The sequence below is a fragment of the Mastigoproctus giganteus genome, chromosome 3 (assembly GCF_048544385.1).
Source record: "Mastigoproctus giganteus isolate SK-2022 chromosome 3, ASM4854438v1, whole genome shotgun sequence".
In the NCBI taxonomy this organism is placed as follows: Eukaryota; Metazoa; Arthropoda; class Arachnida; order Uropygi; family Thelyphonidae; genus Mastigoproctus; species Mastigoproctus giganteus.
Window position 1 is genome coordinate 305,581 of NC_143577.1, and position 144,179 is coordinate 449,759.

General features: G+C 42.4%; 1 protein-coding gene across 1 annotated transcript; it reads right to left on the reverse strand.

Annotated features, from left to right (window-relative positions):
- Positions 1-25,543: 25,543 nt before the first annotated feature.
- LOC150087598 (uncharacterized) lies at positions 25,544-99,078 on the reverse strand. The gene is made up of 5 exons (XM_090369880.1): positions 98,856-99,078; positions 55,574-55,690; positions 37,793-37,992; positions 29,751-29,835; positions 25,544-25,817 (listed from the first exon to the last, which is right to left on the reverse strand). Exons 1-5 carry the CDS (start codon positions 98,938-98,940, stop codon positions 25,813-25,815), a joined length of 492 nt encoding a protein of 163 aa, XP_090226006.1. The 5' UTR covers positions 98,941-99,078; the 3' UTR covers positions 25,544-25,812.
- Positions 99,079-144,179: the final 45,101 nt, after the last annotated feature.

Sequence of the window (144,179 nt, forward strand, 5' to 3'; positions counted from 1 at the left end):
TCTGGTGCTGATGTTTCACCGGTTTTACGAACGAATTCAGTTATTAATCGTTGCGTTCGTGTTTTGGTTAGGCCGTTATATAATTCTCTGTAAGAGGCTGTCAACAACTTCAGTTCACGTTGAAACTTCCCAGCGCATCATTCCTCATTAGGGTCGTGTTTGACAAAATGATTACCTAATTTTTTGGCCAGTTCCAGACCTTTTATTAATTACTACGTTCTGTGGGATAAGGAGTCCCAAGGACAAGCTCTAATATTTCATCTTCTCTTAGGGCTTTGTCGGTTAACAATTCATCAATATCTTCAAACGATAGATCATCGAATCCTTCTCCACCAATTTTGTGTGCCATTGTTGGGAAACTCGGTCGTATTAGGGGATCTTTGCTTTTTACACATTGTGGCCAAACCGCTTTCCAACACGCATTTAAAGTTGCTGGTTTTAATTCAGTTAACGCTAATTCAACTTGATTGATACAATCCATAATTGAGAATTTCTTCCACACATCAATGACTGTTAGTGTTTCATCATTCAGTTTGTCCAGAACGTGTTGGAATGTTAGTTTTATGTAGTATGTTTTAATTGTAGCAATTATACCTTGGTCTAGCGGTTGTATCAAAGATGTAGTATTAGGTGGCAGAAATAAAATTTGTACGTTTGGGTGTTCCAAGACAGGATGGCCGGGTGCATTGTCAAGAATCAGAAGAACTTTAAATTCGAGACCTTTCAAATTCATATAACGTCTGACTTCTGAGACGAAACATTTGTTGAACCATTCTGTAAAGATAGCAGTGGTCACCCAGGCCTTCTTGTTTGCCATCCAGTGAACAGGCAGTTTATTGATATCTACACCTTTCATTGAACGTGGGTTTAGGGCTCGATTTACCACCAGTGGTTTCAACATACGATCTCCTGAAGCGTTGGAGGAAAATAATAAGGTCACACGATCCTTAGCTACCTTAACACCACCAGCAGTTTTCTGCGATTTGGCTACATACGTTCTGTTCGGCATTCGTTTCCAGAAGAAACCAGTTTCATCTGCATTCCACACTTGATCAGGAGTGTATCCTCCATCTTCAATCATTTTTGCAAGTTCCTGCGGGAATACTTTAGCAGCCGATTCATCTGCAGATGCAGTTTCACCTTTAATTTTTATATTATGAAGATCATTCCTTTTAAGAAACCCTGTCATCTAACCTGTACTCGCAGAAAATTCATTCTTTCGGTTTAACTGAGATGAAGTGCTTGGCTCCTTTTCTTTGATCTGTCTGTAAATTTTTAGTGCTGTTTGCTTGATGGCATTTCCATCTACTGGTACTCTTTTTTGTGACTGATCTTCTATCCACATTACCAGAGTCTTTTCCATTTTTTCCTTGACAATATCTCTTGTGTATGATGATGAATTAACACTTACTTTTGTTCCAGAACATACCGACTTCCTAATTGCAGCTTCATTTTTCTTAATAGTTCTTACGGTAGCTTCGTGTACACCAAAATGCTTTCCTACAGACGCAGCCCCTCGTCCAGTTGCAAGACGATCTAAAATTTGAATTTTAAGTTCCAAAGAAATCGCTTTCCTTTTCATTTTGGTAATAGGCGAATTATTCGACATTATATAGTAAGGGCTACCGAAAAATATCTCAGTTGTAATTAATAAAAAAAGGTACGAAAAATTTGTAAACTTACAATTTATTGACTATCGGCAAAATTAATAAATTTATATGTGCACAAATTTCACTAAAGATTCTTTCACTTTGAAATTGAGCTTACTACTAAATGTCTTCCCAAGATACAATGCAGGAATACGTAGATGTGTACCAAATTCAATAATAACGTTGGTGATTCATAGATACCTAGACGTACACATTGGTAAACAAAATCACCGTTTCAAGCTGTTATCCAATCTATTGGTGCGTGTAAAAAAAAAGAAATGATACTAATATGCCACAAATAAAAAAAAAATTTTTTAGAATTTAGGCAAAAAAAAATTCATAGAAATCGTGTTAAATCAAAAGAGAATGAAATATTTATTTTGAATTCGTGTTAAATCAAATTCGTGCAAAAACAGAATTAGGTGTATATGATATCAAAATTATTTTTTGCATCCAGTTCCTTTGTGACCACATCATTTCTTGTAAACCTTGCGGGTACAAAGAAAGGTAACCCGTTCTAATATGTCGGATCGCACAACCTTATTTTTGTGGGGAAGCTTATTGTAAGAAACGGAGGCCCGCGATCACCCCGCGTTTAGATAGAACTGTAAATTATATTCATCCAATCATAAACCAGATCGATCGTTATATTTAGTCTCGGCCTTAGTTGAATCTGTGGACTTTTCCAAGTTCCCGAATGCGGTGATAGATAAGGGGGGGGCAATTCCAGTCTAGGGGAGTACCGGCGTTATGTAAAGGGCTGTGTTCGGCTTGGTTGAACCCAGGAATAAAGGAAAGCGTTTAAGTAATCGGTTAATTGGTGGCCGGCTCCAATAAACACCGTTAATGTGCGTGTGTGGCAAAGCTATCGTTTGATGGCAAAGCTGCTCCTAGATCTTTGTAAGTAATTACTGCAGTTAGCATTTCCTGATTCATAAACAGTCAAAACGTGCGCTGCAAACACGAGGGTCCGAGGAAGTCATTCTGCGGAAATTTGTCGCGTTTGTAGACAGACTACGATTACTTGCCCGTGTTCGAAAAGAATCCCGTGCCGTTGGCAGTTCTACAGAATGGACAGCAGGGTCCACCACTCTGTAACGCTTCAGGTTTTATTAAGTTTAAATCACATAACCAATGAATGACTCATTTTTAAATTTAATTTCCGGAGTTTTCGTTTAGAAAGAACGCTTTGGAGACGTTGCGGAAAGTACCTGTAAATGCACGAGCCGCGTTATCGGTCGTCTTCAACGGCAGCGAGAGAGAGAGAGAGAACAGATCGCGCAGCGGATGCCGCCCGTTTCCTGACTCGCCGCCCCAGCGCGTGCAAGGCGACGTGTCTGCTTCCGGTGCGCGATGAGGAAGTCGCTCCGTCGGGACATTTTTTTTATTATTTCGACTCCCGCCAGCATTGCACGCGCTCCACTAACGGTGAACACGCGAATTAGTTTACATTTTTAATTGAAATTTTATTAAATCAGTTACTCCCCCCCCCCCCCCGATGTAGCCGAATGGTGAGCGGCGTGAGTGCACTGGCGCGCGATGTTTGTAATGGGCAGGGGGTCAACTGCGTGACTGCTAAATACGATTAAAGTGCGCGTCAATAATTTATCGTAAACTCTGGCGGTGGTTTTCAACCGAGACGCCATAACAACGTTCCACGTAATTAGGGGAAGTTACTTTTTTTCTTTTTTTTTTAATTGAAGTATTCATTTCAGTCATCCTTATTATTATAACAACTATCTTTTTTTTTCTTTTTTTAATATTAGTTATCATCATCATCATCAGCCATTTTCAATCCACTGCAGGATGAAGGCCTCTCCAGCAACTTTCCAGTTCCTTCTGTTTTGAGCACTGGCCATCCATTTACTACTCAAAAACTCATGAATTTCATCTATCCATCTCCGCCTTTGTCTTCCAGGTTTTCTTCTAGCTCCTCTTCGGTACCATTCTGTTATTTTCTTAGTCCATCTGTCATCATGTCTTCGAGCTATGTGTCCTGCCCAAGACCATTTTAGTTCTTTAGTTTTGATAAGAATGTCCTTTACTTGAGTTTGCTGCCTAATCCATGTGTTTCTCTTCTTATCTAACAGTCTGATTCCCAATATAATTCGTTCCATTCTTCGCTGTGTAGTTCTCTTCCATTCTTTTGGTGAGTGCCCAAGTTTCACTTCCATAAGTCATGGTGGGGAGTATACATTGGTTCATTATTTTACGTTTCAGACAAACTGGGATATTGCTCTTCAGTATGTGACTATATTTCCTGAATGCTATCCATCCAAAATTTATTCTTCTCTTGACTTCCAGCCATTTATCATTATTACAGCTAATAACTTGTCCCAGATAAGTATATGACTCCACCTTTTCAATTACTGCTCCTTCAATCATTATTTCCCTTTCCGTTTCATACTTGTTCATCATTACTTTTGTTTTAGCCATATTCATCTTTAGTCCAAAATCCTTACTAACTGTGCATAACTGATTAAGATTTTCCTCTAATTCTTTGGGATCGTGGCTTATGACCACAATGTCATCTGCAAATCGTAAATGGTTTAGGTACTCTCCGTTCACATTGACTCCTTTCTGCGACCAGTCTAATCTTCTGAAAGCTTCCTCAAGGGCAGCAGTAAACAGCTTCGGAGATATTGTGTCTCCTTGTCGAACTCCTTTCTCGATTTTAAATTTCCTACCGTCTTTGTCTAGTCTAATAAAGGATGTAGCACTCTCATATATTTTCTTCAAAATCATAATATATGGAGTATCTATGCCTTGTCTTTCCAGTGCCCGAAACATTGCCTTATGCTGTATGGAGTCAAATGCCTTTTCATAATCCACAAATGCCAGGCATAATGGTGTTTTATATTCATTTGCTTTCTCCATTAGCTGTGATATTACGTGAAGGTGATCCATAGTTGAGAATCCTGTCCTAAAGCCAGCTTGCTCTTTCGGTTGATTCTCATCAAGTATTCTTTCTAATCTGTTAGTAATGACCCTTGTGAACAACTTGTAGATATGGGATAACAAGCTAATTGGTCTATAATTTCCAATTTCTGATTTATGTCCTTTCTTATGCAGCCAAACTATGATTGCATTATTCCACTGCTTAGGCATCACACCTTTTCTAATGCACTTTGTGAAGAGCCTTGCCAGTATTTGTGTTATGTCTCTTCCTCCCAATTTTAACAACTCTACAGTAACTTCATCTTCTCCCGGGGCTTTCCGATTCTTCATTTTCTTTAATGCATGTTCTACCTCATCAGGAAGAATATCGGGTATGTCGTATGTGTTGCTACTTTGCAATCCATGTTCCCCACTGCTGGTATCATTCCCTCGCTCCTTGTATAGTTCTCTATAGTAGTCTTCTGCTATTTGAATTATGCCTTGTCTGCTGTTTATAAGTACACCATCGCTATTCTTCAGTTTCAGTATCATTTGTCTTTCTGTATTACTGCTCATGGCTGCTGATTTAAATCCTTTGTTTTCCCTTAATGCTTGTTCTACTTTTCTTGTGTTAAATCTTCTTATGTCCTCTCTGAGTCTCTTTCTAATGGCTTTGCATAACTCAGTATACTCAATTTTCTCCCTGTCAGTGTTTTTCTTGCTCTTCATTTGTCGTCTTTGGTTCATCATGACAAGTGTTTCTTGACTAATTTTTTCTTCTTTGGATTTCTTTTTCCCTATAGGTTTCTTGGGCTTTATCATTTTCAGAAAGTTGTAATATTCCTCGTCGATATCATGGTCCTGAGCAGACTGCAGAAGCTCGAACGTGTTCTTAAGTTCCAGTACATACTGCTTTTTCTCCTCTTGTGTTATCTCAAAGACCTTTGTATTATTTACTTGGGTCAGTTTTTTCCTTTCCTTTCCTACATCTATATCAAGTGTACATCTTACCATTCTGTGATCACTTCCAACATTTACCTTATTCAGGACGGTAACATCATTCACAATATATCTTCTGTTAGTGAGGATGAAGTCGATTTCATTAGTTGTTAATCCATTTGGACTCTTCCATGTCCACTTTCTGTTCACCCTTTTCTTGAAAAAAGTGTTCATTACTGACATTCCTTGAGATTCTGCAAATTCCACAAGTCTTTCTCCTCTTTTATTTCTTTCACCAATTCCAAAATTTCCTATAGTTCCTCTTTCTGCGCTGTTTTGCCTTTTTCCAACCTTAGCATTGAAGTCCCCCATAATAATAGTGTAGTGGGTTTTCTGCTCATCTAGAAGACTCTCAATTTCAGTGTACATTTCTTCAACCTCTTCATCATCATGGCTTGATGTTGGTGCATAAATCATTATAATCTTTAGCTTGTACCTCTTAGAAATCTTGAGTATTAGTCTTGACACCCTTGGTGATGTACTTTTGAATTCCAAAATGTTGTTTTTAAAATCTTTATGGACCAGAAACCCAACTCCACCTTCACTCCTTTCACTGTTTCCATTGGTGTACAGCAGATTTCCACTTGATAAACTTATAAGTGATTCATTTCTTCTTCTTGTTTCAGCCAAACCGATGATATTCCAATTCACATTTTCTAATTCCTTTTCCAGCTCTAATATCCTGTCTTCACCGATGAGTGATCGTACATTATAACAGGCCAAGTTCAATTTCCGTGCATGGCAGCCTGGTCGTACCCAGAGATTCTTAGCACCCTCTGCTTCCACTCTGATCCTCTCGCTGCCGTAAGAGGGAGAGTGAAAGCTGCTGGGGACTGAGGGCCATTTGTATTGTTGTGCTCTCATTGCTGAAGGGTTTGGTCTTTTCCTCTTCACGCTGACCAGGCGTCTTGAAGAGAACCACTCTACACGTTCGTTGCCACCTAAGTGACGTAACAGGGCTTACCATCGAGAAGGTGTGCATGAGTGGATTTTAGGGAGGCAGGCCAACCGGACTTCTCCTAAATCTTCTGTAATAGAGAGATATTGGATCCATCAGTGTTTTAGGCCGAGTGTCTGATAACACACAGGATACCTGTTCCCCTCTAAGCCCCCATATTAGTTATACAGAGAGAGAAAGAGAGAGAGAGAGTCGGATCTAGTAGGCAGAAAATTGAGCGAGCGTGCCACAAAATAAAATTAATTACTTAAGAGTGCCATTATTTAAAAAACAAAAGGGCGAAAACCAGGGTATTAGGCGCATCAGGGACTGAGGCCATGTCACTCCGTGTATGTCGTCTGTAAATTACATGTTCGGAGCTCAATTTTCAATTTTTTGGATGAAAACAAAACAGAATTTCCGGAAGATAAAACTACGCAACCCCCCCCCCCCCCGACACCGACTAACTTAGCCACGTTGGAAAAAGGCCCATAAAAAATTCCTCCCGTTAACGTTACTGATTCGAACTGGGGTCTTCGTCACAGGGTGTGAGGAGGACGGTGATGTTACCACTTTAAGAGGGCCAAAATTTTGCCAGTTAAAATCAAATCATTCATAATGCTTGTAAAGGATCTCTTTTTATCTTACTGGGGCCTGGCAGCCAAAATCTGATGTTACAGCGTTTAATAATATGTTTAAACACTATTTAATAACAGTATTTTACCCCCACCCAAAACAGAAATAGACGGACCTTTGCTGAGGTGTTTGCCTCGAGTCATCTTCATCAATTGAACTCTCAAGCACAATCCTACAGCCATAACCACCAAATCGCTATTTCCACAGAAGGCATTTTGACAGTGGAACCCCGAGGGAACAGATTACCAATACAGGAGACACAAGTTTCTGCCCCTCCCCAACCGGTTTCGGCCACTCAGTCTAGAAGACTGGAGGAGATTTATAATATATCACCTGTACAGAAAAGAGAGAATTTTTGTTTCGAGACTGGGTCCTTCAACGCAAGCGGAAAGTATCGAGGCCCTCTTTGCCCATGAACATGGGATTAAGATTGATGCAAAGGCTATCAAAAGGAGATTTCCGACCTAATCTTCCTTTATCATCTACTGCCCAGGGAATGCGAAGCATATCGTCTTGGATTCTGGCTGCTGGCCCTTAGGCACCCTCATTAAGCTGTATCAAGAGAGGAGTAGACCGATCGGATACAACGGACCCAGACAGGATATACAAGCATAGCAACAAGAGGGCCATATGCAACCAGGTTCACAAGACAGAAATCTTTTGTTGTTCATGCGAAATGTGCGCATCATAAAAAACAAACTTCACTCCCTCCAGACCCTTCTTTTTCTTGATGAGTTTGACATCATTTGTCTTACTGAAACATGGCTATCGGCGAATTGGCAGCTTGATCTTGTGCCTCTTACCACTCCCTACAAGCAAATTGGGAATTCCAGAAACACCAGACGGGGTGGTGGTGTAGAAATCTTTTTTAACGATTGTTTTCAGCCAATAAGGACAAGAGTAAGCCAGTCGAACAACGTTAATGTAAGGTATACAACGCTGAGGAGTCCTCTTATTCAAATTCTGTGCTGCCTGGTTTACACCCCCCCCCCCCCCAGATCCCAATGAAGACTCTACATCTGAGCTACTCACCTGATTGGAAACAAATTTATTACTAGAACTCCAAATGTAGTTGCGGGCGATTTCAACTTGCCGATCCCTAAGCACGAAAATGCTCTTGTGGGTCTTGAGGTCACACTTCGGACCTTTGACCTTACACGGTTGTTAGCGCCGGCTACTAGAGGAAGCCAAGCACTCCACCTAATATTCCATATTATACAAGACGTCAAGCTCGTGCCTAGCAATTTCAAATTTCATTCAGATCATCTGCCAATCGCCTGCCAGTTATCCATGCGTGCAATTCCCCTGAGTTACCTGATGAGTATGCTGCTGAACTGCCTTCTCTACTAAACATCTCAAGCTGGACATCATTTTGCAGTGCATGAGCGGATTGGACTGGGGATGCCTCTATTCTATTCTATATACCTACCAACTCTCTTTACTATTCTGAAGCACTACTTCGGTGTTGCAGAGACCTTGCTACAAATCTTCAAGTCCATCTTACTTCTGAGACATCTGACTGTTACTGTCAACGATTTCCAGGTAACTTTCGACGTCACAAGAGGCATCCCGCAAGGGACTCTGCTTTCAACAATTCTCTTCACAGCAGTTTTGGAACCTTTCCTAGCACGTGATTCTAACTTTGTCTCTTATGCCGATGATTCCGCTAGGGGGACGATTGTGTCCGGCTATTTGTATGATGTGCTCCGTAAACTTTTCTTGATTTGTGTGTTTTTTAATTAAAGTATTAAGTTCCTAATACTTTATTAGGTTCCTATTAGTGCCACCACATAAGGATAGGCCCTTGGATTGCCAGGTGCAAGTACTTTATTATTTGAGCAGACAACAGATAAGTATTAAATGAATTTCTACATGTTCATTCTGCTACTCTATACAGAAGCGCTTTCAGCCATTATCTTGTAGTTCAACTTATACATGAGGGCTGATGACCCTCCTATGTGTGAGTCTTGTGGCACAGCTTTATCAATTAGACACATTTTAATCGAATGTTCAGATTTTAGCAATATCCGTCTTACCGTTTTTAATTATCTGACTGAGCCGTATACACTCAGTCAGATTTTATCTGACAATGACAACGTGTCTGCTGTTTTTAGCTTTTTAAAATCAATAAATATTTTTACTCATATATAAAATTTTTACTTGTTTCTTTTATATATTTGTTATACATTTTGACATAGTGACCTAACTAATTAGGTCACTGAAAGTTTAAAAAAAATTTTTTATAAATGACCTGGTCTTGGCGCATTATAGCCTTAGTAGCTGATGCGCCAATAAAACCAAAACAACAAAACAACAACAACAAATCAACTTATACATGAGTCCAACAGACACTTGACCTTGACGAGGCATTAAGAGTTTCGCATAGCCCCTCTGCTCTCCCCTCCCTACTTAGACCCCTGCTACCTGTGGATTTCGCTGCGACCGGCTGGTCACAGTGCCAATTGTTTGCAAAACCACAACTGTGGTGATATTAAATTGTCTACTAACGCTACAGTAACTGAATTCAATATGACAAATACTACCTTCTGTCAAAATTCTAGCGTCTGCATCATCTGTGATTCCAGCTCTGACCCCATTGCCCAATGTATTGAGTGTAAGCAATTAATATGCAATGACTGTACCCATTCTGACCGAGAAAAAATTAAATAAAAGTCGTCGGAAATCATTCTGTTGTGATAGATGTCGACTCAGGAATTCTCAGAAAAGCCCTATAACTGTTGCAACGTAAAACAGCACGGAACCTGAGACACTTTCCTCCTCTTCTGCTAACAAAGTTGAAATGCCCTACTCCAGTTCATGTGAGACAAATATCATGCCAACGACTAGAAATACTGACTCTGAATCGTACGTGGATGAAACCTCTAATCCTTCTTTGTTGTCTTCGGGATCGCATCAACTTTTAGATGCATCAACTCAAACACAAGTGTCTCTGCTCTCAGAAGATCTCAGCACTAACTACTTCCCTACTGACACTCAGAATCTGACTTTTTCTATTCTACAATCAAACAAATTCTAGGAACTACTCTTCAATACTGTGAAGAAAATTCTCCATCAAACTCGGCTAATCAGTATACCTCATACTGCAAAATCTGATATTCTCCTGGATTCTAATACACTCAATGAAGGAAACTGCGAGCTATCCACGGAGATTTGGGGTGTAAAAACAATATTAACTAATCAACAGGCTGAAATTTCCGACATTAGCGCCCAAATTAAAAATCTCAAGTCAATTATGTCTTGCCACTTAAGGGAAGCTAGGAAGAATTCTGAACCTACTCTTAAAACTAATGGGCTCAAAGTGAATAGGAATTCATCATTACCTGACGATGCCCTTAGTATTGAGATCAGATCTTCATCTTCCACCGGCCTCAACACTCCTACTGCTGCAAATATTAATTTGCCCAAGCCTGCTAACATTCATGATTCAAGTCATTCAACAGAGCAATTTATTGCCAAACAGACTCTGTTCGATGATTCTTCTGATGTAAATCGAACCACTCCTACCACCTGCTCTCCTCTGCGGAACAGTTCTGCTGTACCTCTGTTTTACAAGCTCAGAGTCACCAAGTGGAATCCTCTTCAACATCAGTTAAGGCAACATATGCAGAAATAACTGCTGCCACATCTAATGAGGTCTGCAAACCTGTCTGTAGATCTGCCGCCACAGTGAGTAAACCTGTTTCTGATTGCCAGTCTCAAATATCACACCAAAGATCAAAACAGAACAAACCTTCAGAAAATATTAAAGCCTCTATATCTCAAGATACTTCCTCCAAGCTTCCAGCCAAAACTCATCAAACACAGAATGCAACTACTGCAGAAAAATCTCAGTTACTCAAACATAAATACAATATCACAATTAGTCCCACAAAAGACCGAATTTTTGTTTCTGGGCTTGGACCCGCCACTAAATCTGAAGATCTTATCAACTTAATTAAAGAAGAATGTGGTTTCGGTGCGAATGTCCGTTCTCTGAAGACACGGTATCCCGCCTACTCATCTTTTATAATAACATGCCTTCCATCACAAACAGAAAAAGTGCTGAATATAAGATCCCTTTTATCAGGGGCTCTAGTAAAACGCTTCACGGACAGACCATCAAGGGAGTTCAAAATCTTTTCTCCACAGGCATAGCAATCAGATACCCTGCTATCTACACATACTACGTTCTCCTCTCGTCATAGAATCCCCAGATCCCAACTGTTCAGTGTTTACCTTCAGAATTGCAGGAGTATAATTAGCAACCTAAACCACTTCAGAGCAATCCAAGGCTCACATATTTACGACATTTACCTGCTCACTGAAACCTGGCTCTCCATTGATATTGATGATCAGGAGATTATAGATGGACAATATACAATCCATAGAAAGGAGAGAGGATCTCGTGGAGGCGGAGTAGCTATTATACACTCTAACCATATACTCTGTGAAATTGCATCAAATTTCACAAATATTGAATCAGTATACTGCCTTCTTCATCTTGGCAAGTTAAAAGTTTTAATAGTATTGCTTTATTTTCCACCTCCCTTAACTAATATCGACCTCCATTACTTAGAAAGCTCGCTGGAATCTATCTTCCCACTAATTCAATCTGCCGACATAGCAATTGTTTTGGGTGACTTTAACTGTCAACTGGCCAATTTAGGATCTTCTTCTCCATCACTGCAGACTAGGGCTCTCTTCAATATGCTTCACAGCTATGGTCTTGAACAAATTTGCCATTTTCCAACCAGAGAAAATGCCTACCTTGACCTAATATTCTCCTCTACTGATATAGAGGTTCACAATGACAACCCTATATTTCACTCGGATCATTCGCCAATTACTTTTGACATCACAGTGACCTCTCATAACTTCAAATGCAGCTCCCGTTCTCCACGATTCAATTTCAGAATGGCTGATTAGCCTCTGCTCAACCTACCACTCAGCAAAGTAGGCAAGCAGCTATCTGACGCTATGGATCACATCGATGTGCTCACCAACAACATGATTAACTGTGTCCACTCAGTTATATCTGACATCGTTTCTCAATCCCATCTGACCGCACGCTCTACCTACCCGCACTGGTATAACAGCGAACTAATACATAAAATTAAATCCAATGAATTCTACAGAAACAAGTATAAGCAATCAGGTGACAGTCGATACTAGAAATATTCAGCCAACTCCGCAAAGAAGTGAAAACGCTCATATTAAACTCCTACAACATGTATACAGAGTCAGTTCAGGATAGTCTGCTTACTCACAGAGATATCAAACCATTCTGGAATTTCATGAAGCATAAGAATATAACCAGTAGAAAGTTACAACTCCGTAACGCAGATGGAATTCTCTTATCGGATGAATTCAGTATTGCGCAAGAGTTTGCCAAACATTTTTTCCAGAATTCAAACAAATGATACACTGAGACCTGACTTCACTCCTGTTAAAGATGATATCCTCATTAATCTCTCTATCACTGATGAAGATTTAAATTCGGCATTGAAAAGCATGAGAAATAACTATACTAGAGGCCCAGATGACATTCCAGGCTTATTTTGGAAAATTACTGTCACTACCTTAAAACCCCTCATACTGCGGATCTTCAAGTTGTCTCTCAGGCTTGGGAAGTGTCCTAAGCACTTTAAGAAGGTCGGTATAGTTCCTATTTTCAAAAAAGGTAATAAAAATGATGTAACTGATTACCTTGCAAAACCTTGCAAAACAGTCTGGCTAAACTCTTCGACACAGCCGTACAGAAACATCTCTTCGAATTCTTCAGGCCTTTCATTGATCACAACCAACATGGTTTCTGCAGTGGCAAGTCAGTAGTCACAAATTTGCTTCCTTCCTGGCAATACAACTCTGAAGCTCTTGATAACCATCTTCAAGTTCGTGCAGTCTACACAGACATATCTAAGGCATTTGATATGTCGCTATGGATGACATCGCACGAACAACTTCTGGAAAAACTTAAGCTATATGGTATCCGTGACCCTTTGCTCTCATGGCTACGCAGCTATATTACGCATCGTTCCTTGAGTGTTATCATCAATCAAGTGAACTCAGACTGTTTTATTCCATTAAGTAGAGTACCACAAGGCTCCCCCCTAGGTCCTCTACTTTTCATTGTTTTGATAAATGATCTTCTTTCTTTCATCTACGCCTCCAATGTTCAAGTTGCTCTCTATGCAGATGATCTTAAGATCTACTCAGCAGTGAAGAAGATAAACCATTCTCAACAGCTTCAATGTGCTCTCGATAAATTCTCTCTGTGGCTATCTCTGAACGGATTGTCTGCTAACCCCTCGAAGTGCAAAGTAATCTCTTTCTCATCTTGCAGATCTCCACAACTAATGAATACGGAGTACACTGTTAACTCCGTGATCATCGAAAGGTGTGACCAAGTTAACGACTTAGGGATTCTCTTTTCCAGCAGTGCTAAATTCGATGCCCATGTCCTTAAAATCACCAGCAAAGCATTCAAAACACTGGGATTCATCAAACGGAACACGTACAAGTTCAAAAACTACAGATATGCGGTCATCCTTTATAAAACTATTGTTCTGCCAATCCTTGAATTCAGTTCACCCATCTGGAATCCTCACACAAAGACTTTAACTAACAAAATTGAAGCAGTCCAAAAAAACTTTGTCCGTTACCTTACGTACCGCAATCCTCTATTCTATCACTCAGTGTATTATGAATCGCTGTGTGATTACTTTCATCTGAGGCCTCTGTGCACCAGAAGAGTTACTGCTGACATCACCCTTCTAGCTAAAGTAATCACGGGAACTTATGAAACACCCGATATCCTTTTTAGTAAAATAAACTTCAATGCTCCTTGTAGACAAGTCAGGAACCTTACACCGTTTCGCGTTGACTCTGCCACCACGGACTTTATGAAGTTCAGTCCACTGAACAGAATCACCAAATCGCCCTCTCATTGAGAATTCCCAATCACTGATGAACTCCATCCACAAGTTTGCCTCTTCTCTTAAACTGCAAAGTCACTAGCTCTCATCCAATTATTGCAGTTTATTATTATTATGTGTTTTATTATTTTTCTACTTTCTAACTGATTAATTATTACTTGTTTTATCGGTAACTTAACTTAATGCAATCCTCTTTGGACATATGATTTTAATATTTGAATCTATATCAATGTTTATCTTCCTGTTGGATTTCATATTATTGTTATTATGTTTATTGATCTGATCTCAGATACACTGTTAACAGTTACTTGTTGTGTATCTTGTTATTAATAAAAATAAAAATAAAAAAAATAAAATAAAATCTGAAGTTCTACTTGAGTTCAAACCATCCTGATCAGATCCTGGATATTAACCAACAGGCCTCTACACAGATAATGAAACTGGAAAACTATCTAACTCACTAAAACTACCCAACCTCACTAAACAGTTTCTCCCCAGGTGCACAGGTAACTTTCCTCTTAACTGGACACGCAGCAATTAATGCTAAACTAGCTCTACTTGTAATCCAGGACCTTCCAACTTGCACTTGCGGGGGGATTGGAGAGCTGTCAGAACCTCATGTATGACTGCCAGTTCTACGAAGACCTACGTGGTGTTTTAGTCACCAAAATCCACTACTTACCAAACTAGTTCTCACCAGGATTCTACAACACCTTTATTCTAACAGGACACGGCTCTTTTAATGCCAAACTGTCAACTTTCGGCATCAGGGATTCCCCATTATGCCACTGCGGAGAAAACCAAACATGGTCACACCTAATGCACGACTGTTCCCTCTTTGAGGACATCAGATGTCATTTCATCACAAAGATACGCTTTAACCCGAAGGAACGGGAGCACCTTATATTACATGAGGAGGAGCACTACAAGGCCCACTCGTGCTTTGCACATGAGCTGTTTACCCGGCTGAGGGCAATGACCCAACCTCCCCAGGCCTGATGCAGGACCTGACTACAACTACAACTCATCGGACGGGACTTTGCTCTCATGAGTGCCATTACTTTGTCAACTGTACCAGAAAGATCAAAGTACTACGATATCGGACAGGACTTAGCTCCCACAAATATCACAATCAAACACGGACACCCTGTCAACTGGACCGACAGCGCATGTAATTTACCCAACGAACTACCCTAGGATGTGACAATCACCATATGCAGGAGTGACAACAGTGCATCGGCGCCCAGACAACGGAACAAACAGTGGAAGTGACCCAATACCAAGAATGACCACCCAAAATGGAAATAGAAGGACCACGACCAAACTGGATGAGACCTTGATCCCATGACCAACGCCGGCATTCAACCGATCTGTGAAGAAGTCGGTAGAGACCTTGTCCCTGGATGTACCTCCTGGTGGGGCAGTGTCGTGATGCTGTTGTGAACCTGCTGACCTAGCCACGCTGCACACACATCATATTGGCGACGTGTGCCGGCTCCCTTGTCCGACCCTTTCTACCCCACACCGGAAGAGGGGAGGAGACGGTCATACTGTTTCCTCCCCTCCACGCCACCCCCCATTCTTCCTTCTGCCAGGGTATGGGCAGCCCTGCTGACACCAAATTGAGGCCTCATCCTTCCTCCTTTAACCCCCCAGTCTTCAGTCCCCCCCTCTATCTTTACACAAGCGAATGCTCCCCCCCACACACACATAAATTAACTTACGCCCATATTTCGGGTCTTTCCTTATATGTGTAATACATATGTGTATATGTGTAAAAAAAATTTTTTTTTTTTTTTTTTTTTTTTTTTTTAGGTCCTAGCCACTGAAATCTCAGGAAATTAGTTGGCAGGACCTGCCAGAGTGAACTAAAGACTATCGACCACGATAAAGTCTATCGGGTACCTGGTCTGCCTCCACGGGGCGTAAGTGGGGCAACGTTGGGCCTCAGCAGAGGTCCAGTGGCTAAATGGCCAGAGGAACAACGGTACAAAACACCACACTTCCATAATCCATACACTTTTAAATCTCTGGCCTTCCCAGTGAACTGGTACACCCACAATAAAAGCAACGCGGTGATGGGGCAAACCTCTGGTTCCGTTAGACACTGAAAACACTTACACTTACTTACCACAGAATCAAGAATATCACTTCCTGGACACGAAAGAGAAGTACCAATCCTTCTCAGATTATGCGCAGGCACTGTTTGCGAGGAGGAGAAACCAAATCGACGCAGCCCACAACCCACTACCACTATAACCAAAGAACATCTGTTCTTTAATGTATACAACCGTGGTATATACGAGTTCTTCAGCTCGCTTTTACTGGGGCACCAGAAATGACCCACCCTCAAGAATAATAAGACTCAAGAAACAAACCATACCAAAGTAGACTAACATGGACGGGACCCATGTCTCATGAATGACAAATGGAGATGATTACCAAACTTGGACACCCCACCAGCTGGGTCTATGTGAACAACACGCATTCCTGAGAACGGGAAGGCAGGAAATAAACCACACCAAGGCAAAGAACTAGCGTGGATGGGACCCCGGTCCCACAGACAACAACGTGGACAAGACCTCCAGAAAAGACACCCACCAACAGGGTCTACGTATGCTAAAAGACTCACTACCGAGAACTGAAAGACTTAAGAAATAAACTACACTAAGGTAAAGGACTAACACGGACGGGACCCCGGTCCACAGATGACAACTCGGACATGACACGAGATTAGACACCTCCATCAGGATCTGTATATAGTTTTCCTGCAGACGCCTGTTGGTGATCGCACTGGGCTCCCTTGACTGGTGCCTTTCCACCCACTCCCCCTGCGCTGGTGGGAGGACGTGCCCCCTACTTTTTTCTCCTGGTGAGGCATGGACCTGCCTCACTGACTTCTGGGGTTGCCTACACTATCATCTCCATATTTCTACCTCAGCCCCTCAGCGTTCACTCTTCCCGCCCCCTCACTCTATCTTTACACCGGCGAATGCCCCACACACAAAAACTCAATTATGTCCAAATTACCGTTCGCCCACATTTTCGGCCTTTATTATGCAAGCGGTTTCTCCTCGCGAAACGATCATCAAAACCGACGATGATGGATACACAGGGTGTCTCAAAAATATTGGTACAAACGTTTAGGGGAGGTAGGTAACATCTAAAGGAATGTGAATAGCATAGGAACCCATAACCGGAAACGGCACCATAAGTCGATACACGGCGCTGTTCATCAGTTTGCGAGAGGGAAAATTTCTGGTTTATTCATTCAAGCAGTAGTCGCCGCACGAAGAGCATGCATCGATATACGATCTGTGAGCTGGCAGACATGCACCTAGTGTATGGATTAGCAGAGGGCAATAGACGAGCCGCTCAGCGAATTTATGGAGAACGCTAACCAGACAGACGTGTATCGGACCACCGTTTGTTTGCACGTGTGCATCAAAATTTGTGTGATTATGGGTCATTTAGAGGTAACAGGAATAGTGCGGGCAGACCACATTCGACGCGAACTCTCGCCATAGAAAAAAGTGTGTTGAATGCGGTCCAGAATAATCCTACTACCAGCACACGTGCCGTTGCCTCTGCCTTAGGAGTGTCTCGTTGCAGTGTATTAGTATTAGTATTAGTATTAGTAACGGCCGCATGGTGCAAGAAAGCCTATGGCTTATGCTGCACCAGCCAAAAAAAAAAAAAAAAAAAAAATCCGAACAAAACAATGATAAAAACAAAAAAAATAAATAAATAAATAAATAACTAAATAATAATAATTAATAAATAAAAAAATAAAATAAAAAATAAATAAAAAGGATTTTAAACCTATCATCCTATGTGCTTCCCTTACCCGAAAGTACTATCCAGATGCCCTTTGAATTTCCCCAAACTGTCGGCCTCTACCACCCATGAAGGCAACTTATTCCAGTAATTTATAACTCGCTGGCTAAAATAGAACTTCCTGCAATCCAATCTAAACATTTCCCCCCGTAACTTGAATTTATGTCCCCTAGTTCTAGCATCATTTATAATCTTGAAAATTTTGTCCTCATTCATTTTACTGATGCCTCTCAGAGCCTTAAACACCTCAATCAAATCTCCTCTAAGGTGTCTAGTTTCCAAACTCTGCAACCCACATATTCGAAGTCTTTCTTCATAAGGACGATCTCACCAGGCGAGTTACCCTTCTTTGCACCCTTTCAAGAAGCTCGATGTCTTTCTTTAGGTGCGGTCTCCATACTTGAACACAGTATTCCAAGTGTGGTCTAACATAAGCCTTATATAATGGGATTATCACGTCCCTATCTCTACTTGCAAAAGTTCGATAGATCATCGATAGGACACCATGGGCCTTCCTTGCAACCTGTTTACAATGCTCAGAGAATTTCATGTCTGACCGTATCGTAACACCCAAGTCCCTTTCCTCCAGTACTGACTTCAGTTGAACTCCACCAAGTGAATAAGTTTTTTTGGGATTACTGTTTCCCAGGTGTAATACCTTACACTTTGTTGGATTAAAGCACAGCTGCCATTTTTCTGACCATTCCTGAAGTCTATCTAGGTCTCTCTGAAGAAGCTCAGCTTGACAGTGATCATTAACTACTCTCCCAATTTTAACATCATCTGCAAATTTAGACATCACGCCCTCTATCCCTTCATCAATGTCGTATATGAAAATTAAAAACAACAGTGGTCCTAATACTGATCCTTGGGGAACCCCACTTCTTACATCAACCCAATCTGAGGAATAGCCATTTATCACAACCCTCTGCCTCCTGCCCTGAAGCCATCCTTCTATCCATCTAAGGATTTTCCCAGTGATTCCAACCTGTTCCAGCTTATAAAGCAACCGCTCATGTGGGACTGAGTCAAAAGCTTTGCTGAAATCTAAATAAACAATGTCGAAATTATTCCCTAAATCCAGCTCGTGAGTGACCCTTTCGAAATAGCTAACCAGATTTGTTAAACATGATTTTCCCTTTACGAAACCATGCTGAGTATCCTTGAGAATTTCAATTCGATCCAAATGATACTGAATTCCACCCTGGATCATTGCCTCCATGATTTTCCCTACTACTGAAGTCAGACTGACAGGTCGATAATTTCCAACTTCACTTTTAGAGCCACCCTTATGTATGGGAGATACATTTGCACTTTTCCAATCCAAGGGAATCTCCCCAGAGTCTAATGATGCTCGCATAATTAGCCTCAATGGTTCAATGCACTCGCTTGCCGCCTCTCTTAAGATTATAGGGTATATTCCATCAACTCCAGGAGCCTTACTGGTCTGTAGGCTCGAAAGTTTTTTCATTAAATAATCTTGCGAAATTTCAATATCATTAATTACATATTTTTTAACTTCGCTCCCACAATTTCCCTTTGTCACAAAAGGCTTTTCATTTCTAAATATCGATGCAAAATAACTGTTGAGTTCATCTGCAACGGCAGCTGGTGTATTTATTACTATCCCCTTTCCCTTACATAAAGGTCCGATCTGGTTTGTCCTGCTCTTCTTGGCATTTATATATGTGAAGAATTCTTTATCCCCCCTCTTTGCTCTGTTTGCTAGTGATTTCTCATAAACTGCCTTTGCCTGTCGAACCTTTTCTGTGGCTCTATTACACATCACCTTGTAGCTGTTATAGGCGTCAGTATTTTCTATTGCTCTATAACCTTTCCATGCCACTTTTTTCTGCTCAAGTAATGCGGCAACTTCACTATTCATCCAACTTGGAACCCTTCTCGTGGAGTATTTTTTTAATGGTATATACGCATTCAAGGCATCTGTGATTAATGTTTTAAAAGCGTACCACAGTTCAATTGTATTCATTCTCTGCGCGTGTCTGGCGTGTCTGGCACGACGACACTTGATTTATGGAGCCTTGATTTCTTCCTGTGGGGGGGGGCCTCAATCTATCGTGTATGAATCGCCTGTGGAGACGGAAATGGATCTCGTGGCGAGACTCGTCTGCGCTGCTGCTACTGTCAAAGAAACTCCAGATGTGTTCTACCGTGTCCGCCAATCCATGCTGCGTCGGTGTCATTGCGTCTCATGGTGGAACCTTGCAGCATCTGTTGTAACATCATGAAATGCATCCACCTCTTACTCCATTGTTAATATTAGGTCAAACAAATGTCTGCCACTAATTACTGTCTTGTGTCATTTCTGCTTCTTGGGCCTCTGCTACTACTTTCCCGTGACGTTTCCGGTTATGGGTTCCTATGCGATTCACATTCCTTTAGATGTTTCCTACCTCCCCTAAACGTTTTTACCAATATTTTTGAGAAACCCTGTATGTGTCGCATATACAGGATGTCTCAAAAATACACGGCATAACTTCAGGAATGAGTTCTTCATGTGCAGACAATAAAAATATTTTATATCAACATAGTTCCGGAAGTGGTTTTTGGTTTCCGACTTTTGAAGGTCTGTCTATGACACTTAACTGTTCACATCACCTTATAGTAATTATTCAAAATGTCCACCTTCTGCCTGAATACAGGCCTCACATCGACATCTCATGGACTCGCGAAGACGATGCCAAATTCCTGGCACGTTTCGTATTGTCTCACAACCTGCCACAATTCGATTGCGGAGAGTTTCCACGTCAGCAGAATGTACGCAGCCTAAAAAACAAGCTTCATTGTCTCCAGACTCTCCTATTGCTTAATGAGTTTGATGTCATCTGCCTTACAGAAACATGGTTAACAGCGGATAGACAGCTTGATCTTGCCCATTTTAACACTCCTTACAAACACATTGGGAATCACAGGATTAATGGGCGAGGCGGAGGTGTTGAAATCCTGTTCAACGATCGATTCCAGCCAATAAGGACACGAGTAAGCCAGTCAAACAACTTTGAGGCAGTCTCCCTGACGCTGAGGAGTCCTCTTCTTCAAATCCAATACTGCCTGGTTTACCTTCCTCCAGACCACAATGAAGATTCTAGAGCTGAGCTGCTCACGTGGTTAGCAACCAACTTAGTGCCTAAAATTCCAACTGTTGTAGCAGGTGATTTTAACTTGCCATTGCCCAGGCATGGGGAATGCCCTTGAGGTCCTTGAGGTCACTCTTCGGGCCTTTAACCTTACACGGTTAGTGACGCAACCAACTAGAGTGTGTCAAGCACTGGACCTAATCTTCCACAACTTGCAAGATATCAAACTCCTACCTAGCAACTTTCGATTCCAATCTGATCACTCGCCAATTGCATGTAATGGAATTGCTCCTTACCGAGCAATTCCCTTGAGCTACCTGACGAGTACTCCGCTAAATTGCCTAGGATAGCCTTCTCTACCAAATATCTGAAGCCAGAGATCGTTCTCCAATGCTTGATTGGGTTTGACTGGGGGCGTCTCTATTCTGAGCCGTTGGAGGATGCCGTTATGCTCTTGTCAGAACAACTGAAGTTAATTGCACTGCATGGTGCAGCCAGAATCACCAGGATTGGTAACAAGTCGAATCGAGGTTTCAATAAGGAAACTAAGATGGCTTTCTCAAGAAGCAGAAGGCCTACCGGAAATGGCAGAAAACTCAACTTCCCTCAGACCGTTCCATCTTTAAGAAAGAAAGAGCTTGCTTCTTGAAAAAGAAAAGGCTAGTCCTTAACCAAGCTGTTCTCAATAGGTTGAAGAGTGGTAGAAGGATCCTTTCGCATCATCATCATCTAGCCATTGACAAAAAGCTTGTCCAGGAATGGGCACAGTTCAACTTACTGCAGGCAGATTTTCCTGACTCTGATTCCTCTCTCTCTCAGGAGGACTGGTTACCTAGGGCACACTTGTCTGAAATAGAAATAACTAGAGAGACCCTAATTGATGTCATCAATAAACTACCCAACAAAGCCACTGTAGGTCCAGATGGTTTCCCACTCTTTATTATCAAAATTTGCAGCCCATATATAGTCGACCTTCTCCTTCACCTTTTCAGACAAATCCTGCAATCTGGAATAGTTCCTTCAATTTGGAAAACTTACCATGTTAAGCCCATTCCAAAGATTAAGTAACCCAAATATCCTAAAGACCTGAGACCAATATCCATCAGCTGTTCTTTACTCAAAATTTTCGAAAAAGTAATTCAGCCAACAATTGCCCAGCATTGCTTTGCACACAGGCCCGAGTACCTGCATACCGTTCTACAAAGGAGATCGACAACTACCAATCTTCTTGATACCCTCTTCAGAATTTAGCGCACCCTTAACAACAAATCACAGATTGATATCATATTCCTCGACATAAAATCGGCTTATGACAGAATACACCTCCCACCTCTTTTTACCATTCTGAAACACTACTTCGGCCTGGCGGAAACCTTACTTCAAATTTTGAAGTCTATTTTACTTCATAGACATCTGTCTGTGACCCACAATGAATTTCAAGTAACTATTGACGTCTCAAGAGGCATCCCACAAGGAAGTGTACTGTCAGCTATCCTGTTTGCAGCAGTTTTGGATCCTTTCCTTGCTCAGAATCCGAACTTTTTCTCTTATGCCGACGATCTGAAGCTCTACGTGAACTCAGATCATAATCATCAGATTCATGGTATCAACCAACAAGCTTCTAGGCAGATATTGAGCTTGGAAAGTTATCTTGCCACAATAGGACTGCATCTGAGCCCTTCCAAATCAGCACAACTGACGATAACCAAGAAGAAAGTCAAAAATGATATCGAAATCTTTGTGAGTGGGGAACCGGTGCAAAGGTGACCTCTCATACTGATCTTGGCCTCACCTGGGACGTTGGGCTCACATTTCAGCCTCACTTTGCCAGGATGAGGCAGAAGACGTACGCTGCTCTTTGGGCAGTGCGTCAAGAGCTCGTTGGTGTGCATCAGCCAGCGCTGCTTGTTCGGCACATCCTGAGCTGTATTACGCCGATTCCTCTCTATGCTTCAGAAATTTGGTCATCTGCCCCTGCGTCATACCTTCAGAAGTATCTCAGTTTAGAGTACTGGTTGCTTAGATGGATGAACAGGGTGGTAGGCCACCCCCTAACTATCTCCAGATCTATCCTACAAGCAAATCTGGGTACCATTACCTGGAGACATATCATCATGATAAAAAATGTCCTCACGATTGCACGGCTTATAACGAGGCGAATTGATGCTCCATCGGTATCCACATTAATCTCTGGCCCGAGGAGAGCAAGAGGGTAGCACCCCGGCTCCTGCCTTCCTCTACGTCTTACGCTGTCAAGCATCGATTCCCTGAGGAATATGTTTCCAGCCAATTGTCTTCGGATCTTCAATAAATTTCGAATCCACCCTGATAGGTTCTGTGAAGAGAAGCCCTACAGGAAGGAAATCCTCAAGAACTGCTACCACATAATGAACTTATAATACTCACCTGCTCCTGGACATGACAGACTGTTTTTTTTTTTTTTATTTTGTATATTACTGTATATTTTGTATATTATTGTATATTTAATCCTGTAAAAGTTTCGGGTCGAGCACGCATGTACTCTTGTTTATGGTACATTGCGTTCCTCGCACCTAGTCCGTTAATATTCACACCCTTCTGGCACAGATCCGTCCCGGGGTGACCCAAGGTTTCTTGGGAAATAAACTGATTTAATAACAATAATAATAATAATAACTACCGGAGTCGAATACACCAATGACTTTAAATGGCCCGCAAGAAGAAATCTAGTGGGTTTAGATCAAATGAGCGTGGAGGCCAGGCAGTTGGTCCACCTTTCTACTTCAGGAGTCGTAGATCTTGGTCGTCCTCTGTCAGCAACACGAGGTGTAAAGGTGCCATGTCCACAAAGGCGGCGATAGATACCTTCAAACGTATCCTTGTCTGGACATCTTCGTTCAGGAACCTTTCGTGGTACAAACGACGAGCCTTCACAGCATTGTCGTCCGCCAACCCGTACATAAAGTGGAGATCCGCTTGCTCCTGATTTGAGTACATGGTCGGAAGGGAAAACCACCAGATTCTGTCAGTGCCTTGTGATGAAGGAAATCACCTGCGGGAGACAAGACATTCCGGTTAATAACTCGGGAACCAAGCATTTCCGAAACTACGTTGATATAAAATATTTTTATTTTCTACAAATGAGGAACTCAATACTGAAGTTATGCGTGTATTTTTGAGACACCCTGTATATGGATCTGTCTGTACGCATGTGCATATAAAAGGGACCACACATGCTTTTTTTTTTTTTTTTTTTTTAGAACCTCCTAGCCACTGAAATCTCAGGAACTTAGGCGGCGAGAGAGTAAATCAAAAACTACTGGTTTCCTGCTCTGCCTCCACGGGGCAAAAGTGGGGCAACGTTGAGCCTCAGCAGGGGGGTCCTGCAGCTAAATGGCCAGAAGAACAACGGTACACGACACCACACGTATGCAAAGCCCACACGCTTTTAAATCTGTGGCATTTCCAATCAACTGGTACACCCACAATGAAAGCAACGCGGAGATGGGGGAACCCCTGATGCCGATAGACATCGATTCATTTTACAATTTACACTTTATATTACTAGGGGCCCCGCCCCCATTCCGATTTGAAATGCTCGCATATTAGCTGTCGTGTGTACAAAATAGGGTTGCTCGCTCCATTCTCGTGAAGTACATTGGCGTGTTACTGCCCTCGAGTGTAGAATCAAAGTTGGTATAATCAACGTCCTCCCCTCACCAGGTAGAAAAAACCGCGTTCGAATCGAGGTTAAAAAAAAGACCCGAGTCCGATGATGCGAGGAAATTTAATGGGTCTTTTTCACGATGGGGCTGAGATCTCAGAAGAGAATACAAAGTGGGGTTTTTCATCCAGAAATCAGCAAATCGACCAGATAACACGCGCAGTTTATAGAAATAATAATAATATGGCGCAATATGGCCGCGGTTTCTGATGCGCATAAAACCCTACAACAGCCAACCAACCAAGCGTGTTACGAATTGCGAGTTTTTGCTTATGGATGCTGTCGGAGGGTCTGCGTGGCTACCAGTGGTATTGTCACCGTTCTCTCCCCACACCGGGTGGAAAAGGCCTTGGTTCGACTCCCGTTGATGACGAGAGGAACTTTCACGGGGCTTTTTTCGTCCCGTGGCAGAGTTAGTCGATCTCAGGCGCAGATAGCGAGGATTTCACTCCTCAGAAACTGGAGTTTTTCTTCAAGCAAACACCCAAAACGACCATAGAACACACGCACTTTACAGACAAAATCAATAAATGGGTGGCACAATATGGCCCAAGAGGCCCTTGTGCCAAAAAAAAACCAATACAACAATAAATGGGTAGACGTAATCATTTACGGGTGACCCATATATCATAAATTGGATGTTGTCGGAGTTTATGGCGCGGGCACTGAAAGCGTCTTTTAAAAAAAACGTGCGTCGAGTTCCACTCGCAATTACGGGTTCTTCCTCGTTAAAATAATTATTTCCGAGGCGCGATAAATAAAGATGGTAATGGAGGAATCGCGCAGAAACTGAACGTCACTTGTGCACGGACCTCCCCCTCATTAAAAAGGCGCAACTCGCAAACTCTAAAAATTGCTTTAATGGTGCGAGTTTCGTCGATACATTTGTTACTCTCAAGCCAAAAGGAAAAACAGTGTGCGGTTAAGGTGTTCGACGAGAAAAGGCATCACGTGCAAGTCATTCCACCACCTGGAAGCGTGCTGGAAGGGGACTACTCGGATCGTCGCATCCCAGTTCACGAACGAGTCGTTGTTGGTGGGGAGTTGGTGCGAGTTGGTGCAACGAGACGACCAGGAGAAGGTTCTTCGGACAGCGTCAGGGCGGGGTCTTCGGCCCGACTCGAGGCCTTCGTAAGTGCGATCAAGCTGTAAGAAAAAACAAAATAAAATGAGTGCCAACGCGGAGGAATCTAAGCGCACGTGTGGCAGCGATGAAAAGCGTGCTCTTTTGCGACACGTAGAAATTGGTGAAAAAGTGCACTCACAGCATTCTCCAAGACGAAGAGCCCTCGACGCCACGATCGAAGTGAAGGCTATCTTTGTACACAGAGATGTCCGCAAATTAGTGCTTATCCTCCAACCAGCATAATGTGTATTTCTGGTTCTTATTTTATCCCTGTATCACCCACTCTGTATTCTCTGACAGTATTAATTCTTATGGGTTCCTTCAAGTGCCTCCCTCAAATCGTAAAACTCTGGCATTCCGATATCTTGAAGGGATTTTCTTTCAACCAGGCGACAAAACCACGGACTCAACTCGATCTATAATTAATAGCGTATCAATTAATAAATTTCCCATTATTAATTATTCCATATATCGAGTTGAGTCCGTGCGTTTGTTAACTGCTTGAAAGAGATTTTTCCGCCAATTTAAGTAAGTTAAGTAAAATCTGCTTGTCGGGGTAAATCTCGGGCCATTTTCAACTTATATTTTGCCGCTCTGGTTTGTATTTTTTAAAATTTTTCTTTTAAGGCCATGAAGTGCGGAAGAAGAACATACGCAGCCTTCTGGGCAATCCGGCAGGAACTTGTTGGTTGTCAGAATGCATCGCTCATTTGCAAATACATTGAAAGATTCCTCACGCCCATCGCTTTTTTACACATCTGAGCTATGGTCCTCGGCTCCATCAAGTATTGTAAAGAAATACCTGGAAATTGAATTCTGAGGTGGTTGAACAGGATCCATGGGAACCCGTTCACCATCTCAAGATCCATACTACATGCAAACGAGAACATGACACCGTGGAAGATCAAAATTCGGGAAAAGAACCTCATCACCATTGAAGGAAAAGAACCTCATCACCATTGAAGGAAAAGAACCTCATCACCATTGAGGGAAAAGAACCTCGTCACCATTGCCAAACTGTTAACTAATAGGATTGATTCTCCCAACGTGCAAGAAATCATCTTAGCCTCAAGCACCCATCCAAGAGAGCGAAATGAACAACAGTATCGAAAGAACTATTGGATGACAAGAAATAGAGGGAGAATACCCTGGAACACTTGCATCGAAGCACAGACCTCCATTGAATCTCGACAAACACGATGAAGTCACTCCATCTACCAGTCCATCACGTGCCATCGACAGACGCATAAAATTATCCGAAGTTCAAGACTTTGACTGTCATTTAATGGATTGATTTTATGTAAACTGAATTAATTGTTGTCTGTATATATGTAAATGTAAGTTCAAATGTAAGTTTTCTTCCTCTTGTAAATATGTATACAAATGCTATTCCAACTCCACGCATGCGAATTGTCAAATGTTATCTCTTGTCCTTTTAATGTATTTTTCGCTAATAATTCAAAGTAAACCCTTCTAGACAAGCAGCTGTACAGGGGGTCAAATCAAGCTTAATAATAAACTGAATAATAAGTTCAGATTCCATATTGAACAAGCAAATTCTAATGAAAGCAGGACTGGATGAGAGAATAAGATTTTGATTATTTCAGAATTGTTTAATTCTGCAGCCACTCTCTATTCTCGCTTTCTTTTTTATACCCCCGGGATGCGATATGATTCGTGGGATGTTTAAAGGAACCATTTTCTAGTTTCTACTGATTAATCACTACATTACAATTGTTTCGAGTATTTTTAGTTTTGGCAGAAAAGAAGCTGATGATTTCGATGCAATCCAATTTCGATATTAGCATTAGTTGAAGCACATGACGCAAGGAAGCAAGCTTATAACATAGCATTAGCAAAAAAATTTGCACAGGTCGGCGTCCGAGGACTGAGCTAGATGGAGCATCTGATAAGGGAGGAACCGATCTTTAAAATGTAACCTCGACGGAAGAGCAAGACGCTTGGGAGTGGAGCGGAGTGCTGGTTGAGGGATTCTCCAGCACACGGTGTCACAAATGTTGGGCGCTGATATTCTTCCAGCGATCATTTTGATGGTGAAGATTAGTCTTCTTTCGTTCATTAAGGCTGCGAATCTGGTTAAATTCAGTGCTTTGGCCATCGGTGTAGTGTGAAGTTGCGGTGGGAGATAACCCTTCCAGGTAGCCCACGTCAGGAGCCAGTATTCCGCGGAGGTCAATGGTTTGATTGTTGTGTCTGCGGCCGAGCCCCATAACTCTACCCCATACAGTATACCTCCGAAGATCATCGTCCTGATATATGTTCTTATCTTCCGTCGATGACGCGAGGAACTTTAATGGACTTTTTTCACTCCGTGGCTGAGTTAGTCGGTCTCAGGCGTAGATAGCAAGGTTTTCCCCACAGAAACTGGAGTTTTTCGTCCAGCAAACAGAGAAATGGACCATAGAACACACGAAATTAACAGACATAAGACACAGCACGTCAGATGAATTTAATTATTCCGGTGGCCTAAATATAAATATAATAGTTTTTTGGGCTTTTTGGTGTTCTTATCAGATTTGTGTTCTGAATATGTAGCAAGTGTTGCTTGGCGATCCACCATTTCCTGTTGAATTTAGAACAGAGTTCTTCAATGTGATGTCTACAAACGTCAAACGAGCGGTACATTTCATATGGCTGTGGTTCAGAGTGCAATCGCCCTCCTCAGTTCTCCCCCGAGCCGCGGCACTCCCACTACCTCGAGCCTTTTGCTTTGCAGCTCTGGTGTGAGGCACGATTTCGGTCAAATTCAATATGATTGAAAACACGACACTAAAGTAACATCCCGACGCAGGAACCTGCATCGGGATGTAACTGCACCCCTTGTGCTCTGAAGTTTACGTCATTGAGTATGTTTCAAATGGAGCTTATGAAATATGGGTTTCGTATCTCCTTTCCGTTACATCTGATCGTAATTGAGTTCAAGTCGTATTGCAGAAAGGACGCGATTGCGCTCATTTGTACGTTAGTTTAAGTCGCACGTGTTAAGATGCAGCATTACGTTTTTCTGAATTCTATAAGTAGTTATAACGGAAAAAATAAATTTAAGTATCCGTCCCCAACCTGCGTGATCTGAACTTGGGGGGACCTCTCTGCGATAGCGTATCTACGCCAAATCACCGACACTAAAAGCTCTACGAATATTCACCGTTCATTACGGACTACGTGATAAAGTTCAGTTATCGAAACACGCATGCGCTGCTCGAAATTATAATCCTCTCGTGATGCTGATTGCGCCGCTACGTAGAAACCTCCACTGATAGCTCTCTCTCTCTCTCTCTCTCTCTCTCTCTCTCTCTCTCAATATTAATGAGGAAATCGCGAACAAATACTACGATAGTAATTTAACTTTAAATCAAGAGTTGGCGAAAGAACTACTAATTTTAAACCGAGAGAAAAACGGTAATTTCGAATCAACAAATAAAGTTGCACTCGGGAACTTTGCAACACGCTTATCTTGAGCAGAATTATTGGAAAACCAAGGACGAGATTGTACGGATTGTATCCTTACAGCAACCATTCCTGTGACACGATCTGATCAAGATTTGAAGCAGTAATCCAACCAAGCGGGACAGAAATGTTGCGAATCATTCCATTTCACATTCTTGTGATGCCAAAGATCACGATGCTAAAGAATAAGCCACGAGGGAAAGGCGCCGTTCGAGAAGAGACCATCCCCAAGATGGCACCTGGAGGACCAGTAACGTTTTGACCGCGCGCTCTCCTCGGTCGTTAGTGAGATGAAAATCGGGGTGTTTGGGGTGTGGTTGAAGTGTCCGCTCTTCTGCCGCATAAATGAGAGCTCTCGCTTTCATCGATAATTTCTTTGGCCCATTACAGCCGAAGGGGAGAACCCCCTTGGTCACCCGAAAAGAACGATTAGCGACACTCAGCGAATGGATAAAACGCACGGAAAGAGACGAAGCTATACTTACGGAGAAGGATGTTCTGATTAATCTCCTTGCAGAAGATCGTGGTGCCGCCCTGGTCAACGAGGACGAAGCGGATTCGGTTCACATTCTGCAAAAAGAAGACAGAAATGTCAGCAAAGAGGACGACTGGACTATTTTTAATTAATAATGGACGCTTCTTTTTTCAGGTAAAACGGGAGAGGGAGCGGTTGGTTCGAGGGACGTCGCGATAGGGAGGAGAGGGGCAAGTGCGATGAATTCACCGAGTTGTTCGTGCCCTTCAAAACATATAATCTTTAATGCCCTTCACGGCCAAAAAGCCAGGGGTTTACATTTTTACAGCCTCCCGAAACTTCCGGGAAAATCGAACAATTATTTACAAAAAAAGGTAATTTTACAAAGAAAACATATTTTGATACAGAGGAGAGAACTCCTTACGAGAGTTAAGTTTGATTGAGCTGACTAAACATGGAGATAAGAGCACCAGCTCAATCAGACAGGAACAGATGCAAGGTACACATCAGTCATTGCTCATTAGTCATAATTTTTTTCGGTAAGTCCGGTCAACAGCGAATTTGTTCAGGTCGGCGTCAAGTGCCTGGGTTTGCTTGAGCATTTGCTGGGGGAGGAACCTGTCCGAGAGATGGAGTCGTGCTGAATGCGAGTAGAGCTTGGGATTGGCCCTAAGGTCGGCAGGGGGGATCCTCCAGCCACAGGTATCCCAGATATGCCTGTTATCTTCTTGACTGTTGCTAGAAGGCGTTGGTCGTCGACTAAGGTGGGAAGCCGTGCAATCCGGAGAGAGTTGGCAAACTGCGTGGTACGAATCAGAGCTGGAAGGTTGTGCTTCCTGTTGATCCACTTTAGGAGCCAGAATTCTGTGGCAAAGAGTGGTTTCAAACCTCGCTCTCCCAGCAGCGAAAGCTCTCCATTCTCGATGGACATCGACTACCGGTCTATCTGTACCCGCTGGAACCTTTTGCGGCCTCAACAACTTTCTCCCCGCATAAAATTCCTCGAGAATTTCGTTGAACGTCCAACAGCGCGTTATAATTGAACGCATTTTTTTAGGAAGTTGAAAACACATTTTCGCGAATAGAAAATCTTAAAAGAAAATCTTTTACGCGGAAAAAAATAAAGTTTGAGCGTTGCTTGGCAGTGGTGGGGCTGTGCAAAAGGAGCGAATGCAAACATTTGCAGGAATAAACACGAAGACACGAAATAAACAAACAGTCACATCGATACCAATACTGTATTGCCGGCCGAACTGTTCCTTTATTTGCTCGCTTCGTGTTTATTCTGGCAAATGTTTGCTTCCGCTCCTTTCGCACAGCCCAACCGGCAAGAAGGATGTACAAACTTGGCGAGGACAGCGCATTATTTATAATATTTGGAAGGAGCAGTTACTTACAGTATCTCACACAAGTCGTGATTCAACCGTGATTTGATGCTTCGTGATTATCGGTTGAGTGAAGATTCGATTGATTGTTTATTTCACGTTACGTTATAGCTCGTGTATCTCACTTATTACTCCTCCCCAGAGGTCCACGTCCCGATCTATCTTCCTTTGTCCCTGAGTTGCCATCGAGGTGCTCCGCTCTTTAGTTGAAGTAAGCTGCGCGCTTATGCAATGCGAACCTCCCTTCGAGGGCGGTTTAAACTCCGCCGTGGCTCTGTCACCTCAGTGTACAACGTCGGAGTTCAACTAACGTTGGGGAGCCACCCTACGTGACAGACAACACACGACCTCCACGGGATGGACCACACACGTCCTCATTTTTGGTCTTTACAGAGAGATGCCCTCCCCACGGAGGACACCTCTCTGTAATTACCAAAAAGAGGACGTGTGTGGGACGACTACAATCTTCTTGTCTTTTTTTCTTTCTTTTCTTTTACGAGGACCGGTACGAAAGTAATGTCTCCTTTTTTTTTTTTTTTTTGCTTTACAGTTGTGGCACCACAGATCATTTCGTGTGTAACTCAGGGAGTGGTCACTAGAGGTCTCTAGTTTCAGCATACTGAATGGCGCTGCGATCGGTCTCGTGAATGCAGCGCGCGGATAGTTCAAAATGGTTGATGTTACAAGTATACGTGTCGAGCAAAAGTGGCGATTGAATTTCTTACCAAGGAAGAAGTTCTCTCACGCATAGTCACAGGTTACGAAACTTGAGTCCACCATTATGACCCTGAAACGAAGAGACAATCGATGCAGCGCCACCATCAAAATTCACCGCCCAAGAAGTTCAAAAGACAGCCTTCTGTCGGTAAAGTCACGGCTGCACTGTTTTAGAACAAAGATGGAGTCTTGCTTGTGGACTTCTTGGAGCATGACACCACGATAAACTCGCATCGATAAGGGGGAACGTTGAAAAAGTTGAAAACCCTCATCCGCATAGTTCGACCGTACAAAACCTTAATGAGATTCTTCTCCATGACATGACAACGCACAACCCCACACCAGTCTGCGCACGATAGAGGCAGAATGGTGTGGGGTTGTGCGTCGCAAAACTAGGGTGCACCGTTCTTCCTCACCTATCTCATAGCCCGGATCTTGCACCTTGCAACTATCACCTCTTTGGCCCACTGAAGGCTGCATTCCGTGGAACCCATTTTGCGGACGATGACCAGCTCGAGCACAACGTTGCTTCAGCTGGTCAACTTTTTCGTTGGTGAAGCTCTCCGGAGCAAGAGTGAGGACTTTTACAGGATTCGAACACAGCGTCTGAGTCAGAGATGGCGGAATTGCGTAGAAAATGATGGCGACTTTGTGGAAAAATAACGGCGTGTTTATTAATGATTGATGGGAAGGGCACAGTTGCAGGAACTGTAGACATGTGTATATGTAAAGGGAGTTTGTTCCTAGAACGCTTGTTCAACTCCTCCTCGTGTCTCTGTGAAGAACAGCATCACTACAGATGGGCCAGATATGTGTGTGACGTCGGTTTGTGCGTATTATGTGTGTGTTCTGTTGTTCTGTTCTGACCGCTTGGCTACCCAGAAGCATCAGTCACCTGGACAGATGATTCTGGGTACTCGTCCACACCACGGGAAGGTGGGCAAGTCCATGTAAAGCACGTACTGTCTCAAGAGAGACTCTGACCCACCTGGTGTTGCCAGCAGGTGGGCCAGGATCCTCTGGGGGCCCATTCTAGAGGGGAAAAAAAAAGAAAAAAAGAAAACGATCACCCATGGTGCTGGATATGGAACCGAAATGAATAAAAATGAAGCAGAAGAAAATAAAATAAAACATGTATAAAAAAAAATAATAATAATAAATAAAAATAAGTAATATGGAAGAAGTTAGTGGTGCTGCTAAAAAAAAGAAAGAAAGAAAGAAATTATAATAATAAATAAATACATAAAAGAAAGAAAGTGATACTACTAAAAAAAAAAAAAAAAAAAAAAGAGAAAAAAAGCACTTAAATTTGTCTGTAGCCAAGGAAAAATTTCACTTCTTGAGGATTTCAGTTTATATATTATTAAAGGGGATCTAACCAGCTATGCATCAGCAGGATCATTTTGCTGCATTCTCTTCAGATCTGTCGACACTGAACGCTTTGAAGCAGAGACGACTCCTGTCCTGGTTGAAGATGAGTAAGTGCATGAGGAGGAAGCCTGAGATCGTCATACAGGGAGCAATGAAACAAGATGTGATCCCAACTCTCTGGTGATCCACACGAACAGAGCTCTATTTGTGATAAATTGAACCTAAGAAGACTCTGGTTCATCGATCCATGTCCTGTCAACAGGCAGGACGTGAATATGTCCATGCAGAACCACAATCGAACACGTTTATTAAGGAGAAATGAAACTTGTGGTATAAATTTTCTCGTTGTTGCCCCAACGGGAGCTGTATCCCATCGAGACTGCCAGATGTTAACTAACTCGTTCCACAGTCTCCTTCTTTCTCCTCTAGCATCATCTTGAAGGTTGATGGTTATTCCAAGAAATTCGGCCTCAATCTGCTTTTTCAGTCTGTATAAAAACCCTCTATGAGTAACCTGCAAGTCTAAAGGTAATGTTCCGGCTAGTACTTGCAGAGCTTGCGTCGAGACTGTCCTGCATACCTTAACTAAACACCGCAAAATGGTTCTCTGCAATGAGGCGAGTTTGGTTAGAAGTGTTTGAGCCGTGCCCTGTGAAACCATGCACCGGCAGCATACGTGATTAGAGGGAGGAAAACTGCATTGTAATAAATCCTTAAAGTTTTTCTGGAGAGCCCCCATTCAACACGGGACACCCTAACAATTGCACCAGTAAATCTACGTATTTAGATGATAAGGTTGTCAAGTGAGGAATAAAATTGAGACTGGAATCAATTACCACTCCTAGAACCTTGTACTCTTTAACTATGGGGAGACGAATGTTGTTCATCTTGACCAACGGAGGACGAGAGATATCGAACTTTGATCCAAGAATCATCATCTTTGTTTCTGACAAGCCGATTTTAAGCTTATTGGCCACAGTTCAATCGTAGAGATCCCGGAGAACAAAATTTGTGGTAGTTTCAAGATCGGCCCTAGAGTTCCCATTTACCAAGATGGTGAGATCGTCTGCATACGCTATTATTTTGACGTTATCGAAAGATCGGGAGAGCAACTGCTGCAGCACCATGTTCCATGTAAAAGGACCCAATATAGAGCCCTGTGGGCATCCTCTAGATACTAATCTTGATACTTGGCTATGTTTAGCCTTGACTATTATGGTTCTATTGGCAAAGTAATTACGGATTAAAAGGTAAAGGTGGTTGGAGCACCTAGCCGATCGCAGACGCCCCAGGACGCTCTCCCACCAAAGGGAGTCCAAGGCGCGCTCGAAGTCGATGAAAACGGCCAGGGTATATTTATGTACCGAGTTTTGAACTGAAGAGACAAAGTCCACAAGAGCATCCTCGCAGGAAGGTCCGGGACAGAACACATATTGACTCCTTGAAAGCAGATCCTGTTCTACCAGTAGGGTATTCAATCTAATGGCCATTAGTCGCTCTAGCAATTTACCCAAATTAGCCAGCAGAGCGATCGGCCTGTACGATCTGCCCGCTTATCTGGCTTTCTGATCAACTTAACTAGAGCGACCTTCCAAATTTCCGGAAAAGTTTCTGTTGAATAAATTTAGAAGAACATAAGGTTTTAATTTCACGACTCTGATAAAAATGTTTTCTACAAGATCTAGTCCTGGGCACTTCTGAACATTAACTTTATGCGAGACAGCCTGCAGTTCATCCAACGTAAAAGGTTCGGTGGTTGTTGAGGACACATAAGATTCATTGTCTGATCGGATTTTAGAATGAACAGCTAAGTCTGAGGTAGGATCATCCAATGAAAAAAGAGCATCTAAGATTGCATTTTCAGTTTCGTGCCAGTTCAGTGTTTCCACGGAGTCCGCCACAATTGAGCTAAATATGTTAGATCCAGAGGTTTTTTCTCTTACAATCTTGTATAGAAGACCTGAAGTGTTAGCATTTCCAGAGGTGTGAACGAAATTCATTGACGTTTCACGCTTTCGAGAGGCAATGGCCTTTACGTAGCTTTTCCTCAATGAAGAATACTGCTGGCAAAAGCGATTGACGTCGGCTTGGGGCCAGTCTCTGTGCCTTTGGTAATACCTACGAGCTCAAAGAACTTGACTTTGTAACTCGGATAACTCCTGCGTCCACCATGAATACGTCTTCTGGTTAACCGTCTTTTTCCTATGACGCTTTTATTATAGCATTTTGAATATAGTTCACTTGATGAGAAATAGTTGAGGTTACAAAAAAAGCAAGATTCTGTTCGTCAAGGTCCAGAAGAGTGGAAGAGTCAAAAGCATTCCAGTCAATATTTCTGATGGAAAATCTTATTAATTCTGGCTGTGTGAAAGTGTGTGAAGATGGAACGGCAGAATCAGGGGAGATCATATAAAAGATGACTCTGTGGTCACTGGTGCACCAGTCCGTATACACGGTCCAGTCAGTAAGCCGCAAATCGAAATGAGAGTTTGTCATCGTTATATCTATATTAGATTCTCCTGCATAACTTGAGAAAGTATGGGGGTGATTAGGCTTGTTGTGAATTGAAACACAATGATTAATTATAAACTCCTCCAAGAGAAGGGCTGTGCCAAAAGTTTGATTTTGCGTTGACGTCCGATGAGATCAATATATTGCTGTTCGGTCCCAAAGTATTTATCACAGTCTCGAGGTAAGCAAGAGAGTGATTAAAGTCCTCCGATGGAGGGCAGTAGAGAGAAATTAAGTAAAAATTCATTCCGGAGTGTGTGACAAGAACGCAGGTAGCGAACTGAGTGCAAAATTATTGAAGAACCGTGACGTCTAAAGAGTCATTAAGAATTAATATACAAGATTTGGGATTCTGGTCAACGGGTTGTATTATTCTCATTTTTAACGAGTAACCCAGGATTTTAGACTGTGGTCCAGACTGGACCCGTGCAAAATAAGGCTCTTGTATAGCGACAATGTCAATACAGTTTGTCTCGGCAGAAAGCCTAATCTCGTCAGCTACTGCCCGAGATCGCTGCCCGTTAACTGCATAATCCTCAGACGGCCTTTCTCCCTCACAGACGAAACTGGCGTAGAACCGTTTAGAGAGGTGGTGTTGTTTACATTATGTACAGAGTGATGAGTCAAATTACTCATAAAAACGGTCCTTATTCTTGCGGTTTCTAATGCTCTTTTATATTCAGGACTTTCACTGTCCTTTACAGAATGGCTGTACTCCCGTTTACGTCGCTTGCAGTTTGCGCAGCAAGCCGCCTCTTCCTTATGAGGGCACTCATGTTCAACACGAGACTCCTCTCGTGTTGAACATGTGGCTATGGCTGTCGTGGATTTATTGAGTCAATCTCCATGTGGTAGCGCAAGTGTGCCAGCTGTTTCTCATGAAGTGGACATGGCGTATTCCACTGTAAGGCTAGTAATGCGTCAGGTGTTGCAGTACTGTCCTTACAAGATGCACATTCTACAGCAGCTAAAGCATGGTGATGATGCAGATATTCGTTTCCCATACGCACTCAGTTTCTGGCGCCAATGACAGTGGATACCATTTGGCCATGGAACATCGATTGGTGTGATGAAGCCCACTTCTGCTTAAATGGACAAGTGAACACGCACAACTGTCGCATTTGGGCAACAGAAAACCCTCGAGTTATCCAAGAGGTCCCGTTGCATTCTGCAAAAGTGACAGTGTGTATGGATTTACGGCCACATTCGTGATTGGGCCATATTTTTTTTGAACAGGTAACATGGACTGAACCCCGCACCTGTTCCGTCACTGGACAGCGATATTATGAAATGTTGGCAAATTTCGCAATACCAGAGCTGCAACCACGTGGGTACCTTCACGATATGATATTCATGCAAGATGGTGCGCCACCCCCACATCCACCGTTGTGTCCAAAGATTGCTAAGGCAACAGTTTACAGACGAACGGGTCATCAGCCGTTGTTTCCAGACACCTTGGCCAATCCGATCACCGGACCTCTCCCCATGCGACTTCTGGCTGTGAGGTTATTGAAGAACCAGGTGTATCGGGAAGGATGTCAAACTTTGGCAGATCTGAAGGACAGCATTAAAGGAACGTCATGCGCTGGCTATTCTGGTTTATGTGTTACGTTCTGCTGTAGAAAATGCTGTTCTTCGAATGGAAACTGTTGTTGACCAAAGTGGAGGTCACATTGAACAATTGTAGCGCTATTCAAGCGATATGTATTGCCACAGCGCCATATAGTGACAAATTTTGTAATTATTAATTTTTTTTTCAAATAAATGGGGAGCGCATTCTTTGTTGTCTAAATTCCTCTTCAGTACGCGCCTTAGAACTCGCTCCAGAGCTCTCTTCATAGGGACACTTTAATTTTAACAACCCTGTAGAAATGTGGGGGAATAAAAAGAGGAAGAGCTGAACCCTCAGAAAGAAGCAAATTTCGACGCTCATCCGGCTTTCTCGAATATAAATCTGTCTGCCCGTGATCCACGAGATCCCACGAAAGTCTCGCTAACCGTCAAGTTAGCAAAATGAAGCGAGTTGAGTCCCCCGCCGCACCTGCTTCTCCCGAGGAAGAGTACTTACCCAAATCCTGGGGTTGAAGTAGACGTCCGCCTTGTATTGTTCGTTCGGCTGCAGGTACCCACGGACATAGCAGGGGACCCTGTCCAGGGTGGTGATGAGGGCGCAGAAATTGCAGCACCAGTAAGCGAACTGTCGGGCTGGCTCGTTTCCGCCGGAAGTGATGCGAAGCGCCAAGAACCTGCTGGACTGCGTAGTGGGGGCTGCAAAAGAAAGAACAAAAATTGGGGTGAGAACTGTCGCGTGGCACGGAGCAAGAGCCGCTTATTTCGAGACACGCTCCGCTCGAAGGAAAAATGGTGCGAACGGAAGGAACAGAAAAAAATCAGGCGATCCACCTCCGAGCAGAGTTCGTTGGGAACGCGTGGCACCCGACGAGAGCATTTCTGCGAGGAATACTCCGCGCAATGAACTCCGCTCGAGAGGGGCCGCCGTAGCTTAGTGGTCAGGCGCGCGGGTGCATAAGTACCGGTGCCTTGAGTGACCGGGGTTCAAGCCCGTGATTACTGAACACGGTGCTGTTTCTTGTAATCTGTCTATCTTGTTAACTCCTCTGACTGTTTGGTCGTCCCGGAGTATAAACAGAAAATTTATTTAAATTTATTTAATCACGTGGTTCGTTTGCGTTCCTTCAACTCTTCCTCGTTTAATAATGACACCTAGTGAGTGACTACGAATCAAAACTGAGAACGTTCCACGCAGCTGACTGGAGAATGCCTCGAAGCAACATCAGCTCTCGGCTTCCACGAAGATCGATGGTCTTTCGAAGTTCATTCCTGCAACTTCGCAATCAAACAACTTTTGTAAAAATCATCGGAAGCAGTCTTCGAAACGACCACAAAAAGTCGATACTTCTGCGGGTATTTGGTGAGCGAGGCACAGAAGAAGGTGAATGCACGCGCAATCTAATACAGTCATGGGCTTCATTTCAAGACGAAGCCAAGAAGGAACTGAATTCAGATAAACACTTCCCGCACCCACAGTACTCACGTTATGTAATTTTTAGTTTCCAGCTCCTGATATTAGGGGAATTCTAGTGAGTCCTGATTATTATTGCTCGCTCTCAATAGTTCTCTTTACAGTTGTTACGAGACGTACAGATTATGGGTTATTGTTGATATTATTATTGGGTTTTCAGGAGCACCAGACAGTACACACCGACCCTGTTGGTCCGTGTATACTATCTGTAAATTGCGTGTGTTCTCTGGTCGATTTTATGTTTTCTGGACGAAAAAACGGGCATCCGGTAGAAAAAACCATGTAACTCTCTCCTGAGACCGTCTAACTCGACTATTCGCAAGATTATTTAATGAGAAAACTTTCCAGACTACAGACCAGTAAAGCTCCTGGAGTTGATGGAATATACCCTATAGTCTTAAGAGAGGCGGCAAGCGAGTGCATTGAACCATTGAGGCTAATTATGCGAGCATCACTAGACTCTGGGGAGATTCCCTTGGATTGGAAAAGTGCAAATGTATCTCCCATACATAAGGGTGACTCTAAAAGTGAAGTTGGAAATTATCAACCTGTCAGTCTGACTTCAGTAGTAGGGAAAATCATGGAGGCAATGATCAAGGGTGGAATTCAGGGTCATTTGGATCGAATTGAAATTCTCAAGGATACTCAGCATGGTTTTGTAAAGGGAAAATCATGTTTAACAAATCTGGTTCGCTATTTCGAAAGGGTCACTCACGAGCTGGATTTAGGGAATAATTTCGACATTGTTTATTTAGATTTCAGCAAAGCTTTTGACTCAGTCCCACATGAGCGGTTGCTTTATAAGCTGGAACAGGTTGGAATCACTGGGAAAATCCTTAGATGGATAGAAGGATGGCTTCAGGGCAGGAGGCAGAGGGTTGTCATAAATGGCTATTCCTCAGATTGGGTTGATGTAAGAAGTGGGGTTCCCCAAGGATCAGTATTAGGGCCACTGTTGTTTTTAATTTTCATAAACGACATTGATGAAGGGATAGAGGGCGTGATGTCTAAATTTGCAGATGATGTTAAAATTGGTAGAGTAGTTAATGATCACTGTCAAGCTGAGCTTCTTCAGAGAGACCTAGATAGACTTCAGGAATGGTCAGAAAAATGGCAGCTGTGCTTTAATCCAACAAAGTGTAAGGTATTACACCTAGAAAACGATAATTCCAAAATAACTTATTCACTTGGTGGAGTTCAACTAAACCCAGGACTGCAGGAAAGGGACTTGGGTGTTAAGATGCGGTCAGACATGAAATTCTCTGAGCATTGTAAACAGGTTGCAAGGAAGGCCCATGGTGTCCTATCGATGATCTATCGAACTTTTGCAAGTAGAGATAGGGACGTGATAATCCCATTATATAAGGCTTATGTTAGACCACACTTGGAATACTGTGTTCAAGTATGGAGACCGCACCTAAAGAAAGACATCGAGCTTCTTGAAAGGGTGCAAAGAAGGGTAACTCGCCTGGTGAGATCGTCCTTATGAAGAAAGACTTCGAATATGTGGGTTGCAGAGTTTGGAAACTAGACACCTTAGAGGAGATTTGATTGAGGTGTTTAAGGCTCTGAGAGGCATCAGTAAAATGAATGAGGACAAAATTTTCAAGATTATAAATGATGCTAGAACTAGGGGACATAAATTCAAGTTACGGGGGGAAATGTTTAGATTGGACTGCAGGAAGTTTTGTTTTAGCCAGCGAGTTATAAATTATTGGAATAAGTTGCCTTCATGGGTGGTAGAGGCCCACAGTTTGGGGAAATTCAAAGGTCATCTGGATAGTACTTTCGGGTAAGGGAAGCGCATAGGATGATAAGTTTAATTTCCTTTTTATTTATTTTTTATTTTATTTTATTTTTATTTATTAATTATTATTATTTAGTTATTTATTTTTTTTATTTATTTATTTTTTGTTTTTATCATTGTTTTGTTCGGATTTTTTTTTTTTTTTTTTTTTGGCTGGTGCAGCATAAGCCATAGGCTTTCTTGCACCATGCGGCCGTTACTAATACTAATACTAATACTAACTCAGCCATATTGTGAAAAAGGCCAATAAAATTTCCTCGCACCATTGACAGTACTCGAACTCAATTCTTTTTCATTCGGTGTGGGGAAGATGGCGATTCTGCAAAGTGTTCTAAGTGATTATGGGTTAAATACTGCAAGAATAGAACTCACGCGTAGAATCAGAATTCATGAATCTTCAAGTACAGTAACGCATATACAGTTCCAAATAAAGTTTGTGGGGGACACTTAATTAATTATCGCTGGTCCTTGAGGTTGTCACAGACATTCTCTCAGATATGTCAGACAAGCTGTACTTGCTACCTGGGAGTCTAAAACGCTGATGGAACTGATATTCGGGTGGCACTCAAGTCAAGTGGACCCATTTCAGCAAAGTCCGGACGGTCTGTGACAGCCAAATCCTCTGCTTGCACCTTCACGATGGTGGGACTGTTAGTAATCCTGGGTATAACCTTCATGCACAAGTACATGGTGGGTGACCATTCAGATATGAACCAACGTAAGCAGGGGTCGAGGTGTGGCGCCCACACCACATAGAGGAACGCCGCCCCTCTATGTTACCGGGCAGTACTAGGTGGTAGATGACTCTCATCAACCGGTGAAATACCACCCCTTTGCTTATTGGAGGCTTGAAGTGGTGGAACATATGTTTAGTCTCTAGAGCTAAGTTCCGGTCAACCCTTCCCCATCACTTCCATCATGCAGTATGTCTGATGACTTTTATATAATATTATTCTCTGTTGCATAACAGAATGTGTCTACCCCCCCCCCAGTCACTGGCTATAACCGGGTGTCTCCTAGGAGAAATAAAGATAATAATAATAAATTCTGTTTGCTGGCAGGGCTCCTCTTTACGGCTGCCATAAAGAGGAGCCCTGAAAGAACTCCGCCCTGGAGAACATCTACACAAACTTTCCTTGTGAATGATTTTTTATTCACAGTCAGGTGAAGGATGCTGGTTGAAAGTAGAGACTTCGAGAATTCCAGTATATTGACATTTATCTGGTATTCCTCCGCAAAAAGTTGCAGGAGGGGCTGGATGTCTATGCTGTCGAATGCAGACTGAATATCCAGATAAACAATTGCCATCTCAGCCCTATCTTGAAGGGTCCCCAGAATGATGTTAGTGGTTGCCAGCTGGTTGGTAATGGTTGACCTGCGTTTCAAGTCATTGTGAATGAATGGTGATTCACATGGCAGAAACTGGTTGGTCAGGATGGGAAGAAGGCACTTCTCCATGACTTTGAGGAGACATGAGGCTTTCATTATTGGCCTGAACTGTGAAACTGAAGTCGCTCCTAGTGTTTTGGGGATTGGTCGGGCAATATATTGTTCCATGCTGTTGGGAAACTTTGCTTTGTGAGGATTCCATTAAAGATTCGTAGGAGTGCATCAATGATGAAAACACTAACGCTCTTAAGGTTGAATTATGGGACCCCATCATATTCGGTGCAAGACGTTGGTGGGATATCATTGATGGCCTGGATATGCGCTCTTTTTATGATGATGATAGAAGCGAGGACATCTTGCTGACAACTGTTTGAATGCTCTTGAGGTCTGACATTGACTTTGGCTTAAATCTTGCGATGCAGTCTAGTCATTCGATTGGATTAAGTTGTTGAAGGAATTCCTCATGCCTTGCCTTAAACGGTGCCTTCCTTATCTTGATTGTTTTATCGATGTAGGCTTTCATAGCTTTAGATTTGCTTTTATTGAACAGAGCACGGGCTCTTCAGTATGCAATCTTGTCTAGTGGGCCGAAGTTGCTTTCCATTTTGCACGTAGCCTTTGTTTATTCTCAAATTTAAGGCTGAGCTCTTGGGTCCACCATGCTTTGCTCCGACACGAAATTGAAACTTCGCTTGACGCTGCAATTCGAGCAATAGACTGCAGCCAGCAGGTAAGAAAGCGTACCAGAGGCACTTTCCCATGTAGGGGAAAAATTCTGGAGGTTCAGACCTACTGCAGCCAGATTAGAAGATAACAATCTGCGAAGAGTGTGTTGGCCTGAGCTAACATTAAAGTCTCCACACACTTGTAATGTTGCTTTGGGGTGGCATTGATTGCTGATCCAGTTGGACACTTCTTGTAAAGTGTTCTTTACTGTGGGAGGGGGTTGTAGAATGTGCACACGTCAAGTCTGTGGCCTTGAATGCTGAGTGAGGCTCTTGCAGCTTGAAACAGTTCTGTTTTTAGAGTGGCTGAGCTAGTCAGTGAGAATGTTTTGTGTGTTGAAGAGAATGCCTACACCACCACCACCACCAGTTGTCCGTTCCCTGGAGGCAAAAATGCCCGAGAAGCAAGTGGCTTCAGAGAATGCGAGGTCTTCTTCATTGGGGGACATGTGTTTATGTAAGGGGCGGCTCCTAGAACGTCAGTTCAACTCCGCCTTGTATCCCTGTGAAGAACAGAATCACTACAAATGGGCAAGATATGTGTGACGTCGGTTTGTGTGTATTAAGTGTGTGTTCTGTTGTTATGTTCTGACCGCTTGGCTACCCAGAAGCATCAGTCACCTGGACAGATGATTCTGGGTACTCGTCCACACCACGGGAAGGTGGGCCAGTTCCAGTAGATGGAACACCTATGGTCTCAGAGTATGAGACAGCAAAAAAAAAAAAAAAAAAAAAATTGTTTTCCTTCTCTGGGGCCCACTGCAGAGGGTAAAAAAAAAAAAAAAAAGTAAATAAATAGAAAAAAAAAAATATATATATATACTAAGTATGTTGATTTTTAGCATATATACGCAACATGCATACGTATATATATCAAAAAGTGAAAAGGGAAAAACCAAGGGGGGGGGGAAGAGAGAGATCAAGAAAAGGGTAGATCTTCCAGTTGTGCAACCAGTAAGAACGGCAGCATAAAAACACTTCGGTGCCTCCAGCCAGATGGGTTTGATCAACCTCGTATCACTGGAATCATGCTTTTCCTTAGTTCAAACACTTCTTTAGCAGGCGCCTCCGTAGCCAGGTGGGAAGGAGCAGCAGTGCGTAGCGCACGCTTCTTGATTAGACCGGGGTTCGAGCCCGTCACCACCAAATACGGAGGATGCGGAAAGGTCCGACAATGGCCACCGCATATCCCGGAGCAATATGGCCTTAGTTGCTAATGCTCCTAAAAACCAAATAACAAAGAACTTCTTTATCAAATACCTGGAGCATCAGAAACTTACTACAGTCTCTTAAAAATATAGCTTCTTCTCCTGGAGCTATACTCTCAAGAATTTCACATATCGCTGTCCTGGCATTGTCATATATTCGACAATGATATATAATGTGCCGCCAGCCTTCCCTGGTCCCCCAAAAACAAAGGTCCGTGTTAGTCCTAATGCATATAATTTCTCATTCATTGACCCGTGCCCTGTTAACAAAAATGACGATTGTAAACTAGGTGTGAACCAATTGCGAACCTTTTATCATTCAGAAAAGTCACGTTCGGGATAAACAAGTTGGTCACTCTTCCAGTAGTTATGGTATCCCATCTTGTCTGCCATAAATTGATTATTTCATTCATACATCTTTTCTTTTCGCCTCTGCAGTCAGAGCGAATATTTATCTCTATACCAAAAAGTTCTGTAGGAATTTCCCTCTTAATACGGTAGCAAAAACCACGATACAACAAATGTAGATCCAAGGGTGGCACTCCGGCCAACACCTGCAGCGCGGCAGTGGACACCGTTCTGCACACTCTTACAATACCAAGAAGCACGATGCGTTGTATGGAATTTAGTTTAGCCCGAAACGTAGCTATTTTAAATCTGTGGAAACAGGCTCCTGCAGTGTACGTAGTTATAGGAAGGAATACTGGCTTGTAATACAGAAACAGTGTTTTATGTGATAGGCCCCAAAAGACTGAAATTCTAATGATAACACCAAAAAATTTCCTGATTTTATTGCTTAAATATAATAAGTGCCGGTGAAATGATAACTTACTATCCACAATAATTCCCAGGTATTTGGTATCGAGGACCATGGGTAACTGTACACCATTCAACTTGATCTGAGGAAGTCGATTTATATCTAAAGCTGTTTTAAATAACATCGTTTTAGTTTTGTAATGACTGATAGCAAGCTTAAAGCTTTGAGCCCAAAAACTTAAGTCTGTCAGCACACTACTAGCTCTCTGTTCTAAGAGTGAGCGAGATCGTCCTGCAATTATAATTGTCAGATCATCTGCAAATGCCGGCACCTTACAATTAGGGAATGTGCGAACCAACCAATTCTGTAAGACTAGGTTCCAAATAAGAGGTCCCAAGACGGAGCCTTGAGGACATCCTCTCCCAACCTGTTTTCGTACCTCAAAGTGCTTGGACTTCACTAGCACATATCTATTTGAAAAGTAACTGTTGAAAAGCATATATAATTCCTTGGAACATTCAGCGTTTCTTAACTGAGCCATCGCTGCCTCCCAGCAAACAGTATCAAATGCCCCTTCGAAATTACCGTAGATTGCTAATTCATATTTGGATGTAGAATTCTCAATATGCGTTCGAAATGCCACTAGACAATCTTCACAGGATTTCCCAGGAATGAAACCATATTGCTGAGCCGATGTCATATCCTGCTGCACTAGCAGGTCGGTTACCCGTAGTGCCATTAACCTTTCAAGGATTTTACCAAGGTTTGCCAAAAGAGCGATATGATTTAGGTTCAGTTAGTGGCTTCCCAGGTTTTATAACTAACTTCAATAATGCAATCTTCCACTGCGTTGGAAACAGCCCTTCTGTTAGACATTTGTAATACATTAATAAAAGGATATTAGGTAACGTTTTATTGAACCTCGTTATAAATATATTCTCGACTGAATCAATTCCAGGACATTTTGTGAGATTACGCTTCTTCAAAACTCCTGTAAGTTTATCCATCGTAAACTCCGCAGTATGTTCTTGAGCTACAAAGAGCCGATTATCTCTACGTATACCAGTTTGATGCTCAGTATCTTCCTGAGGATCGTCAGTTGGAAATAACTTACTTAAAATTATCTCAACGGAGTCCTTCCAACCAATAGTCTCACTGATATCCGTGGTTACAGTATTAAACACTTCCCCATACCTGAATTTGTCACGTGACAGTTTATATAGTAAACCCCACGGGTTAGAATTTCCCGATTCTTTCACAAAAAGTGTCCATGTCGCCCGTTTCTGATCAGATATCTTCCTACTGTAGTTGTTTTTTAACGACAAATACTCATCGTGCAGCCTTGCAACCTCGGAGGGGGACCAATGTCTGTGGCGTTGATACTGTCTTCTAGCCCTGTTTACTGCTCGCCTTAGTACTGTTAACTCTGAAGTCCACCAAGGACAGGATTTCGATGTAGCAACTTGCTTCTTACCAGCCTTGTACGCTGCTCTTATAATTGAATCCTGCATAAATACAGCAAGAGAGTCAGCCGAATATTTTATTAGCTGACGTTGCCTTATCACAGAGAAGTCCATAAGAATTGATGCATCGAACGCAGACCAATGAATTGTTTTCAGTGAGAACCGAACAAACCCAGGCACTCGATGTTGACTAACTAAAATTGTACCAGTTTTTACATAAAAGGAGATAACTGTATGGTCACTAGATGTCCAGTCAGAGATGACTCGCCAATCATAGATGTAGTGTCGTAGGCCAGAAGTTACTATAGTTACATCAATGTTGGACTGCCCCATAGGTCCAGAGAATGTGGCCGGCTGATTGGATATATTCGTCACATATAAATTGTGATTAAATATAAATTCTTCAAGCAGACGACCTCTCCCATCTGTTGCAGAACTATGCCATAGACTTGATTTAGCATTTGCATCAGTAGTGATTATTACGTGATTAGGCTTCAACATAAATAGTGCATGTTCCAGATAATCCAAAGAGCTATTAATCCGTTGATGGAGGACAATATAATGAAATAAGATAAAATTGCAATGTTGCTGTTGCAATCATCACGCATGTGGCACATTGATTACACAACCCGTGTATCACCACAACATCTAAATCGTTATTGGTTACCACGATTCCTGATTTGGGCTCTTCTTGTACAGGCTGCACAACTCTTGCACTCAGAGGATATACCACTATCTTAAAGCTTGGTTCCGATTGAATACGGTTCTTGTACGGATACTACAGGGTGATTCACTACCAGTGCGACAAATTTGCAGGAGGTGTAGGGGGCACAAAGACAAATCGGAATCGCATAGCATTGCAGGGTCCGAAATGCCTTCGTCATGCGGTAGAGGACGTTGAACGGGAGGTCGCGTGAACAGCGATCCCGCTGGAAGTCAGCATTTGCGAACCGTTTCTGTTGAAGAAACAAGTAAAAAAAGTCCTCCGGAGTGGATAATCCGCAGGCTCCAATGATTTGACGCGTTGCAGATGGTATGAACTCATTTGGTTTGTTGACAGTATCCTCCATACAGTGGATTGGGAAATACCCAATCGTTGGCCTATCGCTCGAGTACTCGTACTCGGATTGCCTTCTGCAAGACGTAGGACATTCTCCTCATTGTCTGGCGTCCTCGGCGCGTCCATAGCCAGGTGGACAGGAGCAGGAGTGCGTAGCACACGCTTCTTGATTAGACCGGGGTTTGAGCCCGTGAGCCAACAAATATGGATGATGCGGAAAGGTCAGGGAATGACCACCGCATATCATGGAGCAGTATGGCCTTAGTTGCTAATGCTCCTAAAACCCAAATAACAAGAACAACAACAACTGGCGTCCTCGTCGTTCGCTCTCGATTCATGGTACCTCTCGTGAAACAACCAGTTTCACGTAACCTTCTGTGCACACGTGTGAAAATCGTACGATGAGGAGCACGCCTGTGCGGGAAACGTTCCTGGAACAAGCGCAGAGCGGCGCACCCGTTACAGTCCGCAACTCCATACGCGAGGTGCATGTCGGCCAGTTCAACGTTTGAATACTCGTCCATCCTACTGTCTCGGGAACCGGTTCGCAAATGCTGACTTCCAGCGGAATCGCTGTTCACGCGACCTCCCGTTCAACGTGCTCTACCGCATGACGAAGGCATTTCGGACCCTGCAATGCTATGTGATTCCGATTCGTCTTTGTGCCCCCTACACCTCCTGCAAGTTTGTCGCACTGGTAGTGAATCACCCTGTATATCAATCAAGTTCTCCTCCATTGACTTCCTAATTTCATCAGCCACCAGCCTAGAACGTTGGCCGTTTATCTGCATGATTTTAATTCCTGAAGAACCAAGAACTCTGTCCACCTCAGAATCAATTTGCACTGTATTCGCAGCTTCCGACTCACTCATCAGAGATCCTTTGTCGTGCCAGTTCTAAAGCTCTTTTATATTCGCAGCAGTCGGGATCTTTAATAGAATGCTGGAAGTTTCTTTTGCGCCTTTTACAATTTATACAGCAAGGGGATTCCTCTTTATTCGGGCATTATGCGTAGACACGGCCACTCTGGGCACAATGCCCGCAAGATGGAGTATGTGGGTGCAGTACTGAGCCGTATGTCCGTATCCCAAGCATAAAAAACCACTTGGTAACAATAGTAAATGGCCGATGTCTATGCGAGCTACAGGCCAAGAAAATCCTGTCCATAGCTGAGATACATTTATAAAGTCGAGGGGTAAAACTGATTACCCAGTGAACATTCAATGAAGATCTCGATCTTGTCGTAAATCTGAAAGTAGTTTCCTTTTTGACTTTCTCTACTGATAATCCATTGTCACTAAGATATAAATCCTCAACGATGTCTTCTTTACTTAAATCCTTAGGTATGTCGTATATATCACGAGTGCTGGATTGTCTTTCTTGAGAACCCCTGTAGATATGCCCGCAGAGGACAGGGAGTCTGAAGTAGATATGCTAACTAGGTCAGACTTGGAAGCAGTTTCTAGCACTAAGCTTTTGTTACGCGCTGATCTCTAAGATTTTATTTTTACATTCTTGAACTCTGACTTTAAAGTATTAGATACTAAATTTTTTACGTCGACACTAGTTTTCAGATTACTGTTTTCAGAAGCTCGTAATATTATGACATTTTCACTCGATCCTACTGATTTTTCCTTCACCGAAGTTGCTCCACGGGCAGCGTCAGCAGATGATCTCACAGAGGAGGCAACCTGCAACTGCGTTCCCTCATACACTGCTGCATTTGTTTCAGCAGTTTGATGAACTGATTGCTGGCTATGATCCATTTTATTAGCATTCCGTACTGAAAATGTTTGTACAATTTTTTTTTTTTTATAAGTTGGCCCGGATTTCGATTTCTTTATTAGTAGCTTTTAATCTCTCATTAAGAGAGTTGTAATGACAGTCTCAAGATTTGACCATATTTCCATAATTGTCTCTTTAGCCCTTTTAGGAACTTTGTTGGTCTCCTCCATGAGGACGCTCATTACATCTTTTCTCATATTGGATATCTTGTGGTGCATGAAAGATGGATCCTGTGATTTATCCAGAATTTATGTCTTGTCATTTTCTCCAGAGCTTACACAAGTTCCAATTCCTTGAGTTGAAATGGAACCTTCACTATTAGGGTTTTCTTGAGTTGACTGCGATAACGTTTCCTGATTCGGCTTTGGAGAACTGCTAACTCTACCCTTTGAGCTAGTTACAGGTTTTCTTAATGAATTAATCTTTCCTTCCATGTTAGATCTCGTAATTCTCAATTAGAAATACAGTATTATTATTAATCATGTTATTTTTTAAAAACAGCAGTTAAAAAAAATAATAAAAAAGTGTTAAATGTAAGGTCTGGTAGTGACTCAGCTGTTTACACACAAACTGTAATTATTTAGTCGCGTGGGTCAATAAAGATCACGGGAACTACACTCTCCCGTTGCCGAGGGCAGGGATATTCAGGGGATATTCATGTGTTGTTGTGGCGGATCCCAGGGTTTCCCCCATAAGCCGCTATTGTACTTCTTGTGTTGAAGCTTATGCCAAGACCGGCCAATTGTATGTAGTGTGTTGGACGTGTAAGTGTTATGATGTGTTCTGTTGTTATGTTATCGGCCGGTACCTGGCTCTTAGCAGGTAAGAAGCAGTAACACCTGGTCACTACGTCTCACCCCCCATCCCCGCCACGTGGAGGCGGCCAGGATCAATTATCTCCTGCTGGGCAAGCCCAGGGCATAACACCTGAGAGTGCCCGAAAAAGAGAATGAAGTGGAAAAAGAGGAATACAGAGGGAGAAGTTTGGGATCTGGGGAGGTAAATAGATAGAATAGAGGAGAATCAACAGAGGGACTCTCCAATAGTTAGAAGTGAGAAGAAGTTAAGCAAGAATAAAGTAGGGAGAAGTGGACTAACTTCTCTAACCATGGAGACCTATCTCATGGTAAATCCCATCCTAGGAACTAGGATCAGCAAAACATCTTAATTTACAGTTTGCCTAACCCCTTGTAGGCAGAACGTCTTCAGTTGTTGAAGAAATAATTGATCTTCTAACAAAAAACACAGTGAAAGCAAATCCACGAATTCTGAAAAGCTCCACAGAAAGACACTATGTGCAATATGTACAATATCCTCTTCTTCAGGAACACAGCAGAATATACACTATGTACAGATTCGTCCAATGTAATGCCAGGGTAATGCCATAACCTGGCCCAATAAATAAAATGTTTCAGGGTTAACGCAAAAGTAATATACATGTCCAAATCCTAGATGAGATCACATTAGGCAGGGTTCAAAATTATGTTTTAAAAAGTTCTTGCCTAAATACAAGCTCTAAGAGAGCCCAAAAAGTCTAAGATAATCATCCAAGACAGTTGATAACAGAGTTACTAGGAAAAGTCTGTAATATGAAAAGTCACAGTGGTCATATGTCACTCACAAAGAAATATTAATTCCAAAAACAATGAAACGCTAAAGGCCAAATAATATCTCGATGAGTAGAGCAAAATTCCTTATACAATAAATACCTATTCTGCTGAAAACAGTTCCACATCAAGAACAAGTCTATTATAAAATCCAGGAAAGTATAGTGTAGCACTTAATGATACTAATCAGTTGCAGATATAGAATCCAATCAAAAATGAGAGATATTTCTTTCCTAATCCAATAAAGGATCCAAGAAATCGCAGGAACAGTAAAACTAGGACCTAATTTCGGTTCTTCTTTTAAATGCACGAGAAGCAAACACATTCATAGCATTAAAAGCTGTCTGGGACTCAACCAGAATTTTATTGTTGCTGGAGTCCAAGTTAGGAACTACACTAAGTAGGTCACGTCGAAGATCGTTATAATAATGACATTGATGAAGAATATGGTTAACAGTTTCTTCCTGGCCACACAAACAAGATGTTGTTGGTGAAAGTCCCAGTTTGTGAAGTTTAGTATTTATACTTCCGTGGCCAGTTAATATAAACATACCATATAAGCCCGGCGAAAACCACTTTAACTCCTCCTTTTTAATTTCCCTTGCTACAGGCAGAAAGTCCCTTGTGACTGCACCAATATCAGATGAAGACCACTCCTGCTGCCATTTTGCAATAAAAATTTGCCTTAATCTTGTCTTCTCAGTCTTAATGGGAGCACTTAGATCTAATTGGATGTTATCATAGGTCAATGGTATTTTCTTCAAAAGGTGATACTTAAGGTAGCGGTACTGAACTTCAAAATGGACAGGTAGTTTCCCAAGCAAAACCTGAAGAGCCATCGTGGAGGTAGTTCGACAAGCTCTTGACATGGTTAGGAGGGCAGCCCTCTGTGCTTGTAACAGTTGCTTTACTACAGCAACTTTATTAGCTCTAAAGCCCCATGCACCAGCTCCATAAGAAATTATCGACAAAAACACACAATTATAGTGAAGTCGTAAGGTTTGACCTCTAAGACCCCAGTCTTGTCTTGTTATCTGTTTAATTCGGCTCAGGAACAATTTAGCCTTTTCTTTCACATACTGAACATGTGGTAGGAAACTGAGAGCATCATCAATATAAATGCCTAGGTATTTGGTCTTCGATAGGTACTTAATGGTTTGTTCCCTATATTTAATAACTGGAGGTCTTCCATGGTCAAGCTTTCCCTTAAGCAACATCTGAGACGTTTTTGCAATTGAAACCTGCAATTTATGTGTTGAAGACCAGTTGGAGAGTTCTAACAGCACAGCATTTGCTGATTCTTCAAGGCTTTTCCTAGAATTACCCTGGATTAATATTGTAAGATCGTCAGCGTATGCGATCATATGAATAGCTGGAAAACTCTTAACCAACCAGGAATCAAAAACCAGATTCCAACACAAGGGACCAAGTATTGACCCCTGTGGACATCCTCTTGTAACTCTGCGAGAGACCTCCTCCAGTCCAGATTTGACAGAAATGGTACGATCAGAAAAATAGCTCTTTAAAAGCTTATATATATTTATGGACACTTCGGCCTCCCGGAACCTCGCCAGGGCACTTTGCCACCAAAGGGTGTCAAAGGCCCCTTTGAAGTCCACAAAGAGGCCGAGCAAATACTTGGAATCTGTATCAGCCTGAATATCTAGAAGTCTAACTAATGCATCTTCTGTCCCTCGTCCTTTGGTGAACCCATACTGGTCTCCAGAAGCAAGTCTTTTGTCGGCATATGCTGCAATTAATCTGCTGGCAACAACCTTCTCTAGCGCCTTTCCCAGAACTGGGAGAAGGGCTATAGGCCTATATGATGATGGATCCTCAGCCGGTTTTTTGGGATTCTTAAGCAAGATTTTGAGCAAAGCTCTTTTCCACACTCTAGGGAATTCACCACTTCGTAGGCATGAATTAAACAAAATTAATATTGAAGCTGGTACAATTTTCCAGACTCTTTTAACAACATCAACTTCAATTTTATCATACCCAGGGGATTTACCTGAGCGCATGGATTTTATTGCGCATTCGACCTCTTCCAGAGAGAATGGAGGTTCTTCAGTCAATCCTGTGTAGTTAGAATTTAAATGTACGATGTCAATTTGTTCCGGTGACATATTAGTATCAGAATCTTGATGTATAATTACGTCTAATATTCTATCTATAGTAGAAGACCAAGATAGGGTACTTTGACCTTCTGCTGTTGTGACAGAAGTGAAAATCTCCCCTGGTGGAATCTTTTTGGTCACAAGCTTGTAAATAAGTCCCCAGGGATCACTATTTCCCTGGGTGCTAATTAAACTCTCCCAAGAAGTCCTTTTTTGTTTGCGAATCTCATTATGATAATTTCGTCTTGCTTGTTTGTATCTACTTTGTAAAACCGTCAATTCAAGTACCGTACGCGATGGATTTCTCTTCGCCCTCTGGAATTCACGTCTAGTCCTTCTAGTAAGCTGTTTTAAATCAGTTAATGTAGAAGACCACCAAGGAACGTGATATGGTTTGCGCTTTCTAAATTTCATTGAGGCTTCACAAGCCTGTATAATAGTGTTCTGCATAAATTCAACTTGATTATCCAAAGGAAGAGATTCCATAATACCCATCTGCTCAGGAGTAAACATTTCTTTTATTACCTTGTCAAAGACCTGCCACTTTGCAGACCTAGTGTGAAAACGAGGCACATCAAAAGGATCCGATCTAGAACGAGAAACAATATCTGTCATAGTAAACTTGATAGCATTATGGTCACTTGTTACCCAATCAGTTTTAACCTGCCAATCCGAGATCCTTTGGGCCAAAGACAGTGTTGCCAAGGAGACATCTATAAATGATTGTCCACGTGTGGAAACAAAAGTCGGTGGATGTCCATGTGTGTTAAGAATTTTTAGACGATGTGTCATAATTACTTCCTCTAAAAGTTCCCCTTTTTCATTTGTTTGTTGAGCATTCCACAGTGTCGAATGGGCATTAGCATCCATTAACAGGAATATTTGTTCATTCTGTAAAGCTCTCACGGCGGAATCAATATAGTTCACAAATGGTTGAATAGAATCATTATGTTGGGCACATTGACAATAAATCGAGATAATATAAAATTTCCCGAACCAGCCTTCAATGCAGGCACAGACTGCGTGTGCAGAGCAAAGACTTGAAATCCGAGTAACAGTTAAATTAGGGTCAGCAATGACAATAGCTGCCCAAATTCTCCTTCTTGCATTTCCGCCAGTACCAGTAATGTCTGGGTCAGATTGTAAGACTCTAAATCGCATAGGTAAACCTTTTACTAATCCCTTATAGGAGTAAGGTTCCTGTAGGGCCATGATATGAATAGAGTGATCAAGAACGGTTGTGGTGAGGTCATGCATAACTGCAATCGCACGTTGACAGTTAAGTTGGAGAAAATTTAATTGTTTTAAATTTGTACTGCTTGTGTTGGAACTGATTGGAGGTGTATTATTCATAACTAGTTTTAGATCTGATAATTTCCAGCGCCTTTAAATATTCTTGGCATTTAGCATCTTTGTATGAATGAGCATAGTTCTTTTTTCTCCGCTTACAGTTCGGACATTCAGGGGGTTTGTCTTTATTCTGGCAATCTGCAATATTATGACCTGAACAACCGCAGTGACCACATGTTTGAGCTTCTTGAGTACACGTCCTAACTGAATGGCCGTAGCCAAGGCATTTAAAGCATCGTGGTACTATAGTATAGTCCTTAACCGTGTGCGATGTCCACCCTATGTAAACTCTATGAGTTAAAAGCAAAGCTTTCCTAATATCACTGGAAACCTCGAATATCCAATTTACCGTTGACCGATTTGGTTTGGGACGTGTTGAAAACCTAGGTTTTACTTGCGCCTGTACCTCCTCTGAGGTAAATCGATAATCCTTTAGATTTTTGTGAAATAAATCATCTAATATATCTTCAATTTTAACCTCCTTGTGTATGTCATACATAACAATTGTGGGTCCTAGTTTCTTGGGTGTCTCAGATTTGAGACCACAATCTTGCAATTTTGAACACTTTCGTATCTTATCAAGATCCTGAGAAGTTGCAGTCTCAATAAGTATCCCATTAGATCGAATCTTTCTTATGTATTTAATTTTTACATCCTTGATGTCCGACGCCAATTTGGTTTTAACCTCCTGCCTAACCTCTTCGCTGGTAGAAAAGGCGCTGCCTTCCTGAGCCTTAATAAGTATAATGTGTGGCTCTGGCAGGTTGCCGAGGGCAATGAGTTCCGAGAAAACAGCGCTCAGTCCAGTACTTCCAGAAGGCGACAAGAAGTTTATTCAATGAGCAACCAATGACAGCAAACGCCTTTAACTCCGAACAAAGACTCCTGTGTCGACCATGATGTTCATACCAAAATTAAAAATAGAAAATACAAAATTATCAATGCAGATGAATCCATCGAAGTCACGAACGTGGGCAGGAAGAACATCACTTTGTAATGTTCTGAAGACGAGAAAATATTTTGCTTGCAGCTTTAATTATCCAGAAAAGGGAAAAACTCGGGAGCATGCAAAAGACACAAGCACACAGTAAACGCCACCTACCGGCAATCTCATTGGGGACAGCCAAAAGCGCTGCTTACGGAAGCAGGGTAAGCGATTCACCTTTTACCGCGTGTAAAGCGTCCTCCCCGACTAAAAGCAATCCCGCAGGAAGCCTCCCGACGCGAAATCTCGGCTGCTTTTACGACTCAGCCGGGGCCGGTACGGTACAGCCTTCGATAAACTACAGCGCGTGCATTCAGAAGTGCCCTCTTCACTGCGCGGCCATCCCGCAGATGCAACAAACTTTGCGCTGAGGTTTCGTCGAAACCCACAGACGCTGCTCTTGGGAGGTCATCGCGTTCACGGAATGGAACCTTCGGGGGGTTTCTCAACGGAAAAGCGCGTGAAGCGGCGCAGACGGAAATGCGAAGAACAATTTGCGTAATTATTATTAATTATTAATAATTATTATATTTATTATTATTTGAATACTCACTGAAGCGGAGAGACGTCGAAACCCAGTAGGAATTCGGCCACGGATTGCACGGCCCACTTCCTTCGCAACCAGACAGGTCCACGGTCACGTCTCTTGCGTTGTCGGTGATACCGGGGCCTGAAACGAGTGAAAGAGATTAGTGGGGCCGGCCCTCTTTTAAATAATCCCCTGGCATTTACTGCCGTGAAGGGCATTTGTCACTCACCACTGCAACACTTCATTTAGGATGGGAGGACAAAAAGAGAGATTATTTAAAAGATGGTGACGTCGATGAAGGAAGGAAGGAAGGAAGGATAAGACGGGGCTGTTTCTGCTCTTCTGTCTATCTTGTGAACTGCTCTGACCTTGTAAACAGAAAATTTATGTTTATTGACAGGGAAGGGAAAGGGGAGGGGAGGGGACGAGCAGTAGAAACACGAAGAACTGCGGAATGCACTTCCGGGAGATTCTTTTATTTGGGGGTCGCCATAAAGGTGCCTCCGTGGCTACTTCGGGCACGCGGTGTTGTTCGGATGACGATGAACCGTCGACCATCGCCCACGGTGGTGCTGCTGTTCCCAGGCGGTCCAGCACTCCTTGGCTGATTCCCTCCCCCCTTCCCACCTCCTCCGAAGCGGTTTCGCTTTTATCGAAGTCATTTCTTTCGGCGGGGATTCACTGAACGGAGGGGCAGGTCCCTCGTGTTTGGATACCCCACCCCCAATTCTTTTCGGGCAGCGGATGGGGGATCTGAATCGCAGCTTCGCAGCAACCGCAACTTCACGGGTTGGGGCGCCGAAAATAAATTGGAGTTCGGAGGCGACCTCCGTTCTAACTGGTCGTCTTTAGCCTAGTGGTCAAGCGCGTGGGTGCATAAGTACCGGTGCCTTGAGTGACTGGGGTTCAAGCCCGTGTCTGCTGAATACGGTGCTGTTTCTTGTATTCTGTGTATCTTGTTAACTCGTCTGACCGTTTGGTCGTCCCGGAGTATAAACAGAAAATTTATTTTACTGATTTCCGTATGTGTGTGGGTCACGGGTTTGGCGTCACCAGGAACGCTTGTTCAACTCCGTGCTTAAAACTGAACCTTCCACACAGGACACTCCGAATTGGTAACGTAGAAGAGGAAAAACCAAAAAGCCTCCAGAGCATCTCATCCTGTCCGCGCCGAGGGTGGCCTCAACAACCAGACCTGAAGTTCCTCAGAAGAAGATAGAAATTCCCTACTCGGGAGAAAAAAGAAAAACAAATGGCGGATCAAAGTCCTGTTCAGTTTATGTGACCCAAAGTGAGCGAGGAGTTGTGGTCACAAACCGAGTGAACGGATAACAATTCCGTGAAAGAGGTCTTTCGAACACAAGAGAAGATAGGTCTGTAAATAGTTTGGTAGCCCAGGGGACCGGTCCCACTCAAGAAACATCACCAGCATACCCCAAAAAAACCACACCAGTCAACCAATCCAACGTATTGGAGAAAATGTACAATATAACATCCGTCCAAACAAAATCGAAAATCTTCATATCGAGACTTGGACCGTCCACAACCGATGCAAATATATCTAAATTCTTTGAGGAACAAATAGGGATCAAGGTGGCTGTGAGACCTGTGAAAACAAGATATCCCTCCTATTCTTCATTTACAATTACTTGTGAAAAACAGGATGAACTAAAAGTGCTAGATACCAGCACCTGGCCGCCAGGAACTCTAGTAAAAATGTACAAAGAACGGACATCTTCCGCATCCTACCGCACAAGATCGACAATAATACAGGGATAGCAACCAATATCAGCCTCTTGCCAACCTCTCTCAATAACTCCCCTTAAATGCTTCTACCAAAATGTACGCAGTATCAGCAATAAACTACACCCCCTACAAACCATCATGTTACTAGCTGAATATCAGTTCATCTGCTTGACTGAAACCTGGTTATCTCACGGAAGGCAACTGAATGTCATAGGTCAGCCTCTTGATTACCTCAGCCTCCATAATTCCAGGGATAGCAGACGCGGTGGAGGTGTTGCGTTACTGTACTCATCCAGTTTCAAGCAGTCCAGATTTCAGGTGACCAAATCAGATAAATTCGAAGCCCTATGTGCCACATTAAGAAAGGATGCCATTCAACTACAAATTTGTCTTGTATATCTACCCCCTGACCACACAGAAGATTCACGAAATGAACTGATAGCATGGATAGCAACCAACCTAGTCCCCAACATCCCCACCTTCATTATAGGCGATTTCAACATGCCTACGCCTAGACATGATGAGGCCACTGAGGATCTCATATCAGCCATTGGCACGTTTGGCTTATTTCACCAAACCACACCTCCTACCAGGGGAAACCAGATGCTGGATCTACTATTCCACAATCTTCCACACCTAGGTCTGACCACTGAACACCACAGCTTCCCCTCCGATCACTCTCCCATCACGTTTGAGTTCAACGTCACTGTAAACTCAAACACTGATGAAGCTCTCAGGAACAAGAAGATTACCAAAACAGTATTCTCCATCAAATATTTAAACCCAGAGATCATCCTTGCACGTCTCATAGAAATAAACTGGAAGGATCTACAGCAGGAATCAATAGACACTGCTATATCTAAACTGGCTAACCAGCTGCTTGAAATTGCCTCCCAAGGAGCTTACAAACAATTAAAACTCTCTGATAGATCCAATACATGGTTCAATGCCGAAGTCCAAGTAGCATTCAAGAGGAAACAAAAAGCTTTCAGAATATGGAAAAAGTACCATAACTCAGCTGACTACCGGATGTACAAGAAAGAGCGGGCAACCTTCCTCAAATGTAAACGAAATGCAATCCGGCAGCTGGCACTCAACAGAATAAACCGCTCGAAACGTATTACATCCAAATGCAACAATGATTTCCATATCGATGAGAAGGTATTTCAGGAATGGGTATCTTCGACTTTCAACGAGTTGCCATTAGACCCAAAAACCCCAAACCTAAGTGATTTCATCACGCACTCCAGACAGCCCCTTTCAACTATAACGCTAACAAAACAACACCTTATAAATACCATCAATAGACTTCCTAATAAATCTACAATTGGTCCTGACGGCTTCCCTCTCTTCATGGTTAAAGTGTGTAGTGCCTTCATCGTGGAGCCCCTTCTTGTAATCTTTAATCGCATATTGAAGTCCGGATCAATCCCGACAATGTGGAATCACTACAGGGTACAACCCATACCCAAAAGAAGAAACCCAAAGGAACCTAAGGACTTGAGACCGATCTCAGTGGGTTGCTCTCTATTAAAAGTGTTTGAGAAAGCTATCTTATCAGCACTGATCGCCCAATGCTTCTCTCATAGACCGAAACATCTGCATACCGTGATCCCCAAAAGATCTACATATACAAACCTACTGGATACCCTATTTAAAATTCAAACTGCTCTCAACAGTAAATCTCAGCTAGACGTCATCTTCCTGGATATTTCATCTGCCTATGATAAACTCTCAATTCCCGCTCTCATCAACATTCTAGAAAAGTACTTTGGCATTACTGGAAGCCTGCTAAAAACCATCAACCGCATCCTTACGCCAAGACAACTCATCATCAGCTATAAATCCTTCCATCAGGAGTGCATTATAACGAGAGGAGTACCACAGGGAGGTGTCCTATCCTGTGTACTGTTCGCTGCTGCCCTTGAACCCTTCCTCGCAAGGTATACTGATTTCTCATCGTATGCAGACGACCTCAAATTATACATAACGTCTAAAGAAGCTGAGCAAACTCATCTGACTAATCAGCGAGTCTCCGTTCTGATCGACAACCTTGTAGCATATCTACTGCAAATAGGTCTGGAAATAAATTCTTCAAAATCAGCTCAACTTACCTTTACAAAAAAGAGAATAAAAAATGATATCACAGCCTATCACAATGGAGTGCAGATAAGGAAAGTGAAGTCTCACACCGACCTCGGCTTGACTTGGGACGAGGGCCTCACTTTTCAGAACCATTTCTCGACCATGAAAACGAAGACTTTCTCGGCGATGTGGGCAATTCGACAAGAGCTGACGGGGTTACTGAACGTAGATATAGTCGGAGGATACGTCCAGCGGTGCCTACAACCTATCGCACTGTATGCATCACCAATCTGGTCTTCTGCCCCGACGTCGTACATAAATAGATTCCTCGCAGTCGAGTACTGGGTAATGCGATGGATGAACAGGGTCACGGGCAATGCTTTCACCATCTCCAGGGCTGTGTTATATACCAACTTAAATATCACCCCCTGGAGAGTTCACATTGCATCCAGGAATATTCTTCTTCTTTCTCAGATGCTTACCGGAGTGATTGACGCCCCCAGTCTTCGAGGACTTATCTCTACTCCACGTGCTGGGCGCAGTATTGACAACCCCTACCTACCGTTGCATTCTACACTATCCAACCTGTGCTGTCTGAAGAACTTCTTCCCAAACAACGCAGTGAACCTTTTCAACTCATTGACAATAGACCCTGTGAAATACTCCGAAAGCAAGAAGTACAGAGTGAAGAGCATCTCAGAAGCGCACAGCTTAATTCAACTATAATCCTGACAGTGAGTGAATTTGTAAACAATTTGTATAAATATTGTAAATAATTGTATTCGTGCATTTTTGTACACTCTTCTTATATTGTAAATACTGTAAATAATTGTAATTTTTGCTCTTTGTACACCCTTCTTATATTGTATATAATTGCAATTCTTGCATTTTGTACACCCTTCTAGCCGGGTGGCTGTGTATAAGGGGTGAAGGCAAACACTTGCTATTTTAATAAACGGATTTTAATAATAAAAAAAAAAAAAAGAAGCAAAGTTGCGGAAGGTGGAGTGAAGTTCTTTGTTTTGCGCAAGGTCATGTTCCAGTCAGCCCGAGATGTATTAACGCCCCCTTCCAAATAGAAAAAAAAAATTTAAGAAGGTGTTTTTATCGAGTTCATATTTTTATTTTTGCAGGAGAAAAGTTAAAAAGACAAATAAAATAAATAAATAAATAATTTCTATGTAATTAATTTTTATGTAAGTGTTAGAATGGGAACATTGAAAGCCGACCCCACATAACGTGGGAAAAGGCGAAGACGAAGAAGAAGAAGAAGAAGAAGAAGATAATTAAATTTCAGCCGTTCATTTACGAGAAATGCGATGCACGTTGGATTGTAGCCTATCACCCATATTTCGGTGATTGGCTACAATCCAATCAACTCTGGCAAAGCTACTAACGGAGAGAGAGAACAGATGCGCCGAAAGTGGGAAACGTGATCACTCGCCCTCGGATGATACGACTGAGAATAAAGAGGGAAGAACCAAGTCTCAAGTGCCCACTGACTCAATTGGACTCTCTGGGGAGATTCTTCCTTCCCAGCAAATACTGTGAATTATTTTAATAATTTAAACATAGATGCAGAGAAACTATGTACAGACAAAATGTATAGGACAGAAATCTTTGGTAATGTGTACCGGCTGAAGTGTACAAATATAATAAGAAGACTAATTTAATAATTTATATAATAATATTTAGCATTTAACACTCATTTAGTAATTAATTAAACCAACTTAACAATTAATTCATTAACCACATATTCTGTGTTTTTGCATCTCCAAATTTTGTAAATAAGTTCATGTAAACATGCTTGTAAATACTATAATGTAACCACACCCTCTAGCCACGTGCTGTCTATGGGTGTCTCGAAAGAGAAATAAACAGATAATAATAATATTTATTCCAAATCGGTATCCATTTGGAAGTGGAACGATTTGGAGACAGACTGACACTTGACAACACATAACGGTAGATGCTTACATTTCAATCCCTGATAACTCTGTCATGGCATCATTTGACGTGGTTTCTTTATTCACCTCGATTCCCGTCCAACAGGCCGTGCACTGCGCCAGAAGGCTCCTTGAGAGCGACTTAAGCCTCCAATCCAGGACGTCACTATCCACTGATGACATCTGTACCGCCCTCAACCTATGCCTCTCTAGCAGCATCTTCACCTTTGAAGACTCACTCTACAAACAAGTACATGGCACTGCTATGGGTGCCCCTGTCAGTTCCGTAGTAGCTAACATCGCCATGGAAGATCTGGAGAAGCAGATACACCAGAACCCACCTACACCTATTACAACGTGGTGTAGATACGTCGACGATATTTTTACCATAATACCACGTGGTTCTGAAACGGTACTACTAGAATACCTCAACTCTCTATCCAATTTCATCAAGTTTACCGTAGAATCAGAGGTGGACGGTTCGCTCCCGTTTCTGGACGTGCTAGTGCATCGCGTAGGCCCACATCTAGAGACCTCAGTATACCGCAAACCCATGTGGTGCGGTCAATTCACCAACTACGGGTCCGGCCACGCTCCAAGCCATCTCAATAGCACTGCCCGCACCCTGTTCTCCAGGGCCTGGAGCCATTCCAGCACCGACACAATTAGACGTAACGAGATCTCCCGTGTGAAGGCGGACCTAACCAGATGCGGTTATCCATCCCATGTACTAAACAGATGCTTGTTACAGGCACAAGAACTTACTTCCAACCCAAGACCTCCGAAGCAAGTCGGCATATCATCCGCCTACATTCCGTACTATCCAGGAGTGTCAGGACGTATCTCGAAGATCCTGAGAAGTTACAACATCAAATGTGTGCAATTACCAAGTAGGAACCTACGTTCACTTGTCTCCAGTGTGAAGACCCCTGTCACACCTGTCTTACGCAGCAATGTAGTGTACCGTATCACCTGTAGGGCCTGTAACAGTTGCTACGTAGGTGAGACATCGAGACGTCTCCAGGATCGCCTCACGGAACACGACAGAGCAATCCGGCTTGCCGAAACTGACCAGTCCGCGCTTGCAGAACATTTTTGGGCTACCAACCACGATCTTGACCCCAAGCGCGACTTTGAGATAGTGGACCACGCGCGACACTTTCGCCACCGCCTATGGCTAGAGTCACTAAACATAATGAACAACCCTAAGGCATTAAATCGCCAGAAAGGCATGCGTATACATCCAATCCTGGAGACAACCGTTTTATTGATGGATGATCACTGGCGCAAGGCAGCACACGTCCGTGCTACAACAATGACGCATGAGTAACGTGCCACACTTTGCTTGTAATGTATTCAAATTTGTCAGTTGATAAAGGGACACGAGTTCCGAAAGCTACTGAACTGAAATTGTACTTATATTTCATTTATACTGGGTATACAATAAATATCTATTTGTTAAACTATGGACCCCAGTACTCCAGGCCCATTTGTCACCAAAATATATGGTGTTTAGAACGAAAAACAAACCACTAAATATTGATTTAGACGCAACGTACAAAGAAAAACAACTTGAAAGGGTGAATGAAACCAGGTTTCTTGGAATCTGGCTAGATGATAAGCTAAGTTGGGCAAAACAAATGATAACCCTACGAAAGAAAACTTCGTCACTATCGGGAATACTCGCCAGGGCCTCAGCCTGTGTGTCTCCTTCACTTCTCAGACTAGTATTCCTTTCTTTAATTCAGCTGCACCTCACCTATGGAATCATCTCATGGGGTACCACCAGCCAAGAAAACCTTGAGAGAATCAACTCCATTCTCAATCGATGTGTTGGTTCTATTCTACCAACATCCTCACCATCTACCAACTGCTAGAGAAAGCCGAGGCGATCCTTGTTTACAATGCTATGAAGACAGCAGACTTTCCCCCTCTCTTCAGATCCTTTTTCATTACCGTAGAAGAAGAAGAAGAAATATCACACAATCTAAGAAATGAAGCCAACCTGAAGATTCCGCTTTTCAGGAAAGCCATAGATCAGAAAAATATAAAATACAGAGGTGCTAAAACGTGGAACAAACTTCCTGCAAAAACCAAAAATGTCACTTCACTAAATCAATTCAAGAAACTACTAATCGAACACATCACCAGGGATGTCTGATTCAAATTACCTTCCACTCAACTCCTGGATTTTAAAAACACCAACATGGAAATAATGTACAAATGTTAAAGGAAGCAGTTGGCAAATAGTTTCTGTGCAGACATCTCATCATTTTTCTTTTCTCTCCTCATTTAATAGTAATAATGTTCACAATGATGTTATAAGTAGTGATGCTCTTCGAAGTCTTCTGTAAAGAAATGTACAAAACACTCCAATTTATTTCTGTCTTTCCTGTTGAACATTACCTGTACAATTTCAGAACTGTACACTTTTCAATTGTATATTTGTATATTCATCAGTTCTTAAGGGAACATCCCCTAAAAAGCCATTGGCTTATGTGTTCTCCCTCCCTTTTTGCTGTCATCTCCGAAATAAAAAAAAAAGTAACATAAAATAGGGATAAATAAATTATTCCTCAAAGGCCGATGAGGTAAAACAGACGGCATCGATAGCATTTTCATTTTTGTCTTAAAATAACGAAATACCTTTTGTTCTGAAACACTCTCTTTCAACGAAGCCCAACTATTTGGTTCGTAGTGCGTTCTTGGCCTCTCTTCTTAAAGAACAATTTTTATTACAAAAGCAGATTGAATCCTACAGAATGGAATTAGAAGAAGAAAATTTTAGGGAGGAACTGCGTACAGTTTTTCAAAGAGAGAGAGATTTCTTATGTCTTCCTGTGGGAAATTCCAACTGACTTTGTAAGTACGTTTGCAAAAGTACTGAAGACATAGTGTGCATAGTGTTAGGGTCGGGCGCCACCTGTGGTTTCCCACATCTGCGCCAAATGTACACTGTGAAGAAATACTTCTGTATTTCTTCACAGTGTACATATGGCGTACACTGTGAAGTGTACGCCATATGTACACTGTGAAAAAAAAAAAAAAAGAACACTGTAAATGCCAGAAAAAGTGTAGTGTGTTGAATGTGTAGTTTTGTGTTGGGTTCTGTTGTGTGTCCTGGCATTTGGCCGCAGGGCCCCTGGTGGAACCCCACGTTGCCCGCACACACCACTAGGAGGTAGCCAGGCTGCCCATTATTCTCTGGCTAGTCTCTGTCAGGGTCGCCTGAGCTTTCTGAACGGAGACCAATTAAAAAAAAAAATAAAATAAAAATAATAAAAAAATAAAATAAAATAAAAAAATAAAATAAAATAATAAATAAATAAAAAAAAATTAAATTAAATTAAAAAATATATATATAATAATAATAAAAAAATCGATGATAATAATAATAATAGAAAATAATAATAATAAAAATATATATATATAATAAAAAAAATAAAAATAAAAAAATAAATAAAATAAAAAAATAAAATAAAAAAAATAATAAATAAAAAAAATTTAAAAAAATAAAAAATATATTAAAAAATAAAAATAAAATAAAATAAGTAAATAAATAATAAAAATAAATAAAAAATAAGGTAGAGTGCGGCAATACAGGGTGTATGGAAGAAGATGGGGGATGAAAGTAAGAGTAAGGGGATGTAGGTAAGGGCATCCCATAAATTGACAGTGGAGCATATGCCCCACCAGGAGAAAAGGGGGAGGGGATAACTCCAGAAGGGTAGAAAAACCACTCAGCGAGAGTGCTGAGTGTGACTTATATTTTGCGGTGGAGTGGTCAAGACCACTGGAGCCTACCAAACCATATGGAAAGTTAGCAGGTAATCCTACTTTGGATGTTCCAGGGTTAGCAAGTCGATGCTGGTAAAACAGTCAAGTACAGATTTTTTATTTCAAGTTTGAGTAAGTCCTTTACAGGTTTCTATCCCTGGCTTGAGTTTGTTGTAGAGTCCTGCGCCTAGAAAAGAGGTTCTGTGCGTACTCAGTTAATGATTTATAATATTGTTCTTCAGAAATTAGTAGGTGCTCTTGTCCTTGAGGTATGTGTTGTAGCCTGGTGTACAGTGTTCCTCGAAGATCGTTATAAATTGGGTAGTTATAAAGAAGATGGTCCCAATCTTCAATTTCTCCACATGTACAGAAGGGTTATTGATGATTCCCAAGGTAGTCAACTTATGATTTATAGAACCGTGTCCAGTTATAATATATGTACAGTAAAGGCCAGGAGAGAACCAAGGCGGCGACTTTGGATAAACTAGTTTGACATCCGGGATGAATTTCTTAGTTATCAGGCCCTTGTCCGTCTCCTCCCATCTTGCCTGCCAGATTTAAAGTAGCATGGCAGCTAGTTTTTTCTTTTCTTGCTTGCAGTCAGTGCGGGTGTCGATGGTATGTCCAAAGATGGTAGCTGGGATTCCCCGCGACAGGCAGTAGTGCAATCCTCGACGGATAACCTCCAAGTCAAGGGGGAGGACACCTGCAAGTACTGAAGACAACCCGGAAGTGGTCATTACATAAAAAAATAAATAATTATCCGTGCGTTCATCCGTCGCACGTACCCGAATGTAAAAAACACATCGCCTTCCTTAAGAACATCGAAATGTTACAGAATATTTCCCCGTCAATTCGACTGCGTCTCCCTCACGTGGGCGCATTTCTATTTGTGTCCTGCCCTTCATCTTTCAAATAACAAACGACGCAATTTGGTGCAGACAAATGCAAAACCCGCGGATTGCATCACGGGAAATTAGTCGGCCGAAAAGTGGTAAAGAGATCGAAGCCATGGCAGAGGGAGGGGCCTACAATTACCTGGGGATCGTGCAGGCTCAGCAGTTACAGCGCAGGGAATTTCTTGGAATTCAAGAAAGCTGCGATCCTCAACACCAAGGACAGTAAGACAGTTCCTCGAGCAACAGTAAAATAATACAATAATTGTATTAGGACCCGGAAACTGCCCACATCCCAATTACGGGGTGTGGCCTCCTGTTTACCAAACTACGCTCCATCCTTAGAAATCAGAAGGACATAGTGCTGCAGGAAGAAGAAAACTATAAGGCTTTCACGCTTTTCGCTCAAAATCTCTTCCCGAGGCAAAGAGCACTTCCACCACCCTGAAACAAACTTCAGACTTTGCATTAGCATTAGCATTAGCATTAGTAGAGGCATATGATGCAAGAAAGCAAGCTTATTCAGCATCAGCCAAAAAAAAAAAAAAAAAACTTCCATTTCACCCCTCCGTTCGTTCGAAATACCTGTCCAGTTGAGCTTTAAATTTGTTTAGGCTATCAACTTCAACAACAAGTGATGGAAGTCGGTTCCACCTACCAACCACCCGCTGGCCAAAGGCAAATTTCCGCACATCTATCCGACATCCGTCCTTCCTCAATTTGAATTTATGCCCTCTGAGGTGATTATTCTGAGAAAGATGAAGAATCCCATTGGCATTGAGCATGCTCAAACCATTCAAAGCCTTATACACCTCTATCAGATCACATCGCCGGTGCCTAGTCTCCAGACTCTGTAATTTGCAAAACTTAAGCCTTTCTTCGTAAGAGCAACCCTTTGTTCCATTTACTAATCTTGTTGCCCTTCTCTGTACCCGTTCCAGCAGCTCTACATCCTTCTTGAAATGAGGCCTCCAGACCTCTATACAGTACTCAAGAAGGAAGGCCGCCGTAGCCTAGTGGTCAGGCGCGCGGGTGCATAAGTACACGTGCCTTGAGTGACCGGGGTTCAAGCCCGTGACTGCTGAATACGGTGCTGTTTCTTGTATTCTGTATATCTTGTGAACTCCTCTGACCGTTTGGTCGTCCCGGAGTATAAACAGAAAATTTATTTATTATTATGTGGCCTAACCATTGCCTTATACAAGGGAATAATCACCTCCTTATCCCTGCTAGAAAAATTCCTGTATATCATTGACAAGACACCATGAGCTACTCTTGCAGCTCGTCTGCACTGTCAGAGAACTTCATATCTGCCTGCACAATTACCCCCAGGTCCTTTTCATTCTCCACCACTGTCAGTGTAGTACCGCAGAGTTGATACATTGCTCTAGGGTTACTGTTACCCATATGTAGTACTTTACATTTGTCAATGTTAAACTTCATTTGCCACCTCTCAGCCCATCTGCTCAACCTTTCCAGATCCTGTTGCAGCAGCATAGCGTCAGTAGTGTCCTTAACGACCCTGCCAACCTTTGTATCATCTGCAAACTTAGACATTAAACTTGATATCCCATCATCAATATCATTCATAAACACGGAAAACAACAATGGACCCAACACTGAACCTTGAGGAACTCCACTAATAACATTAGTCCACGTTGAGCAGTGTCCATTGATTACCACTCTTCTCCCCCTCAACCGTCCCTTTATCCATAGCAGCAATTTGCCTCCAATGCCACACTGCTCCAATTTGTGCAGCAGTCTTCCATGTGCAACAGTATCAAAAGCCTTTCTAAGATCCAAGTATATAATATCAAAGTTATTCCCTGCATCCAGTTCTTTTGTGACTGCATCATAGTATCCAATCAAGTTGGTCAGGCAAGACTTCCCCTTAACAAAACCATGCTGTGTCTCAGTTATAACTGAAGTCTTGTCTAGATGATCCAGCAGTGCTTCTTTAACCAGTGCCTCCATTAATTTACCTGGAACAGAAGTTAAACTAACAGGTCTATAATTACTTGTGTCAGCCTTTGATCCTCCTTTGTGAATTGGGGTTACATTTGCACATCTCCAGTCTATGGGTACCTCCCCTGAGTCCAAAGAAGCTCTCATAATTATGGCTAGGGGTTTGCATACTTCCTTTGCTGCCTCCTTTAATATAACTGGATAGATCCCATCCACCCCAGGTGCCTTTTTTATGTTTATCCTCAACAATCTCTCCGCCACTTTCCTCTCAGTTATTACAAAATCATCCAGCTCACTGAAAATGTTTACTTTACCTACATCATTCTCCTTCCTGAATAACTCCTCATGCGTGAATGTAGATGCAAAATACTCGTTTAGATTGTTAGCCACCTGAGTAGGATCCTCAACTGTTGAACCATCAATATCCAGTGGACCAATCTGATTCATCCCTTTACTTCTCGAGTTCAAGTATGTAAAGAACTCCTTTCTGTTTTTCTTTGCATCCTTTGCCAAGGATTTTTCGTAGTCTGCCTTTGCCTGCCTAATCTCCTTTGTGACTTGGTTACAGACCAACTTATATCTATCATAGGCTTCCATGTCACCCATTAATTTGTATGTATCCCATGCATTTTTCTTCTCTGCCACATGTCTCATTAGTTCATCTGACAACCATTTAGGCCTAAACCTTGAACAATATTTCTTAGTTGGTATGTAAAGCCTGGTAGCCACCAAGATTAGTTCCTTGAATGCTTCCCATTTTGAGTTTGCTGTTGGTAACATCATCAGTTGGTCCCACTGTATAGAATTTAAATACTGTCTCAGACCATCATAGTCGCCTTTACGAAAACAAAAACCCTTCCCTTTACCCCTAATGGTAGTTACCTCCTTGAGTAAATCCCACTTCAGCACACTGTGATCACTGCCACCTAGTGGTTCATTTATCTGCAGGTTCTTAATGCATGAAGAATCACTACTGATAATCAGATCAAGAGTATTGCTCCCTCTTGTTGCCTCACGAACATGCTGATGTAGAAAACAATCATCCAATAAATCCACAAAAGCCTTGCTAGTGTGCGAGTGACCAACCCACAAATTCCAGTCAATATCTGGGAAATTAAAATCCCCCATTATAAGACTCTCTGATTTACTGGCCCAATCTATTTCCCTGTACAGTTTCTTATTATACTCATCAGAGTCATTAGGCCAATAGCACACTCCTACTCTCAATTTTGATCTCCCCATGCTTGTGTCACACCAAACTGACTCGACACTGCCCTTTCCATCGATGTCAACTGGCTTCACTTCCTTGGACTTTATGTGTTTCTTAATTAATAGCATAACCCCTCCTCCCCTCCTGTCCTGTCTATCCTTTCTATATACATTGTATTCCCCAAATTCCAGTTCTGCATCCCTTATATCTTTTTTTTTTTTTTTTTTTTTTTTTTTTATGAGAACCCCAAACACGAGAGGTATTATAACCTATAGTACTTAGTACCGTGCTTGGGTTGGAGGTTGAGAAGACGAAAGAAGATATTTGTTGATATTGGACTTGAACTTCTGTAGACTGTAATTTTCAGGAAATACGTATGAAGGAAGGTTGTTCCAGAAAACGGCAGTTGAATGAATAAATGAGGAAGATGAAAAGTTGGTTCTGTGGGTTTGAAGTTGGACAGTAAATGGATGTTGGCTGGTGGCGGCACGTGTTCGGACTGTTTTGAAAGAGAGAGCGGGAATTATAGAAGCCAATTCAGAAGAACAGTGCCCATGGAAGTATCTGTAGAAGAGGCATGCAGCAGAAACAGTGCGTCTATGAGAAAGCGAGTGGAGAGACTCTGTTAGAGATGAATCATTAATTAACCTAACTGCCCTCTTCTGAATGGAATCAAGAAGCCTGAGAGAGGTTTTGGGGGCACCACCCCAGATGTGGGAACAATATTCCATGGCAGGGCGGATTTGCGATTTATACAGAGTGAGCAGCTGTTTGGGAGAAAAGTAACGCCGAGAGCGAAAGAGAAAACCAAGTTTTTTAGATGCAGAGGAAGCAATATTTGTAATGTGCTTGTGCCAAGAGAGATTAGAAGTCAGGGTAATCCCCAAAAGAGATATATCATTTTGCCTAGAAATCGGAGTGTCACTAAAGATAAGCATAGGAGCAGAAGAATCCTTTTTGCGAGATATAAGACAAGATTGAGTTTTAGAAGTGTTGAAATCAACTAAGTTGTCTTTGCCCCACTGGATAATTACCTGAAAATCGGCATTTAAGGAATTGGCAGCAGATTTTCGAGAGCTTGAAGCTGATTGAGCTGGACAAGGTTTCTCAAAATGGAAAGTTGAATGCAATGTGCTATCATCGGCAAAACTATGGATAGGATTTCCAGTCAATGGAAGAAGGTCATTAATATACAAGAGGAAAAGAGTGGGGGAAAGAACTGAACCTTGGGGGACACCGGCATTAGTGGAGAAGTTAGAAGACAGAGAGCCATCTACCATCACCCTCAGTGAGCGATCAGAGAGAAAACTGGATAACCAATTACTAAAAACAGTTGGCAAACCATAAGATGGAAGCTTGTTTAGAAGACCTTTATGCCAAACACGATCAAAAGCCTTTGAGATGTCAAGAGCAACTACTTGTGTTTCACCGAACCTTTCCATTGAATTAGTCCATAAATGGGTAACATAAGCCAGAATATCACCAGTGGATCGACACTGACGGAATCCATACTGGCGATCGTTGATCAGACGGAAGGTTTCTAGGTAGTTTAAGAGTTGGCGGTTAATTGATTTCTCCATTACTTTAGAAAGAGTAGAAGTAATTGCAATGGGACGATAATTGGATGGGAGGGATTTGTCACCCTTTTTAGGAACTGGCTGGATATGAGCAAATTTCCAAGCAGAAGGAAAAACACCTTTGGAATAAGAAAGTGAAAAAAGGCGGCAAAGAATAGGAGTAAGTTCGGGAGCACAGGTTTTGAGAACAAGTGGAGAAATACCATCAGGACCTGGAGCTTTCTTAGCATCGAGATTCATCAAAATCCTTCTGATATCCTTTTGACGGAAGACCACAGGAGGCACTGAATGGAGCGTGTTAGGAATGGTGGGAGGTGTTTTACCAAGATCATTAATACATGAGCTCGAAGAAAAATGGGATGCTAGCAGGTCAGCTTTATCCTTGGCTGAAGTGACAACAGAACCATCTGGTTTGGACAGAGGTGGGAGCAGAGATGGGCAAAAGTTGCGGCCAATAGCTTTGGCAAGAGACCAGAATGCTCGGCTACCATTAGGGCAAGAAGCAAGTTTTCTACTCTTAGCCTGTTCAAACTCTAGTTTGGACTGATTAATAACTGCTTTACAATTGTTGCGAGCTTTGGTGTAGGCAGAAAATGAAACTGAAGAATTAGAAACAAGCCAATTACGATATGCAACGTTCTTCTCTTGGACAGCCTTAGCACATTTATTGGAAAACCAAGGTTTAGATAAAGGACGAGATTTTAAAGTGGAGTGTGGGATAAAGGATTCCATTCCTGCAAGAATAATTTCACTGACACGATCTGAGCAAACGTTGACATCAGAAGTTTTGAAACAGTAATCAGACCAAGGAAAAGAAGAAAAGAAGTCTCGCAGGTCATCCCATTTTGCATTCTTGTAATGCCAAACAATACGAGGTTGGGAATAGCCATGAGATAAAGGTTCCATTGGAGAAGAGACAATCACCAAGTTGTGATCTGAAGTGCCTAAAGGACCTCTCACTTCAACTTTGTACTTAGAAGGGTTGTTTGTGAGAAAAAGATCAAGCGTATTGGCTGTATGATTAGGATTGTCCGGTATTCTTGTAGGTAAATGAACAATCTGTGCTAGGTCATTAGTAATTGCAAAAGCCTCAGCATCTCGACCTGCTGGGTCGGTGTGACTAGAAAACGGAAGCCAGCTGGAGTTGTGAACGTTAAAATCACCAAGGAAAATTACCTCATTGTTAGGAAAGTTGGACTGGAGAAAGTCAAGTTGCAAAGAGAGGAAGTCAAAGTGCTCCAAGTGATTAGTGGAGTTGGGAGAACGGTAGAGACAACAGATGAATTTTACACAATGAGGTAGAGAGATTTTAAGCCAGAGAAGATCAAAGAGAGAAGATTCCAAATTGCCAAGTCTCTGACAGGGAATATCAGAACGGACATATGCACAAGTACCACCTTTGAGGCGAAAGGAATATCTGTGTGACACCACGTCTCTGATATCCCAACAATATCTGCCTTCGATGTTTTGAGCAATACCCCAAATTCATCAAATTTATTTACTAAACTCCTAGCATTGGTGTACACACAAGTATACATGCACCTGTTTCTATTCTTAGCTACCCTAACACAACCCATGTGTTTACTTGTACCGCAATGGCTCCCAGCAGTCTCTGAAATACCATGCATCTTGTTTTTCAGGCTTCTGCTCATTCTAATAGAAGCAGTGCAAGAATCTCTTTCACCTCTGCCAGTGGCTACTGTTAATCTATTAGTCCTTGTATCCCCCCCCCAACTAGCAGTTTTCCGACCCACCTAACACTGCCTCGACAGCATCAGCAAAAATTCTTGCACCCTTTCTATTTAAGTGTATCCCATCCCTGTAGAAGCAATCTCTCCTGTTAACAAGTACAGTCCAGGCTGAAAAAAATTCTACCCCTTGAGCCTTGCACAATCCCTCCAGGGCCGAATTGATCGACAAGGCTCTCATCGGACAACCGATGGACAGAAAGAACACAACTGGCCATTGACGACCAGCTGAGTGACTACAGGACTTGAACACAAGTGGTGGGGACAACCTACAGCAAATGAAAGACAACTGAGTCCTAACTGGATGCGACCAAACACTGGGACCTAGATGTAGTTGGCCTGTCACGTGCAGGTGACGCATCCTGGCCTCTGCCGAGACTAAGTCCACCACCTGGACAGTCAAAGTGAACGACTTAGATTGCAGCCTTGCTGCCAACTAGCCAAATGGCGACCCAGATCCGACACCTTTCCGGACCTGCTTTATCTCCTTTTCCAGGCGGCGGGGGGGACACCCCTGTCTCCTCCTCTCCCTGCAAAACCCACTTTCCCTCTGGTGTCACATGGGCATGCCCACTGAACATTTGGAGGCCACCTTCTCTATCGGTCCCTTTCTTCTTTTTCTACCCCCCAGCCTTCCTTCTCCCCACCCACAACTGTGTCTACCTTCACAGCGCACAGCCCCACATGTCAAAATTGTAACTACACCAAAATTCCTTAACCGACCCTTTTCGGCCAAAAATAAAACTCATCCAGCGTACAATCCATTCTCGCTCTTAAGGCAAATCGGGACGCAACTAGAGGGAGGAATACTCTTGATTTGATTATCAGCAGTGATTCTTCATGCATTAAGAATCTGCAGATAAATGAACCACTAGGTGGCAGTGATCACAGTGTGCTGAAGTGGGATTTACTCAAAGAGGTAACTACCATTAGGGGTAAAGGGAAGGGTTATTGCTTCCGTAAAGGCGACTACGATGGACTGAGACAGTATTTAAATTCTATACAGTGGGACCAACTGATGATGTTACCAACAGCAAATTCAAAATGGGAAGCATTCAAAGAACTTATCTTGGAAGCTACTAGGCTTTACATACCAACTAAGAAATATTGTTCAAGGTTTAGGCCAAAATGGATGTCAGATGAACTGATGAGGCATATGGCAGAGAAGGAAAATTCATGGGACACATACAAATTAATGGGTGACACAGAAGCCTAGGATAGATACAAGTTGATCTGTAACCAAGTTACAAAGGAGGGCAGGCAAAGGCAGATTACGAGAAATCTTTGGCAAGGGATGCAAAGAAAAACAGCAAAGAGTTCTTTACTTATGTAAACTCTAGAAGGAAGGGGATGAATCAGATTGGTCCACTTGATATCGATGGGTCAACTGTTGATAATCCTGCTCAGGTAGCTAACAAACTAAATGAATATTTTGCATCGACATTCACACATGAGGAGTTATTCAGCAAGGGGAATGCCAGAGGTGTATTCAACTCTAGCAGTAAGCTACAGAATCTTGAAATAACTGGGAGTAAAGTGGAGGAGAAACTGTTGAAGATAAACACAAGAAAGGCACCCGGGGTGGATGGGATCTATCCAGTTATATTAAAGGAGGCAGCAAAGGAAGTAAGCAAACCCTTAGCCATAATTATGAGAGCTTCCTTGGACTCAGGGGAGGTACCCATAGACTGGAAATGTGCAAATGTGACCCCAATTCACAAAGGACGATCAAAGGCTGACACAAGTAATTATAGACCTGTGAGCTTAACTTCTGTTCAAGGAAAATTAATGGAGGCACTGGTTAAAGAAGTACTGCAGGATCATTTAGACAAGACTTCAGTTATAGCTCGGACCCAGCATGGTTTTGTTAAGGGAAAGTCTTGCCTGACCAATTTGATTGGATACTATGATGCAGTTACAAAAGAACTGGATGCAGGGAATAGCTTTGATATTATATACTTCGATCTTAAAAAGGCTTTTGATACTGTTGCACATGGAAGACTGCTACACAAATTGGAGCAGTGTGACATTGGAGGCAAATTGCTGCTATGGATAAAGGGGTGGTTGAGGGGGAGAAGACAGAGAGTGGTAATCAATGGACACTGCTCATCGTGGACTAATGTTATTAGTGGAGTCCCTCAGGGCTCAGTGTTGGGTCCATTATTGTTTTCTGTATTTATAAATGATATTGATGATGGTATATCAAGCTTAATGTCCAAGTTTGCAGACGATACAAAGGTTGGCAGGGTTGTCAAGGACACTACTGACACTATGCTGCTGCAACAGGATTTGGAAAGGTTGAGCAGATGGGCTTCGAGGTGGCAAATGAAGTTTAACATTGACAAATGTAAAGTACTACACATGGGAAACAGCAACCCCAGAGCAACGTATCAACTCTGTGGTATTACACTGACAGTGGTAGAGAACGAAAGGGACTTGGGGGGGGGGGGGTTGTGCAGGCAGATATGAAGTTCTCTGAGCAGTGCAGCCGGGCTGCAACAGTAGCTCATGGAGTATTGTCAATGATATACAGGAATTTTTCTAGCAGGGATAAGGAGGTGATTATTCCCTTGTATAAGGCAATGGTCAGGCCACACCTAGAGTACTGTATACAGGTCTGGAGGCCTCATTTCAAGAAGGATGTAGAGCTGCTGGAACGAGTACAGAGAAGGGCAACAAGATTAGTGAATGGAAGAAAGGGGTGTCTTACGCTTAAGTTTTGCAAATTACAGTGTCTGGAGACTAGGCACCAGCGAGGTGATCTGATAGAGGTGTATAAAGCCTTGAATGGTTTGAGCATGCTCAATGCTGATGGGATTCTTCCTCTCGCTCAGAATAATCACCTGAGAGGGCATAAATTCAAATTGAGGAAAGACAGATGTTTAGAAATTTGCCTTTGGCCAGCGGGTGGTTGGTTGGTGGAACAGACTTCCATCCCTTGTCGTGGAAGTTGATAGCCTAAATAAGTTTAAGGCTCAGCTGGACAGGTATTTTGAACGAATAGAGGGGTGAAGTGGAAGTGGGTTTTTTTTTTTTTTTGGCTGATTCTGCATAAGCTTGCTTTCTTGCGTCAAATGCCTCTACTAATGCTAATGCTAATCTCTATGACCAAACAAAGCACCAACAGCGATTAAAGCAGTGTCTTTTTTTTTTTTTTTTTTTTATAGGTCTTAGCCATTAAAATCTGAGGAAAGTAGGTGGCAGGACCTGCCAGAGTACTGATCCCTTACTGGTAACACCTGGCTAGCCTCCACGTGGCGCGGTATGGGCAATGTGGGGTCCCATCAGGGGCCCGATGGCCAATAAGCCAGATGAACAATAGGCCCAACAGACTACACTATACACGATCCACTCACTTTAAAACTCTGGCTTGACAGGGTACTGTCACTCGATACAGAGAACGCCGCGGAGATGGGAGAAATCCCAGGAGCCGCAAGACCCTCAACATTCCAAATACCAAAAAATCCCAATTACGGGGTGTGGGCAGTTTTCCTGTGTCGCTAGTGGTGCATGGGCCTGCCCCACTGAAATCTGGGGCCACCTTTTCTATTAGCCTCTTACTTCTGCCTTTCTCCCCCAGTTTTCAGTCTCCCTCCCCTCTCATCTATACACTAGCGAAAACCCCACACACCTAAATTTAAGCATGTCAAATCACCTTTCGCCCATATTTTGGCCTTTTCAAATTCAAGCGACACCACCCTCACGCAATCGATAAGTTAAAAAAAAAATTTTTTTTTCCTTTCTTTAGGTCTTCGCCGCTGAAATCTCAGGAAATTACGCGGCAGCACCTGCCAGAGTAACTGAGTCTACTGGGTTCCTGGTCTGCCTCCACGGTGCGAAAGTGGGGCAACGTTGGGCCTCAGCAGGGGTCCAGCGGCTAAACGACCAGATGAACAACGGTACATGATACTACACAAATACAAAGCCCAGACACTTGTAAATCTCTGGCATTTCTCAGTGAACTGGTTCACCCACAATGAAAGCAACGCGGAGATGGGGGAAACCCCTGGTGCCGTTAGACATCAATACACTTTCACTTTTACCCCAATTATGGCAGCACACCATAACCCCTATAATACCACAAAAATCAAATTCATCCAACTGAATGCTCGACGGGCAAAGGGTGTAGTCGACCAAGTCAGTCACAAGGTCGATGAAATTAATGCAGACATAATCATATTACAAGAACCGTATACTCACTTCAACAATTTGGAGTGGGTATACGGCTCTTGTAATATGATTGTTCTAGTCAGAGGGTATCCCCTCAACTACAAATTAATACCAGCAGATGATACCACCCCGTGGGCTACAATTCTAATTAGAAATCCCGACATCACCACAACCAAAAATCTCGCACCTGTGCACGGACTGGGCGGCCTGCGCTCAAATTATCACCGCACTAGGTGCCCTCTACATAATCCCGCTATATTGCAGACCTGGTGAAGACATCACCACAGCCACCAGATACCTACAACATGCTACCAACTTACTAAGAGGGAAAGAATTATCATCGGAATGGACGCAAACTGTAGATCCCCAGCCTGGCACAGCAATTCGCCCGACAGGCAAGGTACTAGGAATGGCCAGAGACTGGAGGAATTTATTACGAGCCCATCTATTGTAGTCCTCAATAAATCAAACCAGCTGCCAACTTTTTGCAACCTCCGTTGGGAGGCTACAATAGATGTCTCTCTTGCCACTCGAAACATAGCAGGAAACATCACAGACTGGATGGTCCAGGATGCCTGGACCACTTCCGACCATAGGGCCCTGACATTCCAACTTAACAGGAACCTAAATCGACAACAGCCAGAGAAAGGATGCTCCAACGCTATGCGTTGCAAACTGGGACATGTAGACATGTAGACATGTATAGTATCTTATGTAGGACGGCACCTGAACGAAAGTTCATCTCCGTCTTTGTACACTGTGATGGTTACAGAAAGCACTGTAACAGGCCAGAAATGTGTGTAACGTTATGTTCGTGCAGTGTATATGTTGTTGTGTTGTTTAGTTGTTTCTGGCCGTTTTGTCACCAGGCAGGCGATCACCTGGAAAGCCTGCCCAGTGTCCGTCTACACCACGGGGAGGTAGGCCACAACTGCGCAAGAACCATGGCCAACCTCAACAGTCACGTACTGAATGTCCAAAGAGGATTTGGAGCCATTCAAAAGAACCCCGCGCCAGCAAGCCGGCAACAGCGCGCGCACGCACGCACACACACACACACACACACACACGCACACACACACACACACACACACACACACACACACACACACACACACACACACACACACTCACTCCCAGGAGAAAGGACAGCAGAAGACGAAGAAATAAGGATGAGAATAGCATAAAGTAAAAAAAAAAAAAAAATAAAATAAAAATAAAATCTTTATCCATTTCTTGCCCACATCTGTATGCAGTGCTGCCCAAAGTGGTCCACAAAGAGAAAAGGTGTATTGTCAAACAGAAGTTGTAATGTCATTCAATCATGATCGGCAGGAACAAGTTCTAGATATAATTCTGAATTCTGTTAATCTGGAGTGGTGTCAGAAGTCTCTGGTAGATGACGGTATCACTGAGCAGAGGTTTAGTTGAAGAGAGTCTTGATACTGGGACATGTTCCAGAAAACCCTCACAGACAACAAAAATAGAAAAATGCAAGAAATCAAAAGGGCTGGCAACCTTGACGAACTTCAGAAGACCGCCACCGAAATTATAACTGTGGCTGCAAACACCTCAATCAAACGGAGACGGCCCAAACCTGGAGCTGTACCTTGGTGGAACCAAGAACTTCAACAGGTTCGCAAGGATGTCCAGACCAAAAGGACAAACTTCCAAAAGGCAAAAAGAACTTGGCCTGAGCGGGAGGTGGACGCGCTAAGAAACTTGTATAGTGGCGCCTCAGTAGCCAGGTGGGCGGGAGCAGCAGCAGTGCGTAGCACACGCTTCTTGATTAGACCGGGGTTCGAGCCCGTGACCACCAAATACGGAGGATGCGGAAAGGTCAGGGAATGACCACCGCATATCCCGGAGCAATATGGCCTTTGTTGCTAATGCTCCTAAAAAAAAACAACTCTGTGCTGACTGCAACCCTGAATCTGCACCGGACCTGAACCATGCTGGCAACTTCGCTGCCATCAAGCTTCTTTGAGGATCAGAATCGAACACCTGACTCGATTCCTTTCCAACCCTACCCGGGCGGGGCGGAGACACCTTGTCTCCCTCCCGTTCAACCCCCTTCTTTCCTCTCTGGTGAGGCATGGGCATGCCTCACTGACTAACTTCTATCGTTTTATCAACTTCATACTTTTATCTTTACTCAGTCTTCTGTCTCCCCTCCTACTCTATCTATATACACACACTCGATTTAAGAACACTCAAAATAATCTTCGCCCAGTTTCGCTTATTCATCTACGTAATATCATTTTGCTTGGCTGCATGCTGTATGCAGACAAGGAAAATGAGTATATATATATATATATATACACATCTATATTAAGATATACACATACATATTATGAATTTTTTTTTTAAATTCGGTCCTAGCCGCCGAAATCTCAGGAAACTAAGGGCAGGACCTGCCAGAGTAAATCTTAGTCTACTGGGTTCCTGGTCTGCCTCCAAACGTCGCCACCGTAATAATAATGCCTTATGAATACGTCATCAGTGGGCTAATCCGTTGTTCTAAGTGGGCCGAGGGGTAAAGGTCAAGAACTCGGAGATAGAGCTTAAACCCCTTTGAGCGTTGCTGTTTCGAGGTGACTGCGTCTTGTTCTATTTCATTTCGTAAGAGTGCTTTTGTTTGTTCGTGTTTCATAAAAGTGCGTTGAAGTTTTTGATAATCCGTGAAAATGTTGTGAAATTATAAAGAAAGTTCACGTCTTTGGATTTCCGTTGAAGGATACGCTTTAACTGACAAATGGTCGAAAGATATGCAGAGGAAAGACTTTGTGCAATCTGAACATTCAAAGGTAAGTTTGCTAAAATAGGTTTGTGGTTCTTTAATAGCAGTTATCTTAAATCATCATCATCATCATCAGCCATTTTCATTCCACTGCAGGATGAAGGCCTCTCCAGCAACTTTTCAGTTCCTTCTGTTTTGTGCAATGGCCATCCATTTACTACCCAAAAACTCATGTATTTCATCTATCCATCTCCACCTTTGTCTTCCAGGTTTTCTTCTAGCTCCTCTTGGACACCATTCTGTTATTTTCTTAGTCCATCTGTCATCATGTCTTCGAGCTATGTGTCCTGCCCAAGGCCATTTTAATTCTTTAGTTTTGATAAGAATGTCCTTTACTTGGGTTTGCTGCCTAATCCATGTGTTTCTCTTCTTATCTAACCGTCTGATTCCCAATATAATTCGTTCCATTCTTTGCTGTGTAGTTCTCAGCTTCTCTTCCATTCTTTTGGTGAGTGCCCAAGTTTCACTTCCATAAGTCATGGTGGGGAGTATACATTGGTTCATTATTTTACGTTTCAGACAAGCTGGGATATTGCTCTTCAGTATGTGACTATATTTCCTGAATGCTATCCATCCAAAATTTATTCTTCTCTTGACTTCCAGCCATTTATCATTATTACAGCTAATAACTTGTCCCAGATAAGTATATGACTCCACCTTTTCAATTACTGCTCCTTCAATCATTATTTCCCTTTCCGTGGCATACTTGTTCATCATTACTTTTGTTTTAGCCATATTCATCTTTAGTCCAAAATCCTTACTAGCTCTGCATAACTGATTAAGATTTTCCTCTAATCCTTTGGGATCGTGGCTTATGACCACGATGTCATCTGCAAATCGTAAATGGTTTAGGTACTCTCCGTTCACATTGACTCCTTTCTGCGACCAGTCTAATCTTCTGAAAGCTTCCTCAAGGGCAGCAGTAAACAGCTTCGGAGATATTGTGTCTCCTTGTCGAACTCCTTTCTCGATTTTAAATTTCCTACTGTCTTTGTCTAGTCTAATAAAGGATGTAGCACTCTCATATATTTTCTTCAAAATCATAATATATGGAGTATCTATGCCTTGTCTTTCCAGGGCCCGAAACATTGCCTTATGCTGTATGGAGTCAAATGCCTTTTCTTAATCCACAAATGCCAGGCATAATGGTGTTTTATATTCATTTGCTTTCTCCATTATCTGTGATATTACGTGAAGGTGATCCATAGTTGAGAATCCTGTCCTAAAGCCAGCTTGCTCTTTCGGTTATTCTCATCAAGTATTCTTTCTAATCTGTTAGTAATGACCCTTGTGAACAACTTGTAGATGTGGGATAACAAGCTAATTGGTCTATAATTTCCAATTTATCTCCTTTCTTATGCAGCAAAACTATGATTGCATTATTCCACTGCTTAGGCGTCACACCTTTTCTAATGCACTTTGTGAAGTGTCTTGCTAGTTTTTGTGTTATGTCTCTTCCTCCCAATTTCAGCAACTCTACAGTAACTTCATCTTCCCAGAAATCAAGTATATGAAGCTAAATTTCCATCCTCACTTGAAATATATGTCACAGAAAATAAAAAATACTCGGCCATGATCATCCGTATAAGCCGTGCAGACTGGGGCCTAAAGCGCCGGGCTCTGGCCCTCATCTATAATGCCATATTTGTGCCAATAGCTTGCTATGGAGCCTCAGTATGGTGTACTTAGGGCCTCCCTCGACCGAAATCGCCGTAAACTAGACTCCATACAGCGTTCTATGCTCCTTGCCGTAACAAGGGCGTGCCGTACAGTAAGCACCCCAGCTCTGCAGCTGCTAGCTGGATGTATACCCCTACACCTAGAGGTAATAAGAAGAGGATTATATCAACGATTGAAGAAGAGTATTCCCACTGAAACAGCAGGCATCACTCTTAACCTTGATAACAACCCCAAACAGGAAAGGAAGAGAATCTCTGAAATTATGTACAGGACCTGGCAAGAGACATGGGACACCACCAACAGAGGATTGATAACCAAAACGTTCATTCCCTCTGTGAACCTCATCAGTCCAAAGCCTCCTCCCTGGTACTCACCAGGCCGCCATACTACATTTCTATTTACAGGCCACGGACCCTTTAAAGCGAAGCTAACATCCCTAGGCATAGAAGAAGATCCGCTGTGTCACTGCGGGGCTGAAGAAACGTGGGATCACGTGATGTATGATTGCCATGAATATGACGAGTTCCGGCTAAGGTTTGCCACTAAAATGCAAGAAAATCCCCGGCATTCTGAGCACCTGATTATAATGGACGAGCAGCGCTATGCCGCCTTTACAGAGTTTGCGCAGTCTGTCTTCACTGCTAGACGGGTTAGGCTTGTTTGTTTGTTTGTTTGTTATTTGGTTTTTAGGAGCATTAGCAACTAAGGCCATATTGCTCCGGAGATATGCGGTGGTCATTCCCTGACCTTTCCGCATTCTCCGTATTTGGTGGTGACGGGCTCGAACCCCGGTCTAATCAAGAAGCGTGTGCTATGCACTGCTGCTCCTTCCCACCTGGCTACGGAGGCGCCTAACGGGTTAGGCACCCAAACACCACCCATTGAAGATCAAAGTAAGAAACTTCCTGGATATGATAGTCCTCTCAGGAGAAGGAGAAAAAAAAAAAAAAAACACTCCTTCCTTCCTTCGTCCCAGGAGTGACAGAACCTACACCAGCACAGCTCAGCTCAGCTGCTGCCTTTAGGCCTCCCTAGCCACGCTCCCTTGCGTGGTCCTTTGGCTCCACTCCCTGGCGGGAGGGGGAGTTCATCCCTGGTGTCCTCCCCCCCTCGCCACCCCTCTTTTTCACTCTGGTGGGGCATGGGCCTGCTCCACTGACTTGGGGGTCATCTTCCCTATGGACCCCGTATCTCTGTCTTTTCCCCCCAGTCTTCAGTCTCCCTCCCCTTCTCTAACTTACAACTAGTGTCTGAATCAACTCCAAATTGTTTGAGCCCTACATCCAAAAACTTAACAACATCAAATCGCCCAACTAGTACTCCCTTTGTTTTGGCTGACCCCTATCTGTATATCTATAGCGTGTTTTTTTTTTTTTTTTTTAGGTCCTTGCCACTGAAATCTCAGGAAATTAGGTGGCAGGATCTGCCAGAGTAAATAACTAAGTAGTGTACCTGGTCTGCCTCCACGGGGCGGAGTGGGGCAACGTTGGGTCCCATTAGGGGCCCAGCGGCTAAATGACCAGATGAACAACGGTACACGACACTACACAAAGACAAAATCCATATACTTTTAAACCTCTGGCATTGACAGTGTTCTGTTTCACACCCACAATGTATAGCACGCGGAGATGGGGGAAACCCCTGGTGCCGTTGGACCCTAAACACACTCTACACTCTACTAACTTCATCTTCCCCCGGGGCTTTCCGATTCTTCATTTTCTTCAATGCATGTTCTACCTCATCAGGAAGAAAATGGGGTATGTCGTATGTGTTGCTACTTTGCAATCCATCTTCCCCACTGCTGGTATCATTCCCTCGCTCCTTGTATAGTTCTCTATAGTAGTCTTCTGCTGTTTGAATTATGCCTTCTCTGCTGTTTATAAGTACACCATCGCTATTCTTCAGTTTCAGTATCATTTGTCTTTCTGTTTTACTGCTCATGGCTGCTGATTTAAATCCTTTGTTTTTCCTTAATGCTTGTTCTACTTTTCTTGTGTTAAATCTTCTTATGTCCTCTCTGAGTCTCTTTCTAATGGCTTTGCATAACTCAGTATACTCAATTTTCTCCCTGTCACTGTTTTTCTTGCTCTTCATTTGTCGTCTTCGGTTCATCATGACAAGTGTTTCTTGACTAATTTTTTCTTCTTTGGATTTCTTTATCACTTTCAGAAAATTGTAATATTCCTCGTCGAAATCTTGGTCCTGAGCAGTCTTCAGAAGCTCATACTTGTTCTTAAGTTCCAGTACATACTGCTTTTTCTCCTCTTCTGTTATCTCAAAGACCTTTGTATTATTTACTCGAGTCAGTTTTTTCCTTTCCTTTCCTACATCTATATCAAGTGTACATCTTACCATTCTGTGATCACTTCCAACATTTACCTTATTCAGGACGGTAACATCATTCACAATATATCTTCTGTTAGTGAGCATGAAGTCGATTTCATTAGTTGTTAATCCCTTTTGGCTCTTCCATGTCCACTTCCTTTTCATCCTTTTCTTGAAAAAAAGTGTTCATTACTGACAGTCCTTGAGATTCTGCAAATTCCACAAGTCTTTCTCCTCTTTTATTTCTTTCACCAATTCCAAAATTTCCTATAGTTTCTCTTTCTGCGCTGTTTTGCGTTTTTCCAACCTTAGCATTGAAGTCCCCCATAATAATAGTGTAGTGGGTTTTCTGCTCATCTAGAAGACTCTCAATTTCAGTATACATTTCTTCCACGTCTTCATTATCATGGCTCGATGTTGGTGCATAAATCATTATAATCTTTAGCTTGTACCTCTTAGAAATCTTGAGTATTAGCCTTGACACCCTTGGTGATGTACTTTTGAATTCCAGAATGTTGTTTTTAAAATCTTTATGGACCAGAAACCCAACTCCACCTTCACTCCTTTCACTGTTTCCATTGGTGTACAGCAGATTTCCACTTGATAAACTTATAAGTGATTCATTTCTTCTTCTTGTTTCAGCCAAACCGATGATATTCCAATTCACATTTTCTAATTCCTTTTCCAGCTCTAATATCCTGTCTTCACCGATGAGTGATTGTACGTTATAACAGGCCAAGTTCAGTTTCCGTGCATGGCAGCCTGGTCGTACCCAGAGATTCTTAGCACCCTCTGCTTCCACTCTGATCCTCTCGCTGCCGTAAGAGGGAGAGTGAAAGCTGCTGGGGACTGAGGGCCATTTGTATTGTTGTGCTCTCATTGCTGGAGGGTTTGGTCTTTTCCTCTTCACGCTGACCAGGCGTCTTGAAGAGAACCACTCTACACGTTCGTTGCCACCTAAGTGACGTAACAGGGCTTACCATCGAGAAGGTGTGCATGAGTGGATTTTAGGGAGGCAGGCCAACCGGACTTCTCCTAAATCTTCTGTAATAGAGAGATATTGGATCCATCCCTGTTTTAGGCTGAGTGTCTGATAACACACAGGATACCTGTTCCCCTTTAAGCCCCCTAAATAGGAGTATTTAACATAACAATAATGCGACGATAATACATAAGAATACGAAAGAGATATCTTTTTGTCAGAATATGAAAGTAAATTTCGTCTTTTGTGGTTTCATTTATTTATAAAATATTCCTTTCACGTATTGGATACACCGAAGAAAACTGCGCGCGCTTCTTTAAGAAATCAAAACGTCTCAATATTTGCGCGATACGTAATATTAATTTTATTTATCGAAACTTTTAGCGCCGATAAATGCACGAAATGTAATTATACGCAAATTTCGAGAAACTGTAGGCCTGTGCACGCGGATTGAATTATCCTTAGTTGTATAAGTCTTATACTATAAGCTAATAACAATAGTCTACGAGATGCTAATAATAAGTAAAGTGAAATTCAGAAGAGATGACATTTTATTTCATATCGTTGCAGGTAGGTCAGATTCATTTCGAGCCATCCCAGATAGTTAGATGGACGTCTAAATTTGATGAAAGAAAAAAGAGAATCGCCATAGATTTGAAACATCCAAAATAAATTCACAGAGCTCTTCCATCACATTTTAGGGAGGATGTAGATTTACTTGAGCGTGTACAGAGAAGGGCAACAAGATTGGTGAGGGGAATGAAGGGATCCTCTTATCAAGAGAGGCTTAAGTTCTGCAAATTGCAGTGGCTGGAGAGTGATTGAGGTGTATAAGGCCTTTAATGGGTTGAGCACACTGAATTCTGATGGGATCCTTCCACTTGTTCAGATTACGAACCTAAGGGGGAATAAATTCAAATTAAGAAAAGACAGATGTAGAATAGATGTGCGGAAATTTGCCTTTAGCCAGCTGGTGGTTAATTGCTGGAACAAACTTCCATCTGTCCTTGTGGAAGTTGATAGGTTAAATAAATTTAAGGAGGAACTGGACAGGCATTTGGAGGGAATGGTGTGATTTTTTTTTTTTTTTTTTTTTTTTGGCTGATGCTGCATAAGCTCATACACTTGCTTTCTTGCATCACATGCCATGATTACTATTTTCCGAACTGTCCGAGCTATTTGTGATCACAAGCACTTACAAGAGACAGTCCCGAAAAGAAGAAGCGAAGAAAAGACGTTAAGAAGGCCCAGGAAAAAGAGTATTAAGAGTAAACGTGATTATGAAAAAGCTCGAGAATTTTCTACAGTCCCACAGTTAGCAGAGCGCCTTAATGAAACATACAGCGCCTGAATGCTGACAAGTTATTTCAAAAAATAACTGTATCGTGTTTTTATGTTTAATATTTCGGCAGCACCTCCCTCCCATTGCGTATTCAGTCGTGATTAGTGAAGATGTGATTTGTACACAGCGCTGAAAGTCATAATTTAGAAAGTCAAAGTGAATGGAACTTCCTTCGAAGGCGAATAGTTTCAATCAGATTACTCACATCAAAGAACAGATAATTGGAAGCAGCAGCGATGTTAATAATATTTCTTTTGTTTTAAATGGCGCTTCTACTTTTTATTATCTGTTTATTCTCTTTCGAGATACCCATAGACAGCACGTGGCTAGAGGGTGTGGTTACGTTATATCAGCATTTACATGAACTTATTTACAATATTTGGAGGTGAAAAAACACAGAGTACGTGGTTAATGAATTAATTGTTAAGTTGCTTTAATTAATTACTAAATGATTGTTAAATGCTAAATATTATTATATAAATTAGTGTTCTTATTATATTTGTATCTGCTGGTACACATTACCAAAGATTTCTGTCCTATACATTTTATCTGTACATAGTTTCTCTGCATCTATATTTAAATTATTAAAATAATTCACAGTATTTGCTGGGAAAAATCTCCCCAGAGAGTCCAATTGAGTCAGTGGGCACTTGAGACTTGGTTCTTCCCTCTTTATTCTCAGTCGTATCATCCGAGGGCGAGTGATCACGTTTCCCACTTTCGGCGCATCTGTTCTCTCCGTTAGTAGCTTTGCCAGAGTTAAGATGTTTCTGGTTGTGATGATATACTTCCACGGTGTGATGTCCAGATTGGCAGACAAGACCGCTCTTGAGATGGTAAACGGTTTCCCGGCGATCTTGTTTAGCCATCTCAGGAGCCAGTATTCTACTCCTAAGAAGGCCTTGATGTTGTTCTCGGGGGCCGATGACCAGATAGTCGATACGTACAATGGATTCGATGTAACGCATTTAAGGATGTATTGGATGTTAAGATGAGGGCTTTGGAGACCGGTGAGTTCTTGTCTACTGCTCCAGAGTGCTGCGTATGTCTTTTTCCTAATGTGTTCGAAGTGAGGTATGAAGTTTAATCCTTCATCCCACTTAAGGCCAAGGTCAACATGTGCGGGGGATTCTTGGACTCTGGTGTTGTTCACTAGAATCGTAATTTCATTTTTCTTCTTTTTGTTGGTGAAGGTCATTTGGGCAATTTTCTTTTCATTAAGTTTCGGGCCAATGTAGTGCAGATATTCTTCTAGTTTCCTGATTGCCTCCTCTGATAGATGGGGTGCAGTTTCTTGTTCTTTAGAGGTTACCAAAAAATTTCAAATCGTCAGCATATGTAATAAATTAAATTGTTCACAGTTTTGAGCTAGAAATGGGGCATGTACTATTGCGAAGAAGGTGGCGGACAATACGCGCCCTTGAGGTACTCCCCTGGAGATACTTTACTGAATTCAGTTGCGGGGGTCATTAATTGTGAGAGAAAATCAGTGTTTGAATTCATACGCGAACAATGACATTTGTTAGAATGTGAAAATAATGCGTACAGATATTCCACCCCACCGAAGTATTGATATTTTCGTCTTCGGTGTTTTCGATATCTCCACACGCCTACAAACTTGTACAGCATTCTTCGATCCTTCTTCTCCCTCATCCAAATACTGTTCTAGGCTTCGCTCTTGTCTAAAAAAAATTGCAGATGGCCGGAGAGAGAATCATTTTCTGGTGGATGCCAAAACACAAATTAGCCATTTTAAATTCTTCTGGACGCAAATTAGTGATCGATGAAATTCATCTGAAAACTTACATCGATTACAAAGGTGGAAGCTTCCTGGGAAATTCTTTTGATACTACCCACGCATCCACGAGCGCTTATGTATTTGTGATTCAAAGCTTATTGTCAAATCAGAAAGACGTCATTTATGTTTTATCCCCGAAAAAAATTACTGCAGAAAAAAATCCATTCAGTTTTGAGAAAATTATTGCGGGCTCGAAGAAAATTGGTTTTGATGTTGTGGAATTGGAAGCGATAATATTTCAATTTAGTGAAAAAGTATTTCGGAGAAATAATTTAAAATTGTCTCATTAATACTATTATCAACATTTTTCTCAACAATTATTGTAAAAAGCCGTATTAAAAGCAACGCATTAACATAAACTTGGAACGTTGAAAATGAGCTAAATTTAAAAGTAAAAATAAATTTAAAAGTAAAATAAATTTCTAAATATGGTAACCAAATTATTAGATTTAAATAATAAACGTATACTTCAGTTGGACTACAAAACACATTCAAAATGTAATAAAACAGTTAACTATAAAATGCGTCTCCTCATTTTTTCACAATGTTACGATTAACAAAAATTATCACACTTAACTATCAAAAGTGAAATATCTTTTATTCATTCGTCTCATTTATTTTTTCATATTCGCCACATGATTCCGTCATGCGCAGAAAATAAAGTACATTCAAATCTCACTTTCGCTTTTCTCCATTCTGCGCAGCGATGCAGCTTCGTGTACTTCTTGTGGCCCACTTACGATCGCCTCGAAACCGCCCTGGTCGGGCATTACTGTGGCGACGCTCCAAGGGGAAAAGTTGGGCCTCGGTAGGGGTCCAGCGGCTAAACGACCACACGAACAACGGTACATGACATCGCACAACTACAAGTCCACACACACACGAACAATGGGCACAACACATCTTTTAAATCTCTGGCTTCACCGATGCAGACAACATACGCGGAGATGGGGGACATCCCACGAACCGTTACACCTCCAACGTACCAAATACGAGATCCACACGCTTTTAAACCTCCGGCATTCCGAGCAAACTGGTTCACCCACAATGGAAGCAAGACGGGGATGTGTGTGTGTGTGTAGGGGGGGGATCCCTGGTGCCGTACGACGACAACAACAGACACTTACACCCCATGCAGTTGGTGCCAGTGAGGGGATGGTCAACAATCCCACGAACTTTCAGAAGAAGACAGAAGAGGTTGTTCCGTTTTAGCTGTCGCAACTTCAAAGTGGGGGAGGGGGGGAAGTAAAGGTCGAGCGCAATATTCAAAAGAGGGGTGTTCGTGTCGAAACGAATGGCTTCACTGTACTCAACTGGGACTGCAAAGTAATTTTGTATGTTACTAGCGGTATCCAGGGTGTCCCCTATGTCCGCCGTGTGTTAAGCGTTGTTTTTGCCAGCAGTACGTCGAAATTCCTCTAATTTATTAATGATATAATAGTTAGCAAGATGATTTAGAATTAATATAATAAAATAATAAATGTGATTTTAATAAATAATAAGGTATGAGACTTTAGAATTTTGAAAGAGTAAAATTTTGAAAATTAAGCTTATCTCTTTAAGTTAAACTTTATATGTATTTTAAGTGTGTGTAGTGTGTTGTTCCTGTTGGTTGTGGCTGGCGTCTGGCATTTAGCAGCAGGGGGTCGCGGGCAAGGTGTGCCCCAACCCCCCGCTCCCATCCCTAGCCATGTGGAGGCAGCCAGATTCTACTTTCACTAATTAAAGAGGGGGGGGAGCACACATGCCCCTTCTAGCAGGGCACAATCCTGTCCTAGAAGGGGCACATGTGAGGTTTCGTTGCATTGTCCGCTCCATGCGGGGCCCAACCCGCCCAGAGCGGACGTGCAACTCAATTAATATAGGACTTACTAGACTGTTCTTTCTCTCTTCCTTCTTCGCTTCCTTCCCCTTACTTTCTTTTTCTTATCTTCACCCTTTCTATTTTGTATGATTTTTAATTATAATATTCTAAAATTCTTAATTTCTAAAATTATTTCTAAAATTACTTCTAAAATTATTTCTTTTTGTCCCAGCGTCAGCTCTCGCAGGGCTCATCCTGGCCTAGAGCTGACGCCTGGCATTTGTCAATTGTCTGGGCTCCCACACGCGCAGGGCCCAATCCTGACCTAGTGGGGAGCCCAGAACCCTTGTTTATCTTATATCTTGCCACAACCCAAAAGGCGCGACAATATATACTTTGTGTTCTCACTAGTGGTACTCTTTGCACAACACAGTATGCTTTCAAAGATTTCCTTTAATGTTCCCTCCCCAGCTTGTTGATTCCAACCTCATACAGTAATTTTGCATTGGGTGCTTATTAGGATTAATTATAATACACATCTGTATGTGACAAGACAAGGCAATACATAGTTCATACTTTTTATCCTTCCCAATCAGTACTCAGTTGCTTTATCCTACATTGACTTGCTTATTTCAAGAAACTCACAGTTAATTTGACTGTCACAACAGGTGTAAGTATTCCTTTAACTGTGGGTATATTGTTGGTGGTTTCATTACTATGCCTATGCGTGTAGTCTTCTAGTTGGTCATCTTTTTAGCATTTAGTTTTCCTTAATCATGCTCTTTTCCTACAGGCTACTCTATATTCACCTGCAGCAGACGTCTGCTGTAGCAGGCATGACCAAGTATGCCATGCCAACACAGCAAGGCAGAGAGGCTGGGATGCATCTGCCTGTTTTACCAGATCCACTTTTAACTCAGGATTACATAAAGTAATACATGTTCATCATATACTATTGTTCATCCTGTCAGCATACAGTTTCCCTTTCATACATTGTTCCCTAGGCTGCTTGTTGATTTCAACAACTTACAGTAGTTTTACATTGAATGCTTGTTAGGCTTTGGCATAATACACATTTGCATGTGACTTGATTAGACAATGCATATAGTTCATTCTATTTAGCCTTCCCAATCAGTACTCAGTTGCTTTATCCTGTATTTACCTGCTTATTTCAGGAAGCTCACAGTTATTTGGATTGTCCCAACAGATATATCTGTGCACATAACTGTGGTTTCATAGTTAGTGATTGTATTAATACACCTATAGTGCAGTCTTCTAGTTGGGCATCTTTTGGTATTTAGTTAATCATAATCCTGCTCTTATCTTACAAGAGTACACTTTAACTTAGGTTTACTTAAAGTAATGCATACTGAGTAACATACTATTTTTTATTTTGTCAGTGTGCAGTTACCCTTTCATTCCTTGTTCCAAGCACAGCTTGTTGATTTCAACATCATACATTGGTTTTACTTTGTGTGCCTGTTAGGTTTAGGTTTAATACACATTTGTATGTGTCAAGATAAGATAATGCATATAGTTCTTACTATTGAACCTTCCCAATCAGTACTCAGTTGCTTTATCCTACATTAACTTGCTTAATTCAAGAATTCACAGTTAGTTTGATTTTCACAACAGCCATAATAATACTTATGACTGTGGTGTAAGTTGGTGATTTTATTTCTACCCCTGTAAGTGCAGTCCTCTTGTTGGTCATCTTTTTATTATTTGGTTTACCTTAGTCTTGCTCTTATCTTACAGGCTACTAATATACATTTGCAGCAACCATTGCTGTAGCAGGCATGACAGAATTATTCCATGTCAGGACAAAAGAGCAAGGCAGTGTAGCAGGGCTGCAACTGCCTTTTTAACTGAACACACTTTAACTTAAGTTTACATATAGTAATACATATTGAGTGATGTATGCCATGCCAGGAAAACAGCAAGGCAGTGCAGCAGAGATGCAACTGCCTGTTTAACAAGAACACACTTTTAACTTAGGTTTACATGAGTTTATACTTATTGAGTCATATAATTTTGTTCACCCTGTCAATATACAGTTACCCTTCCATTCCTTGTACCTACACAGTCTGTTGATTCAACATCATACAGTAGTTTACATTGAGTGCTTTTTAGGTTTAGGTATAATATATTTTTGTCTGTGACAAGATAAGACAATACATACAGCTCATTCTATTTAACCTTCCCTTTCAGTGCTCAGTTGTTTATCCCACATTAACCTTCTTATTTCAAGAAACTCACAGTTATATGGATTGTCACAAGAGGTACAGCTGTGCACACTACTGAGGATATATAGTTGTGAATACATTACTACTCCTATAAGTGTAGTCTTCCAGTTGGTCATCTTTCTAGTATTTATTAATCTTAATCTTCCTGTAATCTTTCAAGAAGTACACTCTAACTTAGGTTTACATAGATTTTACTTGCTTATTTCAAGGAACTCACAGTTAATTTGATTATCACAACAGTATAAACTGGGACTGCAGTACGAATCGCTCGAGGGAATATCCCCGCTTTAACCGAATCAAAAGGGTGTGGCAATCTGCGGCTGCACGAACTTCACCTTCGCCGACACTCGCTCGACACGACTTCGAATGCGGTTGCGATTTGCGGCAATTTAAGAATCGAGGAGGAAACCATTCCACGTGAGACATTTCGGGGCATTCCACTTCAGGACTGCGGGGTGCGTGGAAGGTTAAAGGGACACGTGGACAGGGGGTCTCTCCCTTTACAGGCGCAGACATTAAGCTGTACGAACTCTGCTGGCGAAGTGAGTTCAAGTGTCGGGAGGACTTCGTGTTTCTCGTCATTTCGCAACGGGGGACGTCGTTAAATGCAGGTCGACAGGAGAGGATTCACGGCTCGATTCAATTTAAACGAATTAAAGTTGCTTTCAATAAGCTGGGCCGCAATTTTCTGGCGTTGAGGAAAGGCGGTGCCGCCTTCCACTTTGCGGAAGGTCATTCGCTCCGAGTACAATTTGAACTTCACGTCACGGTCGCGTACTGCGCACTGCAAAGACTTCTTTACTTATTTAAACTCTAGAAGAAAGGGGATGAATCAGATTGTTCCACTTGATATCGATGGTTCAACTGTTGATGATCCTGCTCAAGTAGCTAACAAAGTAAAGGAATATTTTGCATTGACCTCATCACTAGTCTGATGGACACATTGGGGGTTTGCCTTTATCAGTACCACATGTCTAGCCTGTGAGCCAGCTGGGGCCAGCTGTGCTTCTGTTGTCTTGTCGACTCTAAGTGAGGCGGCTTGCGCATAGGTATATACCTCCACCCCAGTATATACCTATGTGCAAGCCGCCTCACTTAGAGTCGACAAGAAAACAGAAGCACAGCTGGCCCCAGCTGGCTCACAGGCTAGACATGTGGTACTGATAAAGGCAAACCCCCAATGTGTCCATCAGACTAGTGATGAGGTCAATAAGGCCATCACTAACAACCTAAAAACGGAGTTAAAAAATATAAAAATCAAATCGATCAGACAAGTTAGAGACAAGGGGGTAGCAATAGAGACCGCCACCCAACAGGATTTAGATAAAATTAAAAACTGTACAAAACTTAATGAAATGAATCTCACCGTGGACTTACCAAAAAAACTAAACCCCACCATGGTCATCTATGGTATCCAAAACGAAACTCCAGAGGAGGAGATACTGGAAGACTTATACGACAAGAATCTAAGCAGCACCAAAATAACCATGGAGGAATTCAAAAAGGAAGTGAAGATACGCTTCAAAATGTTTTCCAAAAACAAAAATAGCAAACACTGGGTTGTTGAATTCACTCCCAGAATAAGAAAACACTTAGTGAATATGGGTAACCGTATCTACCTCGGCTGGTCAGTTCATACAGTCAAGGACTTCCTTATTGCCTCCCGTTGCACAAACTGTCTCCAATATGGCCATTCACAAAAATACTGCAGACAACCAAAACCAACGTGTGGACATTGTGGATTGGAGGGCCACCAACAATCCTCATGCCCATCAACATCAAACCCTGCCTCCTGCTCCAATTGCCTGCGCAGGAAGCGTGACGCTGCACACTCCTATCGAGACCCATCATGCCCTGAGTTCACCAGAGCACAGGAATTAACCAAACTAAGAACAAATTACATTCAATCCTAGAGCTAACGCCCACAGTACTGTCCGCTTCTGCCAACTTAACTGTCAGCGATCCGCATCAGTCCTGTCAGACCTAGCCAAGCTCTCCCAGGACAAAAGATTTGACATCCTCGGCCTCCAGGAGCTGTACTCCTACAAGGGCAAGGTCAAAGGCCTCCCCTACTCCTTCAGAATCATCCAATCTGACCCAGCAGTTGACGGATCTGGAAGGAACGCAACCTCAAGAGTCTGGGCAGCACTGGCCGTGGCTAACCCTTCCCTCACAGTCAGCCGAATCAATAGCCTTTGCACAAAATACGCAGCAGCTGCGTGCGTTCAGGGTAGTTTTGGGCAACTGTATGTCATCTCCCTGTACATGAGATGCTCCAGAGTCTCCCAGGAGATTGAGCCGTTCGTTAACTACCTCGAAAACGCAATGAATACACTAGTAGGGAAAAGCATAATTATTCTAACGGATGCAAATGCATCTTCACCAATGTGGAACAGCCCAACGGCAGACTCCAGAGGGGAAATCCTGGAGGAGTTGATTGCCACAAAAAATCTTAACATCTGTAACACACCTGGCCACCCACCTACTTTCTCTTCCGCCTCAGGAACCTCTCACATCGACATAACACTGTCAACCTCATCCATAGCAGACTGCATAAAAGAATGGAAGCTACATCCCTCATGGACGTCGAGTGACCACTCGGTTATAGACTTCTCCTTCTGCCCACTCATACACCATGCACTCAGGAGGAAATCCTATGATCTTCCCAGATACAAAATAAGGAACTCGGACTGGGAAAAATTTGACAACCTGGCCAAAACTGCATTCCTTAAGAATGACAAAGACCTGGCAAACCTGCCACCTCCTGACCTACTCTTGACAGACTTCATGACGCAGTGCACCGCAATCTGCGACTCCTCCTTTCGGAAGAGGTCCCACAAACCAAACTACGTGCCCTGTAAAGTGTAAAGTGTAAAGTGTGTTTAGGGTCAAGCGGCACCAGGGGTTTCCCCCATCTCCGCGTAGGTTACATTGTATGTGAACCAGTTTACTGGAAAAGCCAGAGATTTAAAAGTGTATGGACTTTGTATATGTGTGATGCCTTGTACCGTTGTTCATCTGGTCATTTAGCCGCCAGACCTCTACTGAGGCCCGACGTTACCCCACTTTCGCCCCGTGGAGGCAGACCAGGTATCCACTTGAATATAGTTCACTCTGGCAGGTCCTGCCACCTAATTTCCTGAGATTTCAGTGGCTAGGACCTAAAAAAAATAAAAATAAAATAAATAAAATAAAAAAAAAATAAAAAAAAATAAAATAAAAATAAATAAAAATAAATAAATAAAAATGTGATCACGTTGAGGAGGAAGTGCTAGGAGTTCAAAAGAAATGGTGGGCGAAATTGATTTTCACTTGTGGAATTTAGATTGTGTGGGGCGTTCACTAGCGTGCAGGTAGAGTGGGGAGGGAGACTGAAGACTGGGGGGGAGATAGATAGAAGTATAGAGCCGATAGGGAAGACAACTCCAGTTTACAGTGGGGCATGCCCATGCCCCACCAGAAGGAAAAGAAGGGGTGGCGAGAAGGGGAGGTGACAGCAGGGCTGTCCCCTCATCCCCCGCCAGGGACGGGTAGAAAGTAGGCCAGGCAAGGGAGCTGGCCTATTTGCCAACAGGGCATACATGTGGGGTGGCTTCAGTCGGGCGCCAAGGCGTCAGGGCTGCCCCATTTGGTATTCCCAGGAGTGGAGTGAAGATATCTCTGTCCAGGTTTTCAGTCCAGGTCTGTATGACATTTGTGCAGATCATGCTTCGTCTTTTATTAAGTAGTTACTCGTGGGATCCAGGTCCATCCACTAGTGGATATTCAGTAGGATAGGCTTCAGTCACAGTCAGGGTGGACTCCCGAAGGTCCGATTGTAGTCAATGCATTTGGTTAACAGTTCTCAAATGGAATCGGTGTCCTCCATTGTCCACCAGGGCACTACGTGCCCTGGTGGACAATGGAACTCACGGACCTTCGGAAAGCCCTGAGGAAGGCACGGAAGCAACTTAGCCGTGCAAGAAGGACCCAGAGATCGCCAGCTGAAATAGACAGACTAAATGAAAACTACCGCAGTGCACGGAAGCTCTATTTTAATGGAATTTACAAGGAAAAACACAAAGCGTGGGGAAAACTTGTTGAAAAATCCATGAGTACAGACCCTTGGGGCCTAGTTTACAGGCTCATATTTGATAAGATCCACCCAGGGGAGATCACTCAATCCACCCTGAATCAAAACAATCAGGAGTCACTTACATGGGAAGATTCAATCAACAACCTGCTCGATGGAATCATACAGCAAGACTGTCCCACCGCGGAGGGTACCACCCAAACAACGCTTCGGCTGGACCATCTAACCTACTCGGCCACAAGCTATGAGGATCCCTTCTCCCACATAGATATAGACCATGCAGTCAGCACGCTAAAATCAGGAAAATGCCCTGGACTGGATCTCCTGGAGGTCACAGTAGTCAAACGAATTTGGTCCATCTCCCCAAACACCCTGATACAGTTGTTCAATTCTTGTCTAAACCACGGTTCCTTCCCCAAGGCGTGGAAGCAGGCAAACTTGAAATTACTGCTGAAAGGACCGGACAAACCATCCAACCAAGCGTCATCATACCGCCCAATAGCCCTTCTCCCCGTCCTGGGAAAGGTGCTAGAAAAACTACTTGCAGCTAGAATACGCACATTATACAACTCAAAGAGCCTCAATTCCAATTTCCAGTTTGGCTTCACTGCAGGCAAATCAGCGGTTGATGCTATAAACCATGTCCTTGAGTCTATCTCATCCTCGGAATATACCTACGTCCTCGGTCTCTTCGTGGACTTCAAAGGGGCCTTTGACACCGTTTGGTGGCAAAGTGTCCTGGAGAGGTTGCGGAGGGCCGGGGTCTCCGCCCCAATCTACCGATTAATGTCCGACTATTTCACAGACCGTAGCCTCGTGGTCTACAACGGATCCTGCTCAGTAACCAGACTGGTCACTCGAGGCTGCCCCCAGGGATCAGTTCTTGGCCCCCTTTGCTGGAGCTTGGTCCTTGACGGGTGGCTCGCCACCGGTCAACCACAAATCACAAAGGTAGCCTTTGCAGACGACCTAATCTTGCTTATAAACGGAAACTCCAGGCGGGAATTGGAAACACTAGCCACGGATGTCCTGGAAGATCTGGACCAGTGGTGCATAACCCATAAGCTAACAATCTCAACAGAGAAAACTTGCCAGATGCTCTTAAAGGGCCACCTTGACCCACGTAGGCCACCAAAGATCAAACTTAGGAACACAACAATCAAACTGGTTGATTCATACAAATACTTGGGGGTAATGCTGGATAACAAGCTCAGTTTCATTCCTCATGCTAAGTACTTGCTAAGGAAAACCAAAATCTTAACAGGAAACCTAATAAAAATAACCAGGAAATCATGGAAGATAAAGCCATCAACGCTAAGACTATATTATAATACCCTTTTCCTCCCCACTGTTTGCTACGCTGCAGGAGCTTGGGCACCGAGCCTGAGCAGAGGACAAGTCCGCAAAATACTTCTGCGAGCCCAACGCTTCTTCCTCCTGGCCACCTCCAGGGTTTGCTGGACCATCTCCACCGCTGCCCTAAGTGTCATCTGTGGGAAACGTCCAGTAATATACGATGTGATTGACACCTTCCTGCAATACCAAAGAAAACAGCCCATTCCCAAGAGCATAGCACAATACAGCATAGATGCTGCCCTACCAACTAAAGAAGATAACAACCGGCTCAGACAATTGTACTTAGCTGACTGGCAAAGGGACTGGACCGATTCTCCCCTTGGCAGAATAACATTTACATACTTGCCAGAAGTTATAGAAATCAATAAAACAAGCAAGCCCTGGATCAACCCGGGACTCTATACAATGTTTCTACTAACAGGACATGGCAGCATAAATGCCAAGCTCTTCACTTTCAACCTGGTTGAATCCCCCAACTGTGCTTGCGGGGAGCTTGAGACGGTGTCCCATATCATCTTTGACTGCAGTTACTATGTGGACCTTAGAACACAACTCCAAATTGTAACAAACGTTTACAACCCCAATGACCTGCCAATGCTACTCGACAGCCCCGAGTCCTTCTCAGCGCTGGCCACCTTCGCGGAAAAGGTATTCTCCCGTAGAAAGAGAATACAAGCCACAGGAAACTAGGAACACAAGAATAAACACTGCTACAGATTGTATTGGAATCAATGTAAATCAACGAAATCAACGTATTGATTGAGTGCGCTTCAACTCCAGGTCAGGATTGGGCCCTGCGGGAATTGGGCACACTCCAAACCATGTAGAGCCAATGTTGAATTTAAAATACTATGGGTGTGTCCCGTGATCTAGGTCAGGATTGGGCCCTGCGGATCCGGGTGCACAACTATATAGATTGAAGCTGAGTTAACACAAAATGTGTTATTGATAACTGATTCTAAACAAGATAGTAGAACCTGGCTGCCTCCTCGCGGCTAGGGACGGGAGCGGGGGTTGAGGCTCTTCTTGCCTTCAGCCCCCTGCTGCTAAATGCCAGATGCCAGCCACAACAACATATACAACACTCCACACACACTAAAATGAACATCAAAGATCTAAGTGCCATCAGCATTAAGAATCCTAAACTAAATTAGTCCAATACGCCATACTACTCTATCTCGCGCCTTCCAAACTTCCAAAACTTAAACTAGCGATAAACTTAATTCTTCCCTAGTGCATTCATGTCACCCTATACTAAACTAACGCTAAACTTAAACTCCTCGCACGCGCGGGTGTAAATAGTAATCCCAAAGCAAAACGCGGCTAAACCTAAATTCAACTCAAAATAGTCACTTCAAAATTCAAAATTCAAGTCGTTCACTTTAGATGAATCATTACAATTCTGCTGGCAATAACTACCGCTTAATAGACGGCGGACATAGGGGGAACCCTGGAAACCGCCAGTAACCTACATAAATACATACATACATACGCACTTTGCGTTCCTGCCGTATCGGATGCGTCTACGGAGCACCCTCCGCTTTCCACTTTCGACCTCCTCTTCGTCTTCTGCGCGGACTCGTCTCGTGAGCTCCTCTGACCTCACGAGCGAGTCGTGGATGCACGAACGGACTTTGTTCCTTCTGTGACCCCCGACAGAGGCCGGCCGAGCGAAGTTGCGAGGCGAGTGCAGTGCAGATTTGTGCGTACGAAATTCCAACGTACGCCGACCGTATGGCGGGCTGTGGCGATTCGGAGTGCGGACGAAAAGGGATACTTACAGTCGAAGGTTTCCACGTTGCCACCGGCGACGTGGCCGATCGAAAGATGAAGAAGCAGCAGCAGCGGCGGCAGCGGGACGAGCATCTCCACGTTTGTAGCAGAGTCGGAAAAGGGAATGGACGGAAGGTCGGCGGTACGGAGAAGTCGTTGACGAACTTTATTTGCCGCCGGAGTGGAAACGAAAGGCGATGTAGCACTTCGACATTCGTTGTCTCCCGCGAAGACCTCGTGACAGAAGTGTGGGCGGGATAGGGATGGGATGGGGAGGGGGGGAAGGTTTCCCGAGTGAGCGGATGTGTAATGTTAACAGAAACAGTCAGATCGTGTGCACGTGCGAATCCAACACACCTGTTTCTGATATTTCAACATTTCACTTCGTCGTGTTCAATTATAAACGCGTACAAACTCGCGGCCAGGGGGGGGGGGGATCACTGGGCGCCTGTAAAGATCCTGGATGCATCCCATACAGAGGCTGGTGCCAATCAGTACAAGGTTAAAGCGCGCTTTCCGGGACTTTGCTCTCTCTGTTGCTTCCCTCCACCCTCTCTCTTTCTCTATCCCCCCACCCTCTCTTTTTCTCCCTCTCCAGAAATGTCTGTCAAAATGGTGGGTCTTCGACGCATCGCACTGAGGTCGAGAATATTTTGCTATCCAGTCGCCCGATCCTCGCGGGATTTATTTATGGAAATCCTTAATTTATGGAAATCCTTTATTTATGGAAATCCTTATAGAAATAAACAGATAATAATAATAACAAAGCACAGTTTCCGAACCGCACACTGCCCAGGGCATCTGTCGGAGTCGTAAAATTAGCAGAAGGTGTACCTGTGACGTTGCGGACAGTATTGTTACCCCTCTTTACAGAAAAGGAGACCCATCCTCACCCATCAATTACAGACCAGTTTGTCAATTGAATACACTCTCAAAGATAATTGAATCCATTGTAAAGAAGCAGCTATTTAACTTTATGAAACTTAATTTGTCAGATTACTCTCACGGATTTATCAAGGGTCGTTTCACCTGTACAGATATGATTTCGTTTGTCTCGAATATATCCCAGGCGCTTGACGGTGGAAAACAAGTCGACTCCATCTTCCTTGATTTAAGCAAAGCCTTCGACAAGGTAGTCCATCAGAGACTAATCAACAAACTGCATCACTATGGTCTCAGAGGACAAGCACTAAACTGGATTGAAAACTACTTGGAAGGTAGAGAAATGTCCGTGACATTTCAAGGTAAAACCTCATATCCTTTCAGTCCTGAAATTGGTGTCCCACAGGGTTCATCCTTAGGCCCGCTATTATTTCTTATCTACATCAACGACCTGCCAAGCACCCTTGGAGCCTACCAAATCAAAATCAACGTATTTGCAGACGACATAGAAATCTATAAACCAATTGGCAGTACCAAAATGAGTGCATCATCCTAAACGAAGCTCTTCAACGAGTTATTCAGTGGCTGAAGGAGGACAAAATGGCAGTCAATGAAAACAAGTGTGAGCTGATGAGCTTTGCTAATGCACAAAGAAAAACAAACTTAATTTTTCTTATTGTATCAACAACGAGGCAATCAAAAAAGTTAGTACAGCCAAAAATTGAGGTATCTTTATTAAAGAACCATTTTCCTTTGATGTCCATATCTCTAACATTGTGAAGGTAGCTACCAAAACACTAGGTTTCCTGAAAAGAATTAACCGAGACTTCAATTAGTTGGCACTTTTCATCTTTCTTTACAAAATCTATGTTAGGCCAGCCCTAGAATTTGCCTCACAGGTCTGGTCCCCACATGTTGCGTACCAAAAATTAGAAATTGAAAATATTGAAAAGAGAGCAATCCAATACGTTTGCTTTAAAAGTGGCCTTGAATACGATGAGAAACCCTACCAAGAGTGGTGTTTGGACTCTTTGGACTTGAAACGCTGGAAAAAAGAAGAGATAAAGCCGACTTACTCCTTCTTAACCAGCTGTTAAATGGTACCCTGAATTGCTCTCATCTCGTCTCACAAATGAATTTCAACGCTCCGACAAGAGCGTTAAGAAACCATCCACTGCTGAAACCATCCTATGCGAGAACAAATTATGGATACTACAACTTCTATAAGAAGGACTGCAAGATCAATGAACAAAGCAAATGTGGAGATATTTGACCCCCGGACACTTCAAGAGGCAACTGAAATCGCTAATCTCATCCGTTACCTGACTTAATATTGGACTCTTCTTGCAAGTTCTAAGACTCTGATTGTGTGAAGAAATAGCAGTGCTCTGCCTTACTCCTACCTGTTCACTTAAATAGGACAGATGAGTCCTACTTTTATTCATTTAGTTTTATTTTATCTGTACATTTACTTTTCTCCTTACTTTGGGAAATGTGTACTCCAAGCTTCTGCTTTGTAGCTGTGTAATAATGCCTTGTAGCTGCACCCTCAGCCACGTTTGGTTGCTGTTTTGTAGCTGTTAACAATATCGTGTTATTGTTAATATATATATATAATCTTTATTGTATACAAACATGGTATATACAATAGACCCTTCACAGCAGCAATGCCAGGGGTTTTACATTGGATGGTGGACAATAATAGCCTTGGGAAGACGGGGCCCACATCGAAGTTCGGGCTCATTCCCCAGAGCCAACAATAAAATAGAATCAGTGTCAGATTATTTACAGGACATTTTATGGTTTTGACAGTATTTACAATGAAATAAAGATATTCATATTTACATTATGTTATATTAATATTTATATTCATAACGATATTCTTCACTTTATTTACAACACATTCATAAAGACATCGTGCTTTCAACATTATTTACAATATATTGGACATTATTATGCTGCTCTTATTAATGTGCACTTTGCCTGGCCAAGGTCAGGCTCTTAAGGATCTGTCTTCGGTACCCCCGATCCTTCACAAACCTACAGAGGTCGCCGTCAATTGAAACGATTGTGGGGAGCATCTCCTTGGGGAGAAAGCGGTCACTGAGCGATAGTCTGCTATAGTGAGCTGTGAGCATGGGAGCTGACCTCAGTCCGGGTAGAGGGATCCTCCAGCCACACAGTTCCCAGATGCTTGGCTCCGAGACCATTCCGGTTGTCATCTTGACAGTGAGAACAAGGCGTTTTTCAAATATGAGATCTGGAAGTCGGGCAAAATGAAGTGAAGTCGCCATCGCAGTTGTCCTTTGCTGGGGTGGACGACGATGTTTTTGCGTGATCCAACGAAGGAGCCAGTATTCGGCGGAGTACACGCGCTTGATGTTGGTAGGGGCTGCGGACCCCCAAATTTCCGAGGCATACAGTACGACGGAGTATACTGAGGTGTATACGTATCGACGAGTCACATCCAGATCCCTAACGTGGAGCAGTTTTTGTTTTGTGGTCCAGCGCATTTGACAGAATTTTGCTGTGAGCTTGTCAATGTGGGGGTTGAAGCTCAGTTTATAGTCGAACACGACGCCCAAGTCTGTATGCATCTTGACCATTGGGAAGGGAATGCCGTCTAGAGAAGCTTGGATTTAGCTGTTAACAATCAGTATGCTGTGCTCATTAATCGAATTCCAGGGGGAGAGGGGTATAACGCGTATACCTGTGCACTGTACACACACACACACACACGGCATATATTAAAAATAATCTATATACACCACACAACTCTTAAAAGAAACAACTACGAAAGTAATGTATAAAAAAGGACATCATTCCAACTGATTCTCATATTGTGCTGTTCCTTCACAACCAGTTGCCCGTGTATTGCACTACTACCTCGAATAAGTAACGCTTCACTAAAGGAAAAGACACTATTGTCACTTATTCTCAGTGGGCAGAACCACCCAGGCGGCGCCCTTTCAAAGGCTTTTTGGCCTTTCATCGGTGGATGGGCAGGCTGTGAGCTATAATTATATGCTATGAGCTCACGTGACGCTACAACTGGGAATTTTTCATCCCATTCTGGCAATCTGCATACTACAATGAGTTCCCACGATGGTATGAACTCTACATCCGAAGAGCCATATGACTCACAGCTGCTTCTCTCTCTCCCAAATCTGGAGGAAGAAGACCAAGAGGAGGGTCAGGGTTAAGCCTCTTCTATCCTCTCCTAATCCCCCCGCCTGGCGATGGAACCAGCAGATCTTCTGCTCCTCAACTTGATGCGAGCACCTCTTCCGAACTGGACTTCAGCATCTCCACTCCTATAGCGGCCTCCATCTTGGAGTCCCTTGCTAATGCTCCAATGGCACCGATCACTGCCTCCCAAACTTTGGAACTTACACCTGTTCTGCTATCCAGGCCAGCACCTCCTTCCAAATTGACACACTTGGCCTCCCCAGCGCTACATGAATCCTCTGATTCATGTAGCGCTGCGGAGTATCTCAAGATGTCACAGCCTCTCCTGCCCTTGTCCCCCCCCCGGTTGCAGGGGATTCAGCGGTGACCTCTACTGTTCCTCCTCTGCCAACAGCACCAGCTAATATTACCACCAGGCCAACTCTGCTCTCAGCCCTTGAAAAATCTGTTAAAAGTACACCATCTCAGGAAGTTTCAAATGATGTTCCTCGATCTAACCAGGAGAAAGACACAACTGAAGGTCTCATACTGAGTGAAAAATTGGAAATTAATGCCCCCTACTGGTTGCGTTAATGCTGCTTCTTCGAACAAGAATATCGAAACAATCGATGATAGCCAAAATGTTATTGTCACGTATGAAAAAATAGCCAAGATGCGAAAGGATCCATCTAGTTTCTTCTCATATGAGGGTAATAAAGTCACTAAGCAGCCGAGAAATGCTCTCATGGACAAGTGGCTTAATTTAGAATCATTTGCCACAACTCTTCTTATTGAGAATGAAAAATCGAAGGCGGTAAATTGTGAGATAAATGCCCGAGCTAAATTATTAGAAAGGGTTTTAGATACCTTCTTCTCTAACGTCTCATTTGATAACTCCAAATTGGCTCAGAATCACTGCAGCGATGAACAGGACATGTCTCAGAAACCAGACAATGAAACTGTACAGCGATCCTCTAATGTGATGAAGACGACTCAGGTTTCTTCTCCTACAACACGGATAAAAAAGACCTTCGCTGATGTCGCTCATTCCTCCAGGGAGGAAGTCAAACCAAAACTTGATAACATACTTATCTTCTGGGCTACGGAAGGAAGTAGTTGTGAAGTCAAAACTGTTGTTAACAAAACTCTTCAAAGGGGCTTAAAAAACGTCAAGATGAAATCTTTGCGTCTCATACGCAATAAGGGCGTTCTTTTAGAAGCAACAACTAAGTCCGATTTGGAGTGTCTTTCCTCGTCGGAGTCATTTTCGTCTAAGGGTATCAGTTCTGAAGTTTCGCGAAAGGGTTATCCCTCGGTCTTAATTTTTGACATACCAAAAGAGTTAACTGAGGACGAAATTCTGGAGAATTTACACGTTAGAAACTTGAGCAATTCTGGTCTCACCCTAGAGGAGATCAAAAATGAAACATTTTTCCGGTTCTCAACTAAGGCCGAAGCTGGTTCTTCTGTAAACTGGGTTGGCAGCTTTACTCCTAGGATATACAAGTGTATCGGTACTCTGGAAAGAACATATCTAGGCTGCAGTTCCCCTAGATTTAGACCATACACAGCGGTAACAAAATGTTTTCTGCGCTTGGGGTTCGGACATACCACGCAGTTCTGTATGCACGAGTCTCCCTCCTGTGGACATTGCATACGCAGCGGACACGTGTTCAATGAGTGCCCGAACAAAACTGAGGATCCTCTACGTATCAATTGCAAAAGGGGGAAACGAGATTGTCGCCATTCTGTTAAGGACAAAAACTGTCCCGTTTACAAGAGGGCCCCTAGAAACTGCAAGTTTGAGGATTGCCGATGAATAACTTGATGCCCGGTCTCATAAACAGTGCGAATAGTGACCGCGTAATTTGAATAGTGCTTCTATCTCCAACGTGCAGCGAAAATCACGTGACATGAAGGTAATGCAAATTAACGGGCAGCGTTCCAGAGTTGTTGCGGACGAAATTAGGACTGCTGCCGAACAAAACTGTGCGGATATAGTTACAATCCAGGGGCCATATGTTGCCAAGGGACATATGGGTTATCGCGCCAGAGTTCTTGGATTTCCTCTGTCTACTCGTGTCAATCCAACCTGAACAGCACGACCCTAAAACTTGCATTTTAGTCACGAATGAGAATTTCGATTATTATTATTATCATCATCCGTTTATTTCCATAAGGAAACCACCCCGTGACGGCAGAGTGCCAGGTGGGTGCAAAGTACACATCAGGGTACGAGATACTCTTCCGGGCAGTGGGTTACATATTCTCAACACGTAGTCTCGTCCCGAAATACATTTTATACACATTTTTCGTTATATGGTATGAACACTCGTTACTAAATTATACAATACATGTAGCACTTATAATAATAATAATAATAATAATAATAATAATAATAATAAAATAGTTTTATTCGTAGAAATGTAGGACACGATTCCCGCTACAGGCAACCGGAGGAATCTTACAATTAACTGCACACATTACATTCAGTACATAAAAAACTGGCTCCAAATGCCAGCCTTAACTCCTAGCCTTAACAGGTAGCCCTAGGCTACCTTAACAGGTAGCCTAGGGCTACTCGTTAAGGCTAGGCTACAGGTTAGGCTACCTTACTTAATATATGTATAATTCTTTCTGACATCGTGGGAATCTTCTATTCTTGAAGAAGTTCCAATTCAGTTTTAATACAAAATTTCACTTATCTTACACTTATTTCTAAATACCCTTAAGATATTGGCTAGACGTGTGTAACAAGCTGCGATCTACTTTAATTTCCACCTTCGGTACGAAAAACATCCTATAAGTGTCAAGTTTCTCAATTTGCGAAACTTTTCCCTTCTAAGAAGCATTAACTATCTCTGCTCTCCCTAACGTTATCGCAACTTTAACTTATCCTATTTTAATTAACACAATTCATTTACCTAAAGCGCTCGATCTATTACTCAGGGCTACCAGAGCCTTAATATATGCATACATACAAACATACAAGTACTTCAGTTGTGGTACATTCACTTATGTTGTCTTACAAATTCAATTTTCGCTGCTTCACTCCTTTTTTCTTTACTGCCCAAAATATAGCGTGAAACTAACAGTCCACTTACTTTATTTCTATCTTGCTCTTGCCTTGTCTTAAGTCGGTGTTCCATTGGGTAATTACTGCCGCTGCTTCCATCTTTCTGAAGGACCTCTGGTGACTGTCGATTATTACATCTAAGAGATGGCCTTCGTTCCTGGTTCGTTCCAGCTGTACTGCTGGCGGATTCCGGTAGACAAATAGGGACCAGCTTCTCACTTCTCGTGTGGATTCCATCTCTCTGTAGGGACATCGCTTTGCTTGGAGATTCTTTCTCACTGTAAGGCACGTCATTATCTTAACTTTTCATTCACTATCGTTAATTTCTTTTACTTCTCTCGCATCACCGATCTTGTTCCGACCTACACTCAGCCTACCACTACGATTCTGCTCCGACTTCACTATGTCTCATCCCCTATCTTTTCCCCCCAAAATCACACGTTAATTTCCCTCTCATCTATTCGTTCGTTCTTCATCACCTGATGATCTCTTCCACCAATCGCGTCGAATTCCTTTTTCTTAACTTTTATTTTCCGCCTTTTTTCTTACTTATTTAGGCTATCAACTTCCACGACAAGGGATGGAAGTCTGTTCCACCAACCAACCAACCACCCGCTGGCTAAAGGCAAATTTCCGCACGTCTATCCTACATCTGTCTTTCCTCAATTTGAATTTATGCCCTCTCAGGTGATTATTCTGAGCTAGAGGAAGAATCCCATCAGCATTGAGCATGTTCAAACCTTTCAAGGCTTTATACACCTCTATCAGATCACCTCGCCGATGCCTAGTCTCCAGACACTGTAATTTGCAAAACTTAAGCCTTTCTTCGTAAGAGCACCCCTTTGTTCCATTCACTAATCTTGTTGCCCTTCTCTGTACTCGTTCCAGCAGCTCTGCATCCTTCTTGAAATGAGGCCTCCAGACCTGTATACAGTACTCAAGGTGTGGCCTGACCAATGCCTTATACAATGGAATAATCACCTCCTTATCCCTGCTGGAAAAATTCCTGTATATCATTGACAATACTCCATGAGCTACTCTTGCAGCCCGTCTGCACTGCTCAGAGAACTTCATATCTGCCTGCACAACCACCCCCAAGTCCCTTTCATTCTCTATCACTGTCAGTGTAATACCACAGAGTTGATACGTTGCTCTGGGGTTGCTGTTTCCCATGTATAGTACTTTACATTTGTCAATGTTAAACTTCATTTGCCACCTCTCAGCCCATCTGCTCAACCTTTCCAGATCCTGTTGCAGAAACATAGTGTCAGTAGTGTCCTTGACAACCCTGCCAACCTTTGTATCGTCTGCAAACTTGGACATTAAGCTTGATATACCATCATCAATATCATTTATAAATACAGAAAACAATAATGGACCCAACACTGAGCCCTGAGGGACTCCACTAATAACATTAGTCCACGATGAGCAGTGTCCATTGATTACCACTCTCTGTCTTCTCCCCCTCAACCACCCCTTTATCCATAGCAGCAATTTGCCTCCAATGTCACACTGCTCCAATTTGTGTAGCAGTCTTCCATGTGCAACAGTATCAAAAGCCTTTCTAAGATCCAAGTATATAATATCAAAGCTATTCCCTGCATCCAGTTCTTTTGTGACTGCATCATAGTATCCAATCAAATTGGTCAGGCAAGACTTCCCCTTAACAAAACCATGCTGTGTGTGAGCTATAATTGAAGTCTTGTCTAGATGATCCTGCAGTGATTCTTTAACCAGTGCCTCCATTAATTTTCCTGGAACAGAAGTTAAGCTCACAGGTCTATAATTACTTCTGTCAGCCTTTGATCCTCCTTTGTGAATTGGGGTCACATTTGCACATTTCCAGTCTATGGGTACCTCCCCTGAGTCCAAGGAAGCTCTCATAATTATGGCTAAAGGTTTGCTTACTTCCTTTGCTGCCTCCTTTAATATAACTGGATAGATCCCATCCACCCCAGGTGCCTTTCTTGTATTTATCTTCAACAATTTCTCCTCCACTTTACTCTCAGTTATTACAAGATTATCTAGCTTACTGCCAGAGTTGAATACACCTCTAGCATTCCCCTCCCTGAGCTCGTCAGGTGTGAATGTCGATGCAAAATATTCATTTCGTTTGTTAGCTACCTGAGCAGGTTCATGAACAGTTGACCCATCAATATCAAGTGGACTAATCTGATTCATCCCCTTCCTTCTAGAGTTCACATAAGTAAAGAACTCTTTGCTGTTTTTCTTTGCATCCCTTGCCAAAGATTTCTCGTAATCTGCCTTCGCCTGCCTAACCTCCTTTGTAACTCGGTTGCATATCAACTTGTATCTATCATAGGCTTCTGTGTCATGTGTTAATTTGTATGTATCCCATGCATTTTTCTTCTCTGCCATATGCCTCATTAGTTCATCTGACATCCATTTTGGCCTAAACCTTGAACAATATTTCTTAGTTGGTATGTAAAGCCTGGTAGCCTCCAAGATAAGTTCTTTGAATGCTTCCCATTTTGCATTTGCTGTTGGTAACATCATCAGTTGGTCCCAATGTATAGAATTTAAATACTGTCTCAGTCCATCGTAGTCGCCTTTACTGAAGCAATAACCCTTCCCTTTACCCCTAATGGTAGTTACCTCTTTCAGTAAATCCCACTTCAGCACACTGTGATCACTGCCACCTAGTGGTTCATTTATCTGCAGATTCTTAATGCATGAAGAATCACTGCTGATAATCAAATCAAGAGTATTACTCCCTCTAGTTGCCTCCCGAACATGCTGATGTAGAAAACAATCATCCAATAAATCCACAAAAGCCCTGCTAGTGTGTGAGTAACCAGCCCCCAAATTCCAGTCAATATCTGGGAAATTAAAATCTCCCATTATAAGACACTCTGATTTACTGGCCGACTCTATTTCCCTGTACAGTTCCTTATTATACTCATCAGAGTCATTAGGCCTATAGCACACTCCTACTCTCAATTTTGATCTCCCAATGCTTATGTCACACCAAACTGACTCAACACTGCACTGTTCAGCGATGTCGACTGGCTTCACTTCCTTGGTTTTTATGTATTTCTTAACTAATAGCATAACCCATTCTCCTTCCTATCCTGTCTATCCTTTCTATATACATTGTATTCCCCAAATTCCAGTTCCGCATTACTTATATCTGTGTGACACCACGTCTCTGATATCCCAACAATATCTGCCTTTGATGTTTTGAGCAATACCTCAAATTCATCAAATTTATTTACTAAACTCCTAGCATTGGTGTATACGCAAGTATACATGCACCTGTTTCTATTCTTAGCTACCCTAACACAACCCATGTGTTTACTTGTACCGCAATGGCTCCCAGCAGTCTCTGAAATACCATGCATCTTGTTTTTCAGGCTTCTGCTCATTCTAATAGAATCAGTGCGTGCAAGAATCTCTTTCACCTCTGCCAGTGGCTACTGTCAATCTATTGGTCTTTGTCTCCCCCCCCCCCAAGCTAGCAGTTTTCCGTCCCACGTAACACTGCCTCGATAGCATCAGCAAATATTCTTGCACCCTTTCTATTTAAGTGTATCCCATCCCTGTAGAAGCAGTCTCTCCTGTTAACAAGTACAGACCAGGCTGGAAAAAATTCTATTCCTTGAGCCTTGCACAATCTTTCCAGGGCCGAATTGATCGACAAGGCTCTCATCATATACTCCCTCCTATCGTGTCTAGGCAGAATTGCAGACACTTTCAATTTCAACCCTAATTCTACCCTAATTATCACTTAGAACACTTAAATTTATACTAAATTTAGTTGATGCTAAATTACTTACTCTTTCATGATGCTAGATTACTTACTCCTTCACTCGCCTAGACCTAGACCCTAGACCGTAGACCCAAATACACCAGTTCATGTAAGATCCACTCTTGCAAAACGATCCTTGAGGCTCTACTGTACAGCTGTGTTTGTTCCCTGTGGTGGCCTATGCTGCAGGCGCATGGTTCCATGGGGTCAAAATTGTAAAGTTCAAAGCTAAATTGATGACACTTCAGAGAATAATGTTACTAAGTGTTCTGAAAGCCTGCCGCACAGTCTCAACCGGCCGCACTTCAGGTCCTGGCGAGTTTTCTACCTCTCGACTTACACGTGATCTACAGAGGATTGATCTACAGACTGAAACGTAAAATTCACTCAGAACCCTTTGGAATCACAATTAATTTAGAGGTCAAACATGAACGTAAAAGAATTTGGAACGAAGTAATAACCCTTTGGCAATGTAGATGGGACACTTCATCAGTTGGCTGTGTTACGAGAAAATTCTTCCCCAAGGCTTACACATTGATGAACAAGAAGATGAATGTCTGGTTCAGTATTCTTACTTCGATATGTTTACTTCGTACTTGCTGACTGGTCACGGTTCGATCAACATGAAATTATATAAATTCAGGTTGTCAACAACAGAGCTATGTCAGTGTGCAGAGGTTGAAGACTGGCAACATGAACTGTATTCATGCCCAAACTATACGGATTGTAGGGCCAGGCTTAGGGAAGCAGTGCCTGATCTTTCACTGGTCAAGAGTCAGTGTTGGTGCAGGATGCTGATAACAACCGAGCGCTGCAGTCTTTTGCAAAAGAAGCTTTCATGAGAAGACTTCTACAGTCTCAGATGACAGCAGTTATTCATGACTCTGGCCCGAACCCAACTTGACATTCAATTTGATGTTTCGACGAACTGTCTGACTGCGTCCTCACCGGGTTATAAAACAATAGATTTTGCTGAAGATGAATAAATCTCAACTTTTTTTTTTTCAATTCGTGGCGTATTAAAAGAAGAGGGGGGGGAGAGAATCCGTCTTTTTCTCTCTCTCTCTCTCTCTCTTTTTAATACGTCACGGAACCTCTTTTATTATTATTTTCTTTTTTTAATATACTACGGGAACCCCTTTTTCTTTTTTTCTTTTTTTTTAATACGCCGCGGAAACCCCTCTCTCACCCCCCCCCCCTTTTTGTTTCCTCTGGAGTGGGCCCCCAGAGGAATCTGGCCCACCTTTTGGCAACATCAGGTGGGTCAGAGTCCCGAATTAAGACATCACGAGCACTATTGGGGCTGTCCCACCTTCCCGTGGTGTGGACGAGTACCCAGAATCATCTGTCCACTTGAGTGATGCTTCTGGGCAGCCAAGAGGCCAGACACAACAACGGAACACGCACTTATTTCTGGCCCATTTGTAGTAACTGTTCTTCACACAGATACGAGTCGGAGATGAACTGACGTTCTAGGACCGGCCCCTTACAAAAATACATGTCCACAATCCCACAATACGAGGGATAATCGCATCGCGCAATATCTGAGAGATTCCGAAAGCTGATTGTGATAACGTTTAATTAAAACGCCCAGTTGCATTTAGGTTTACTTAAAATTAAAAATAATAAAACTAAGTATAGCCTAAAATCAAATAAATTTATTTTTTAATTTTCAGTAAATATTTTAATAATATTTCTTTTTTCAAGTCTTTCAAACAGAGTACAGAGTATTTTTGGGGTCTAACGGCACCAGGGATTTACCCCATCTCCGCGTATGTTCTTTGTATCGAGGACAGTACGCTGTCAAGGCCAGAGGTTTAAAAGTGTGTGGGTCATATGTTGTGCCCCTTGTTCCTCTGGCTCCAACTCCGCCACGTGGAGGCCAGCCAGATGTTCCCTTAAAGTTTGCTCTGGCAGGTCCTACCACCTATTTTCCTGAGATTTCAGTGGCTAGGACCTTAAAAAAAAAAAAAAAAAAAAAAAAATCTTCTTTTCTTTTGGGCACAGATGGTACATTACACGCAACTTAGAGGGGCTATAAGGGATAAGCGCTGGAGGTAATAATATTTCCTAATAGGTCGGGCATGAATTTTGGTGTTTTAAATTTGGACGTGTGGGGCAGGCGCTGTTGTAAAGAGAAAGAGATGGGAGGGGAGGTGGAAGACTGGGGGGTTGGAAATTGGAAGTAAGGGGTCTGAGATTCAGACCCCTTACCTCCAATCTCCAATCTCTGAGAATCTCCGGGTTGTCAGAGATTCCCAGCTCATGGAGTTTTCCTCTGAAGGAGCCGTGTCCTGTAAGAAGGAAGGTGGTGTGCAAGCCAGGGGAAAACCAGGACGGGGAAATAGGATATACCCTGCTGACATCGGGTATAAATTTTTTGGTGACTTGCCCTTTTGTGGTAAGATTCCATCTATTTTGCCAGATAGATTGCAGGTGTTCCGTTAACCTCTTATTTTCTGAGGATTTGCTTTTCTGTGGATCTGTTGTGTAGCCTAAATAAGTTGTGGTTCTTCCTTTTGAATGTTGATGTAGCAGCCCACAGCTCACAATCTCCAGTCCAGGGGAAGGAAGCCTGCCAGGACCTGGAACGCATGGGTGCTCACCGTGCAGCAGGCTCTAGTTGTTGTCAATAGTATGGATCGGTGGATCGACTCCAGCTTTTTCTTGTTGACTGCTGTGTTTGCTTTCTGATACCAGGCGCCTGCACCATAGGAAAGGATAAGGATGAAGAGAGCTTTGTATAGAAGAGAAAGGGCCCTCTTCTTTAGTCCCCAGTCCCTCCTGGTGATTTTGGTTATCAGGGCCGAGAGCCTTCTTGTTTTCGTTCTGAGATAACAGAAATGAGATGTGAAGTTCAAGTTTCGGTCTAGTGTTATTCCTAAGTATTTTAGTTCCTGTTTGAGTTTGATGGTCGCTCCATTTATTTTGATTAGTGGAGGTCTGCCAGGGTCAAGGTGACCCCTGAGGAGTATTGAGTTTGTTTTTTCGGTTGAGATCGTTAGAAGATTCCTCTTGGCCCAGTCCTGTAGCATGCGTGTGGCATGATTGCCTATGGCCTCCAGTTGAGCCCTGCTGTCTGCTTGAAGCATCATAATCAGATCATCAGCGTATGCCTGTGTAATGACATTTGGAACATCCAGGTTTAAAAACTCATCAAGCACCAGGTTCCACAGGAGCAGCCCCAGGATGGATCCCTGGGGGCAGCCCCTGTAAACCAGTCTGCATGCAGAGGTAAAGGGAGTGCTGACAGTGATTCTTCGGTTTTCCAGGTAAGATTTCATGCAGCGAAATAGATTTGATGGGATTTCAGCCCGTCGGAGCCTGGCTAGAACACTGGGCCACCAGAGGGAGTCAAAGGCTCCAGCCAAGTCAATTGAGGTGAGGAGGAAATATTTCTTGTTACAGTTTCTGACTGCATCGATGATCCTCTCGAAGGCATCAGTGGTGGAGCATCCCTTCCTGAAACCAAATTGGTTTCTTGACATCAATCGAGCATTCTGGTAACGGTTTTCAATTCTGTGGTAGATGAGTCGCTCAAAGAGCTTGCTCAGCATAGACAGCAGAGCGATAGGCCTGTATGAGCCTGGCATGTCCTGGGGTTTATTGGGGTTTTTCAGGATAAGTCTGACTCGGGCTGTCTTCCACGAAGTTGGAAAGAAACCCTTTGTGAGGCATTGATTTGCTAGGTTTAATAGAGTATCCGGTATAATTTCCACTGCCTTTTTTAGTATTTCCGGCTCTATTTGATCTTCGCCGGGAGTTTTCCTGTTTTGCATTTTGGCTGCAGCTATGTTGAGTTCTGTTATCGTGAAAGGGGGCTCCACTGTCTGGGTGGAGTATTTATCATTGTCCTCGCATAGAGTTCTCAGTTCATGCGTGTGTGGAATTGTTGAAGGTAGGAGGATATGGTCCAATATATTATTAATGGAGGAGTGCCAGGATCTAGTGTATGTCCCTTGAGGTGTTAAGGTGGCAGCAACGACTTCTCCTCTGGGGAATTTACTTGTGGTGATTTTATATGCCAATCCCCAAGGGTCTGCATTTCCCACTGTGGATACAAAGTCTTCCCAAGAGTGTCTCTTTCTTGTTTTAATTTGAGCCGTATATTGGTTCCTGACCTCCCGGTATTGCTGTCTGAGTATGTCAACCTCTGCTTGGGGCCAAGATCTGCGTGCCCTTTGGAACCTTTTTCGGGCATTATTCACTCGCTGTCTTATTGCCTGGAGTTCTGGTGACCACCAGTGGACCACTTTGGGAACGGGCTTCTTCTTCCTGATGGCTATGTTTGCTGCTTCAGTTATAAGCTGCGTTACTTTTGTTGGTGTTGGTCTGGATTGAGATATTTTGGGTCGAAATTCCTGGCTTTTTCCATCAATGTTTGTTGGAATAAGTTCCAGTCTGCTTTTTGGATGGCGTATCTTGGCGAGAGGAATCTAGGTGGATACTGTGCTACGAGGGAGTGGTGGAGGTCAAAGGTTAGGACTCTGTGGTCCGAGGTAGTCCAGTGTTCTTGTACCACCCAGGGGGAGAGATGCCCAACAATCGACCGAGTGGCCAGAGTTACATCTATATTTGCTTCCCATAGTGTGCTGGAGAAAGTTGATGGTTGATTAGGTCTGTTCAGAACTGCTAGATTACTGTTGGAGATGTAATCCTCCAGGCGCTGACCATTTCTGGCACCCCCACGGTCTGGTCTTTCACTGTGCCAAGCAGGGGATCTGCAGTTGGCGTCCATTCCTACTATGAGTTTGGCATTCTGCATTTGTAGTTGGATATTTTGCAAATATCTTGTCACGGGCAATATATCTTCTCCCGGACGGGCATATATAGAGGTGACATAAAATTCCCCTAACGGTGAGGCTACATGGGCACATACGTCCCAGTTTGTACATAGGTCTGAGATCTTGGTTACAGTGAGGTCAGGATTCCGGACAGCGATGGCAGCCCACGGGTTGTCTCCATCGACTTGTACGATCTTGTAATGTAGGGGGTAGCCTTTTACTTCTTTGTTGTAGGTGTAAGGCTCCTATAGAATTAATATATCATAATTTTCTTCCATGGCTTTTTTAGCCATTTGCGCGGCAACAGCCTTAGATCTCTGGGCATTGTGCTGTGCGAATTTAATCTTTGTTTGATTATAGTGATTCCTGTTATTCCCCATAGTCGGTTCTGTTCTGTTGTGCACTCTTAGCCTTTATGTAGATTGGACACTTATTATCCCGTAGTGAGTGATCAAATGGCAGCTTCGTTTCTTTACAATTCACACAGATTGCAGGTTCTGCTTTTCTGGGGCAAAATGCAAATTCATGTCCGATGTCTGCACAATGACCACAGGTAGGCTGTGTTTGCTTACAGGTGTGGGTTGTGTGACCAACGCGGCAGCACCTGTAGCATTTGGGAACAGCCACATGCTCACGAAAACGATGGCTGCCCCAGTTTATATAGATTCTTGATTGTTGGCTCAAAGCTTTCCAGGCCGCTGCTGAGAGCTCTATGATCCAATTTATGGCATTTCCGTTTCTGGATTTAGTTTTATATTTCGGCATAATGTGTTGCCCTGATTCTTCCTCCATGTGTCTGCTTCAAGTTTTTGCAGTATATTTCCTCTGTTAATTCTTCTGGTGTTGTCTCTTTGTCTACATCAAATACAATGATGCTTGGCCCTTTCCGTCTAGGAGGCTCTGCTAGAAGTCCCAGCATTGAAATTTTGGGGTTGCTGATTATACCTTTTATGTCCTCCGCAGTTTCAGTTTCAATTAACACCCCTACGTTTCTTGTTTTCCGAATAGATCTAATCTTAGTATGCTTGAAGTCACCCTTCAGTTTTTCTACTATTGTTTGTTTTACTTCTTCACTGGTCTTGTGTGTTTCTGTAGAGGCTGGCTTTAGTACAACTAGGTGCTGTTTTGGTATGAGGGTTTTTCTCTGTGCTGTTGTGGTTCGGTTTGTAATGGTGCTTTCATTTGGCTTGTTTAGGTTGGTCCTCAGCGCTTGGGAGTAGGTAGGGACGCGCTGTAGCATTTCCTTTGCCCTACTGTTTTGATAGACTTGAAGTTTGGCTAAGGCAACCTCTTTTTCCAAGTTGGTCTGGACTAGGATTGTCTCCATTTTCATCCATAATCCCACTATTTCCCCACGGAGTGCAGTCGTAATCCTATTATGTTGATCTTTAAATAGGCTTTCTAGGGTAGTCCTTAGAATAAGAGACTGCTCCAGTGCAGTGCCTTCAGGCAGTCTGGGGTCCAGTGGGGTTTCTTGTTTTTCCTGCCCTTTTTCTGTCACATTTTCTTGTTGGGAGATAGCCTGCTCCGTTTGGTCTTTGTTCTCGCTTTTGGAGCGGGTTTTCATCTCCGATCTGGGAGCTGTGGATTGCTTGCCCTTTCTCTTCGCTGTGGATGCTGTTAGAGTACTGTCCAAATCTTCGTTATTCTCAATAAGTGTTGGGTCATCGTTATTTATAGCCTTTTTCAGAGGCGTACTTGGATTTTTCGATTTTACGGCCAGGTCCGTATTATCGGGATTGTTTCGGTTTATCGGTTCCATATTTTCCCCGGATGAAGAGTTCTGAACGGCAGCTGCTGAATTGCTTAGCTGCAGGAGTGTAATGCTTAGTGCAGATTCTGTTTTATGCTTGTTGACCTAAGCTTGCCGGGTGGGGAGGGGGGGAGATCTCAACCCTAATCACCAAAATACCTGGATGTTGTGCTTAGTTTATTATTCGTTCTGGGAGGTCAGCACTGTGCACATATATTCTCAATATCATGATGTAGTGAAATTACCTGACTTTTATTAATTCTGTGTTAAATATATTTAGTACCCCTAAAATGTTTTGGATATAGATGTCTTGTAGCAAGTAACTCACACTGACAGTCACTCAGACAAGGTCCGACCAATCAGGGCTCGACTGCGTGGTGTACACTGAGAACAACTGTCTTTGTTTATCAGGCACCGTATTAAAATTAGGCAGAAAACCAGTAAAATATCTGATATTCATCATGCAAAAACCTATGTGGCTATAAAGCTGTTCATTTGCAATTCCCGATAGTTGATATCATCATCATTTAAGCGATATTTGCGGTACCGATAGCTTTGACAAAGTTCAACTTAATATACAATGGGAAGTTGCCATGTTCTAGCCCAGCGAGATCAATGCTAATGAAAAGTGACCATAATTTTCGTTTACAAGTCAAACGCCAGAAGGTATTCACCTAAGAAAATATACAGGATATATGGCGTACACCCGCGTATCCCCCCCAACTACAGACCCCCTGGGATCCGCAGATAAATTTCAGTAATTAATTTTCAGTAATTTTAATTAAAGGAAGAATGTTTTGTTCCAGATAAGGGCGCAATGCGTTTATTTGGTAATTATTATTATTAAATCCGTTTATTATTATAGCAAGTGATTGCTTTCACCCCTTTTACACAGCCAACCGGCTAGAAGGGTGTACAAAAATGTAAGAATGACAATATTTACAATGTAATATTTACAAATCATGTTTACAATATTTACAGAAGTGCGAATCATTTTCAGTATTATTTACAGAATGTAATTATCGACAACGTTAGAAGAGGAAATTATTCACAGTATCCTAAAAAAGTAGATGTCCAACAGTTGTTTTATATTTTGGTCATTCCTTCCTATTTATAAAGTTCAAGTTCCTTCTTCTTTCTAGTTCAAGCTTCTTCTTCTTCACACTTCTATAGTTCAAGCTTCTTCTTCTTCACACTTCTATAGTTCAAGCAAGCTGTAAGCTTCAGAGAGGCTCTTCACTCTCTACTGCTTGCCTTCACAGTATTTCACAGGGTGGTCTATTGCCAATCAATTGAAAAGGGGGACTGCGTTGTTCGGAAAGAAGTTCTTCAGACAGCACAGGTTGGATAGTGTAGAAAGCAACGGTAAGTAGGGATTCTCATTACTGCGTCCAGCATGTGGAGTAGCGATAACTCCGTGAAGACTGGGGGCGTCAACCACACCAGTTAGCATCTGAGACAGAAGAAGAATATTCCTGGATGCAATGTGAACTCTCCAGGGAATGATATTTAAGTTGGTTGGCATATAAAACAGCCCTGGGGTCAGATGGTGAATGCGCTGCCCGTGACTCGGTTCATCCATCGCATTACCCACTACTCGACTCCCAGAAATCTGTTTATGTATGAGGTCGGTGCAGAAGACCAGATTGGCGATGCATATAGTGCGATTGATTGTAGGCACCGCTGGACGTATCCTTCGAGTACATCGACGTGCAGTAACCCTTTCAGCTCTTGTCGAATTTCCCACATTGCCGAGAAGGTCTTCGATTTCATGGTCGAAAAATGGGTCTGAAAAGTGCGACCCTCGTCCCAAGTCAAGCCGAGGTTGGTGCGGGACTTCACTTTCCTTATCTACACTCTGATATCAATAATTGTGATAGGCTCTGATATCAATTTTGATTCTCTTTTTTGTAAATGCGATTTGGGCTGATTTAGATATGTTTAGCTCCAGACCTATCTGCAGTAGATAGGTTACAAGGCTGATTTATCAGGTGGGTGTTTGTTCAGGGTCTTTGATTTTATATATAATTTGAGGTCATCTCCGTATAATGAGAAATCAGTGTACCTTGCGAGGAAAGGTTCAAGGGCCGCAGCGAACGGCACATCGAACAGGACATCTCCCTGCAGTACTCCTCGTGTTATAACGCGCTCCTGTTTGAGGGATTTATGGTCTTGGCGTAAGGATGAGGTTGATGGCTTTTAGCAGGCTTCCTGTAATGCCAAAGTATTTTTCCAAGGACGTAGATGAGAGCGGGAATTCACAGCTTATCATGAGCAGATGAAATATCGAGGAAGATGACGTCCAGCTGAGATTTACTGTTAACAGCAGTTTGAATTTTAAATAGAGTGTGCAGTAGGTTTGTATATGTAGAACTTTTGGGGACCACAGTATGCAGATGTTTGGATCTATGAGAGAAGCATTGTTTGATCAGTGCTGATAAGATAGTTTTCTCAAACACTTTTAATAGAGAGCAGCTCACTGAGATTGGTCTGAAGTCCTGTTCCTTACGATTTCTTCTTTTGGGTATGAGTTGTACCCTGTAGCGATTCCACATTGTAGGGATTGATCCGGAATTTGATATCTGATTAAAGATTGACAGAAGGCACTGCATGCTTTAACCATGAATAGAGGAAAGCCGTCAGGACCAATTGTAGATTTATTGGGAAGTCTATTGATGGTATTTACAAGGTGTTGCTTTGTTAGAGATATAGTTGAAAGGGGCTGTCTGGAGTGTACGAGGAAATCGCCCAGTTTTGGGGTTTTTGGGTCTGATGGCACCTCGTTGAAACTCAAAGATACCCATTCCTGAAATACCTTCTCTTCCATATGGAAAACTTTGTTGCATTTGGATGCAATACGTTTGGAGTGATTTATTCTGTTGAGTGCCAGCTGCCGGATTCTTTTTCGTTTGCATTTAAGGCAGGTTGCCCGCTGTTTCTTGTACAACTGCTAGTCAGCTGAGTAATGAAACGTTTTCCATTTTCTGAAAGTTTTTTGTTTCTAATGCTTCTCTGAATTCAGCATTGAACCATGCGTTCAATCTGTCAGATAATTTTATTTTGTTGGATGCTCCTTGGGTGGCAATTTCAACTAGCTGGTTAACAAGGCTAGATATAGCGATGTCCATTGGTTCTTGCTGTAGATCCTTCCAGTTTATTTCTGTGAGACGTGCCAAGATGATCTCTGGGTTTAAGTATTTGAGGGAGTATACTGTTTTGGTCAGCACTTCATTCCCTAAAGCTTCGCCAGATTTTGAGTCGTTAGTAAGGTTGAACTGAAACGTGATCAGAAGGGAAGCTGTAATATTCAGTTGTCAGATTAAGGTGTGGGAGATTTGGGGAATAACTGATCCAGCGTCTGGTTTACCGTTGATGAACTAAGTCAAATGTACCACGACTGTTCGGAGATCTTCAGTGGCTTCATCATGTCTAGGTGTAGGCATGTTGAAATCGCCTATAATGAAGGTCGGGGTATTGGGGAATAGGTTGGCTGCTCTCCATGCTTGTAGTTCACTCCGGGAATCTTCTGTATGATCGGTGGGGGGGGGGGTAGGTACCAAAGACAAATTTGTAGTAGTATTCTTTCTAAATGTGGCACATAGGGCTTCGAAGTTATCTGATTTGGTCACCTGAAATCTCAAATGCTTAAAACTAGATGAATACAGCAACGCAACACCTCCGCCTCGTCTACGGAGGCGCCAATATACAATATAACATCCATCCAAACAAAATCGAAAATCTTCATATCGAGACTCGGGCCTTCAACAATCGGTGCCAATATATCTAAGTTCTTTGAGGAGCAAATAGGAATCAAGGTGGCTGTGAAACCTCTGAAAACAAGATATTCCTCCTATGCTTCATGCACAATTACTTGTAACAAACACGATGAACTAAAAGTACTGGATACCAGCACCTGGCTACCGGGAACTCTAATAAAAATGTACAAAGAATGGACTTCTCCCTCACCCTACCACATGCGATCGAATACAACACAGGGAATAGAAACCAACGTCAGCCTCATGCTAACTTGTCCCAATATTTCCTCTTAAATGCTTCTACCAAAACGTACTCAGTATCAGCAACAAACTACACCCCCTACAAACATTCATGTTACTATCTGAATATCAGTTCATCTGCTTGACCGAAACCTGGTTATCTCGTGGAAGGCAACTGGATGTCATAGGTCAGCCTCTCGATTATGTCAACCTCCATAACTCCATAACTCTCGCTAGCACTGCGTTACCCGCAAGCCAACCCTCCACACATATGAATCACAGTCCCAACTTAGAGCCATATGCACCGAAACAACCTACCTAAGCACAGATGGTTACTCTCCCATCAAAACGGCTTACCAAAATACCTCGTGCTTACACTCAAGCATAAGTTGTGACACCAATGAAAAACCCACTTATGCAAATATTGTCTCCCAGCATTCACTCTTACAACAATCACGACCGAAATCCCCTTTGGAAGAGACATTAATGGCCAATGATCCAACTACTCACCAATACAGCTCGCTTCTGTAGTGTGGTCTAAAATGTTACAAATATTCTGGGGGTCGCCACTTATTTTCTTGTGTTCACATTCTTCTGGGCATGTGTCACAGCCTAAGATTTGAGCCAAGGAGTAATTTAGTTTCCCGTTCCGCTCCGTTACCGTGTGGTTGCTAGCGGGCTGTGGGGAGGGCTCTTCATTTTCAGAGTCACTAGTGTCTATGATACATGATGGCGCTTCAGTCATTTTATTCAGTTGTTCTGTTCTGTCATTTTCGTTTGTGGACCTACAACTTGCGCAAAGAAATTTGCACCTGACTGTTAGCGCATCCGGTTAAGAAACCACCCACGAAGCGAGCGACAATCCGTTTAATTAAGGTCAAATCGTGCGATCTGATGTGTATTCAACACCCGTAGCTGCCGGATTACAAAACAGCGTGTTGCACGTGGACGTACAAAGAAAAATACGCGCTAAATTAACACAGATTGCAGTAATATCGTGCGTCACTTCCACCATCGCGATCACCACTTCCCTTTACTCACTTCTAAATTACGAACGAAGTGATTTTCATTATTTATTTCTTCTTCGAGAGCCCCACTGACAGCACGTGGTGCGAGTAGTCTGCGAAGTAACATTCACGTTACTTCGCGTTTCCTTTAGCATGGATCACGGGCTAAAAGACAGAGAGAGAAAATCTTTATTGCCACTAGGTGAATACACTGAACATAAATAAGTACAGTTGCAACTGTCCCGTCAGCCAAAGATCAGGAGCTCCCTTCACAATTAAAAAATTAATTGTGTACACGACGAATAAAAAGTAAAAATTAAAAAACACGAAACATGCTGACATGATTACTCGCACGGTATGCTGGGATTTTGACTCCACACGTAGCAAATGAATTTTGTCGTAGCACAGGAGAACTTCGCACATGGTTCGCACGAGCACGAGCTTCTTCCTATTGGCTTCTGTGATTCGAACGAGCTGCTAAAACCTCTTTTCTTTAGGTTTTATTGGTGAAAAACTTATTCAAATCAGCATCGAGGTGTTGTATTTCCGTTAGCATTTGATTTGGGAATAAGTGATGTGGGGCAGATTAAGTCTACGATGCTTCGAGCAGAGCAGCGGGGTTGGCCAAACTTCTGGCTTGTATCATCATCATCAACCAATTCCAATCCACTGCGGGATGAAGACCTCTCCAGCAACTTTCCAGCTCCTTCTGTTTTCAGCACTGGCCATCCATTTACTACCCACAAACTCATGAATTTCATCTGTCCATCTCCGTCGTTGTCTTCCAGGTTTTCTTCTAGCTCCTCTTGGGTACCCATTCTATTATTCTCTTAGTCCATCTGTCATCATTTTTTCGAGCTATGTGTCCTGCCCAAGACCATTTTAGTTCTTTAGTTTTGATAAGCATGTCCTTTACTTGAGTTTGCTGCCTAATCCATGTGTTTCTCTTCTTATCTAGCAATCTGATTCCCAATATAATTTGTTCCATTCTTCGCTGTGTAGTTCTTAGCTTCTCTTCCATTCTTTTGGTGAGTGCCCAAGTTTCACTTCCATAAGTCATGGTAGGGAGTATACATTGGTTCATTATTTTACGTTTCAGACAAACTGGGATATTGCTCTTCAGTATGTGACTATATTTCCTGAATGCTATCCAGCCAAAATTTATTCATCTCTTGACTTCCAGCCATTTATCATTATTACAGCTAATAACTTGTCCCAGATAAGTATATGACTCCACCTTTTCAATTACTGCTCCTTCAATCATTATTTCCCTTTCCGTGGCATACTTGTTCATCATTACTTTTGTTTTAGCCATATTCATCTTTAGTCCAAAATCCTTACTAACTGTGCATAACTGATTAAGATTTTCCTCTAATTCTTTGGGATCGTGGCTTATGACCACAATGTCATCTGCAAATCGTAAATGGTTTAGGTACTCTCCGTTCACATTGACTCCTTTCTGCGACCAGTCTAATCTTCTGAAAGCTTCCTCAAGGGCAGCAGTAAACAGCTTCGGAGATATTGTGTCTCCTTGTCGAACTCCTTTCTCGATTTTAAATTTCCTACTGTCTTTGTCTAGTCTAATAAAGGATGTAGCACTCTCATATATTTTCTTCAAAATCATAATATATGGAGTATCTATGCCTTGTCTTTCCAGTGCCCGAAACATTGCCTTATGCTGTATGGAGTCAAATGCCTTTTCATAATCCACAAATGCCAGGCATAATGGTGTTTCATATTCATTTGCTTTCTCTCTTTTTAGCTGTGATATTACGTGAAGGTGATCCATAGTTGAGAATCCTGTCCTAAAGCCAGCTTGCTCTTTCGGTTGATTCTCATCAAGTATTCTTTCTAATCTGTTAGTAATGACCCTTGTGAACAACTTGTAGGTGTGGGATAACAAGCTAATTGGTCTATAATTTCCAATTTCTGATTTATCTCCTTTCTTATGCAGCAAAACTATGATTGCATTATTCCACTGCTTAGGCATCACACCTTTTCTAATGCACTTTGTGAAGAGCCTTGCCAGTTTTTGTGTTATGTCTCTTCCTCCCAATTTTAACAACTCTTCAGTAACTTCATCTTCTCCCGGGGCTTTCCGATTCTTCATTTTCTTCAATGAATTTTCTTCTACCTCATCAGGAAGAATATCGAGTATGTCGTATGTGCTGGTAATTTGCAATTCATCTTCCCCACTGCTGGCATCATTCCCTCGCTCCTTGTATAATTCTCTATAGTAGTCTTCTGCTATTTGAATTATGCCTTCTCTGCTGTTTATAAGTACACCATCGCTATTCTTCAGTTTCAGTATCATTTGTCTTTCTGTATTACTGCTCATGGCTGCTGATTTAATTTCTTCCTTTTCCCTTAATGCTTGGTTTATTTTTCTTGTGTTAAATCTCCTTTTGTCTTTTTGGGTCTCTTTCTAATGGTCTCTTTCCGAGTGTCTTTCTAATAGTCTCTTTCTGAGTCTCTTTCTTTTTTTTGTCCTTGTCAGTGATTATCTTGCTCTTCTTGCTCTTCATTTGTCGCCTTCGATTCATCATGACAAGTGTTTCTTGACTATTTTTTTCTTCTTTGGATTTCTTTTTCCCCATAGGTTTCTTGGGCTTTATCACTTTCAAAGTTGTTTCATTCCTCGTCGTTATCTTGTTCCTGAAAGGTCTTCAGAACTCAAACTTATTCTTAAGTTCCAGTACATAATGCTTTTTTCTCTTCTTCTGTTATCTCAAACACCTTCGTTTTATTTACTCGAGTCAGTTTTTTCCTTTCTTTTCTTACATCAATATCAAGTGTGCATCTTACCATTCTGTGATCACTTCCAACATTTATCTTGTTCCGGACCGTAATATTTTTAACAATATACCTTCTGTTAATCGATTACATTACAGACCAGTTAGTTTAACTTCTGTTCCGTGGTAAAATAATGGAGTCACTGGTTAAAGATGCATTGCAGGATCATCTAGACAAGACTGCAGCAATAATTCAGACACAGCATGGGTTTGTTAAGGGAAAGTCTTGTCTGACAAATTTGATTGGTTATTATGATGTGGTCACAAAGGAACTGGATGCAAAAAATAATTTTGATATCATATACTTGGATTTCAGGAAAGCTTTTGACACTGTTGCGCATGGAAGACTACTGTACAAATTGGAGCAGAATGGTATTAAGGGTAAGTTGCTACAATGGATAAAAGGATGGTTAAGTGGGAGAAGACAGAGGGTGGTAATCAATGGGTGCTGCTCTTCGTTGACTAATGTTATTAGTGGAGTCCCACAGGGTTCGGTGTTGGGTCCTCTGTTGTTTTGTGTATTTATCAATGATATTGATGAAGGTATATCAGGCTTAATGTCGAAGTTTGCAGATGACACAAAGGTTGGCAGGGTTGTTAATGACAGTAATGGCAGTGTGCTACTGCAACAGGATCTAGATAACTTGGGCAGACGGGCTAAGAAGTGGCAACTGAAGTTTAACATTGACAAATGCAAAGTACTGCATATGGGTAGAAGTAACCCCAGAGAAACGTACCAACTGTGTGGTACTACACTTAAGGTGGTAGAAAATGAAAAAGACCTGGGAGTAATTGTGCAGTCAGATATGAAGTTTTCTGAGCAGTGCAGCCAGGCTGCTAGGGCGGGTCATGGGGTTTTGTCAATGATATATAGGAATTTTGGTAGCAGGGAAAAGGAGGTGATCGTCCCTCTGTATAAGGCAATGGTCAGGCCACGCCTTGAGTACTGCGTACAGGTCTGTAGGCCTCATTTTAGGAAGGACGTAGATTTACTTGAGCGTGTACAGAGAAGGGCAACAAGATTGGTGAGGGGAATGAAGGGATCCTCTTACCAAGAGAGGCTTAAGTTCTGCAAATTGCAGTGGCTGGAGACTAGGCACCTGCGCGGTGATCTGATTGAGGTCTATAAGGCCTTGAATCGGTTGAGCTCGCTGAATTCTGATGGGATCCTTCCACTTGTTCAGATTACGAATCTAAGGGGGCATAAATTCAAATTAAGAAAAGACAGATGTAGATTAGATGTGCGGAAATTTGCCTTTAGCCAGCGGGTGGTTAATTGCTGGAACAAACTTCCATCTGTCGTTGTGGAAGTTGATAGGTTAAATAAATTTAAGGAGGAACTGGACAGGCATTTGGAGGGAATGGTGTGATTTTTTTTTTTTTTTTTTTTTTTTTTTGGCTGATGCTGCATAAGCTCCTACACTTGCTTTCTTGCATCATGTGCCACTACTACTACTACTACTACTACTACTACTACTATTTCATTTGTTGTTAATCCATTTAGTCTCTTCCATGTCCTTTTTCTGTTCACCCTTTTCTTGAAAAAAGTGTTCATTACTGACATTCCTCGAGATTGTTAGATTAGTAAGGTTAGTAAGAGAGAGAGAGAGAGAGAGAGAGAGAGAGAGAGTTCCTCGACCATTGGTCTAAGAATTCTCTTACTAACTTGATCACTAACCTGATAAAGACCCTAATCAGCTTGAACTCAATCTCTGCCTTGCTCTCTGTAATGCCCAGTTTTCTTCAAGAAAATCAATTTTACTGAGTCCAGAAAAATCAAAATACACGGTGTTTAGAACGAAAAACAAACCACTAAATACTGATTTAGACGTAACATACAAAGAAAAACAACTTGAAAGGGTGAATGAAACCAAGTTTCTCGGATCTGGCTAGATGATAAAGCTGGATGAAACAAATGATAACCCTAGGAAAGAAAACTTCGTCGCTAGAGGGAATACTCGCCAGGGTCTCTGCCTGAGTGTCCCCTTCCCTTCTCCGAGTAGTATTCCTTTTTTTAATTCAACCGCACCTCACCTATGAAATCATCTCGTGGGGTACCACCAGCCAAGAAAACATTGCGAATATCAACTCCATTCCCAATCGATGCGTTCGTTCAATTTCGGGTCTTCCCTGGAACGCATCGGTAAGTTGAGATACAAAGGAAGTGAGACCTCTCAGCATCCATCAACTGCTTCAGAAAGCCGAGGCGGTCTTTGTTTACAATGTTTGAAACACCAGACTTTCCCCCCTCTCTTCAGGTCCTTTTTCGTAACCAAAGAAGAAGAAGAAGAAATATGGTACACTCTAAGAAATGAAGCCAACCTGAAGGTTCGGCTTTTCAGAAAATCCGTAGGTCAGGTAAATATAAAATAGAGAGGCGCTAAAACCTGGAACAAAAAACGTGGCTTCACTAAACCGATTCAAGGAACTACTAAATGAAGTGATCACCAGGGATGTCTGATTCAAATTACTCAACTCCTGGATTTTAAAAGCACAGAGGAAATCGTTGTCAATATAGAAATAACGTACAAATGTTTGCAGTTGGCAAATTTCTGCGCAGACCTCTCATCATTTTTCTTTTCTCTCATCATCTGATTGCAAAAAAATGTTCACAATTCAATTATAAGTAGAGATGGTTTAAAGAAATGTAAAAAAAAATAAAATTGCAATTGATTTCTGTCTTATCTGTTGAACATCACCTCTACAATTTCAAAGCTGTATATTCTCGTTGTTATTCGCATCGTTTCCTAAGGGAACACCCCTGAAAAGCCATTGGCTTACGCGTTCTCCCTTCCTTTTTTGCTCTCATCTCCCAAAAAGTGCAACGTAAAATGGGAATAAAGAAATTATCAACCGACACGTGTTGAGGATTTCTTTCTGCAGTTCCACCCACGGAAGTGTTCTCTGGAACGTCTTTGGCACGATGCCGGTGGCTGACACGGTGATCGGAATGGGCGTTACTTGTCGCATATGCCACATCTCTTTGATCTCCTGTCCTAGGTTGGTGTACTTCTGATTTTTTCCCCGTGGGTTTTCTGCAGGTTGCCAGTGTTGGGTACTGCTGTGTCAATCAGATGGATGGCCTTTTCCTTCTTGTCCGGTCTGTTGTGCAGGATCGTCTTGTTCGTTATTATGCCGCGGTCCCAGTACAGTTTGTGAGTTGGGGTTTCTATCACGGCCTGGTGTTGGCGCTTGTAATGTGGTAAACTTTCTTTGATCACCTGGTATTTTTGCACACGCTTTTGATGTATTATCCTGACCACCTGGTCGTGTCTGTGAATGTACTCTGTCTGGGTGATCGCCTTGCATCCCGGCGTGATGTCCTGAATTGTTGGAGCCAGATGGCCTCGTCGACATGTGTCACTTGTCACTCCGGGCCCTTGGCGACATACTTTCTCTCGTTCCTGGTGTTAACTCTGTAACGTACATTATTGAATAAAAACTACTACACCGGTACACGTCTGACCTATTTTACAGAGTCTGTTTAAACACGCAGTAAAAAGAGGCGGATTAGACCTGACGTGCTATGAGTTGCCCTAACAATAACCACGTCCACATGTGGTTCCTGGTTTTGATTACCTGGTCTTCGATGGAGAGCATGAATCCTTTGGTCAGAGAAGAGTCCGCTATTGAGCCATGCGTTCCAAGCCATCTATAAGTTTCTATTGAATAATATACATTACAGAATTAACTCCAATGACAACGTACATACACGGCATTACAAGACAAATTAAATTACGGCGCACTTAAGAATGACATACATATGAGGCGTTGAGAATGCACGTGGTGTGTCAGTTTGGCCGCACTTTTCTGGACTAAGGACTTTGCATTTTGTTTTTTTTTTTTTGGCAATTCTGCTGTTAAGGTATTGATGTTATAATTTATTCTCTACCTTCAGAGTCTGTCGAAGAACGATCGTTAAACGTGAAATTTATATTCAAGTCCGTAATGAAGAACGAAGAAATGTTTGCAGAAATGTTTAAATTTTCCTACGAATGAACACTGAAAGGTCAAAAGTCATTACAAAGGAATAGATTTCATTGCAGATACTTTTTTCATTTAAATGATAGAAAGATAGTAGTCAGTAGTGTCCTTGACAGGGTTGTCAAACACACTACTGACACTATGCTGCTGCAACAGGATCCGGAAAGGTTGAGCAGATGGGCTGAGAGGTGGCAAATGAAGTTTAACATTGACAAATGTAAAGTACTACACATGGGAAACAGCAACCCCAGAGCAACGTATCAACTCTGTGGTACTACACTGACAGTGGTAGAGAATGAAAGGGACTTGGGGGTGATTGTGCAGGCAGATATGAAGTTCTCTGAGCAGTGCAGACGGGCTGCAAGAGTAGCTCATGGAGTATTGTCAATGATATACAGGAATTTTTCCAGCAGGGATAAGGAGGTGATTGTTCCCTTGTATAAGGCAATGGTCAGGCCACACCTAGAGTACTGTATACAGGTCTGGAGGCCTCATTTCAAGAAGGATGCAGAGCTGCTGGAACGAGTACAGAGAAGGGCAACAAGATTAGTGAATGGAACAAAGGGGTGCTCTTACGAAGAAAGGCTTAAGTTTTGCAAATTACAGTGTCTGGAGACTAGGCACCGGCGAGGTGATCTGATAGAGGTGTATAAAGCCTTGAATGGTTTAAGCATGCTCAATGCTGATGGGATTCTTCCTCTAGCTCCGAAAAATCACCTGAGAGGGCATAAATTAAAATTGAGGAAAGACAGATGTAGGATAGACGCGAGGAAATTTGCCTTTAGCCAGCGGGTGGTTGGTTGGTGGAACAGACTTCCATCCCTTGTGGTGGAGGTTGATAGCCTAAATAAGTTTAAGGCTCAGCTGGACAGGTATTTTGAACGAACAGAGGTGTGAAGTGGAAGTGGGTTTTTTTTTTTTTTTTTTTTTGTTTTTTGGCTGATGCTGCATAAGCTTCCTTTCTTGCATCAAATGCCTCTACTAATGCTAATGCTAATGCTAATGCTAATGCTAAAGATATAATTCTTTCTTAATCAATATCTCGACTGTCACTTCAGGGCAGGAGGCAGAGTGTTGTGTTAAATGGCTATTCCTCAGATTGGGTTGATGTAAGAAGTGGAGTTCCCCAAGGATCACTATTGGAGCCACTGTTGTTTTTAATTTTCATAAATGACATCGATGAAGGGATAGAGGGCATGATGTCTAAATTTGCAGATGATGTTAAAATTGATAGAGTAGTTAATGAACACTGTCAAGCTGAGCTTCTTCACAGAGACCTAGATAGACTTCAAGAATGGTCAGAAAAATGGCAGCTGTGCTTTAATCCAACAAAGTGTAAGGTATTACACCTGGGAAACAGTAATCCCAAAATAACTTATTCACTTGGTGGAGTTCAACTGAAGTCAGTACTGCAGGAAAGGGAGTCGGGTGTTACGATACGGTCAGACATGAAATTCTCTGAGCATTGTAAACAGGTTGCAAGGAAGGCCCATGGTGTCCTATCGATGATCTATCGAACTTTTGCAAGTAGAGATAGGGACGTGATAATCCCATTATATAAGGCTTATGTTAGACCACACTTGGAATACTGTGTTCAAGTATGGAGACCGCACCTAAAGAAAGACATCGAGCTTCTTGAAAGGGTGCAAAGAAGGGTAACTCGCCTGGTGAGATCGTCCTTATGAAGAAAGACTTCGAATATGTGGGTTGCAGAGTTTGGACACCTTACAGGAGATTTGATTGAGGTGTTTAAGGCTCTGAGAGGCATCAGTAAAATGAATGAGGACGAAATTTTCAAGATTATAAATGATGCTAGAACTAGGGGACGTAAATTCAAGTTACGGGGGGGGAGAAATGTTTAGATTGGACTGCAGGAAGTTTTATTTTAGCCAGCGAGTTATAAATTACTGGAATAAGTTGCCTTCACGGGTGGTAGAGGCCGACAGTTTGGGGAAATTCAAAGGTCATCTGGATAGTACCTTCGGGTAAGGGAAGCGCATAAGATGATAGGTTTAATTTCCTTTTCTTTTACTAATTATTATTATTTATTTATTTTATTTTTTTATCATTGTTTTATTCGGTTTTTTTTTTTTTTTTTTTTGGCTAGTGCAGCATAAACCATAGGCTTCCTTGCACCATGCGGCCATTACTAACACTAAATACAAACGTCAATGCGCGGTAATATAAGAAAAAGAAGTCTTTATTGCATACAAAACGAACATACCGTACACAATACCCTTCACGGCTACAAACCAGGGGTTTACAATAAAGGTTAATACAAGGTTACAAAGGCTAATACAATATTACATTAAAGGCTAATACAATGTAATAAACAAGATGAGATAGGAGAAAAAAATATCTAGATAATAGGAAGACTCATAGAATAAAAAGCCGCTGTTGTGGCTTCAAGGGGGATTGCTCTTAATCGCCCCAAAGCCTCTTCTAAATCAAGATCTGGGAGGACTTTTCCTTTTACTCCCAGGTATTTCCAGAAGCTACGTAAGTGCCCCACTGGTAAAGATTTATCGCCTATCATGAGACTGCTCCCTTCAACCTTAGACTTCCTCTCTTTCCCAAATGGGACGCAGTACAACGTCCAACTTTTGTCCATGTTAATTGATCGCCCTCTTCTCTTAAAGGAATAATTAATGTCCAGAGGGCACTGCAGCCCCGACTGTGTAGAAGCTGCTACGAGGAGGTCATCAGTGAAGGCAAGAACATTTATTTTAAAATCCCCCATGTCAATTCGGACCCATTAGTGGGTGATATACATTTTGTGTCGCCATGAAAACTCAACTCAGTTGTACAGTATTTTTGCAGCATAAACACACATATTTCAAAAAGGTTGCGGGAACATGATTCCTTCTTAGGGCCTCAATTATAGCACTATAGTGTACACTGTCAAACGCCTTCTGGAGATCGATGGACGCCAGATGTAGTGGCTTTAGATCTCTTCTGGCAGTACCAATCATCGTTTGGAGAATCATTACCTTTTCATCAACCACATCAGCTGGAATAAAAGCCCTCTGTCTTGGATCCAGCTTAATCCTGTTCATTAAGCGAAGTGATAAGATCTTGCGAAACGTTCCAAGAATTATAGAAGATACCGTTATAGAACGGAAGTCTCCTGGACATTTAGAGACAGATTTCTTAAGTGGCAAAATAGTATATGTTCTATACAAACATGTCGGCAAAGCATCCGTCCAGAAGAATATGTTGAAGAGACCTATTACAATCTTCATAGGTATCTTCTTAAACTGTTTAGCGGTTATCTCATCTGGACCAGGACTCATCTAGTGGTTATCTCATCTGGACTAGATAAATCTGGGTATGCACTTTTTAATTCATCACCAGGAATAGGGCTGTAAAGTAGCGCATTTAATTCCATATCCTCTTCGTATCCATCAGGAATATATAAATCTTGCTCTTCGTTCTGCTTACAAAAGACTTTTTCCCAAAAAGACGACAGCATATCTGTTGAAGCTACTATGTCTTCTGTCACTCCCACAGGATCGAGAATCTGGTGAGCGCACCTTTTCCTATTTTTATAATACAAACACTGGGTGAGGGCATATTCTCTCTTCCTCTGACTTCTCGTACTAAACGGTTTTCTTTTATTATCTGGCTCTGGGACAATCTTTCCTGTCTTTTTCTTGATGGTAGCAGTAGTCATCCCCACGATGTTGAGGTATATGTAACTATCGAGTTCTTCCATCTCCAACCTGTTGTCCAAAGCCTCCTCAATAAAACGCTTCGCACGTCTATGATTCTCCTTTGTGGGGGGTGAAATAGAGGGTCCTTAATTTATATACATACGTTTTACTCTTCTTTAAATTTTATTTTGAATATGTATAATAATAATTATGCTTTATTAAATATTCCTTATTTGTTCTGTTCCCTTATAACTATAGACCTCTATTTCCTTCACCCCCACGTACACATCTGACTTTGCTCTACAGGAGAATTCCAGATTCGTGGGAACTTCTCAATTGTGTATAATTCCTTTCGGAAAGGCTGAGTGTTCAGGAATGACAAACAACGCACACATTAATATATAACATAACATATATACAACATAATATGCAATTGAATAAAAAAAAACAGGTAATATGCATACAAGGTTAAGTCAAGGATACCTTGCATATATTATTCTTATATTAACCATCAATATGCTATTTTCATCATTATTATCTGAAGTTGGTGTGGTTGGTCTTTATGCTCGCACCCTCTACAACTTAGAAATAACCCGCTAGGTGGCGGAGATTATTATTATTATTATCATTAGCCAAAAAAAAAAAAAAAAATTCCCGAATTACCCAGAGAGAGAGAGAGAGAGAGAGAGAGAAGGGAATCACCAAGAAAAAGAAGAAGGATGATATGACAGCGGTGTACGATTTGTGCTACGTCTTTCTGTCTATTTGCACTATTAGTCATTTACTAGATATAATTAATACCGATAGAAAGCGTATGACTCCCTCCATCTGAATATACCAATTAATGCTCGGGTAAAGTTTTATTAATTATTTTCTGCACGCGTGTGACTCGCTATTTCATCTTCGTTCCCTCGCAAATATCCCTCAAGGTCACGCACCCTGCTGCGCTAAAGGATTAGACAGTACCGCCTACAGCTAAAGACAGAAAGTAGCTCTCGTACGATTTACCCTTCAGCATGGAAAAACAACCATCGGATTCAACGGAACAGACCTGCAGCGTTTGTAAGACCGCAAATAAATAAATACACGACCAAGTGGGACGAGAACCGGTGTATTCAGCCTAGTATGAGAGTTGACTGCGCACTGTGCAGCGTCATAATTGGAAGCTCCTCTTCTCGAGTGAATAATATAGTGCGTTTAAATCAGAAACGACGCAAGAAGTTTCTTTGCACAAGTTGTAGGTCCACAAATGAAAATGATAGAACAGAACAACTGAATAAAACAACTGAAGCGCCACCATGTATCATAGACACTGCTGACTCAGAAAATAAAGACCCCTCCCCACAACCCGCTAGCAAACATACGAAAACAAGTGACGACCCCCGGGATATTAGTAACTTTTAAGACCACACTACAGAAGAGAGATGTAATGAATTTCAGAGAGAAGATAAAAACGAAGCGAAGCACAACCAATTAGCCCACGACACACCGAGGCAGGAAGACTTACTAGAAGAACTCCTTCTCTCCATTTTCAAAACTCTCCAGGACATGCAAAAGGAAAATCACGAACTAAGAGAACAAAACATGAAACTAATTGCCAGTCAGAAAGTAATGAATAAGAAACTGGACATCGTCCTAACACAGCTACAACATAATCAGACAGTTGAACACTTACGAGCTGGCCCTGCTACCTCTCCCAAAGAAGCAAACAAAGAGCACGACACTCGTCTCAGGACTACCCTTCTAGGCAAAATAAAAACAGTATTGCACGAAGCTGATCCCTGCAGAGAACAGATACGCCCTGAAATGGTGGAAAGTACTAAAAACTACTTCCTGAACAGAAGAAATCCAGACCGCAGAACAGAAAACAGAGCAGAGACAACTCTCGCTAGCACTGCGTTACCCGCAAGCCAACCCTCCACACATATGAATCACAGCCCCAACTTAAAGCTGTATGCACCGAAACAACCTACCTACGCACAGATGGTTACTCTCCATTGAAAATCAGCTGACCAAAGCTCTACTAAAAGAGAAGGCCACCCACTACTTACCAATCAGCAACATGAAGCAACGCGACCAAACGGAGATCCTATGCATAAAATCCCTGTTTCCTCGCCGAGGTTTCCCACAGGATATCGTCCTTGCCTTGCCGAAAAGTACAACATCACTTCGGTTCAAACGAGAGGGAAAATATTTGTGTCGCGAATCAACCCCAATATTACTCCTGGTGTCATCAGAGAAATGTGTGTTGAGGGAATTGGTATCGATGTTGAGGTACGTCAAGTACGAACCAGACACCCTGCCTACTCCTCCTTCACCATCTCTTGCCCCATTAATTGTGAAGCCCAACTACTGAACAGAAACACGTGGCACTCTCGTTAAATGATTCAGAGTACAATGGACAAGGCCCACAATAGCAATCAACGAACACCTCGCCAGACTTCAAAGGAGATACAAAAGTCTCCCTTTTTCTACAAAATGTTAGCAGCATATCCAATAAACTCCACACCTTGCAGAGTCTTCTAATAAATGCAGAACACTCATTTATCTGTCTGACAGAAACGTGGCTTCAAAATAATAAACAGCTGAACGCCCTGGTAGACAATTTAGGCTACAAGTGCATTGGTAGAGGGAGAGAGATCAAAAGGGGCGGAGGAGTAATGATGCTAAATAAAACCGACTTCCAAATTGTGAAAGAACACAGCTCTAATTGTGATAACTTTGAAGTTGTTATCGCCACATTCTCTGGTGAGAACAGCAAGGTACAGCTTTGCCTCATCTACATGCCACCAGAACATACGAGAGAGATCAGAAATGAGTTCTTTACCTGGCTGGTATCAAACTTAGATGTAAATATTGACACAATCATCTTAGGAGATCTGAATATGCCTTTGCCGAGGAATAAAGATGCAAAAGCAGAGCTAGACGCCACAGTAGAAGCACTCGGAATGAAACAACACCTGCGACAAGAGGATTACAGCGCCTGGATTTAATTTATTTTAACGCGGAAGATGTTAACTTAATACACAATTCCTTACAATTTTCCTCCGACCACTCTGCGCTTTCAATGGAAGTTGCTCTTCGAAGACAGGCTGCCGACGAGAACATATCAGGGTAATGAATCGAATTTGATATTAAGATGTCCACTGAAGAAGCCGTAGACGAGATTTCGCGGTTACTCTTGAATATCGCCCGTCTAGGAGCAGCGAAAGTATTAAAGATCTCAGACAGAGCGAACTCTTGGTTCACTCCAGAAGTTCAAGCTATGTTTAAAAAGAAGCAAAAGCTCTACCGAAAGTGGAAAAGAACTGGACACCCGACTGATCGAACAACGTATAAATGCGAAAGGGCAAAGTTCATTCGACTGAAGACACAAACATACATTGAGGTTATTAAGGAAAAATTAAAAAAAGGAAAGAGAAAAACAACAAAAACGAAATGACGGACCAGCTGTTTAGAGAGTGGACAGAAGTCACATTCGGAAAGCCTTTGAATGAAAAGCAGAAAATGATTGAAAAACTGATGGATCCCACTGGCACTAACCAAACTGGAGCTAGAAACATATTACGTGAAATTAATATCAGCAGGGAAAACTTAAAGGAAGCTAAGCAAAGCAACGATCGGGCCGGACCAGTTCCCGCTATTCATGATAAAAATATGTAGCGCTTACATAATCGACCCGCTCCACCACCTCTTCCAGCGAATACTAAGTGAGGGGGTTATCCCGGAAAAATGGAAGAGATATTACGTAAAACCAGTTCCAAAAATAAGCAATCCTAAAACCAGTAAAGATTTCAGGCCCATCGCAATCGGATGCAAAATTCTGCAAAAAATATTTGAGAAAGCAATCCTCAACACCGTCAATCAGCACTGCTTTGGGGACAGGCCACAAAACTTACATTCTGTGCTTCCTCGAAGGTCGACTATTACTAATTTAATGGAGACTCTACTCCGAATACAGCTAGCTTTAAATAATAAACAACAGTTGGACATCGTTTTCCTGGATGTAGCAGCAGCCTTCGACAACGTCTCAATTCCAGCTATAACAGTAATCCTCAAGGAGTATTTCCTCATTTCAGGAAGCACTTTAAACACCCTTCAAGAAAGACAAATTATCGCAATAAACGGGAAACGAACAGCAACTTACTGCATCTCCAGGGGAGTACAAGGCACCTTGTTCTGCCAAGGCACGAACCACTGGGGTTTAGGAAGCCCGACCTCATCAAGAAGTAGATGTCAGGATTGTCCTACCCACCCAACTGTAATCCCCACAGAAGAACCCGACTGCTGGAAACTGTAAATGGAACTTTCTATTTTTTATTTTGCGTTGCATCGCATTATATTGTATCGCGGTCATTCCTGGTGTCACGTGGTTTCATACGCTGTTCGCTGTTTGGCTGTAAGTAAATATGGCGAAACTCCCACTTGTGTGTGTTTAAGCAGAAGGTACGCTTCAATTGTCACGGTATTATGTTCTTACCAGTTTATACTCAGTTAAGTTGTACTTAACTGAGTCGTCTCAGTTAAGTACAACTTAACAACTTAAGTACAACATAATATCGTCTAAAATTGCTCAGAAGAAGCCAACAAGTAAGATTCAGCTGCAGGAGAGCACTGTTAATCAACAGAAGTATTGATTACAGTAGTTCAGTAGTAAAAGAATTTGCGAGTAATTAATAACTCAAATATTCTATATTCCAGATGAAGTATACTTATAAATCAGATATCATTTATTTTATAATTGTACTACACTTTGTAACATAGTTGTATGATCACCCGCTGGCCAGTGGGTGTAACCGGGGGTTCTTCTAAGAGAAATAAACTGATGATAATAATAATACTAACATCGAGGCCTTCTTAGGAGTAGAATACTGACTCCTGAGATGGCTAAATAGGATCTCCGGGAAACCGTGAAAGAGAAATAAACAGATAATAATAATAATAATAATAATAATAATAATAATAATAATAATAACTTTTTATCCCTGAGAAATTAGCAGTGAGAGTTGCGGTTTGTGTCCGCTCGCGGCTTCAATAGGGTGGAGGCCAATTATACTCCAAAAATATCCATTATCACAAAAAAAAAATATATTAAGGTTTAGAAAAAAAATGAACGTGGCTGTCAGACCAGAAGTGGTGTATAAATATGTACACGGGCGACCACAGGATCAGCGTGTGTGTGTGCTGCTGCCGGAGTCCTTCTGGATGATTCCAAACTCGCGTTGGACATTCAGTGCGTGATTGTTGAGGTTGGCCAGGACCCATGCGCTGTTGTGGCCTTCTTCCAAGAGTTTAGGCAGACACTGGGCATTCTTTCCAGGTGATCGCCTTGCTGATGGCAAAGCGGCCAGAAACAACACACACACACTGACCTTTACAGATCACGGACCTTTCACACTGGGTCGAAATACACGCACACAATCTGGCCTTTATGAAGTAAAGTGTAAAGTGTAAAGTGTATTTAGGGTCATACGACACCAGGGGTTTCCCCCATCTCCGCGTTGTTTACATTGTGATGGGTGCGCCAGTTTGCTGGAAATGCCAGAGATTTAAAAGTGTATGGATATTGTACATGTGTAGTGTCGTGTACCGTTGTTCATCTGGTAATTTAGCCGCTGGACCCCTACTGAGGCCCAACGTTGCCCCACTTTCGCCCCGTGGAGGCAGACCAGGTACACCAGTATTATTATTAATTTACTCTGGCAGGTCCTGCCACCTAATTTCCTGAGATTTCAATGGCTAGGACCTAAAAAAAAAAAAAAAAAAAAAACATTTTGCACGTTGTATGTTGATCACATACATGTTTCCCGGTTTGAAGGGTTGCATTTGAGAATTTAATGGCCGAGGAGAGGGCGAAATAATTTAAAGAAGCTAGAATTTTGGTGTGGGTCTTGCACTGGCATACAGATAGAGAGGGGAGGAGACTGAAGGCTAGGGAGGGGAATAGCTAGGAAAGACTGGGATCAATAGAGTAGACGACTCCAGCATGTGCCAGTGCGGCATGCCCATGCCCCACCAGAGAGAAAGATGTGGGATGGCAGGGGGGAGGCAACAAGAAGGCTGTCGCCTCCCCCTCTGCCAGGGAAGGGAGGAAAGTGTGCCCGGCAAGGGAGCCGGCACAGGTCGCCGTATGGCCTGGCGGCTGCATGTCTGCTTGAGTCAGGTCCTTGGTTGGGTCCTAGTTGTCCCATTCGTGTGTAGGTTCCTGTCGGTAGTTGTCACTTGGCAGCAGGACAGGTGCCTTAGTCAGGTCCGTAGTTGTGGGTATTTAGTCCACTCTGTGGTTACTTATGTCTCTGATCTGTCTGGAGTCATGGTCATTAGTTATTGGATCCTCGTCCATTTGTTGGATCCGAGTTTGTCGAGTCCTGGTGTTTTTTTTTGTTTTTTTTTTTTGCTGTTTCTTCCTGGAATGCAATCCCTTTGTGGATTGTCTTGATGGTGACTGTCCGTGCACCTTATATGGTTGTTGTTTGCAAAGTCATATATTGTGGGCCTGAAAATCGCTATTGTAGCTGTGGGGGCGGAAGAGTACGCCTTCTGTCAAAAAGATCTTGTGCAAAGTTTGCCAGTGCTTTGTAGCTGTGCTCCTCCTCCAGTAAGCGTTCCTCTTGATTCTCTGGTACATAATGTAATTCTGTAATTAGTCGGCATCGGAGGTCTTCATAAAGCTTGCAGTGGTACATTAAATGCTCCCACGTTTCCACTAAGCCACAATGGCAGAGGGCAGTGTTGCTCAGTGCAAAGGTCATTAGTTTGAATCTGATAGCGCCGTGGCCAGTTAGGAGGTACGTGGCCAGCAATCCTGGGGAGAGCCAGCTTGGGTATTTTGGGTATATGGCCGAGACAGTTGGGAGGAATTTTCGCGTTATTTGCCCTTTTGTTGAGTTTTGCCACCGTGTTTGCCAGGTTTGTTGGAGATATACAGTTAGTCTTCTTTTCTCTATTTTCGGTTCGCTGACTACGTTTAATGTGAAATTTAGGCAGGTATCCGGTATGCCTGTGGAAAGGCTGTAGAGGAGTCCACTGCGTATCACTTCCAGGTCCAAGGGGAGGGCACCCGTGAGCACCTGAAGCGCGTGTGTACTCACTGTGTTACAAGCTCGTGAGATAGTCAGCAAGATGTACCTCTGTATGGTTTCTAGTTTTCGTTTATTAGTTGCAGTGGTTGCTTTCTTGTACCAGACACCCGAGGCATAGAGGATGACTGGCAGGAACACAGTTTTGTGAAAAAGAGCAAGGGTTTTCTTCTTTATGCCCCAGTTCTTGCGGGTAATACTTGCAAATAGTGACGAGTAATTTCTGATTTTATTTCTGAGATAGTTAAGGTGGGGAGTGAAGGATAGGTTTCTATCATGGACAATCCCAAGAAATTTCATTTCTGTGGTCAGCTTGACGGTGGTTCCTTGTACTTTTATTTGGGGGGGGGGGTCTCCTGGTGTCCAGGGTTCCCCGAAGTAGGATGGAGCTTGTCTTAGTGGATGATATCTTCAGGTTATTTTCGTCAGCCCATTGTTGTAGAATGGCGAGCGCTTTCTCACACTAAGTGGAGACAATCTGGTATCGTGGAAGATAGAATTGCATTCTCACGCTCCACAGCCATCTTCAATCCGCAAAACGCTGCAGCCATCAAGCGGCATCTACGAGCAACCCTAAAGAAAAACGAAACTATGTATAACTTGCCCACCAACGGCAAAAGGTCAATGGACTAAGCTAAATTTTCCAACTAACCAGAGACCCCCTCCCCCATTCGGCTGTAACTTTATTTTTTTTTTTTAAATTCAGGTAAAGTAAAAGTTACATTGACCCCTAGACAGCAATCAAATGCTACGAGTGTACACAAAACCATAACGTAGCGATACAAAATCTAAAATATACGAAGATAAAGACAGAAGGCGAAGACAGATTATGTTCGACATAAATGCTCAATATACAGTCAGCGTCTGTCCAAGCAGAGGGCGGGGATTCCGGCAGGATGCTGCAGGCTGACTGGAACAGGCGAAGGAGCATAGATGATCCTCAATTACAGAAGCCACGTAGGACGATGATGAAATGAAGGTCTAAAATTGCAAGATAGAGGAGGTATCTGTAAAAACATTTGTTCTGCAGGGCTTGTCAACAAAATTGCCTCAGGGTTGATGTTTAAGTCGTTGAGAAATCCAATCGTGTTTGCTGGGAACATATCACAGAGCGAGCTGATTTGGTTGAGGGCAGGTCGGATCACAGGATGATGAGGCTATCGATGCTGGGAGCGTCTAGTCTGCCGGAAATGAGCTTAGAGAGGATAATTATGTTGTGAGTGGTGATGATCTGCTTCCAAGGGGTCATTCCATGCAGCGAATGTAGTATTCATTCGCTGCATGGAATTAACCCCTAGATATAGTAAGGTATAGATATAGATATAGTCCTATTGCGGAATCGAAGAAGCCAATACTCACTCCTCAAGGACTGCCACAGGTAGGTTGAAGTGGCAGAGGACTAGATTCTTCCTCTTGCTCAGATTAAGAACCTGAGGGGGCACAGATTCAAATTGCGGAAAGACAGATGTAGGATAGATGTGCGGAAATTTGCCTTTAGCCAACGGATGGTTGATTGGTGGAACAGACGCCCATCTTTCTTTGTGTAAGTTGATAGCCCAAATAAATTTAAGGAGGAACTGGACAGGTATTTCGAACGAATGGAGGGGTGAAATGGGAGTGGTGTTTTTTTTTTTTTTTTTTTGGCTAATGCTGCATAAGCTTGCTTTCTTGCATCGTATGCCTCTACTAATGCTAATGCTAATGCTAAGGCAAGAGTCGACACTCTAAGACAGGCCTGGGCAAACTTTTTGGCTGAAGGGCCACATTAGGAATTCGAAAAGAAGGCGGGCCGCACGTAAAATACTATTTTTAGATATATATTATTTTTTATCATGAAGAAGAAATATAACATAAAAAAAAATTCTCTAATAATCAAGAATTTAATGAGATGGATGGAACTGTTTTACATCTTTTAACATTTTTTTTTTAATTTCGGGTGTTATTTTGTACTTGAGATTCTTAAAACTGCTTGTAAATGTTCATCGGTGATGCTCGATCGTAAAGAATTTTTATTTAGATTCATGATGGAAAATGTTTGTTCACATATTTAGGTCGATCCAAAAATAACCAACATTTTTCGGGCAAATCTTTTAAGTTCATCGAATTTGTTCGAATTAAGAGTATTGTAGAATTTACAGATTTTCTCACGACGGTGCAATTCCCTTAAACCGGTATCACACTGCAGATCTGTAATCTGAAGTTGTGGTTCACTTGGTGCCAGTGACGGATTTAGCACTTGAGAGGCCCCAGGCGCAATTCAATTTTGAGGCCCCCCTCTAAATATTTCCGGTACCACTACAGTGTGCATTCTACGCGCACGTTTTTACTATAGCACGCGCTCTAGATTTCGTGTTGCGGTTTTAATCATTTTGGTTGCGCAATTCTTTCATACATATTTTAACTAATGTTGAAATGAAAAAATGGCACAACTAAGCATTAATGATAATACGTATTCACTTAGTTCGCGTAGATGTTTCATATAATATGTGGGGATATTCGCAGAAGAGTTGACTAACTTCTCATATTAAATTATAGTTTTATTCAGTAACGGTAATAAAGATGAGTGTAAAAATTTTAAATGAAACAATTTTATTTATTATTTTTTTTTTGAGATCTGAGATTTGAGGCCCCCTCGATTTAAGAGGCCCCAGACGCGCGCCTCGTGCGCCTGTGCGGAAATCTGCCACTGCTTGGTGCACTATCCATTTCTATTGAAAATGGGTCGCGCACTATCGCCAAACTTCATGGTTGGAAAGTGGTCTACCTTGTTAATTAATAAATGTCGAAGGAACAACTGGAGTTTTAATTGAAATCCATTCAAACTTTTTACCATATCATGGGCGTATAAATTTTTCCCTCGTAACACGGTGTTGAAAGTATTTAAGCGTGTCATGATGTTCAGGGTAAACGCAAAATCACAAATCCAGTTAGTTAATTCGGGAAAGTCCATAATCTTTTTCAGTTTTAAAAATAGAACGATGTCATCTTTAGGATCCAATACTCGCCGAAGAACTTTTCCTCATCTGAGCCATCGAATTTGGCTATGATAAGGAATATCTGTGTACTCGGATTCAATATCTTGTACGAATTGTCTGTGTTTCAGGCCCCTCGAATTTATTCAGGCCCCTATTAAATTTACTAGTTTAACAATACAAGATGTGACATGTTCAAATTTTAACACAATTTTACATAATACTTGTCGATGTATAATACAATGAATTGTAATTAAATTATAATCGGGATAATTTTCACAAATTTTATTCTTAATTTTCATTAACGCTCCAACATTTTTACCTGTCAAACTTGTTGCTCTGTCAGTTGTTACGCTGACCATTTTGTTCCATTGTAAATTATATCTTGTTAAGCATTTTTCAACTCTGTAACTGTTAAACATTTTTCAAATTATAAAAGCACCCGTCGGCCCGCTCCAGTTCGCTCACAATTTCAAATTCTATCTCAATTTGAAGAATAGAGAGATGATAAAACAATTTACGAGTCGACAAATTCTATAATGTATTACATACACAAATTTATTTTTCAAAAAGGTGTCGCAAAGGGCATAAAATAAGTAAACTTTTTTCGAAAATACCATTAAAGCTCGCGGGCCGCACAAAAATGTTCAGCGGGCCGCATGCGGCCCGTGGGCCATAGTTTGCCCGGGCCTGTTCTAAGACACGCTTTCACAATAAACAATAGAATTGTTCTCTGCAAAGAATATAACTTGTTTCTAATTCTCACAATTAATGCTCTGTGAAACCAGGCGCCGGCATCGGAGGTCGCCATTGGGATAAATACTGCAAATTATAATAAATTTTTAAAGCAACAAATTGATTAATTGGAGAAACGAATTAATAAATTGTTACTCCAAGGATTTTAGTTTCTGTGACAAAAGGAAGGCGAACATTTATTGATTTTAACTTGAGGAGGACGAGAGATATTTAAGTTTGCTCAGAATACCATCATCTTTGATTTCTGAGGATAAATCTTTGGGACCCCCCCCCCCCCGCTGTGCGGCTAGACACGTACACTATCTTCGTATTTAGCCCTCGTGGCAGCACAGTTGACAGGATCGCCATCCTCCCCACTCCGAGTGGAAAAGCCAGCCATGATGGAAAAGTTCGAATCCCGTCGAGGACGTAAAGAATTTTTATGGGCCTTTGTCACAAAGTGGCTGAGTTAGTCGGTCTCAGTCGATGGTAACATGGTTTTTGCTCCCGGAAACTAGGGTTTTTTTTGTCGGGCAAACAAAAAATCCACCTCAGAACACGTGCAATTTACAACAGGCAATGTACACGGAGCAACATTGTTTTAGTCACTGACGCTCCTAAAAATTCTAAAACACAACAATAATCTTCGTATATCTTTTTATTTATTTATTTTCCCCCGTGAAATTAGTGGTCATCAAGGTGAGAGCTGTCCTAGCCTGGATAAATTGATTGAACGTTCTTACTTATTTTCTCAAATCGTTAAGATAGTGAAAGTGTACTTGAGACAGACAGAGAGAAGAATTTCCACTTTGTTTTATTAACCACAAACAAGTACAGGTCAACGAGGTGCGCTGGCAGTCACTCGTCGTCATCGAGTCCATGGTCCATGGACGTCCATGGTCGTCGCCGAGCGTTCTGGCTGGAGAGGTCAAAGGAGAGGCCTGGCGGAAGACCCCCGTAGCGGAATCCTCCCAAGTAGAAACAGCAGTCCTGCAGCCCGTAACGACAACAGTTCGACAGCAACAAAGGCGGAGGCTCGGGTGCCTGGAACCCAGATGACGGTCCCCATTGCGTCGCTGACAGCAGCGCGAAGAAAAGTCCCAGGGCCGGATTCATGTCTGCAACAGAAAAAGGCAGCTTAAAGATTAACGAGACAACCCTCGACAGAACAGCCGAGAAAGCGCTTCGCCATGAGTTTCCTCAGAATTTGAACCCCACAGAAACAGCGTTCAGATAAAGGGCAGAGGAAAGAAACGTGTGGCAAAATGTACACGCAGCACAGATAGGCACTGCGAAGCAGGAAAAGAGCAACCAATCAGCTTCCTTTCATACGAGCAAAACCATATTGTAAGTAATTTTGCTGTAATTCACTACTTCATTCCTGGACTTAAACCAATAAAACCAATAATTTAATCATCTGGTAATAATCGAATGTTCAATGTTTTATGATTTTTAAAAATATTGTAAAGAATTTTGTGAATTTCGAAAGAATGCAACCACACTACGAAAAACCTGTTTAACAAAAAAAAACTTTTTTCCTCCTTTATGAGAGGAGGTATTATTATTATTGTTGTTACTCTTTTTTATTTCTCCCTGATTGGGGGGTTCCACCTCACCTCGTGACGAGTATTGCTACCAACTACACAGGGGAGTTGTAATGTCTGGTGTTACTGTTGCTGGAGG

Coding starts and splice junctions, on each gene's coding strand:
- LOC150087598 (XM_090369880.1), bottom strand. CDS start 98,940: ATGCTCGTCCCGCTGCCGCCGCTGCTGCTGCTTCTTCATCTTTCGATC. Junction 55,691..98,855: donor CAACGTGGAAACCTTCGACT/GTAAGTATCCCT, acceptor CACTCGTTTCAG/GCCCCGGTATCACCGACAAC. Junction 37,993..55,573: donor TTCGACGTCTCTCCGCTTCA/GTGAGTATTCAA, acceptor TTTCTTTTGCAG/CCCCCACTACGCAGTCCAGC.